Consider the following 144,179-nt stretch of genomic DNA (forward strand, 5'->3'; position numbering starts at 1 on the left):
TGCATCTGCCACTATCAATACCAGCTTCACAGACATTCCTTTCAGTTGTGATTTGCTAATCAACTGTGAGTATCCAGTGATAGTTTCCTCTATAGGTAATCTGCAATAGGGTTACAACTCTGACTTGGGAAATTACTGTAGATTTGGGGTTGGAGCTGGGGGAAGGTAGAGTTTGGGAAGGTGGAGGAACTTAGCAGAGATCTAATTTTGTGGAGTCCACTCTCTGGAGATGTCATTTGTTCCAGGGAAACTGGTCTGTGTGGTCTGGGGATCAGGAATAATCCCTGGAGAGCTCCAGACTTTGTATACCCTTGAGCTTCCAATTAAGTCTTCATAAAACAAGTAGTTTTTTAGAGGCAAGTGAGAAATATCCAAGAGCCACTGAGGGAAATATGAAGTGTAAATAAAAGTAGTGAAATTCTTTCACATGCCTACTGGATAAACAGATTGTATGCTCGAAAACTAAATTAATAAAATGAAGAATTAATCTGGAATTAGTGACTAAACTGTATTTTATATTTATCATGTGGTTAATGTTTATTTTTGTTGCTGATATATCTGGCACATAGTCCATCTTTTCAAAGCCAGAAGTTCACAGACACCCTATAGTATCATTCCTAGTGGTTTGGGAAGGTTCTCTTACTCATTATTACTTGGCAGTGAAACATTGGTATCACCTCTCCAATTTTTAAGATGTTGGGGATCTGGCAACCCTGGTTAAGAATAGTAATGCTAGTTCCTGTGAAAACATTCTTCCATTTTGTAAGACAGAACTGTTTTAGTCAAAAAGGGACTTAATTGGTAGTCCAAAGGTATACTATTTCCAGGTATTCAGATATGGTGGGAGACCTCCCATCAGCATTGTTGGTTGCCCCAAACCATTCTAAGGCTGTTTCCACATGGCCAAGATCGGGGGGTGCGTCGGCGTACATGACGCCGATGCACCCCCCCAGGACCGTTTGCATGAACTGTCCCGGTAGGGGCAGGGAAGACGGCGCAGCCTGCGCAGAGGCTGCGCCATCACCCGAGCGGCTTCCCTTCCCTCTGACCTTCCAGCGCATCGCCCAGGCCAGGGGACACGCCTCCTGCCCTGCGCGACAGGTCTGGAGTCGGAGGGCAGAGGGGGCGTGTCCCCAGGCCTGGGTGATGTGCCAGAAGGTCAGAGGGAAGGGAAGGCATTTGGGAAAGGGGGGGAATGGCACCATCCAGCCACTGCCGTTCGTACGGCAGCGGTTGTGAGCCGCTGTTTCTGAAAAACCTTGCCCAGGGATCGAGGTTCAGAAACAGCGGCTTCGCACCGCTCGGGGGTTGCAAGGCCACTGCTGCTGTGATGCAGAGGCGGTGGCCATGCGATCCCCTCCCCAGGGACGCTGTTTTAGCATCCCTGGGTTGCTGTATTCCACCCATGTGGAAACAGCCAATGTCATCAATTACAGTGGTTTTCAAACCATATTCTGGGTTTGTTTGTGTGGATATTGGGAAGTCTTCAATCAGTATTTACTTGTTACTTGTTAGATTTGTTACTTGTTAGATTTGATCTCATTCAGTGTGCAAATGCAAGTTGGGGAAGACTATGTTCTGGGCTCTGCTTGCAGTTTACATGTGTTGGGGGTATGTTTGGTGAATAGAATGACATCACCAGAAGTAACATCACTGCATTACTGATGATGCTGTAGCATTCACACAAATGGATGAATGTTAGGGTGTCCCAATGGGATGATGTCACTTCCAGGTCATGCCAGAAGTGACATAATGAATCATAACAGGATTTTGCTGATCGCACCCCCCACCCTGCCTCAATTTTCTCCAGTTTTTTCTCCACCACACAGGTGAGCAATGTCAAAAAGGGAAAGTAGGAGGCAGGAGGTGTCCCACAAAAGCCAGAAACTGGCCAGCCCAATTGGTGGTGAGGTCCAACAGATCAACCATTACCTTGCAGGATTAGAGTGGGTGTCCTGTGGCAGGAAGCCTTTGGGCAGACTAGTTTAAAAAAGTCAGAATGAAAGATTTTGATCTGGCTCGTCTAAAATATTCTGACTGCCTTCCACTCCCACCCCCCGCTACCTGCCGCTGGTGTATTTCTGCTCTCAGGAAAACAATTAATAAATGCACACATAGTGCTCTTCAAATGCTGGCTTGGTCTGTCTTCAGAAGAATGGCTGAAATTGATTAAATTAAATTCTCTTTGACCGCTTTCCCCTTTGTTCTCTGCCTTTTTTCACAAACATACAAAGCTTTGAACTCTTGCCTGTGATTCTCTCAATTTGCTTTTCTGTGGGCTAGGAGGTGCAGCAGATTGGTATGATGTTAATGGGCTTAATTGAGATGTAACCTTAATTGGCCTTCCACATTTCTTCATTAGACTACCAGAACATCTTGTTGTCATTTTTTCTCTGGGACCTTCATATTAAAGCCTATGAAGACTCAGTGTTCTCCCCCTCGACTGATTTTTCTTTAAAAAAAAAACATTTAAACAGCGTCATTGTAGCTCAGTGTGCTTTTCAGAGTAGGGAATATGTGACCATCCCCTCTTTTGTTTTTCTGTTTTTTATAATCCTTTTTGATTTCTGGCTTTTCAGCATAAGTATCATGGAGGCAAGCATGGGCAAATCACCTCCGAACATCTCTTGCCTTGAAAACTCTTTGGGGTCACCAACAATCAGCTGGGACTTGATGGCAAAAAAATGCAGATTCATTCACAAAGCTCCAGGTGAACTCCAGGTCTGGTCTGGTATAATTTGTTCCTCCCTCTTCATTTCACATGAACCATCCAGCAGGGGTATGGGTTTTAGAATTAAAATGAGTTAACAAGAGATTCCTCTGACTAAAATGAGTTACAAGAGATTCCTCTTAAATAGTGTTAGCCATTGACCCTTGGGTTTACAAAAAGATTAATATATTTATCTCCTAAAATAATGCATCAGTACCAAGGAGCACTAGCTTATCTCATCTATGTACAAACTAAATGTCTCCACAGCTTACAAATCACATTGATCTACAAGTTACATTGAAATGCTTACATTAGCTAAATATCTAAAATGTGACAGTTAACGTGAAACAGACTTATTAAATGAAAGTTGAACTGAAAGCAATTCATCTGTGATTCACTCAAGTCAATCATGTCTATGTCTTATAATTTGATTTCCTCCAAACACTTGTGTGGTTTTTATTTGCAATGCATGTGGCATGGAATACCTTTCACTTGGACCAGCCAAAATTGCAGAAACTTCTGAGTGCAAGTTTCTGAGTGCTCATCTGGCAGGATTTTGGTGGGTGAGATGTTGCAATCCTCCAGTGAACCTTACAGAAAGCAAAGGTTGGGTTGTTGTTACTGAATGGTGTGCCCTCCCCAGTGTACAATGAATGATGGGATGCTTCACCAATTTGAGATGCTTTGGCAATTGCACAATATCTTAGCTAATTTGCCTTACCTAACATGAATAATGTGACATATGCCTGCTCTTCCTAGATATAGTCTAAGCCAGGGGTCTGCAACCTGCGGCTCTCCAGATGTTAATGAACTACAATTCCCATCAGCCCCTGCCACCATGGCCAATTGGGCTGATAAGAATTGTAGTCCATGAACATCTGGAGAGCCGCGGGTTGCAGATCCCTGGTTTAAGCAGTTCCAAGATGTAATATATTTCTCCTGCTCCTCCTGCAATAACGTGAAACAGGCAAAAAATGTTCTCCAAAAACATTTGTGGAACCCCAAAGTGGATAGCTAGTCCCATGATCCTAGTGATGGTTGGTGGTTCAGCAGTACATTACAAATGCTTGTGTGGGGGAAGCCACTTAAAACATGCCCCGTACCAATTTTTTTGTTGACAAAGTAATTTACTGTCAATCTCATCCTGTCATGTCTTTTAAAATGGTATAAAAATGATGTTTAACCGAAGGCAGTAAAACATTAAGTGGAATGCAAGCCTGGAAGAAAATAATGCACACTATTAAAAAACTGCCCAGTCTTTAGACAAAATGAAAAGGGGAAATTAACTTATGTTAATATTCAAGTTAATTCAGATCAAATGTCATTATATTTCTCCATTGTTTAAAAATATTTTCAGTCAGATGCTTTCATTCTGCCATATTCTTTCCAGGACTTGAAAACTTCCATAATGTTTTAAGTTGTTCCAACTGGTCCTAATAAAAGAGATAACCTACTTTTGAGGAGGGAGGTGGATTTTACTTTGACTGGTTGTACCATTTATATATGAAATATCAGTTTAAAATAGAACACTGGTTTCCAAATGTAAAAATGATCAAAATATGTACATTTTACATGAAAAATCAGTGTAATGTTTATGACAGTTCCATTTGCACCAGATAAAATCAAAAATGAAGCAGGGATTTGGGAAAGGGGCAAAGTAGCAGGGTTGTTTTTTTTTTAAAAAAATCAGATGTTCCTATTATCATGATTTGATCATTTTGATGGAGAGTGAGACAACAAGATAATGGTATGAAACAGCACAAATGCAGTTACACATAGTTAAGGCACATAGGAAGAACTGTAACTTTCTTGTGCTGATACAAATAATTGGTGTGGGGACGGGCCAGAATGTATAAATTGTATTTAATCAAGGAATATGGATTCTGTTTAGAACCAAAGATCCTAAGAATCAAAATGGGAGCTTCTGTATAAGTGACTAGAAGCCTGCATGTTTGCAACAGGTCAAAAGGAATGTTACCAGCTTGCTAGAAGCTTGTCAGGCAAGCAAAGATAACATCTTTAGTATCTTAAGAACATAAGAACATAAGAACAAGCCAGCTGGATCAGACCAAAGTCCATCTAGTCCAGCTCTCTGCTACTCGCAGTGGCCCACCAGGTGCCTTTGGGAGCTCACATGTAGGATGTGAACGCAATGGCCTTCTGCGGCTGTTGCTCCCGATCACCTGGTCTGTTAAGGCATTGTCACTGAGGGCCAACGTTAAGGCATCTTGTCACTGAGGGCCAACGTTATTGTCACTGAGGGCCAACGTTAAGGCATCTTGTCACTGCGGGCCAACGTGACAGCAGAAATATGCATTTTTATAACTCTGTTTTGTTAGAATAGCTACATGAATGTGATTAGTTAAAATAGGAAAAAGTGTTTTTCTATATAGTTAAATGAACACAGAAATGATAATGAGAGATTCACAGGTATTAGTATTTTACTATAATTCCATTGTTTTAGAATCAATGTTTGTAAAATCTTTTAAATGTTTTAACATTTCAAACTGGGGGAAAGGAAAGTTTTATGATCCTAAGGAATCCTGCATAGCTTAAGGACATAGCTCTCTCTGGGAGAAAAACAGAAGAACAGGTTTTTCTTGGAAACAAGAAAGACAACAAGCTAGTTTTATGGCAGCCCTTTTCATATGGGTAAAGGTAACAGCATGCAGCGTTTGAGTAACAGAAGGAATGTAATACGTAGAATAAGAGGCTGTCTTACTGTGACCAGGAGACAGATTCTATCCAATGGGATTTTTTAAGGTACATGCTTGTAGCACGTGAAAGAGGTATGGATTAATACGTGAAATGTAAGGGGATGATGAACTGTGTGACATCTGTATTCTGTATCTATAAAGACTGGGGTCTTTCATATGGTGGGTGTGACTCTCACTCGAGAGCCACCCGGAAGGGGGCGTGTCTCTCACTCGAGAGCACCAGGGCGTGCCTCTCCCTCGGGAGAGTTCACCTTCTGTAACTTATCTATATTCTGCTGTTTGTTTGTTTCTGATGTCAGATGTCTTTTGCTTTTATTTGGGAATTTATTTCTAACATATCTTCTGTTTCAAAACTGTTTCTTGGGTATTTTCTAACTTTAAGTTTTTCTTAAACTAATTCAGCTGTGTAGGACCAGAGACGCGGTCCTGGCCCCACATTGGTCTTTCTAACTCTGTATTGTATGCTCTACTTTGCAGCAAGTTTTTCATCCAGGCAAAAATCCTTCTTGCCCTTGGAACCCTTTAAATGAAAATGCTGGAGAGTAAATAATGAATACATTAGATACATTTGTGCACAAAGAACATATGGTCTGTCAGTTGGTTATAGCAACATTCATTTATTTCAGCTGGTAGTTAAGCCAACTATCTTCTGAGGAAACTTGGGTTGGAAGAAAATGAAGTGGCACCAAATAGGTTTTCTGACAAAGACTTAGGGGAAGGGTCATTCTAAAGAACGGAGACTCCACTAATGGAATGGTATTAGAGGTTAAAGGTCATAGGAAAGGATTCATTGAGAAATGCCTGCCCAGGTACTTGAAAAAAAGAAATCATGTAATTATGAATGAATGGTTTTATTACAGCTACAAGGCCAGCAAATATTTAACTATGAAAGTTTCATATATATGTGTACTGTCCAAGTACTTTGTAAGTTTCAGCATTTAAACTGGTTGAGAGCCAATGTGGTATTGTAAGAGCAGTGAACTCTAATCTGTAGAACCAGGTTTGATACCCCATTCCTCCACATGAATTCCATTCCTCCAGATTCTAATCTGGTGAACCAGGTTTGTTTCCCTCCTATACACAAGGCCTGCTGGGCTAGTCCTTGAGCTAGTCAGAACTCTTTCAACCTCACCTGACTCAAAAGATACCTGTTGTCAAGAGAAGGAATTTGCAAGCCTCTTTGAGGTTACTTACAGTTGAGAAAAGCAGGATATAAATCCAAATTCCTCTTGACACATTTTTAAAAATACAAAACTTCGTTTTTATGTTATTTTTTGAGGGACCAACATGGCTACAATCTTCTGGTTACCTGAATCACAACCAATAAATCTATTATATGTTTGGCTGGACAAGGCCTTGAATATCTCCAGAGACCAGGCCTTCTATCTGGAATGTATTCATGTTTGCCTTTCTGTTAGAGGAAGTAATAAATAAATCTGAGGAAATATTTCAAATTGGTGATATTTCTATTGTTCCAAGATGGTTTCATTGGTCTTGTCTCCACCGACGTTCTAAATAGGCATGTAAAAGTAATAGTGTTTATTGTAATGGAAGCAGCTGTTCAAACAAGAGCTCTGGATAAAAAGGTATCCACCTTCTGGAACGCTTTCTTTTAACAGAGTGATTTGTGTTCTCACAAATTTGTAGTCATTTTTGCTACCTTTTCTTGTAGCTTTATCTCTCTTCAAACATGAAAGCTGTGTTTGCTGATCTGAAACCAGTATTGTAAGTTATGGTTTTTGGATGCTGAAAGTGGTTTCTACATCTGAACATATGAAAAATGATCTTGCAGCATCAGCTCAAATGTCTGCCTGGCCTAGCATTATGTTCCATCTCCACAAATAGCTAGCCAAATTCTTCTGAAGGTTCACAGCATTGAGGCTTTAGAGATGTTGTCCATAATCTTGTACTTGAAGACATCCTGCTTATGGACATGATTGTTCTATTTAGTTATTGTGGCTAATACTCCCTGATAGATGTGTACTTCATAAACATCTTGGTAGGGTTTAAGATAGCATTTGCCTTTGCTTAACTTCTGCTCATGTACAGCGCAGAAATGTCCATTGTAGGGAATGGAAGGAGTTTATGAGCTGCTTTAAGACTCCTTACAGGAAAGAAAGGTCGGATATAAATCCAGTCTCCTCCTCCTCCTCCTCTTCTTCTTTTATCATCTTATACCAGTGGTGGCAAACCTATGGCACTCCAGATGTTCCTGGTCTACAATTCCCATCAGCCCCTGCCAGTATGGCCAATTGGCCATGCTGGCAGGGGCTGTTGGAATTTGTAGTCCAGGAACATCTGGAGTGCCATAGGTTCGCCACCACTGTCTTATACCGTATAAGGAGGAAGGGTGAATGGGGCAAATTTTCCAGCAAAAAGGTAGAAAAATGAGAGAGTGCTTCCTAATTGGCTGGATAGTCTCACATTATTCTGTCTGTCCATCCAGTAGCTTGGTGCCATCCCTTTTTCAAATAATGAACTTCCCCACATACTGGTAAGCAAGATGTATGCAGTATGGCAAATCAAACTCAATAAAACAAGACTTTTTTTAAAAAAAATCAAAGTACATTAAAAAGTGAACAGTTTCCTAAGACCTCTATAATTCAAGAGTTTTTAGTTCAACTTTTTTTTTTTAAAAAAAGTGCTATTCTGAATGTGGTTGCATTACGTTTCCCCAAAATGCCCATTCCAGATCATCAGCACTATGGACAGAGAACAGCATGTTACCAACTGAGGCAGATAATTCATTCTGGACAAAGGGACTGCCAGGAGAAGGCGTTGGGCAGAGCAGAAGTGGCACATTATTATGATTATGATTCGATTTGATAAACCACTCTACCCATGAAGGGCTCTGAGCAGTGTTCAGACCAACAAAAACAATAAATAGCAAAAAGTGTAGAAAAAGACAAATAGAATAATATATTTAAAATACAATAAAATGGGTAGCAACAATGTAACCCACCCATAATTTGTTGGATGATGTTCGGTCCCACTCCTGGAAGGGGACCAGCAAATTGCTGAAGATAGAAGCAGATGTTACACGGGCATCGAGGAGGGGCAGACACTCTACGACCAGCCTCCCCAAAAAGCCTGGTGGAACAGCTCAGTTTTTGCAGGCCGTGTGGTGGAACTCACCTGCAAGCTGTCCAGCAGGGCCCTAACAGCTGGAGAAAGAGGGAGAGAATGCAAATGGCTATGGAAGTGATAGAATTTTCTTTTTGTTTTGTGGTGATCACAGTTGAATTTTAATTAGATAGCGATGGGGAAAATAATATCAACAATCATTTGTCAATCTAATTCATTAGGAGTTACATACATAGAACAATTTTTGTGTCTACTCATGCTACAATGGCTAAATTGAGCTGGCATGTACAGAGGCAGTATACTTTGGAACATCAAGCACAGAGGACAAACTGTGGTGGTCTGCTTCCTTTGTCTCCAACTTGTGAGGCTTTGATGGGGTATATGGCCAGCTAAAAATTATTTGAATCCCAACCCTGAACTGGTTTGTTAAATTATTAGAACTCCTGTTCACCACTCGCAACAGGCTTCACAATTAATTCAGACGCAACTTGACAGCGAGAGAGAGATTTGACCCATAATGTGGAAAAACAAATGAACGGTCACCCTCCAGATAATGTGATAGCAATCAATTGACATGTTTGAGCATTTTGCTTTGCAATGCCTGTCTCATTCAAATGCAGATAGTGTTGCTATGAATGAGGGTTCTTTTTTTTATTCCCCCTCCCTCCCTTAGTCTCTCTAAATCAATACAAAAAAAATTTCTCCTGGTTATACCTGGGGAAACATGAGCATATATGCAAAGGTCACATACTTTATTACAAGCCATTTAAAAATAAATCAAAAAGGTGATGTGAGGTTGGGGGGAGGAAGGAGATTGAGCTGAAAATGTTAATTCATTTCTTTACTGAAATAAGAAACCCCTAGATGAATGTATAAGCAAATGCAAGTCTAGGCTGATAAGATTACTTGACAAATTGAAGAACATAAGAAACCTCATACCGGATCAAGCCAAGGCTGACTCTCTTCCAGAATTTTGTTTCAAATGCCATCCAAGTCAAAATATTATAAGGAATTCAAACATCATGGTTAGGATTTTGAATTTCTCACTCCTGCTGTTTTAACTTCGGCATCCATGTTTCAATTTCATTTTACCCTTGTGCAATTTAAACCCACAGCTCTTTATTGCTGTGCCATTTTCTCTTTCTTCTCGCTGGATTTTCTCCATGAAATGGGTCCCTTTTTCAGAGTTGTCTGCCGTCAATAATTAAACACAATAAATTATAAATATTATAAATATTATAGGAGCAAATGGTGAATATTGTACATGTGGTATAATTTTGCATAAAACGGTTATAGCACACTTGCACAGTTCATGACAAATACAAGACAAGCAGTTAGAAGCCAAGAACCCAAACTGTTGACCAAAAATATGAAATGGAGGAAATTATTATCTCTCCATTGTGCTTTTCCTCAACAGCTCTCCCTGGTAGGGTTTAAGTCTTTCTAGCAGATATGGCTCAGAACTGTACTATCCAGCAATTATTTCATTAACTGACTGTGCGAGGAAAGATGCAGCGGAAGGCCTAACATACTGCTAAAGCTTTTAATTGGCAGCTACAAAAACTGAAAACCAAGAACACAAGAAGAAGCCTGACAGACCAGATCAGTGGTCTGTCTTCTCTGGCATACTGCTTCACAAAACAGCCAGTTACCCTGGAGGGCCAAACAGGGCCTCCTAGCACTAGTATTCAGAGATCTGCTGCCTCTGTAGATGGAGACTCCCTTCAGTCACCATGGCTAATAGCCATTGATTGGTTTCTTGCCATGAATCTGTCCATTCCCCTTTCCAAGCTATCTATGCTTGTGGCCATCACTCTATTGGCAGTCAATTCCTCAGTTTAATAACTTTTTGATTTACTTTCATCTGTCCTGTACTTCTTGCCTATCAACACCTGGTGTTATGGGAGAGAGAGAGATTGAAAAAGACCCTTCTATCATAAGAACATAAAAAAGAGCCTGCTGGATCAGACCAGAATCCATCTTGTTCAGCACTCTGCTACTCGCAGTGGCCCACCAGATGCCTTTGGAAGCTCACATGCAGGATGTGAGAGCAATGGGCTGCTGCTGCTCCTGAGCACCTGGTCTGCCAAGGCATTTGCAATCTCAGATCAAGAAGGATCATGATTGGTAGCCATAGATCAACTTCTCCATAAATCTGTCCAAGCCCCTTTTAAAGCCATCACCACCTCCTGTGGCAGCATATTCCAAACACCAATCTTGCATTTCATGAAGAAATGTTTCCTTTTATTAGTCCTAAATAAGAACATAAGAACAAGCCAGCTGGATTCTCAGGACCAAAAGTCCATCTAGTCCAGCTCTCTGCTACTCGCAGTGGCCCACCAGGGGTGTGCCTTTGGGAGCTCACATGTAGGATGTGAACCAAGAATGGCCTCTCAAGGCGGCTAAGCTGTTGCTCCCATCACCTGGTTCATGTTAAGGCATTTGGCAATCCTCAGATCAAGGAGGATCAAGATTGGTAGCCATAAATCCACTTCTCTCCCTCCATAAATCTGTCCAAGCCCCTTTTAAAGCTATCCAGGTTAGTGGCCATCACCACCTTCTGTGGCAGCATATTTCCAAACACTCAATCACACGCTATGGAAGAAGTTTCCTTTCCTTTATTAGTCCCAATTCTTTCCCCCCCCCCAGCATTTTCAATGAATGCCCCCCTGGTTCTAGTATAGTGAGAAAGAGGAGAAAAATTTCTCTCTTGTCTACATTTTCTACCCCTTGCATAATTTTGTAGACTTCTAATCTCATATCCCCTTAAGTCATTCTCTCCAAAATCTAAAAGAGTCCCAAATGCTGCAGCCTCTCCTCTATATATAGGGAAGGTGTTCCAGTCCCTCAATCATCCTTGTTGCCCCTTCTCTCTGCACTTTTTTTCTATCTCCCTCAACATTGTCCTTTTGAGATGCGGGCTAAGTGACAAGAACTGGACACTAGTACCTTCCAAGTGCGGTCACACTCACCTGCTTTTAGAGAGTATATAAGGGCATGACAACCTTTTGCAGTTCTTATTATCACCTCTTTCTAATGATCCCCTAGCATAGAGTTTGCCTTTTTTTACAGCCAAGCCATGCATTGAGTTGACATTCCATGGAACTATCAACTAAGACGCTTCTTAAATCCCTTTTCCCTGGGTCTGTGACTGATAGCATCTCGCCGACCCCTGTAGCGGTATGCGCAGTTTGGATTTTTTTGCCCCTATGTGTGCATCACTTTTACATTTTGCTACATTGAACCTGCATTTGCCATTTCTGAGCCCACTCACCTAATCTCTATCAAGGTCCCACGCTTTTGGAGCTCTAAAATCCTTTGTGGTTCTCACCACTCCTACATAATTTGGTATCATCTTGCAAACTTGGCCACCACAAGCTACTCCACCCCTACTTCCTGTAGGTCATTTATGAATAGGTTAAAGAGCACTTGGTCCCAAAACTGATCCTTTGGGGGGACACCAATTCCCGACACATGATCTCTCGGCCATTGTGAGAAACTCCCATATTACACCCACTCCTTTGTTTCCTATTTCTCAACCAGTTTTTAAATCCATAGGAGGACTTCCCTCTCTATTCCTTCCTTCCTACCATGAGTTTTCTCAAACAGTCTCTGGTGAGGGAACTTTGTCAAAAGCCTTTTGAAATCCAAGTATGACAATGTCCACTGGTTCCCCCTTATCCACATGTCTGTTTACACCCCTTCAAAGAATTCCTAGTAAGTTTGTAAGACAGGATTTGTTTCCTCTGCAAAAAGCCATATGCTGACTCTTTCTCAGCAGGTCTCTGTTTCTTTTCTCTACATGTTTTATAATTTTATCTTTTAAATGATAGGATTCTGTACCACTTACTGTACAGGCAAACAGATGTCAAACTGACTGGCTCTGTAATTTCGGGTCCCCCTCTCTAGATCCCTTTCTTAAAGATTACAGTGTGACATTGGCCATCTTCCAGTTCTCTCAGGGATGGAGAGCCTGATTTCAGGATAAGCTCTATATTAAAGTGAGAAGATCAGTAATTTCTATGCTTTGAGCTCTTTTAAGAACTCTTGGGTGAATGCACCAAATCTGGGCCAGGGATTTTGGTAACATTTAGTTTAATCAAATGGCTGCTAGAACTTCTCTTTTCCTTTGTCTACCTACTATCTTCGCTTAGTTCCTTTGATTCACTTCTCCTAAGAAGCTTGGTTCAGGTGCAGGGAATGTTCCTCACCTCCTCTTTTGCAGTGAAGACAGATGCAAAGAATTCATCTCAGCTTCTCTCTGCAACTTCTCCTGCCATCTTTTTAGCACACCAACTTTGTTCCCTTTGTCATCTAACGGGCTCTACCGCCTCCCCTTGCTGGCTTCCTGCTCTGCTTTGATGTACTTGAAGAACTGTTTGTTGCTGGTCTTGATGTTTGCAGCCACAATGCGTTCTCTCATAATCCTTTTTTTTGCCTCCCTTTACAGCTAACTTGCTTCTCTTTTGCCACCATTTGTGTAGCCTCTCATATTCTTTTCTTCTATCAGCCAAACTGGACTTCCATTTTCTAAAAGACATTTTCTTTTTTTTTCTGATAATCCTCTCTAACCTCTTGTTACAACTATGGTGGTTTTCTTTCTTTGAACTACTGGTGCTGCCTTTTCCTAACTCTGTGGGAACACATTCCAGCTTGAGCTTTTATTACTGTGTTTTTAAATAACCTCCAAGCATCCTGTGACAGTTTTGACTCTTTGATTTTCCTTTCTAGCTTCCCCTCATGACTCATCATCCCCTCTATCTTTTTGAGAGAAATTTCCTTTCTGGAATAAGGCTAATGTAACTACATTTAGTAGTTGCTGCACTTGTTCGCATGCTGAGATACAGAATCTGACAAAGACATTGTGGTTGCTGTTCCCTATCAGCTCAACAACACTGACTTCCTGCACCAGGTCCTGGGTCCCACATAGAATTAGATCTTAGGATCACCTCTCTCCCCTGGTTGGTTCCACAACCATCTGCTCGAAGTTTTTTCACAGTCATTTAACATATCCAGGAATGCTCTCTCCTTACTAAGTGACCTGAACATGCATTTTTCCAGGCTTTATATGGGGATAGTTTAGCAATCACTCCATTACTCACTACATTTTTTTGTTTTCTGTGTGGCCTCTGCAATTTCTTTTCCCATCTCTCAGAACTCCTTTGTGCACTTTCCTTTGGGTCAGGGGACGATAATATATTCTTAATATTAAACTGTCCTTCACACCTGGTATTGATATCTGTAGGGGAACCAGCTCCCCTTGCATTGTCTATTTTATGTGATACTATGCTCTCTTTTGGATGCAAAGGCAACTCCCACCCTGTAGTGCACCCTGTCCTATCATCCTTCCTATAGAGCCTTCCTGTAGCCTGGGTATAACAGAAAGCATATCCCACCTGTTCCCTCTCTCTCATTCCACCATGTCTCCTGTAATGCCCACTTTTATCAAAGTCCTCCTTCAAAAAACTCTGCACTCTAGCTCCCCCCATTTTAGGCTCTAATGTTTCTTACCTTATTAGCATAGAGACACCTGTATACCCTTGCCCTCTGTTCCTTAACCTGGGATTTTATGTGTGCTTACCCTCAAGTCCTTTTGTAGATACTTCATCCCTTGTCACATGCACATTGCTATGTCTTCAGGCTTGTAGGGTTGATTTTAGAAAACCTCCCTCTCTCTGTCTGCATCCCTATAGATACTGTATTCAAACCGGTCAACCTCAGCTCCTAGCTGGCTTTCCCCCAGTGATCAGTTTAAAAGCTGTTCTGCTACACCTTTTAATGTTGAGTGCCAGCAGCCTGGTTCCTCTTTTTTTGTTAAGATGAAGTCTTCATTCCGCTTAAAGCAGCCTGCCTTGTCCCAAAAGGTTCCCTAGTTCCCTGACAAATCTGAAACCCTCTGCCTTTACACCACCTTCTCATCCACGCATTGAGACCCTCCTGTATTCGCTTGCCTAGCTCTCTGCCCTTAAAGGTGGAACGGGTAGCATTTCTGAGAATGCCAAATTCCTTTGGAGGTCCTGGACTTCAACCTGTTTCCTCAGCAGCCTAAATTCTAGCTTCCAGAACCTCCCGCTAGCATTTCCCAATGTCACAGCTAATGTGGGACTACAACTGCTGACTCCCACCCCAGCACTGTCTAAAAGCTTCTGAGCCTAGGACTAATGGCGTGACATCCGCATGACCTTCGCACTCAGGTGCAGGAGCAGAGTCACCATGCGGTCATCACGCTTCTCACAAACCCAACTCTCTACATTTCTAATGATCGAATCACCCACTACAAGGAGCCCCCCACCTCCCCGAGGGGTATCCTCAGTGCGAGGATAAATGTTTCCTTTTATTAGCCCGGGCATTTTCAATGTATGCCCTAATTCTAGTCCTAATTCTTCCCCCCAGCATTTTCAATGAATGCCCCCTGGTTCTAGTATTGTGAGAAAGAGAGAAAAATTTCTCTCTGTCAACATTTTCTACCCCATGCATAATTTGATAGACTTCAATCATATCCCCCCTCAGACGTCTCCTCTCCAAACTAAAGAGCTGCAGCCCCAAACGCTGCAGCTCCCAAACACTGCAGCCTCTCTTCATAAGGAAGGTGCTCCAGTCCTTCAATCATCCTCGTTGCCCTTCTCTGCACTTTTTTTTATCTCTTCTACATCCTTTTTGAGATGTGGCGACCAGAACTGAACACAGTACTCCAAGTGCAGTCACACCACGGCTTTATATAAGGGCATGACAATCTTTGCAGTTTTATTATCAATTGCTTTCCTAATTATCTCCAGCATAGAGTTTGCCTTTTTCACAGCTGCCATGCATTGAGCTGACATTCCCATGGAACTATCAACTATCAACTAAGACACCCAAATCCCTTTCCTGGTCTGTGATCGACAGCACTGACCCCTGTAGCTTGTATGTGAAGTTTGGATTTTTTACCCCTATGTGCATCACTTTTCATTTTGCTATCCCCATTCTTCCTTCCATGTATAATTTTTATGCCTTGATTAGTTATCTTTTTTTCCTCTATACTGAAATGACCCAGACTGTCCAGCTTTTCCTCACAGGAAAGATGTTCCAACTCCCTAATAATTTTAGTTGCTCTCAGTTGTTGTTTTTTTCAGCTCTGTGGTATCCTTTTGGAAATCTGATGACCAGAACTAGGGTGGGAAAACTGAGCTGAAAAATATATCTCCCTGTTTAATGAGAACAAACCATTTTGGCACATTCACTCTGAGTTTTGAGGGTCTTTAAAGTTTAACTCCCCCCTTCAGCTCTACTATGGGAAATCTTTCTGAGGCCCTGAAGGGGCTTGTTGGTAAAGATGAGACAGTAAAGATTGAGTCAGGAGGTCAAATTTTATGGGCCATCAAAGAGGGTGCCCCATCTACTCTTCATTGTTTCAGGAATCCTAACATTTTTAGCCCCAGTAAACCTGGATCTCACTCTTTCTGTCTCTTTTTACATATCTGTAACAAGAACTGTGCATAGTGTTCCAAACTGAGGCCACACTATAGCATTATACAAGGGCATTACAATACTGGCCATTTATTTTCCATCCCTTTTCAACAATTCCCTAAACAGAGTAAAACTTTTTTCCCTGATGTCACAAACTGGGTCCTGAAACTTGTGTGCAAATATAAGATAACCCTTCCATTCTTTATGACATGCCTGGAAAAAAATCTAGTCTTGTATTTGAATAAATACTATAAGATGTCTGTAAAAAAAACTGTTACTTTCAGCAGCAACTTTGTTCAGTCTTTTGTGAATTCTAAGAACATGTAAACATTGTTTATTTTTGATATCCCTTTATATTTTTTGTCATTGGTGTTTATCCTCTATTCTGCGCAACTGGTTTTGCAGATTTGTTTGTGCATGGCATTCAGTTTTCAGGTACAAAGTACCTAGGATGTATACATGTAAAGTAAATCATGTATATGTTGGATTTATAATGCTGATTTATTGATGCACAAATATTGTTAGAGAATGGGGTCACGCCTAGGGTTGAACAGTACCGAAAATCATTGGTACAATTCGGATTTGGGTTTGTTCAGGCATAAAATTATCTGTATGCCCAAATAAGAGGAATATCATATTCGTTATACCCAAATATGTTCAGGTATAACAAACAATTCGGGTCCGTCTGGGGTTTTTCTGTATTTTTTGTGTATTTTTGGTTTCTGGCCTGTTGGGGGAACATTTTTAAAGCTAGTGGCACCAAAATTTCAGGGTATTTTCAGAGGTCTCTCCTGATGATACCACCGAAGTTGGTGCAGTTTGCTTAAGGGGGGGTGTCCAATTTTATGGACCCCCAAAGAGGGTGACCCCATCCCCCATTTTTTCCAATGGAAGCTAACAGGTCGGAGATGGGGAATACATTTTGAGGGTTCATAACATTGGACCCCCTGAATCAAACTTCACCAATCTGGGATGAAATCATTAGGAGAGTCTCCTAAAGATGCTCTGCAATTTTGGTGCTGCTAGCTTAAAACATGCACCCCTGACAGGCAACCCCAAGGTGAGTATTGGGGGGATTCGCTGGGGAGGGGTTCTTAAATTTCTTTAAACATTGCTTAAAGGGAGTTCAAACCACTTGAACTCCCTTTAAACAAATGTTTAAAGAAAAAACCAACAAAAGAATCCACTTTTGGGGGTAGAATCACTCTCCCTTCTTGACAGCGTGAGCCTGCACCCCATGGATCTTTAAGTTCCACGGCGTGGAAGATCTTGCTGGCAAGAGAGGGGTAGAATCACTCTCCCCTATTGCCAGCATGAGCCTGCACCCCACAGATCTTAAAGATCCGCAGCATGCAGGCTCTTGCCAAGGAGGGGGGGGGGGATCCCTGAATGCTCCCAAATACATACAAGCCAATCTGAATACTTTGTATTCTTTGTATTCAGATGGGCTCATATTAGGACACAATGTATTTGGGATGAATATTGCCCAAATAGGCTGGGATTCAGCCCAAATAGATGATTTGTTTCATCCAAATCACCAACTCTTGTCACGGCTCTGTGATAGAACATGTACTTTATGTACAGGTGCCTAGTAACTCCCATTAAAAGGATCAAGTAGAAGGATGAACGATCTCTACCTAAGGCCCTGTTGAGCTTCAGCCAATTGTAGTTGGCAGTATTGGCCATGATAAACCTGATTCTTGTGACCTGATTCAGTATCCCAGTGTGGCCGCACCACAAGGGTATCCCCATGTGGACTTACGACATGGCAGGGAGAAATACTGCTTTTCAAAAATTGCAGATCACAGGGAGAGAGCATGCACACAGACACCTGCAATCAATACATCACCTTATACAGATGGCAATCATGTAGGGGTGGGGTCAGTGCACGCATGCCCACTCTCCCTCTGTGTTCATTGAGTCAACCCACAGAGTGGTTTTCTGTACAAGGCAGAGAGGTTATGAGAAAGGTTAAATGAGAAGAGGCTAAAAAGGTTTGGTTTGGATAATGGAAAACAAAATTGTGGGATGTGGGATGTAAATTCTAGTGCTGGAGGATTCATCTCAAGCACTTCTTCAAGCAGCTTTCTTGCATTCTTTCCATATCTGACTTTCTTTAGCATCCACACCTTCATAACATATCTTGAGAACCATCATTCTCTACTTAGAGGCTAGCAACACATTATTGCTTCTGCTAAACTCGTCTTTACAGAGCTCTTCAAGGGAAGGAAGATCGGGCATGATAACAATAGTTGCGACCACTTCTGTTTCTGCAGTAATGTTTTTAGAAGTCTTATTATTAAGAAAGAAACCACAAGAGTTATTTAACTTTCCTGGTGCCATCTGGTGTCTGAAGTACAAATAACATATTTTTAGCATGTTTAGCAAAAGGAAACTACCAGTTAGCCCAGAGATATTTGCTAGGAAATTGCCAAAGGCTAATTTGCATGTTGGAAATTGGTTTTATTATAGCTGCAAGTATAATAAAAATTTACGACTTGAACACCATGTAGCTTAGCGTGTATGGCATTCAAAATTGTGCGCATTATGCACAGTTTCTGCCTCCATCCTGCCTCCTTTCTGAAAGTCTCACTTTGATCATATTGTTACCCGCACACACACTCACACACTCTTTCCTTATTCCACCCATCAGACCCACCAGAATCTATGCTGCTCTACTGAGAAATAAGTCCCAATGTAGTCAGTGGGGCTACTTCCCAGTAAAGAATTTGCAGCCCAAGGTGCTCTTTTCTATTGTCCTATAATTATTCGGCATAAGACTACACTGAAGAAAGGCTAGCATTGTAGCCACAATTGTGGAAGGATTAAAGAGCAGGAGTCTGAAAGGACTGGCTTGCATTTAAGAAAGCAAAAGCCTCCAGTTGAAAGGCCACAAGAGCAAGCGTTATGTAATTTGGGTTTCTGTGAGCATGTTCATAGAATGGCTTGAGGTAGCTCAATGCGACAGATAGCAACTTGCAAACCTAGTTAGGAGATATGTTCAGACAAATAAGTTATGGCAGCAGTCTTTGTTAGAATTAGGGTGTTGGCATATGCTCAAAGTTTTTTTCTTCTCTTGTTCCTGCTCCTAGCCAACAGTGATGGGTAAACCTTGAGACAGAGCCAACACTTGGCATAAGAATAGAACAGGCAGCGAGCTGCTCATTCCTCGTTATGATGCGATTGGTCACCTTTCTAACCTTTGTCAGATACAATTATCTCCTGAAATCCACCTTGGAATGATCTCTGTGTATGTCATGCTATCTGACCCCACCCTTTGCATGAAAGTGAGCCCCCAGACAGAATAGTGGACAGGGCAGAGCAGGCCTCAAGAGTGCTGGCCGTGTACAAACAACAATTGGATTTCAAGCTGTGTTCGACTTTGAGCCAAGCACAAAACCTTGTCTTGCTGGCCTGTCTGAAGACCTTTATGTATACTTTTGCCAGCGTCTTTAGTTTTCCTTGAAGCTTAAAGATTCTTCTTGCGCCAGGAGATTAAATGTTGAGCCCGTGGAGTTACTGGCTCAGCTCCCTATGGATTTTGTTCACAGCAGCATACTGAAACATGAAAGCAACCTTGGCTTTTAAAATATATATAAAAGCAATCCCAGACTCCAGTGTCATCTCTAAAGAGGATTATGGGCACTTTATTTTCTGTAACAACTATTATGGTTTTCATATATATATATATATATATATATATATATATTTAAAAAGACAAGACGAGGGTCAGTGTTGTGATTCAGAGACAGAGATGTGCTCAGGCTGGGCCAAACCAGCTATTCAGTCAGAGACAGACCTGAGTTTGAGAAGGTCACTGTCCATTGTATATTTGAAGAAGCTGGGGTGTTTCCAAAATAGTCCCTCATCACAATTTGCTCTGAGATGTTAAAGTCCCAACTGATCGTGTCTTTCATTTGTAATAGAAAAAATGCATTTGAGATTTTCTATGGTTCCTTTTGTATTTGTGAATTTTGTATAGTTTGTCGTGCATGCGCAGTTTTCAATGCATCCAGTTCAATTTGTTAGTCTCTCTTCATCATCATTACCAATGTGCATTGATAAAAACCTGCAAAAATATTGATGTAATGATGCGTGTGAATGTATCAAGTTTCTTTTGCTACGGCAATTTAGCAGTCCTACAAGAATGCAAGTGCGGGTCAATAAAGCATTACACAAAAAGAATTTTGATGCAGTTATGTGGCAGAGCACAACAAAACTAACCTTGCAGTGTTAATCAGTGTGTACGGGGGCTGATTTCACAATGAAGCATGAAATCTGTGGCAAAATGTGCACTCTCCAACGACAGAATTAATTGATGAATCCTCCTAGCTTAAGCTTGATATGAGGAAGAGTGCATACAGTTCAATTTGTTTGTCTCTCTCCTTCATTATTACTGACATGCATTGATAAGAACCTGCAAAAATATTGATGAAATCATGTGTATGAATGTGTCAATTTTCCTTTGCTGTGGCAATTTAGCAATCCCCAGGAATGCAACTGCAGGTCAATAAAACATTACACAAAAACAATTTTGATGCAATTGTATGTCAGAGCATGACAAACTAACTCTTTTGTAATGTTAATCAGTGTGAATGGGGGTGGGTGGGTTGGTTTCATAGTGAAGAGTGAAATCTGTAGCAAAATGTGTTATCTTCAATGACAGATAAATTGATACATTTTCCTGCTTAAGTTGGATTTGAGGAAGAGTAAAGCATTGTGAAGTTCTAAAACAATGGAATAATGTTGCTTGGCTCTGCTAAAATGAACAGAGGGCACAATACAATTTGGAGAGGGTAAATAGTGGGCAGTTACCCACCCCCAGCACTCTGATCAGTTAGTCCCTGTATTGCCAAATCCTGAAATTTAGATCCATAGAGTCAAGAAATGAGTAAAGTGTTACAAACGGGGAAGAAATTCGGATTAAGAATGCAAAATTGGGGACACTATTCCATGCTGGCTATAAAAAAAAAAAAGGGGGGGTGGCCCTATATATACAAGAAAATTTACACCCGAGAGAAATACTGAAAGATAAAGAAGGTAGATTCCTGGTAGTAGAAATTCGAGTAGAAAATACACCAATAATGGTGGTGGGGATTTATGCCCCTAACCAAGCAAAAGCAGAATTTTACGCAAAACTAAAACAGAAATTAACAGAAATCCACACTCAATTATGGATTCTAGTTGGGGATTTTAATGGGGTCGTAGACACCAGTTTGGACAAAAAGACAAATTTGAATATTAAAGGGGGGGAGAAAAACAAAAAAAATAAGAGGACACGGCCTAGAGAGAAAGTGAGCAAAAAAGGGAAACTCCCAAAAACATTCTTTGAATTAATGAAAGACTTAAATCTGACTGACATATGGCGAACAAAAGCAGGAAACTCTAAGGAGTTTACCTTTTACTCAAACAGATATTATTCACATTCCCGTATCGATATGATCTGGGCCTCAAAAAAATTAGGTATAAACACTACTAAAATTCAAATAATGCCTAGGTTAGTCTCAGATCACAATCCCATTGTGTGGGAGGTTTTTGAGAGGCGGGTAAGAACCCCGTGGAAGATGAAGGATTGGATATTGAGAAATGCCACCTGCGTAAAAGAAGTGAAACAACAGATTAAGGAATACTGGCAAATAAATCTAGGTTCAGTGAAAGGTGAACATACCCTGTGGGATGCACACAAAGCGGTTGTACGAGGAGTATTAATTGGACAAGAAATTAAATTAAAAAAGGTTAGAAAGGCAGAAACTCAACGGCTTGAGACTGAATTAAGAAATTTAGAACTAAAATTACAAAAAAGGAAAAATAACCAAAAAATACTGAAACGAATTACATTAGTAAAAACACAACTAGAGCTAATATTAACAAATCAAATTACAAAAGACTTAATTCAATTAAAAAGGAAATATTATGCTTTAGATAATAAAATTGGAAGATGGTTGGCGAATAAAATTAGGAAACAGAAGGCCAAACAATATATTAGTCAATTGAGGGTAAATTCAAAAATAATTACAGAGAATGAGGAAATTAAAAAAGAAATTAAAACCTTTTACCAACAATTATATGCCAAAGAAACAATAAAGAAAGAACAAATTATTGAATATCTGGCACTACAAAGAATCCCAAAACTAAGTACGGAACAATTGGAAAATTTAAATAGTTTAATAACAAAAGAAGAAATTGAAGTAGCGGTGAAAAATCTTAAAAATAAAACTCCAGGAGAAGACGGCATAACAGCAAAATATTATAAATTATTTCTCCCCGATCTAGTAGAACACCTTTACAGACTGTTTAATAATATCCTAGCAGGGGGACAAATACCAAGGTCATGGCAGAGGGCGTTAATCACACTAATTCCAAAAAAGGAACAAACACCGTTAGAGCCGAAAGATTTCCGTCCGATTTCCCTCTTAAATCTGGACTACAAGATTTTTATAGGTATTTTGGCCAAACGGTTTAAAAAGACACTTAATCTTTACATTACAGAAGAACAAGCCGGATTTCTTCCAAAACGACACATATCCCATAATATACGCAAGATTTTAAACATAATTGAATACTTAAATGATAAGCCGGGACTACCTACAGCTATTATCTTTCTCGATGCAGAGAAAGCTTTTGATCGAGTTAACTGGGATTATATGCTGGAGGTATTAAAATATATGGGTATCAACGATGAATTCTTACAAGCAATTAGAACAATCTACACAAAACAAGAAGCTATAATTAAAGTAAATGGTGAATTTACAGACAAATTTGAAATAGAAAGAGGTACTAGGCAGGGATGCCCCATATCCCCCCTACTCTTTATCGCAGCCTTAGAAATACTTCTAAAAAAACTAATAAATTATGAAGCATTAAAGGGGTTACAACTTAAAAGATATAAGTTCAAAGTCTTGGCCTATGCAGACGATTTAGTCTTAATAATAGATGATCCTAATGAAAAAGCTTCTGATATACTGGACACTATAAATGAATACAGCAAAGTGTCAGGCCTCAAAATTAATTATCAAAAAACTAAAATGTTTGTCATTAATTTGCCTCAGAAGGAAAAACAGCAACTAGAAAAAAAGATAAATATTAAAATAGAAAAAAAATAAAATACCTAGGTATTACTTTAGAAGCTAGCAACAGAAATTTGATCCAAAATAATTATGTGCCAACTTGGCTGAAAATTAAAGAAAACCTAAAAAGATGGTCAAATAAACAAACTTCTATCCTAGGTAGGATCAGTATTATTAAAATGAGTATTCTGCCCAAATTCCTATTTTTATTTACAAACCTACCTTTCATAACTTCAAAAGTCAGCTTCCAGGAATGGAGAAGGGAAATATCCAAATTCATTTGGGAGGGGAAGAAACCGAGGGTCAGGTATAAATGTGCAATACAAAACAAAAATCAAGGGGGGCTAGCACAACCTGATCTTCAATTATACCATGATGCGGCGGCCCTAACATGGGTAAAAGAATGGATAATACTGCAAAACCATAAATTGTTATATTTGGAAGGACATAATATACCTAATGGTTGGCACTCATATTTATGGTCACAAAAAAGAAAAAACCAGCCAGTTGATAAGTTATTTAAACAACACTTTATTAGGCCAAAATTATTAAACATTTGGTTGAAATATAGAAATATCTTCTATAACAAACTGCCACCCTGGGTATCACGTATCGAAGCACAAGGTGGTGGAGAGAGAAGTAGCGAGACCCAATGGATAAGATACCAAGACGTCATTCAATGGGATCTAGGGTTGCCTAGTCTGAAAAACAGAGAAAATATTATCAGTGGGGGAAAAGAATGCCATTGGTACACTTACCTCCAACTACAAAGCAGCTTTAAAGCAGACATGCAGTTATGGAACCTGGAAAGAAAAATGACAGAAATAGACTGGGCATTAACCAGGAATGATATAAAAAGCATAAGCACAATTTACAAAATTCTGTTAATACAAAATACAGAACAGGAAGTGATAAAAATAAACATGATTAAATGGGCGCAAAACGCTAATGAGACAATAACTTTAGAACAATGGAATAAATACTACAGAGATATCTATAAGCTTACACCCAATTCGTCCTTATGGGAACAAAATATAAAGATGTTTTATAGGGCCTATATAACCCCAACGATATTAAACAATATGAACTCAAAAATACCACCATACTGCTGGAAATGTGGTAAAAAACAAGGAACTTTTTTCCATCTATGGTGGTCTTGTAAAACTGTGGGTAAATTCTGGTCAGCGATTCATATCCAAATAGCAAAAATATTGAAAGTTAACTTTAAAAAACAAAGTACCACCTATCTTTTAGGCCCTGCAATGGCAAAAGAAAAATTTACAGCAGATGTTAAATATTTACTGTTTCATATGTTTTCGGCAGCAAGGACAGTACTTGCATACCAGTGGAAGTCCGGGACAACACCGAATTTAGATGATTGGAGGAATAAAGTTCAAAAGCTCTTTATTTTGGATAGAATTTCGTTTGATTTAAAAGACCAACCAACGGAAGATTACTATCGAATTTGGCAACCCTGGATAAACTATACTTCACAGTTACATAAAACTTCTGTTTTCAGGGTAAAGCTTTAAGTTTGCTAAAGTAAGACTGGAAATAACCTTGGTATTTCTCTTTTTTTTCTGGGCTGCTATTTTATTGTTTGTGGTAGTAACGAGTCTCTACCTTAAGAACATGTTTTAGTAATCCTGTTAAAAATTTTTCTGTATAATATGTACCTCAATATAATTATTACGTTATGGTCTTGAAGTAGAGAGGAAGTCAGGGGAAGGGGAAAGGGTGGGGGTGGGGCAACTTAGAAGAACAAGTAATAAAGGAGTTTTAAGATAATAGGGTTGAGTAGTTGGGATTGTATATTATTAATATGTTTTTATTTAGTAAATTACAATATTCAGTTATTGATGTTTAGATCAGACGAACCGACTCATATTTCTGTATGCTGTATTGTTGCCTAATTTTGCTCCGCTATTTTTTGCTTGTTCTTTGGGAGGGGGGGGAAAAAGCAATAAAATATATTTAAAAAAAAAAAAGAAATGAGTAAAGTGGGGATCCACAAGAGTGAATGAAGCCATGTCCCACAGATGGAAACTGCCCCTAGCCCAGGGGTCTGCAACCTTCGGCTCTCCAGATGTTCATGGACTACAAATCCCATCAGCCCCTGCCAGCATAGCCAATTGCAAGCATGTTCCTCCTCTACAAAAGTTATGGACCTCCCCATTCCCTTAAACCCAGCCAATCCATATTAGTATGCTAGTTCATTGGGTTCTCACTGAGTCCTTCATTGGTCAATGTACACATAAGACTCAACATATCTGGCATGCCAGTCTTTCTTCAACTCCTTCTGCACATGCAGAATAATGCACTTTCAATCCACTTTCGCAATTGTTTGAAAATGGATTTTGCTATTCCACACAGAAAAATCCAGCTGCAAAGTGGATTGAAAGTGGATTGAAAGTACATTATTCTGCATGTACAGAAGGGGCCTTCCTGAAGAGGAAGGATTCATACATGTATGCATCTCACAATGAAATCTTGGTGGTGGTGTAGAAGAAGAAGAAGAAGAAGAGTTTGGAGTTATATCCCCCCTTTCTCTCCTGCAGGAGACTCAAAGGGGCTTACAATCTCCTTGCCCTCCCCCCGTCACAACAAACACCCTGTAAGGTAGGTGGGGCTGAGAGAGCTCTGAGAAGCTGTGACTAGCCCAAAGTCACCCAGCTGGTGTGTGTGGGAGTGTACAGGCTAATCTGAATTCCCCAGATAAGCCTCCACAGCTCAGGCGGCAGAGCTGGGAATCAAACCTGGTTCCTCCAGATTAGATACACAAGCTCTTAGCCTCCTACGCCACTGCTGCTCCTGTAGCAGCAGAATGAAAAAAAAAACACTTGCCTCTTAATTGGGGGAAAGCTTTTCCCTGGCTTTGAGAAGTTGTGGAATTGAAGGATTGATATAAGGTAATTCATTCTGTAATTTAGTTGTTAAATGGACTGGAGCTTTCCCCCTCCCCCTGCCACACAGTTACATTTCCCTGTCCAAATAGAGTGAAACCACCTTCCATTTTAAATTCCACATAAATTTGCTTGAGGTTGAAACCTATTGTCTGTTGAATGACTTATTTCTGATTAAATGTGCACAGGTTTGCACCACTGGTGGTACATTAAAGACAGTCTGAACATACTTTCAATATGATCATTAACTGGTTTTGAGGAGCAGCAGTGGCATAGGAGGTTAAGCGCTCTTGTATCTAATCTGGAGGAACCGGGTTTGATTCCCCGCTCTGCCGCCTGAACTGTGGAGGCTTATCTGGGGAATTCAGATTAGCCTGTACACTCCCACACACGCCAGCTGGGTGGCCTTGGGCTAGTCACAGCTTCTCGGAGCTCTCTCAGCCCCACCTACCTCACAGGGTGTTTGTTGTGAGGGGGGAAGGGCAAGGAGATTGTAAGCCCCTTTGAGTCTCCTGCAGGAGAGAAAGGGGGGGATATAAATCCAAACACTTCTTCTTCTCTTCTTTGGGTTGGCTGTAGAGTTCATTAATACTTTCAGTTCTGCATGTGGCTGAAAACAACCTTGCTTTGTGTTACGTCCCAACATGAGAAATCAGTTTTTCAACTCCTGTTCTGGTAACTCTTATTTCTACTTTCTCATAATGTTACTCATCTAATTAGTGTGGTGTATAGTCAGTTTTAGGAAAGGAGGGGTACATGACAGGATTTTTTCCCCTCCTTAGGAATTCATACAATCACAGCAAACACAGTAGCGAAAGGACTGGTTGCATTAGGTAGCACCTGCAAGAAAGAACTTTGGTACGATTTCTAGAATGTCTCCGACATGCAGTTGTCATCTTGTGTAATGTGGAAGGGAGAAGGACTGGGGGCAGAACCTGAATTAACTAGTGCTGAAGGCCACTGACCCTTCACCCCAAAAGTTCCAATTAGAACCAGCCACCACTGGGATGAGCATAAGGGAAATACTGCAGGTGGACAAAAGCCGCTCCATTTCAAATTGCATCCTCCCCTTGTACGCTTTTTAGATATTCTTTAGGAATCCAAGTTACCATCTGTCAACAGACACCTTACTGGGCTCTTCGAGACTTTCATTTTGGTTCTCTAAATGAAACTAGATTACCCTCACCTCCCCCCCCCCAGTCAGAGTTATCATCTGCATAGTACTCTACCAATGATCAAAAATAGTCTATGAATGTAATTTGAGTATATTTTTTCAAGACTTGCAAATATCATCATGTAAAGGGTTAATTTACATATCTATAACCTCTATTTCGAAGCCACTTTTGTTCTTTGCATAGATGTACATTGCTGACTTCGGAGTATATGCAGCAAAATCACATCATAACAGGCTACATATTTTCTTGAACTGTGCAGCATCAAACTCTGCAGGGGAAGGGTCAGATGTCGGAATGTTTTCCTGTACAGAGACAAAAATAATATACTGCAGCAAAAGCTGGCGTGAATTCCTCTTCTGAGGTTTTGTATTCTTAGGTATAAAAAGGGGATACTATTCAACTACGAGACATCTTGTGGCACGTACATACAGACTAACTGCTAGTCCTTTTTGGTCCATCCATAGTTCTATACACGTCATGTTTTTTGCAGACTAGCTTTTAAAGATGTATTTTAATATCAAGGTTTTAGGTCGTATAATCAGCTCTTCTTCTTTCTCTTTTGTTTTTGGTCCTTGGGTAGAGGATTTAGTCCTGCAATTCTTGATTAATTTACAAATATTCCTTATATTGAAAACAACAACAAAAATGGAGATATCTAACCATGTAACTACAAAGCAAAGGTTACACAATTAAGGTGAAAACAAGATGTTACCTTGTTGCTATTTCATCTTACTTTTCCACAGTTGGGCTAGAAACCATTTCCTGAAACATCACAGAGAGGTTTTTTTTTTTATGTTCTTGATCTGCCAAAAGAGGGCAGCAGAAGATTAGTATCTAAAGTCTGAGAACAGTATTTGAACAAATAGTTATCCGCCAAGCAGCAATTAGATATCATGGAAGGCATGTTGCTTTCATTCCTGCAGCATGAAATGAATCTTTAAAAGACACGTTCATGAAGTTATGAACTACTGTAAAAAATTACTTGTTCAGAGATAGTTTCTTAGTGTTTATGCTTAATTTGCATCCCCCTAAGAGCTTTATACTTAACAAATAACAACTTACTGGTGGTTCCTTGCCTGAAAGCTGTCGGGCTGGCCTCAACCAGATCTTTCTCGGCATGGAATGCTCTGTCATGCGAGACCCGGGCCCAGTGGCATTGTGCCAACGGGGGAGTGTGATGCCCTGGGCAGAGCCGCAGTGGAGGCGTGGCCAGGCTGTGGAGGGGGCATGGAGGGGGCGTTCCGGGGCATTCTGGGGGCATTCCAGGGTGGGGGCGGGGCGCATGGGCACCCCAGGCACAGTTTCCCTCGCTCCACCCCTGCCCAGACCCTGTGAGACAGGCAGCCCAATCCAGAGGCTGCTTTAGCTAGGGATGGCTCCACTGCTTTACCGTTGTACCACTTCTAGAGGGCTTTCAAGTGGCATGGGGGGTGCAGCAAAAAAGAAAAAAAAACAACCAACTGGAAAGCCCCCAAAGAGTGGCATACTTCCGATGCCTTGGCTGCAGTGATCCCAGCTTGAAAGCCCAGATGGAAACCAACTAAAGTCAGCTCCACTCCCAGGAATAAGTCGTCCCATCCCTACCCCCACCCCACACTGATGGGGAGTGCTGACATAGCACCCAGTGCTGCGTTCAAGCATCCTGGAGGGCCACAGGATCAGCCTGCCAGTATGTTTGCCTGACTGTTGGGCTAAGTGCCCTGGAGAGGGCAAATCTGCCTGCATGGACCCATAGCCCATCCAGGAGTCAATTTGCCCCCCTCTGGATTGGGACACTAGTACAACTTTGCAGGGCCTGTAAGACAATGTTGTTCTACCAGGCCTATTGTTGAGGCAACAAAGGTAACCATCCAGCTGACCTTCTTTTCCCTTTGTCTTTGCCTTCTTCCCCTCATTGTTCCCTCTTCTCCCTCATCAATGTATATACAAATATGGATTTTATGGGGGATATAACTTAACTGGACTGTCCATTCCTCCAAGGAGGTTTATGGAACTGGGATACAGATAGTTTTGCTTTATCAATTTTACTGTTATATCCAATGCTGTAAGCTGTCCTCAGCCCATATAGGAAGAGGCTTATAAAGCAAAGCAAATAGATAAATAAAAATAAACCTTTGTTGTAGAAAGTTTTCATCTTTAGTCTGTTCCACTTTACCATTCCATCATTGGCTGAATTCACATATATCGCTTAAAAGCCACTTTTCAGTCCTTTCCTGCTATTGAGGTTGTATTCTAAATGTACAACAATTGGGTTTGTGACATGTGGAAAAACGGGGAGTCTTAAATGTGTTTTGACTGGGTTTCTGAAATGACAGTCATGCAGGAAGACTGTCTCTACACTTTTAAAGTGTGAGTCTTTGGTCTAAGACTAATGCTGACTTTTAACATGACACATAAATTAATGGTCAGTACAATTAATTTGCACAGGCTAGAATGATGCTTATTGATTCCAGATAAAAATTACATAAGCTGTATCCAGTAATATGTTTCCAAGGAATGAAACAACAATTCCACTTTTAGCAACCCTTCTCCTTAATCTCTGGTGTTTGTAGATTGTAGTTATTCTTCACTAAGGGTTTTTTATGTTCAGGGAGAATGTCAACTTCTCTTTCCATCTTCTCGGATTCAGTCTTAGCATTGAAAAGGACCTTGCACAAATTAAGGCCAGTTTACATGAATTGTTCCACTTAATATGCTCCAGTTTGACAGAGATGAATACTGATAGCCAGATTTAAACTCCTTAAGAAAGTCTTCTCTGGTTGATGCTTAAAATTAAGGACATACCTCTCATTTTTCTTCTTGCAGTAAGACCTGCTTTTTTGTGCAAATACAAGGAATTTGGATTCACTTTCGGATTGGAGACAAGACAACCTGATAGACTTTAAGAATGAATGCAAGAAGATTGGACTCTAGTTGTCCAACTATGGGAAAACTTTCTGGAGGACTGGAGGGATTTTTTAAAAACTTTTTTTAACTTTTGTTTTCTTTGTCTTTTCTTTTTTTGAGCAAATGGCACTAAAGTGCTGTCGAGAGGCTGTCAATTAAAAAAACCAGTTTCAAGTGAATTGGACCTCTTGGTCCTCTATGGGTCCATAAACAAGGTTCCCACAGCCACCCTCCATTGTTTTCTATTGGGGGGGACTTAAATGTTTTCTCTGGGGCAAAAGATAGCCAAGGTACTCCCAGCAGAAATGCAGGACAAGGTGGCAAGCCTAACACAACAAACTTACACATCAGGAATCCAAGCCAATGTTAAACAAGAGAATCCCACCAAGCTAAACCTAATGGGAGCACAGTTGCAAGCCCAATACATTTTAAACCAGAAAATCCAAGACAATGTACAACCTGAGAACCCACTGCAAATTGAAGGTCTGACACAAACTCAATCAAGGAAAGAGCTCAATGTTGCGAGACCGATGAAATCAATTTCAAAGAAAGAATCAAAGCCAAGCCAATATGTCAATCCTTATACCAAGCCCCTGTTATTTTTTTAATGCTGCTGTTCTAAGGATCATACTGTCATTGCCATTATTTTGCAATAAGGAATCCTATTTTGATGCAAGTGCTTCCATATGTGATCATTTTGTATTAACTGGTTGTAGTGGGTTTTCTGGGCTGTGTGACTGTGTTCTGGTGGATCTTGTTCCTAACATATTGTCGAAGGCTTTCACGGCCGGAATCACTGGAGTTCTGTGTGGTTTCTGGGCTGTATGGCCGTGTTCTAGCAGCATTCTCTCCTGATGTTTCACCTGCATCTGTGGCTGGCATCTTCAGAGGATCTGATGTAGGAAAGGAAAGCAAGTGGAGTATATATACTCCAATAGGTGAGGCCACCTAAATAGAAGTAGCTTGGCATGTGAGTAACAATGAAGTCTGTAGCATGTGAGTCACAATAAAGTGGCTGGCATCTTCAAAGGTGTATCACAGAGGGAAGTCTGTTACACATTGTGTCCAGTGAGAAGAGAATGTTTTAGTGGGGTATACATTTTCATGTCCTCGGGTGGGGAACCAATCAATGAGTGTTTGGGTGGAAACACCCACCCGAAGACATGAAAATTTATACCCCACTAAAACATTCCCTTCTCACTGGACACACTGGACTCACTGGACACACTGGACTTCCCTCTGTGATACACCTCTGAAGATACCAGTCACAGATGCAGGTGAAACATTAGGAACAAGATCTACCAGACCACGGCCACACAGCCTGGAAAACCCACCACAACCGGTTGAATCTGGCCGTGAAAGCCTTCGACAATACATTTTGTATTAATATTTTAAATTTTTCAGATGGTGCAGAAAATGGGATTAAAATGGTTAACATAAATCAATAGTCTTCACCCCAATCCTGAAACCAATCTTTAACATTGTTGTAACATCTAAGAGACATTTGAATAATGTGATTATGATCCTGGAGAATAGGCATGTCTTTTGATAAAATTTTAGCTTGCCAACTAGCTTGTGTGTAAAGGCACAAAACACAAAAGGCAAACTGAGATATAACTTACAAGTGTATTTCTTTAGTTTTTGGATTTTAATAAAACTTATCCTGAGCATGATCCTGTCATATAAGGACCTACTGTGCAGGGGTAAATCTGCTCAGCATGGCATTTGCGGACATCAGAAATATGGTGACCTGGCAAGTGGATTCTAATCACAAATAACAAGTTTGTTCAGGGTAACTTCAGTTGACAATTTTATTCAACAGTGAATATATAGAAACTCCCCCATGAGCCTTGTCTGAAGGCTTCCACTACAGTTTTTTCCATTGTTGCGCCAGACTCCCTTCTTTTCTCCTAAACTTACCTCAGAATGTCCACAAAATCCCAACCCACCATGTCACTCTTTCTTTTTGTCAAACACTGAAGAGTAGCATGGGAGAATACAGTATTGAGTCTCTTAATTGGACTCAGGAGTCCTGGAAGACTATATCTCTTAAAAGTCATGTGCTCTCTTGAGTTGCTTTTTTAAAAAAAAAGAAGAATGGCCTTTGAGGATTTTGAGGCTGGCAGGTAACTTTAAGTAATTTCCCATGAGACTAAATTTGAGTTAAGCTCAGATTCAAGTGGCCCTGACTTGTCTTCAATTGGGACAAGTCTTTGTAAGAAGAGGGAGGTTTTGCTTTATTTTATTTTGATTCCCTTCCATATTCAAACATCTATAGGCAGCTCAGTCTGGAGATTCCCGGTGGGGGTACACAGCACTGTTGCAGCACTGCCCTGTCTCCTCCAAGACAGCTTCTCGGTGTTGCAGAGAGGCAAAAAACAAAAAACCCACCTTCCCACTGCCGAAAAGCCCTCCATTGGACTGTATGGACTTATGTCACACAAAAGGGTGGAGTAAGTCCAAGCCCCAAGCACCTGTATTCTGGCAGGCAAAGTTCAGATGGCAGCCAACTAATGTTGGCCCCCCTGTTTGCCATGCTTCCAGAATGCCCCCACTGTGCCAGTGATGGGGTCATAGGAGTGTTAACTTGGTGCTCTGTGCTCCTTCTAGTTGCAGTGGAGGGTCATGGTGGTCACCTGCCACCAGATTTGCCCTCTTGCTGTGGTAAGTGCCCCAGGGAGGGAAAATCCACTGTTTTCATAGCTGGATTCCCCCCCCACACACCTTGGATTGGGTCATTAAGATGATATTTACAATGTATTGGAAGATAGCCTATTGCAAAATTTGGAGCAAATGTGTAGTTTCCTCCTGTGATTAATTTTTCATACAATTTGCAAAGTGGCTGAAGTTCAGTGACTTGGAATGGATAGGGTTGCCATCTCTAAATCGGGAAATTCTACACCATTTGGGGGTGGGGTGGGTGGTGGGAAGGGCAGGGTTTGTGGAGAGGAGAGGCATCAGTGTGGTAAAATGCCTTTGATTCCATGAGCTGAAGTAGGGGTGAGCACCAATAATTGTTATCAGTAAATTTGGGGTTCAGGTTTTAAAAAACATGGAAATTTTGGGTAAAGCCCAAAGTCAATACCCATCACTTTTATTGACCCCCCCCCCCCCGGTTTAAAAACCCAAACCCCAAAAATTTCAATTCTCCCTGCTGCAGCTTCTTGAGAAGTCACGGCAATGAGAACTCTGTCTAAATGCTGGACTCTCCCCCCACCCCCATTTCCCAAGCCCTGGAAGATAACAGTGGCAAGGATTGATTTACCACTCCTAATCTGAATTTACTGAATTGCCACCCCTAATCTGAAGTAGTATAAAGATCAGCTGCAATTCTGGAAGATCTGCAGGCCTCATCTGAAAGGTTGACAATACTAGGAATGGATGAACCTGCCCTTGTGGGTTTTGGGGGTAGAGGAGTATTTCTGTATTTTGTCATTGTGTACAATGTTTCTCTCTTATTTTCATTAGTGGCAATGCCCACTTCATTTGCAACAATTAACATTTTAATTATAACATTTTTAATGTATTTTTTGTGGCACACATATGTACATTATGTGGTGCAGAAGTTCAGCGGCATCTTAAGAAACCTGTAGAATTTATTCTAACATAAACTTCTGTGATTCAGAGTGATGGTGAAGTAGACTTCAACTTATCAAATCTGATGCTGGAATAAATGTTGGTTCCACTAAACTACTGCTCGATTTTGGCTCTGCTAACACAGGCTCATTCCGCACATGCAGAATAATGCACTTTCAAACTGCTTTCAGTGCTCTTTGAAGCTGTGCGGAATGGCAAAATCCACTTGCAAACAGTTATGAAAGTGGTTTGAAAACGCATTATTTTGCGTGTGCGGAAGGGGCCACAGTTACCAGGAAGTAAGGTGGCATGGTATAGCATTTGCCACCTGAGGGCGGGACTAACACTGCTCAGAATTCCTAACTCAAACTCGGTACCACTCTGCTGCAGGGTGGGGCCAAGGGCTGGGTCAAAGCCTCATATAGGTTCCTGGTTGCCCCACCTGCTGACGACCATACTGGGCGTGGCCACTGCCTACCCTCCGCCCTTCTAAGGGGAGGCATGGCGGGACCTCTTTGTAGTGCCCATCCCAGGCAGCAATTGTGGGCCCTGCTAATTTAAAGCCGCTCTTTTCTTGTCAGATCTCAAAAGCTAAGCAGGGTCAGTACTTGGAAGGGAGACCACCAGGAAAGGCTCTGCAGAGAAAGGCAAAGGCAAACAAGTTCTGCTTCTCACTTGCTTTGAAAGCCCTGGCTAGAGTCACCATAAGTCGGTTGCAACCTGGTGGTACTTTACACACACACACACACACACACACACACACACACACACACACACACACACACACACACACACAGAGAGAGAGAGTATGAGAGAGACAGGGTAGGAACACAAAACCTCCAGATGTTCAGGAACTACAGACATCAGCCCCTACCAGCATGTGAATTGGCCCAATGCTGACAGAGAACTGAGAGAATTATGGTCCTGAGAGGAGAGAGGAGTAGCTGTAGAACAGGGGTAGGAACCTCGCGGCTCTCAGATGTTCAGAAGGAACTACAATTCCCATCCAGCCCTACCAGCATGGCCAATTGGCCATGCTGACGAAGGCTTCGATAGAATTGTAGTTCCTATCTGAAGCTCAGAGACTACTGATAGAATGTTATCCATTTATAAATATATGTATAATGTTGACTTATTGATATCCCAAAAATCATTTTGAAAAATGTCTACATTATAGGAAAAATTCAGCATAATGAAAGAGATAATGGTGTAAATATATAAACTTTGGGTTTGATTTGTGCAAATGTGATACAAATTTGAAATTTGAACTGAGGCAGCTATCCAAGACTGTATTTTAAGGGAAGTAGAAAACTATTGCAAGATGAGGTGTGCATGCATGTGTGTGTGCATTTGTAGAGAGAGGTGCTGTATTTTCGGTTTTCAGTGCCTTAAATATGACCAGGACAACATTCATCTATTTATGACCATTCGGGAACACTTGATATCAGACTTTCCTAATTGGGGACTGGGGATAGCAAGTGACAGAGCCTGAGGCAGAGTCTTAACCTGACATGGGCTGCTTAAGATTCAGTGATGGTCTCTTTTGAGGAGTGAAAATCTTTCTCTGTATTTCCACTTTGGTAGGGGGACATTAACTCTGACCTGGATAGCCTCAGGTTAACATGGTCTCATCAGATCTGAGAAGCTAAGCAAGGTTGGCCTTGGTAAGTATATGGATGGGCAACCTCCAAGGAATACCAGGGTTGTGACATAGAGGCAGGCCATGGCAAACTACCTCTGAACATTTCGTGCCTTAAAAACCTATGGGGTCACCTGTGTCAGCTGTCACTTGATGGCATAAAAAAGGAGGCCATTTGCTTGGGAATCTCTCTCTCTCTCTCTCTCCTTCAAAGATTATAAAATGTATTAATAATAGTGAGTTAAGGTCTAATTTGTAGATGAAATAACATGACAATCCCCCTCCCCAGCAATACAACTTGTTTCCTGATTATACAATGCAGTAAGGTTATTTGAGTTGTGAAGAAATTCATATCAATTATTATCTTAAACTGCAGGGGGAAAAGAACCACATTCATGCAAACAATCCCCCCCCTCTTTCACTGCAAAAAGCAGCTCCTTACTAAGTCTAGCCTATTTCATTTTATGTGAACAATCACATTACATTTGGAGGGGGCTTATGGTAATAAAACACTGTATTGTTTGTGCATTAGTTACATAGAAGGGGGAGAGAATTTGCACAGAAAGAATCTTGATATATAATCATACATACAGTCACATAAGGGTTAGAAAAGTTCAGATCCATTCTAAAAAAGATCCTCTTCTAAAAAGAAGAGGCTCTTCTTTCTACAGAAGATTACTTATACTAGAAAAAAAGCACCACAGTTAATGGAATGCTTGCATTGAATTCAACCCCAGGATTGCTTTCTGGTTTGTTTTTCAGTGTTTTATCAACGTGCACATATGGTGTTTGAGTTGGTGAAAAATACACAAATGAGCCTGAAAGAATGTAAAGTTCTGGCAATCTATACATGCTTTAATTCTGGAATTAATGTTATTTTTTTCTCTAGTGCAGCCTGAACTAATAAAGTGTTGGAATGCAGAGAAATATTTCTTGATTGATAAGGCCCTTGGGAAAACTGCTCAACCCTAATTAGGACATAAGTGTAGCATCTATAGTTCCATACCAAAGACCCAAACTATACTTAGGTATTGCTGAAGACTGTCTGAAATATGCTGTCGCTACGTGCACTGATGCAAGAGCACTGATCCAAATGCCATGGATATCTTGTTTAAAGCTATATCTTAGAAATAATTGTCATCCTATGTTGTTGTTATTCAAAATATACCCCTGTATCTGTTACATGTGACATGTAAAGTTGGAGGCTGTGTGCCGCATGATGCCTTAGAGTTCAAGCACATGCATTTTTATGAATTAAAAAAAAGATGGATTCATCTCTCGCTGTTCATGAAAACTTCAATATACCAACTTTCAAATGGTTTGGGTGTTCCCAGTTTCTTCTTCCATTACATTCATGGCAAGCTCAAATTAAAGGTAGTGCCCTGTGCAAGCACCAGGTCATTACTAATCCATGCGGTGATGTGACATCATGAAGTTTACTAGACAGACTATGTTGATAGGGTGGTTTGCCATTGCCTTCCCCACCAGAAGCCCAGACTTCCCCCAGAAAACTGGGACAATTGACAAGTTAGGGGGAAACTGCACATTACTCATATACAGCATTCTGTGCACATGCAGCTCCAACCCCCTTGGACCATATTGGTTCAGGATAATGGAGCAATGGGTGAGACAAAAGCCCCCACACAGTGGTCCTGATCCAAATTGACTTCTGCATAACTTTAGAATGACACTCTCCACAGTTGCTATGGACTGCAGGGAAAACAGTCACACAGCACGTCCCATATAGCTTGGCTCTTAGGGGATGTGTAAAGCAAAATTGGATTTAACTATTAGTGTATGTATCTATCAACCCAGGATTCCTCAAGAAATTAGTGACAATTCACAAAGTATGCAGAAGGGGTGCAACAGGACAGAAATCTTGTGACTAAGGAGATGTTTAATGGAAGAAGAAGAAGAAGAAGAAGAGGAAGAGGAAGAGGAAGAGGGAAAAGAAGAGGAATTAGTTTTTATACTGTGCTTTTCTCTATGTTAAGGAGTCTCAAAGTGGCTTATAATTTCCTTCCCTTCTCCGCCCCACAACAGGCACCTTGTGAAGTGGCGGGGGGGGGGGTCTCAAAGAGGAAGGTGCGGCTGATCAGGCTTCATCTGTAGGAGTGGGGAAACAAGCCCAGTTTACCATATTAGAGTCTGGCGCTCATATGGAGGAGAATCACCCAGTTCTCATATTAGAGTTCTCCATTCCACTCCAGATTAGAGTTTTCCACTCTTAGAGTTGTCCACTCTTAACCATACTTAACTAAAACATGTTTCCTCAAGTCAGATTATTCACTGTGTTTTGGCCTGGCTGTCATCAGTCTTCAGTGTTTTCAATGCAAGGAGAAAATATTATGCAGCTGAACTGGGGCAAAGCTACCTTTTCCACCCATTAATCTCCATGTATGCTTAAAAAATGTTGCATATTCATTCAGGGATCGAGCTCATCAGGAAAATCCTAAATCCTTTTATGCACTGCAGAATGCTGAGCAGCCTGTGACTCATTAAAAAGAGAAAGCAAGATGCCTAGAATAAGCCTAATATCAAAAGTGATACCCAAGGGAATCTGGGGGCAGGAGAGATTTACAGTATTAGCATTTCTAACTGGATTTTGCAAGTTGCGTTGAGAAAGCTACGAAAGTTTGAGTTATTTCATAAATTATTAAACCACTGAGAGACCCCTTCAGCTACAAAAGGGTTACAAACACTACTGTCTTTCCCATGTAGAAGCAGCAGCAGCACTTCATGGATACAGTAATATCAACTCTGCGCAAGTTGGAACTCCAGGTTACCCTAGAAATAAAAATAGAGGTGCTACAAAGAGAAAAAAATGCACATGTGACACAGAAACACAGTTTAGACCTTTTCTCTAAGGCCGTTTCTGCACGGGCAATTCATGACGGCCTGGAGACGGTAAAAACACCGTCTCCAGGCATCGATACCGAGCGCTACAGCGCCGGCAGCCTCCGCCTTTCCGGCGACCTGGTGGCGTTTTCCCCAAGCGCTTCAAAGCATAGCTTTGAACTGCCGTGAACATTTGGCGAAGCTATGCGCTTCCCCAGCACTCACCTTCTCCCGGGCCTCGGTGGCGTCGCCCGGAACCTGGGGATCGCTTGGCCTGAAGCGAAGCGGCGCCAGGGCCAGAAGCGATAATCAGGCTTTCGGCGGCCAGCAGGAAAATTCAAAGTTAACGGCTCGACGCAGGCGGCGCTCAGCGAGCGCCCGGCTGCCAACTTCTTCTAAGGGCCGTCCATGCGAGGCGGTCCCAGCGTCTTCAGGTCGGCGCGCAATCACGCGCCGGCCTAGCCGTTCCGCCGCCGACGCGAGGCGGCTAACAAACAATCTGCTGCTAAGGAAGGAAATATGTATATTTCCTTCCTTAGCATCCCCCACCCCCCCGCCAAATTCATAAAATCTGAAAAAACTGAATCCCCACAGCGACATGGGTCCCCCCCCCCCAGCTTTCAATAAGAAAAAAAGTAAGATCCTTTCTGCATGGAGCATTTTACCCGGGTCAGAGCTGGGATTAAAACCATTTGGGGTGGGAACTTCGCATGGCTCCTGCCCCATGTTAAATGGCAGAGCCCGGCATATTTGATATTTTTGAATATCCCAGGTTACTGCCATGCCTGTGCAAAGGGCTCCAGGTGGCAGCCACCACTTTTGCCTGTGTTTTTTAACTTTCCTTCTCTCCTGTGCAGCTCTGGGTGACCAGTCCTCTGGCCCCTGAGGCATCAGCCATGGCCACAGGGGTTGCAGGGGTGGGTGGTCTGAGAAAAATTTTCCCACCATTCTCACAATGGTGGCGCCTTTGACCCAATTTTCAGCAAACATTGGGGTTCCTGTAAGGAGAGTCACCAGCATCTATGCTGCAAATGTGATGCCTCTACCTCAAACCAAACCAGCAGAGGCCTTCAAAAATATGGTATAATGGAGGCGAGTTCTAAATATTAAAGAGAATGGCTCCATATTAGTTTATGGGTAGTGTTTGTGGAGCTTGCGGGTGGAGGGGAAATATCCAAATGTACACTCATACTGAGCGATTATATATATTGCTGTAATTGAGAAAGGGGAAAAGGTGTTGGCACTGGAATGTGGGATTAATGAAAATTCTCCCTTTCCAGCGATGAACTAATTTTAAAAGGGTGTGTGCGTGCGTGTGTGCGCGCACTTTATGATGGGTCGTTTTCTTCATTTGCCTTAAAGGAAAAGTATGAAGAAGGTAGATAGACCCTATTGATGGCTGACTTTATAAAATGATTGAGTATGGGGGAATCTTCCAGTTCAGTCCTTGAGATAAGGAAGAAATAGCTGAGACTGGCTATTTGTTGTCTTTGTTATTTGGGTCACTGATTTTGATCAAATTATGAAGGAGGTGACTCCTAGATCCTTGGGGGTGGGGGAAACAATCTGGTTAACTCCCACTGGAGATGGGCTTTTGCATAATGGATGGAGAAGCTTTTACATTCCTTTCACACTGTGAGTTTGACCCACTGTCATTTTGGTATCAATCTGGTGCAGTGTCCTTTTTAAAAAAAATGTAGGCCCATTCTCAGATGTATACTTGTACCGGCAGTCCCCTTGTATAGCACATTGCAGTAATCTAATCTTCATGGTTTCCATACCATTAAAATAATGTACAAATGAAGCAATTGATTGTTAAGCTCAAACCTCTCTTCAAGCAGGGATTAATTTAAAATTCAGAATCCTTATTTGGAGGGGAAAGAGCAAGCCATATCTTGTAGTTTGGGCACAACTGCAAACCATAGCTTGCTGCAAATATGAAATGGTTTTGCTGTTGAGCTGTATATGATAGGAAGGAGCATGTGAGCCAAAAGATCCCTTGGCTTGTTCTTATAACCATGGTTTGTTATGACAGAACTGTGCCAGCATTGCTTTCAATGTTTCTGTCCTTCTGTTCTTAATATTTTTACAATGTTACTTTTGGTACTCAGGCTCATTTTGTTCTGAAACTGAAATTGGTTGTACATTTCTCTCTTATGCCTCCAAAGAGTCACCTCTAGAGCTTCTAAAAGTTAAAAATGACCTCACCTCCAGTAGAGTCCACCACAGTCTTCTCTGTTGCATCAAGGCATTTCTCCTGACAGGAAAGTGTCAAGGTCAGAGTAACAACTGAGGCAGAGAGACAACATGCATTCTCCTCTGAGAACACGTGGCTTTGAGCAGGTTTAAATTATGTGACAAATTCATGTTTCATGGCACACTAATGGCTCTCTCACGGCAGACAGTTGGAGAGTCACTCAACTACAGCAAATTATCTGTGTGAGCCGAACTCAGAGTGATAAGCATCTTTCTGCCAATACACAGTAAACCTCTGTGACATGTTAAATGTGGTTCTTGCAGAACTTTGTGTTGCTAAGCTGTTGAGCAGGAGTAATGGTCTGTTCACTGTCACCTGACTCACATGCCACAGACACACAATAAAACCTATGCCTGGCGGGGGAAGGGTGAAATCTGTTTAAGTAGTCCTACAATTTTATTACATGATTTTCTCCCTCCCTCCTTCCACTAAGTGCTTCTCCTCACCCTGGAGGCTGTCACCAAAAGTGACTCAAGAAAAGATGGATTGAGAAACATTTGCTAATAACTTTGCAAATAAGAGAAAGAAAGTGGTTGACATTAATGTGTCAGAGCAATGCTAGGCATTTAAGTATACAGTTGATCAGTGTTGTCAGTGGAGTATCTGGGTTTTCTCCATTTAGAAAAGAAATACAGCCCTTTCGTTAGGCCTTATTGGAGCCTTTTATCGGGAATGACTCCTTCTCAAAAGGCATTCAGCAGCAACCGTGTTTTTAAATGTTGGTTTCCACTGTAAAATCCCCATTTTAATATTTGCTTCTCCCTTGTGTGAATTAAACCAGTTATTCGTTATTATTGTATCATTTTGTTTTCTTTTTATTAAACTTTTCCCATGAAAGATGAACATTTCCCAACATTATTTATGCATCCATAAAGTGACATAATGCAGTATGTGTGTAGTGTATGTATAAATGGCATGTCTTGTAGGTAAAAATATTCTAACAAGGAAAAGGGGAAACAGACTCAACCCTAATTCAGTATAAAGTTATCCTCAAGGGTTACATTACAAAAAATGAAATCAAACAGATATTTATTATAAGGTGTACAAAAACAGCAAAATTAAAAACATCTCAGGTCTGAAATACTACCTGTTAGCTTTACAAAAGCTTTAACAATACAACAAACATAGTTGGTGTCAATATCAATGACCAAACAAAAATCATATGAATCTCAGCCTCAAGGGACTTTCTCAGTGGTCAAAGGTAGACTCTTTTCTAACATACACATACATACAGAAAGTACGGTATGATAGAGATTTTTAAGTCAGACCATGAAGGAACTATGTGAAAGTGCAATCTACAGATAGAATCTGCACATAAATGTATTTTAGAAGAATTAAAAGACCTGGAGTATCTATTTAGGGCAGTTGAAAACTTGGTCACATTCCTCTTAGGTGAGCAGGAATTCTTAGACAACTGATTGAGGTCATGGAGGTTCATTAGCTTTGTTTTCCATTCTTGATATTGGCAACTTAATTCTGTCCAGGTAAACTTACCTGTCCAGGTAAACATATTACCTTTAAAACTATCTATGCATCATTCATCTGAGGAATCACAGTAAGGAGGGGAAAAACACTTTTTCACTGCACTATTAGCTTATTATTGGTGGCAAATTTGGAGAAGAGGGATTCAGAATACAAACTCTGTTTCTTCAGCAATCCATATTCTACTATCGACAAGCTACAACCAGTCTGTGAAATTTGGGTTTTGCTCCAGTTAGCCCTCCTGGTCAGTTCCCATTCTCAAGCAAATCTTTTGTGAACAGGGGAACCTGGAAGGTTCACTGGAGAGTTGGGTTGCCATTTTCCAATCGGGGGATGTTCTGACCTGAACAGGTTCTTCCCACCACCCTGAATGACAAGAGAAAAAGAGAGAGGCCCTTTCCACACAGCAAATATATAGAGGGTTGCTGTTGGGATGAAGTAATCTGCTTTCCTGTTTTCGCATTCACATGCATCTGTACGGGCTGCGATTGGAACCCATGGAAATAATGGGGGTTGTCGGGTTGAGCAATACCGAAAATATTCAGTAAAATTCAGATTCAGGCAAATTTGGGCACAAAATAATCTGTATGGCTGAATAAGACGAATACCATATTCGGTATATATTCAGATATCCAAATATATTTGGGGCCATCTGATTTCTTTTGGTGTTTTTTGTGTTTCAGCCTGAAGGGGGTGGACTTTTAAAGCTAATGGTGCCTAAATTTTGGGGTATCATCCAAAGTCTAGTGAGATTTGCTTCTGGGATCCAAAGTTAAGGACACCCAAAAAGGGTGCCCATCCCCCATTGTTTCATTGAGACCTAACATGAGATGGGGGGTACCCCTTTGAGGTTTCATAACTTTGACCTCCCTGAGCCCAACCTCACCAAGCTGATCTTAATACCTTGTATTAGGATTGGCTTGTATTAGGACATGTATTCGGGCCAAATATGGCCCAAATACGCCCAAATAGGCCAGGATTTGGCTCAAATAGGTGATTTGTTTTATCCAAATCACCAAGCCAAGTGTGTTGCTGTTGAGCCTTTGCATGGAGACACATCTGTTTGTTTTACTTACCTCCCACCGGCACGCTCACATGAACCCCCACAGCCACACTGACTTCTCATGATACTATGCAGATGTAAGCCGGGAATTTTTTAAAAAGGAAAGTGCAACGTTATAAATCACCTCCTACCTGGCCATTCGCTCGCAAGCAGCTGCAACCTGGGATTTTTCAAAAGACTCACAGATCGTTCAGTTCTCAAAAAGCCCAGTTTTGGGGGAAATAACACATGGCAGACTTGCTTTAGGGGCAGGATCCATGCAAAGTCCCCCCCCCCAAAAAAAACCAGGTTTTTACCATCCTTAACCCATGTTTATTGGCCCGTATGGAATGGGCCAGAGAGAGAGAGGAGAAATGTGTGGGGTAATTAGTTAAACCATAGAATTATGGCCAACTACTAGAGTGTCATCAGTGGTACACTGATGTCACTTTTGTTCACATTGAAAGTGACAACTGAATGTCACTGATTACTTAATGTCTTTACCAGCCAGGGTCACCTCCCATCAGTTGCCAGCCTTATGCTGACAACTATACTGGAGAGAGATCTTGTAAGCCTGACCCTCAAAGCCTAGATGCTCATGAGCATGCTCAGCTTCATCACTTTTTGCATGGATGCATGATGATCTGTAGTTTTCTTTGGCTCCTAATCTAATGAATCAGGATAGAAGGAAGTGACAACTGTCCATGCACCCTGCTCAGAACATCCTCAGGAATGTTCAGGTCTTAATGTAAGGTGTGTGAGACGCATAATTTGGCTACTAAAAATTGTAAAGGTCACCTGATGGTGGGTGGGAGGAATGTTTCCAACCTGTCTGTACATCTGTGAGATAAAATGTACAGTTCTCCATCTGCATCCAGTAATAACCACTGGCAGAGGAGCCAAGCAAATGACAATGTTGTTCTACTTCACTCAAAACTTTCTCTATCCAACGGGGAGAAACAATTTTTCAAAATATTTCTGTAACCACAAGGTGAAGTACCAAAAAGGGAGCTCTCAGACTTTGTCAACACTAATCCATTTATTGTTGTATGTTTCTCAGTCCCTCTCAAACACCACTTCATGCCTCAGGGTTGAGGTTTTCATTTCCAATACTGCCTCAGCGCTTCATTGTATTTTCCTGGAAATTTCTTAATATCTCAGAGGGGGGATTTTTTGTGTGCCTCTTGATTCCTGCAGTCCAAGGCTGTCTGTGACATCTGTGTGAAATCTGAAAAGACATTGCTCAATAATCAGATTCCTTTTGATTTTGTTTTGCTCAATGACACTTATGACATAATTATCCAAAGGCCTTTTTACACACTTGAGAAAATAGTACACAGCAGCTCCCTTTTCTTCCTGAAAATATCTTCCTGAATTCTTTTTCTGGACAGCTACTGATTGTCAGAGGTTTCTCAGATAAGGCTCAGCCACCTGGCCGGCCACAGGGCATGCATGCTCACTGCTCTGGAGCTCACCAAGGGGCCTCCCCCCTGTTGCAATTATAGCCTCGTTTATTCTACAGCCATTATTTACATTAGATCTGTCTGAACAAAAGTGGAGGGACATCTGATCTCATTCTTCCTGATTTCAAATGTTAATTGAGTGTGTGGGCTTCATCTATTTCAGTACCTTGATTTTAGAACTTAAATAATAATGGTACTTATATAGAGAGAACTGGTGTGATGTTGTGGTTAGACAGTCGCATTAGGACCCAGGAAATAAAAGTTCACATTTTCATTCTCGCTGGGTGACTTTGTATCAGTGACTCTTTCTCAGTCTATACCAATCGTCATATAATTGTTGTTGTGAAGCTAAATGGAGAATGAAAAAGCCTTGAGGTCCTTGGAGGAATGGCAGAATAAGCAATTACTTGGTAGGTGAGACACAAAGCATGAAGAAATATTCTAAAGCTGTATATGAATTGCCATATGGCAAAACCTTGCATTTATCATTCATAATTCTTGACTTTCTGAAGAATACAAATCATCTGATGGAAAAGACTTTAATAAAACAAGCATATAACTGTCTCTATACTTACCTTCAGCCAGACTCTTGTATTATAGCATTACTGCAATTCCACATAAGTAGAAGAAGGTGATAATTGTGCGGAGAGCTTTTGTTAAATGTTTATCAGTGGGGAAACAGAAATGCCCAACGCTTTTAATTGCATGGTGATTTTATTATTCAGATGATGGAATTTGCCGAGAACAGCTGCATTTTGTAATCCAACCAGCTCTTTAATGGTGCTTCTGATTTGTGGGTATTATATTATTTGACTGCAGAAGGCTAACTGCACTCAAATTCTTGTGCGCATAGTAAGATTTTAAATTGGGGAGCTTGACGATCAATACTGAAGCGTGTTTTTGAAAGAGGTCTTTGTGAAATTTAATGGCCACAACTGTATTTAGAAAACCAATTCCCAGCATTAAATCAAGCTTAATGTTTTACTCTTTCAGCACATAAGAATAGTGAGGCTTATCATGAAATTAGTTATAGCTTCACTATATTCTTTTTTGAAAAAAAATCCTTCCCTCCTCTCTCTACTGTCTTGGCATTCAAAAGGTGTGGTGGTGTGTTATCCTAAGTAAGCAGCCTTCACTTTAGTTTGGGGGAGTTAGCAGGAGACAGAGAGTGAGAGGGGTTACCCAGGATCGATAATCTATGTATACCAGGATAGTCCTGGGTGAAAACTTTCAAATGAGCAGGCAGTGGTATAATTAAAATATGGTTTTATTAAAGAACAAAGAATTCTAAAACAAGAAATATATTTTGAGCAATGAACATTCTCACACAAAGCATACAAGTTCTGACTAAGTGAAAAGGAATAGGGTTTGAGAGATAATTGTGATAATTACCAGTCTTGAGGGGATGTAGTGCTGAAGAGGAAATGACCAGTGTTTCCAGGAGCAAAGGAAAGAGTCCACAGATGTGGTGGTGCATGCCTGGATGCAGAACACACATACAGACACACACTACTAAAGGCCAAAGGACCAATATTGTACCCAAAATGGGTCTTGTGGCAGTGTGAGGTAAGCTAGCAGGAAAGGCAGAGACAAAGAATTGATTGCTTTTTAAGAGTTCCAACAAAAGGATAGGGGAGGCTTCATGAGTTGTCAGAACTCAAAAGAATGTCTGGGCTGTTCTCTTGAAAACTGATTGATTTCTGCAATGGGTGCAAATAGGGTAACTAATAGTCTGCTCAGAGCACCGATTGAATCACTAGCCAAGCACACATTAGGGCCACATTGTGGCACCAATTACCAGATGGTGGGTCCAACTGGTTACAGATGGAGCCTAGCAATACATGTTTAATTAACTAATGTCGAAATAGCTAACTGTTTTCCAAAATATGCAAATAAGAGAAAATAGTAGTAATGAAAAGCAGTGAGCACGGTGATAGTGAACACACCCAGGAACCTGCCTTATACTGATTCAGACCTTCAGTCCATGAAGGTCTATTGTGTACTCAGATTGGCTTGCCAGGGTATCAGGCAGAGCTATTTGACATCACTCAACTGGAAACACTGGGGATTGAACCTGGAACCTTCTGCATTCTGAGATGTTGTACCGCTGAGGCCTCTCTGTGGACAGTGGGAATATTAATTTATTATTAATTGAATCCAAATTATTATGACTTTTTTGGCACTGGAAGGACACTTTGGCTTGTGGAGCATGGGATATTTGTTGATCCCGCCTCCCTACTTCATGCCCCTCATTATTCCCAGTGCTATTTCCCTGAACCCTATAACCCAGGGGTAGGAAACCTGCGGCTCTCCAGATGTTCAGGAACTACAATTCCCATCAGCCTCTGTCAGCATGGCCAATTGGCCATGCTGACGAGAACTGATAATGCTCAGTTCCCTAATTTATCTGACTTTCCTACTTACTCTTTCCAGGCACTTGCAGAGATGTGAGTTGCAGGGTATGGAAACATGTTTTTTCCTCTAAGCGTGAATGGTCCAAAAGGATAGAAAGGGTTCAGGAAGAAACTTCAGAAAAAGGTTCTTTGACCCAGGTTCATTGACCCAGGCTTACCTGGTCGGTGGGTGGAGAAAGAGATTGAATAAAACTTCTGAGATCTAGGAGGAAGCTCTCTTGTGACCGCAATCACCAGAGGGGACAAAAGTCTTGCTTATGGTCTGTGGGAGGTAGGCATTTTTGGCCATGTGCTCACCCAAAAAGCTAAAGAACATCTTCCAGGTAATGGAGAATCTGTAGGCATCTGTAACATCCTAAGCTTAAGAGCCTACCCTATGATACCATCTGATAAGGTATGTATAGAGGGAGGGACAGAGGAATTGGGTTTATCTCTCATTTCTTTTGAATCCCTTGCTTAATCTGGTGCTGTGCTAACAGTATGCTTTTAAACATATTCTTTTTAAAATGTTGGATGCTGGTGGTAGCAATTCTCTGTACCACATAAACCCACTCTGTCTCAGGAAGTGGTGCCAGGAGGGGCGAAGGCTGGCAGTTGGCAAGTTTTTTCCAGAGGTACTCCAAGCAGTAAATTGTTCCTGTGGTGCTCAAGAGAAGGGAAGCAGGAGACACAGAGGAAAGGCAGTGTTTCCCCCCCATGGTCTCAGTCAAAGATCTTTCACATCATCTTCATCCTGGTGGTTTAAACTGGCAATGCCAGGGACTGAACTGAACATGATCAGATGCAAAGTGAATGCTATGCCATTGAAGAATGTCCTCTTTTTCACAATAACCAACAATAACCAACACATAAATGATAAACTGACACCTTCCTCTTTCTTCCAACAGTAGAGCACACTTGCAGAGGGCACAAAAGATGTGATTTCATTGAATTCTCCCTCCTCTAGGCAGCACTATGACCTGCATGGCTATTCCGCCATGTGGGCCCTGAAACAAGAGTTGCTAACTCTTGAGTAGGCTTGGAGATTTGGGTAAAACAAATACCAGATTTGGCCCGAATCTGGGTGCATTTGGGCATATTTGGGCAAAAATTGGCCGAATATGTCCTGCCCGAATACGAATGAATCCGAATGCAAAATATTTGGGCTGGGGGGGGGGGTATTTTTTGGTGTTTTTTGTGTTTTGGCATGCAGGGGGTGCATGTTTAAAGCTAGTGGCACCAAAACTTCAGGGTATCGTATGGAGACTGTCTTGATGATACCACCCGAGTTTGTTGAAGATAGGTTTTGGGGGGGGCAAAGTTATGGACCCCCAAAGGGGGCGCCCCATCCCCCATTGTTTCCAATCGGAGGTAACAGGAGATGAGGGCTACCCCTTTGAGGGTCCATAACCAGTCCCTAAAGCATACCCTGAAATTTTGGTCCCGCTAGCAATAAAAATATGCCTCCTGCAGACCAAAATGTGAAAAATTCTAGGGGATCTCGACCCCCACCCAGAGGTTGACCACCATACTGCAAATGTTTTTCCCCTTTCTTTCCTGAAGGTTTAGAAGAAGCTGCAGGAAAGGAGGGAATGAGAGGAAATCAGCATTCTGTAGTAGTTTGGTTAGATCCAGGTCATCAAAACATCTCATGAGCTTGTTTGTAGTCCCATGAAAAGTAACCCCATATTATCTAGTTCCTAAAGAGGAAGTAGAGTGGCAAGAGTTTAAAAAAGCACAAAAGCAACACCACAGATTAACGTGTGCAAATTTGGACAACCTCACACTTTGTGATTCAGGGCATCTGAGGGTGACGCGAAGGTTTAGTTTGTATCCAGATCAACCTAAAGCAAACTATGAAAAGTAGGAAAATTTCTATTTGCTGCTATGAATTCCTGCAGTAAGATCAGGATACTATACCATGTTCTCTTTTTTAATTAGAATGCTCTAATTGCACAAATATTTTTTCACACTGGCAAAAAAGTAATCAATTTGACATTAATTGGCTCGCTCTCTCCTCCCCCCTTCGCTACTACAGAGGCCTTCTAAATGCAACACAATGCAATGCTTGTACATGTAGAACTTTGCTAGTCGGTTGATTTGATGCTTAAAAAGATAATTGGTATGAAAAGAGTAGGGCATCTTTTGTGGGTAAGGAGATCACCCTGGAGAATGTGAAGCCAAAGCAGAACAATGATTTAACATTTGTGCTTTTGAGCTTTCTTTGTCTGTGGGAGATGCACAGAGTGCAAATGCATGTGGTCTTTTCAATGAGTCTAATGGCAAATGTTTAATGGGGAATGACAAATCTGTGAACTGCCTAAACTCTTACAATTCAGGTAGAATCCTACAACTGTAAATAGTTGCCAATCTGCCAATAGTTGCCAATCTCCCAATGGGGACTGGGGGTTCCCCAGAATCCATACATCTGTTTCCCAAATGTGCTCCCTCTTTGCAGGTATCTAAATCTGTGGATCAGGGCAAACAATTATCCACACTTACAAACTAAGGGGATCCCATAGTTATGAAGAAAAATCTTAAATCTGAAAAAAATACAAGAGGGGGGTTAATTCCCCCCGAAGTAAAATTGTGTTGTCTGATCATGTGCAGATAATCCACTTAACTTTGAGACTTCTGGAGCGGGGAAAGCCTCAGTCGGTGCACCTGGAGCACTCTGGACCAGCCACTGACAGTAGGGCTGTCAGGAGGGAAGGCTTGGCACACCTGCCCAGACTACTGCAGGTGGCTCACCTGGACTGCCTCAGGTGGGCATGCCAAGGCTTCCCCCCACCCCTACTGCCCTGTTCTCAGTGTGTCCCCCTGAATTAGTCCAAATGAGCTGCCAAAAGTAGGGTTGGAGGAGAGAGAGAAAGAGAGAACTGAGGCAGGTAGGCAGAGAGAGAGAGGGGAGGGTGGCAGGATGGAGAAAGAGAAGCAAAGAAATAGAGGAAAGGGAAGCAAATGAAGGTGGGGGAATGCTCTTTCCTTGCAAATTCCATGCGGGTCCCCACTTACTACTACTAATTCCAGGTGATAAAGGTCATTTGGAAGAAGTGGCAGCTTTGATGGGTGGGCTGTATGGGGGTGGGCTGTATGGCATCACTTCCTGGTAAGCTCCCCCCACTCCCCAAGTTCTGCCCTCCCCTGCCTCCATCCCCAAATGTCAATGAGCTCCCTTACCCGAGCAGAGTACCTAGAGCAGAAACTAAGCCGAGGGGACAAAACCCTGAGTTTAGGCCCCGGCCCGGTGTATGGTGACCACCCGCCATACCATGTGACTTTCAAACAATGATTTTTTGGTACCAGCTCACAAATCACCTCCCTCTCCATCCAGAACATACATGGCTCCTCTACCCACACCAACTCTGTTCCAAATTTCCTAAGCGCAACAGCGCTATGAGATAGGTTGTTAGCCTGAGAAACAACTCCAAGCCAGTGCAAGTGGGTATTAAGCATGTAAATCTCTCACAAATCACCCCCAGCAAAACATTTACCAAACAAATGTCAGCATCATCTCTCACAAAACACCTCCAGTGGAATCCACTTTCATTGGTGTTTAAACTAGGGAGCTCAGATTCTTCTTTTAAATCTACCTTAAAGGGAGGGCAGTTAAAACAAAGATGGAAAGTGATGCTGTTTGGGGGTGGATTCTCTCTGACCCTGAAACGAGCATCACTTTTGAGGGTTGGAGATTCAAGATAGAAACAATATAGATTTGGCTGGAATCTGGAGCAGAATTTGGGCACATTCAGACAAAATTGTCCGATTATGTCCTGCCCAAAATTAACAAATGCAGGAATGCAAAGTATTTGGATTTTTGGGGGGGGTATTTTTTGGTGTTTTCAGCCTACAGGGAGCGCATTTTTTAAATCATGCTTGTACCATGATTTCGGGGCATCATCCAGAGACGCCCTGATGATACCACCAAAGATTTGGCGATGTTTGGTTCGGGGGCGAAAAGCACTTAAGTTATGACGCCTTAAATGGAATGCCCCCCATCCCACTGTTTTTTTTTCAATGGGAGCTAACACTGAGATGGGGGCTACCACATTTTGAGGACCATAGTACTTTGGTTCCTTTGAACATAACTTCACCAAACTTGGGTGGCATCTAGAAGATAGTTAACACATGATACCCTGAAATTTTTTGGTGTCACTAGCTTTTAAAATACATCCTTCAGGCACCCCAAGGATTTGCCCAAGATTCTTTGTTTTGCAGTGACTTTGCTCCATTATTGGAATTTCTGAGGCAGGCTGCACATTTTGAAGATAGAGCCAGACTTTCAAGGTGGCTCAGAGGCCTTGAGTAATAGCATCCAATCTTGGTGGCTTTGCTTCTGGGTGAAGGGAGTTGAGAGAGTTCTGAGAGAACTCAGCCCACAGGTTTTCATGTGCAGGAGCGAGGGAAACAAAATAAGCCTTTTGAGCCCATAAAATTGAACCCTGAAGCAAAAGGTCTCCCAAACCTGGATGCTGTACCAGGAGGCCCTCCTAAGAGCCACCCTGAAGGAATCTGGTGCTTATATCTTCAAAATAATACCTTCTGATCAGAAATTCCCCGTGGCTACAATGGAGTAAAGTCGCAAAATAAAATCTTAGACAAAATTATGAAGAGTGTATTCAAAAAAAGTGACATAAATTTCAAGGTATCATCTGTTAACTATTCTTATAATTACCGCAAGTTTAGTGAAGTTATGTTCAGGGAACCAAAGTTATCGTCCCTCAAATGGGTAGCCCCATCTCAGGTTAGCTTCCATTGGCTTCAATGGGGATGGGGCACCCATTTGAGGATCCATAACTTGCTTCCTGAACCAAACATCAACAAACTTGAATTGTCCTGGATACCCTGAAATTACAGTGCTCGATAATATAAAATGTGCCCCCGCAAAACCCGGAGATGTCGAAAAACACTTAAAATTTTAAAGAAACACACAAACGACCTGAAATGTTGGGTGCTTTGCATTGACCAAATGGGGGCGCCCGGGGACAAAGGGTACCCCCTGTCCCTAGGCAGGAACGCCACTGCCCTTACCTGAAGTTGGCAACCGTACCTGTGAGGCAGCTGGGATCTTGAACCAAGGACTCTGGTTAGCAGATGACTCTGGCATGTTGTTGTCACCCTCCAAATGGAACCTGGAGATTTCCCAGAATTACAAATCATCTCCAGAGTACAAAGGTCAGTTCCCCTGGGGAGAAAAATGGCTGCTTTGGAGGGTGAATGCTATGGTATTAGATGCACTGAAGCCCTTCCCTTCACCAAATCCCACCTTCCCCAGGTTCCCCTCTAGGAATTTCCCAACCCAGAGTTGGCAACCTTAAACTGGAATAAGTGGGCATTCCTTCTTCCACCAGTTAGCTGGACCAAAAAGGCATGCAGCCAAGCCCTTCCCCATGAAGTTTCATGCCCCATTGCCTGAGCGGCAGTGACAAATTATGCAGGAAACAGTTAAGGTAAAGAAAATACATGTTGCTTAAATTATAATTCAGGATGCATGGAATTCAGGACAGAGAAAACTCCTGATAGTATTAAAGAACAGAACTGGGTGGAATTCACTTACCTTAGCTCTGGGTGCACACATAATAAGGCAGCCAGCATGGTGTGGTGGTTAAGAGCAGTGGGCTGTTATCTGGAGAACTGAGTTTGATTCCCCACTCCTCCACTTGAACAGTGGACTCTAATTTGGTGAACCAAGTTTGTTTCCCCACTCTTACAAATGAAACCTGCTGGGTGACCTTGGACCAGTCACAGTTTTCTCAGAACTCTCTCAGCCCCACCTACCTCACAAAGTATCTGTTGTGGGAAAAGGAAGGGAAGGAGTTTGTAAGCCACTTTGAGACTCCTTACAATTTAGAAAAGCTGGATATAAACCCAAACTCTTCTCTCTTCTTTTTCTTGATTCCCTACTCCTCCACATGAAGCCTGCTGGGTGACCTTGGGCCAGTCACAGTTCTCTCAGAACTCTCTCAGCTCACACAGAGGCAGGCAACGACAAACCACCTTTGAATGTCTCTTGCTTTGAAAACCCTACAAGGCTGCATAAATCAACTGTGACTTGATTACCCTTTCCGTCACCACAAATGACAAAAATTATGGGTAAAAGGTGGAACCCTATGGTGATCTAGAAACCTAAGAAACTGACATAAGTATTTGGCCTTAGTTTGCCTAGATTATTTTTTGGGGGGGGGGAGGCGGGGTGGAATGTACAAACATGTCACTATGCTTCAGGTTGTTTGAATGTAAACTAGTTTTTAATCCTTTGGGTTTATTTTAACACATGGCACAATTCTCACCAGCAACCAAAAAAAATAAAAATAAAGTAAATCCTCCCTGAGATGGCTTCCAAATGATCATTACGAACCTCCATAAACAATCCATATGTCATTTTCCATGAAATTATAATCTATTATATTGCTCAAGTGGAATAATAATGCTGTAAAAAACCTAAATTTATCCCAGGTGCCCCAGCAGGTTGATTCTTCATTATCCATTAATCGTTAATGGCAGCGTTCCATGGAGTTCCTGCCAGTTCTACCCAGCTCAGCTTTTTGAAGTGATGTTTTAGCGTTAAACATAGACAGTAATTAAAGTTAAAAACAAGACATTTTAGCTCAGGCAAATAATCTGAACAGTAGAAGTTGACTGCTGCTGAATTGCTTATTTGGAGGACAAGAGGTATTTTTAAGATGTTGAAATCGTTTTTTGTGCATGTTATTTTTGTTCATTATTAGGATTTGAAAGCCACTCAGGATAATACTTTTGATTGAGGGAAGCTCTGCAGGAAAGGCAACGAGTTAGACTCCCTGTGTCTACTTCTTATGGCAGAATAGCATGTCTAGATGTTGTGGGTTTTTCCGGGCTGTGTGGCTGTGGTCTGGTAGATCTTGTTCCTAATGTTTCGGCTGCATCTGTGGCTGGCATCTTCAGAGGTGTATCACAGACAGAAGTCTGTTACACACTGTGTCCAGACTTGTATTGCATAATAGACTTCCCTATGTGATACGCCTCTGAAGATGCCAGCCACAGATGCAGGTGAACTGGAACAAGATCTACCAGACTATGGCCACACAGCCTGGAAAACCCAAAACAACCAGTTGAATCCGGCCATGAAAGCCTTTGACAAAGCAGGTCTAGAGTTCCATTCAGTGAGTTCCAGTATCACACGTAGTTTGGCTCTGAGTTTGGTGTTCTGGTGCACACATGTGCTCTTATGCATCAGCAAAGCATGAACATTTCTTCATGTGTAATTATCTTTATTTTATTTTATTTTAGTAGTATTTGTTTCATTTATTGTTCACCTCTCTCACTGAGGCTCAAGGTGGGTTGCAGAGTTATGAAAGAAATGCACTGAGATTTGGTTTAACACTGTGTGAGAAATCAATGCAATAAAATTAGATTATGTCATTCCAGCAAAATGAAATAAAAGCAGCATAATGCATCCCACGAACCAGATTTCACAATTAGAGAACAATGATCCTATAAACTGGATTTTACAATTGGAAGCATGAAATAAAGACAATACAGTGTATCCAAAAGCAATGCTATATGGGGAAAGGGTGAGGGAAGGCTATGTGGTGTAGCCTGATCTCATCTGTTCTCAAAAGCTAAGCAGAGTCAGTATTTGGAAGAGAGAACATGAAGGAAGACTCTGCATGGGAAAAAGAGGAGGAGTTTGGATTTAGGCCCTGCTTTTCTCAACTGTAAGGAGTCTCAAAGCAGTTTACAAACTCCTTATATTCCTCTCCCTATAACAGACACCTTGTGAGGTAGGTGGGTCTGAAAAAGTTCTGGAAGAATTGTTACTAGCCCAAGGTCACCCAGCAGGCTGTATGAGGAGGAGTGGGTAATCAAACCTGATTCTCAAGACTGTGTCAGGCCCTTTTGGGCCTTTCTCGCACACACGGTTTGTTCTAGAACAGGGGTAGGGAACCTGCGGCTCTCCAGATGTTCAGGAACTACAATTCCCATCAGCCTCTGTCAGCATGGCCAATTGGCCATGCTGGTGAAAACTGATGAGTAATAGTCCCTGTTATCTGGAAAATGCAATCTATTCTGATAAAGCACAATCGCGCATCGACATCCTGACCTTTTTGTTGCTGTTTCATCGCTCGATAGCATTCACACATCACCAGGTTGTTACGGATCTTCTGGTTGTTTTAGCAACTCCTGGGTTTTTTTTTTACGCCATCGCCCTGGAATCTCGCGGTGCAAGCAGCTGATTCCGATTGGCTGTTGTGCCGTCCAGGGGTCCAGCCTTCAAGCTCAAATGCTATCCTGATTGGTTGCAGAAAATGCTCGCATCCTGCGATTGAAGTGACCCCTCGCAGTCTCTTGCTCCAGTTGTGTTTTGCACCTAGGCACCAGATTGTGGGGGGAATCCGTTTTATCCAAGAAAGTTGCACAATTATCGAGCGACAGGAAAAATGTGGGACAAAGGCTGAAATGAGGTACAGATTGGGGGTTGGCACACATTACGGCCCAAGTGTGTGCGACAAAAAGCCAGAAACAGTGACGACCTCACATATTAAATCTGGAACAAACCGTGTGCACGAAAAAGACCCTGGAAAGGGAAGCAAAACTTTACTTTCTGTTTCCTTTATCTTCTAATCAAACCAATGAAGTTCTTGGCTAACTAAAATGAAGGAAAGGCAGAATGGGCTGTTTCCATCGCACAACACTTTCTTTATCATTTACTTACTGCCTCTGAATCGGAAAGCCTAAATATTGTTGTTGTTGTTGTTGTTGTTTTATGAATGGTACCTCTTGTCCAAGCACTCTTTTCAAAAGGGCAGAATAGAAATTACAGTGGGAAGTATGGTTGGACAAATGTCAGACTTCAGGTTCTATATTTTGCTGCTTCTAGTTTTAAATGCTGCATCCTTATAATGTGCTGCAAAATTTTGTGATGTGCACACAATTTAATTCCACAACATGGATAACTGCCATCAACCCACCATATTCTAGGGTGAGTTCCTATCTGATAACAATTTGAAAACATCTCCATTTGACAGAGAACTAAAAGAAGAGATTTTCATATGGATTTTGAAATGAAAATAATATGAACAATTCTGAGCCATTGGTTGCATGTTCAAAACATGCATTTCCCCCCCAAACTAATCCTTCCAGTAAATATTTGCACAACAAGGTAATTAAATTCTAGATTGCATGGTTTTCTGTTTTCAACAAAATGTGTCTGCACAAAGTATTTAAGCAAGTAGTAAACTGGATTTCCAGTAATGAAACTTTTAATAAATATGCCAATTGCATATAAAGGAAGTGCAGAATTAATGATGAATTTCTGACTTATTAAAATCTATTATTCCAAAGGAAAAAAAATCTTGAAAAGAATAAGTGTTTCATATAAGGGAGAAAAAAAGACAAGCTGTCTTCTCTCAGCTTTTCCCTTGTGCTTTAGTTCTGCCTTGGAATAAATTATGAAGGGGAGACAATAAAACTGACAAATTGAAAAACATTTCACAGCCTTTTTAATATAAAAAAATGTCATTGCCTTGCACTCAGTTGAGTTTGTACATAACACAGGAAGTTATCTTGCAATCTATTTGCATGCACTTTATTTGTATTTCAGAATGTATCAAAAGTTGTGAAAGACTGGAGGTTTTTTTTAAAGCAAATACTGGGTACCTGTTTTTTCTGTGCATTTTATAGAAAAATAAGTATTTTATTTTAATTTTGTTGTGTTTTGTTTTAACTGGTGGCACTCATTAAAACAGAAAAACAGCATTTAAAAATGAATACAATGAATGAAGTGAGATTATTATCTGAAAAGTTCTTTGATTCAACTGTTGAGTCTCCCTCCAATTCCCTAAATAGGCATCAGGGTTTTTTTTTTCCTAGGGGAAAAAATTGTAAGGTGCTTTGAACCATGAAGAAATGCATGGTATAAATGTAGTAATTACCAAATGACTATGACACTTCATTTCCCTGCACTTAATTATTGTAAATCTGGAGAACTTTCACTTTATCACAGTATCTCCCACAGGGATGGAGGGAAAGGGAACTGCATCTGGGGCACAACCTGGGGCGGGGGTCTGGGGGGCAATTTTCCACCCCTACATGATGCCAATGGTGCTGCCCAGGGTGCTGCACCCCCCACCGTCCTGTTGCAGTTTCGCCACTGGTCTCCCAATTAAAGAGTTGGCCATACATGTATGAATAAGCATCACAGGACAAACAGAACTTTCACATACTTTTACATCATGACAAATTAGTGCCTTTCAATAGAGTTGATTCACACTTAACTATCAATTGTTAAGTACATTGCCCCAAATCCAGATTCCTCTGCATGAATTTTAATGGAACTTTTCAGGAAAGTATTTTTGTAAAGTAGATAGGGATCTGGTAAAACAGAATTCTGCAAAAGGAAATTTGAATTATCTGTGAAAATTATTAGTAATTTTCCTTTTCCTCCACTTTCATATTGCATTGTTTATTGGATGTATCATGTTGTCTTTATTCCATTTTATCTCAAATTGTGAAATCCAACTTATTGGATAATTTGTAAGATATGGGTTGCTGAATGCATACTGTTTTTATTTTACTTTTTTAAAAAAAATTGTCACTTAATTTTATTGGGCTGTCCTTTGTTCATTCTGCTGCATCGTTGTTAAGTCTATGCTCTGCCTGGAGTCTCAATGAGAAAGGTGGACAATAAAGTAAGGAAATAAATAAATGTGTGTCTGTAAAGTGCCATCAAGTCACAGCCAACTTATGGCAACCTAGTAGGGTTTTCAACACAAGTGACATTGAGAGGTTCTCCATTGCCTTCCTCGGCATAACAACCTTGGAGGTCTCCCATCCAACTATTAGAAAAGGTCCAACCCTGCTTATCGTTTGAAATCTGACAAGATCAGGCTACCTGGGACATCCAGATCAGAGCAGTAAATAACATTGCTCTATTGACATATTCAGCAATATCACAACCCAACCAAGACCTGAATCCTTCTTGGGTATTCCATTGCTGAGAAGCACCTCAGCTCTCATTTTTGCAGTAGCCTTCCTCTTGTTGCTTTCTACCCTTTCCTAGTTTTTGACATCATAGACAGGTCCTTGTTGATTTATTTGCAATTGTTCAGTATAGCCAGTTATCCCTACAGCTACTTCCTTTCCAAGTGCTGGAGTCTGAAGAGTCCAGCCTGCTATTCTTTTCCTCATATGCCCTGCAGCTAAATCATTTGATATGTGGACAGCAGCAGACTTGTGTAGAGAAATAAGAGTTTGAAAGATTTCCAAAACAGTTGCTGATAATCTGCGCCTGTCATGGGGGGCCTCACTGCCAATAATCTTGCACTCAGTAGGTGCCTGTTTATTTTCAGCCTTGGTGAAGGTGGGAGTATTTATCATCTTTAAAAAATGTTTCTATCCCAGCAGTCCTCTGCCATGGCTATTTGTGAGCCTTGTTTTATATTGAAATCAGCTGTGCACACTAAAAAGTTTGCAAAAAATTCTATAGCGCAGAAGTGTTACTTGAATTATTCCCTCCCTCTTGGAAGAATATGAAGAATGTACATGAAGACCTGGGAACTATTAAACCTACATTCTTGTCCAAAGCAAATTGGTAAAGTTATGGAATCTCTCTTAACAGACACGCAACCTCTATTTTAGAGTCTTTTAACTTCAGAGGAACTCTTTCTTTTTCACTGAGTTTGTAATCTAGTGCAAATCAATGCATTTTTTTTACACCTCCTTAGCTTGTTCGGCAATCAATGGATACAGATTTATGTGGCAATGTGTATCAATGCAATTGGGAATTGACTTCAAATCCTGCAACTAATAATTCCTAATATACATGTTTCTTCCAAGACACAAGTGCAATTGTCTTTTCTGCATCTGGCGAGTCAAACAGTCAAATACCAAACATCCATTAATTTAGACAAATCCAAAGACCTATGGTTAGAAATGGCTCCTCTGGCATATTGCAAGACAAAATCTACCTCCAGCCAAAAAACAAACAAACAAACAAAAAACAAAACCCAGATCTCTAATGCTGGCTTGAACCTATTAGCAGCAGTGCAAATGCAGGGCAATAATTTCTACATTTAATTTATGTGTTTTCCCCAATATCTTTACAAAGAGTCCTTACTTTGAATTAGGGTTGGCACTTGCTCTGTTTACAGGTTACAGTGAAGGCATATACAACCACTATGCTTCCTGAAGGTTGCATCAATCTACCCCCCCCCCCCCCCACCCCCCCCCTCCCCCCCCCCCCCCCCCCCTTCCCCCCCCCCCCCCCCCCCCCCCTCCACCCCCCCAACACCCCCCCCACCGACCCCCCACCCCCCCCCCTCGCCCCCCCCCCCCCCCCCACCCCCCCCCCCCCCCACCCCCCCCCCCCCCCACCCCCCCCCCCCCCCACCCCCCCCCCCCCCCACCCCCCCCCCCCCCCACCCCCCCCCCCCCCCACCCCCCCCCCCCCCCACCCCCCCCCCCCCCCACCCCCCCCCCCCCCCACCCCCCCCCCCCCCCACCCCCCCCCCCCCCCACCCCCCCCCCCCCCCACCCCCCCCCCCCCCCACCCCCCCCCCCCCCCACCCCCCCCCCCCCCCACCCCCCCCCCCCCCCACCCCCCCCCCCCCCCACCCCCCCCCCCCCCCACCCCCCCCCCCCCCCACCCCCCCCCCCCCCCACCCCCCCCCCCCCCCACCCCCCCCCCCCCCCACCCCCCCCCCCCCCCACCCCCCCCCCCCCCCACCCCCCCCCCCCCCCACCCCCCCCCCCCCCCACCCCCCCCCCCCCCCACCCCCCCCCCCCCCCACCCCCCCCCCCCCCCACCCCCCCCCCCCCCCACCCCCCCCCCCCCCCACCCCCCCCCCCCCCCACCCCCCCCCCCCCCCACCCCCCCCCCCCCCCACCCCCCCCCCCCCCCACCCCCCCCCCCCCCCACCCCCCCCCCCCCCCACCCCCCCCCCCCCCCACCCCCCCCCCCCCCCACCCCCCCCCCCCCCCACCCCCCCCCCCCCCCACCCCCCCCCCCCCCCACCCCCCCCCCCCCCCACCCCCCCCCCCCCCCACCCCCCCCCCCCCCCACCCCCCCCCCCCCCCACCCCCCCCCCCCCCCACCCCCCCCCCCCCCCACCCCCCCCCCCCCCCACCCCCCCCCCCCCCCACCCCCCCCCCCCCCCACCCCCCCCCCCCCCCACCCCCCCCCCCCCCCACCCCCCCCCCCCCCCACCCCCCCCCCCCCCCACCCCCCCCCCCCCCCACCCCCCCCCCCCCCCACCCCCCCCCCCCCCCACCCCCCCCCCCCCCCACCCCCCCCCCCCCCCACCCCCCCCCCCCCCCACCCCCCCCCCCCCCCACCCCCCCCCCCCCCCACCCCCCCCCCCCCCCACCCCCCCCCCCCCCCACCCCCCCCCCCCCCCACCCCCCCCCCCCCCCACCCCCCCCCCCCCCCACCCCCCCCCCCCCCCACCCCCCCCCCCCCCCACCCCCCCCCCCCCCCACCCCCCCCCCCCCCCACCCCCCCCCCCCCCCACCCCCCCCCCCCCCCACCCCCCCCCCCCCCCACCCCCCCCCCCCCCCACCCCCCCCCCCCCCCACCCCCCCCCCCCCCCACCCCCCCCCCCCCCCACCCCCCCCCCCCCCCACCCCCCCCCCCCCCCACCCCCCCCCCCCCCCACCCCCCCCCCCCCCCACCCCCCCCCCCCCCCACCCCCCCCCCCCCCCACCCCCCCCCCCCCCCACCCCCCCCCCCCCCCACCCCCCCCCCCCCCCACCCCCCCCCCCCCCCACCCCCCCCCCCCCCCACCCCCCCCCCCCCCCACCCCCCCCCCCCCCCACCCCCCCCCCCCCCCACCCCCCCCCCCCCCCACCCCCCCCCCCCCCCACCCCCCCCCCCCCCCACCCCCCCCCCCCCCCACCCCCCCCCCCCCCCACCCCCCCCCCCCCCCACCCCCCCCCCCCCCCACCCCCCCCCCCCCCCACCCCCCCCCCCCCCCACCCCCCCCCCCCCCCACCCCCCCCCCCCCCCACCCCCCCCCCCCCCCACCCCCCCCCCCCCCCACCCCCCCCCCCCCCCACCCCCCCCCCCCCCCACCCCCCCCCCCCCCCACCCCCCCCCCCCCCCACCCCCCCCCCCCCCCACCCCCCCCCCCCCCCACCCCCCCCCCCCCCCACCCCCCCCCCCCCCCACCCCCCCCCCCCCCCACCCCCCCCCCCCCCCACCCCCCCCCCCCCCCACCCCCCCCCCCCCCCACCCCCCCCCCCCCCCACCCCCCCCCCCCCCCACCCCCCCCCCCCCCCACCCCCCCCCCCCCCCACCCCCCCCCCCCCCCACCCCCCCCCCCCCCCACCCCCCCCCCCCCCCACCCCCCCCCCCCCCCACCCCCCCCCCCCCCCACCCCCCCCCCCCCCCACCCCCCCCCCCCCCCACCCCCCCCCCCCCCCACCCCCCCCCCCCCCCACCCCCCCCCCCCCCCACCCCCCCCCCCCCCCACCCCCCCCCCCCCCCACCCCCCCCCCCCCCCACCCCCCCCCCCCCCCACCCCCCCCCCCCCCCACCCCCCCCCCCCCCCACCCCCCCCCCCCCCCACCCCCCCCCCCCCCCACCCCCCCCCCCCCCCACCCCCCCCCCCCCCCACCCCCCCCCCCCCCCACCCCCCCCCCCCCCCACCCCCCCCCCCCCCCACCCCCCCCCCCCCCCACCCCCCCCCCCCCCCACCCCCCCCCCCCCCCACCCCCCCCCCCCCCCACCCCCCCCCCCCCCCACCCCCCCCCCCCCCCACCCCCCCCCCCCCCCACCCCCCCCCCCCCCCACCCCCCCCCCCCCCCACCCCCCCCCCCCCCCACCCCCCCCCCCCCCCACCCCCCCCCCCCCCCACCCCCCCCCCCCCCCACCCCCCCCCCCCCCCACCCCCCCCCCCCCCCACCCCCCCCCCCCCCCACCCCCCCCCCCCCCCACCCCCCCCCCCCCCCACCCCCCCCCCCCCCCACCCCCCCCCCCCCCCACCCCCCCCCCCCCCCACCCCCCCCCCCCCCCACCCCCCCCCCCCCCCACCCCCCCCCCCCCCCACCCCCCCCCCCCCCCACCCCCCCCCCCCCCCACCCCCCCCCCCCCCCACCCCCCCCCCCCCCCACCCCCCCCCCCCCCCACCCCCCCCCCCCCCCACCCCCCCCCCCCCCCACCCCCCCCCCCCCCCACCCCCCCCCCCCCCCACCCCCCCCCCCCCCCACCCCCCCCCCCCCCCACCCCCCCCCCCCCCCACCCCCCCCCCCCCCCACCCCCCCCCCCCCCCACCCCCCCCCCCCCCCACCCCCCCCCCCCCCCACCCCCCCCCCCCCCCACCCCCCCCCCCCCCCACCCCCCCCCCCCCCCACCCCCCCCCCCCCCCACCCCCCCCCCCCCCCACCCCCCCCCCCCCCCACCCCCCCCCCCCCCCACCCCCCCCCCCCCCCACCCCCCCCCCCCCCCACCCCCCCCCCCCCCCACCCCCCCCCCCCCCCACCCCCCCCCCCCCCCACCCCCCCCCCCCCCCACCCCCCCCCCCCCCCACCCCCCCCCCCCCCCACCCCCCCCCCCCCCCACCCCCCCCCCCCCCCACCCCCCCCCCCCCCCACCCCCCCCCCCCCCCACCCCCCCCCCCCCCCACCCCCCCCCCCCCCCACCCCCCCCCCCCCCCACCCCCCCCCCCCCCCACCCCCCCCCCCCCCCACCCCCCCCCCCCCCCACCCCCCCCCCCCCCCACCCCCCCCCCCCCCCACCCCCCCCCCCCCCCACCCCCCCCCCCCCCCACCCCCCCCCCCCCCCACCCCCCCCCCCCCCCACCCCCCCCCCCCCCCACCCCCCCCCCCCCCCACCCCCCCCCCCCCCCACCCCCCCCCCCCCCCACCCCCCCCCCCCCCCACCCCCCCCCCCCCCCACCCCCCCCCCCCCCCACCCCCCCCCCCCCCCACCCCCCCCCCCCCCCACCCCCCCCCCCCCCCACCCCCCCCCCCCCCCACCCCCCCCCCCCCCCACCCCCCCCCCCCCCCACCCCCCCCCCCCCCCACCCCCCCCCCCCCCCACCCCCCCCCCCCCCCACCCCCCCCCCCCCCCACCCCCCCCCCCCCCCACCCCCCCCCCCCCCCACCCCCCCCCCCCCCCACCCCCCCCCCCCCCCACCCCCCCCCCCCCCCACCCCCCCCCCCCCCCACCCCCCCCCCCCCCCACCCCCCCCCCCCCCCACCCCCCCCCCCCCCCACCCCCCCCCCCCCCCACCCCCCCCCCCCCCCACCCCCCCCCCCCCCCACCCCCCCCCCCCCCCACCCCCCCCCCCCCCCACCCCCCCCCCCCCCCACCCCCCCCCCCCCCCACCCCCCCCCCCCCCCACCCCCCCCCCCCCCCACCCCCCCCCCCCCCCACCCCCCCCCCCCCCCACCCCCCCCCCCCCCCACCCCCCCCCCCCCCCACCCCCCCCCCCCCCCACCCCCCCCCCCCCCCACCCCCCCCCCCCCCCACCCCCCCCCCCCCCCACCCCCCCCCCCCCCCACCCCCCCCCCCCCCCACCCCCCCCCCCCCCCACCCCCCCCCCCCCCCACCCCCCCCCCCCCCCACCCCCCCCCCCCCCCACCCCCCCCCCCCCCCACCCCCCCCCCCCCCCACCCCCCCCCCCCCCCACCCCCCCCCCCCCCCACCCCCCCCCCCCCCCACCCCCCCCCCCCCCCACCCCCCCCCCCCCCCACCCCCCCCCCCCCCCACCCCCCCCCCCCCCCACCCCCCCCCCCCCCCACCCCCCCCCCCCCCCACCCCCCCCCCCCCCCACCCCCCCCCCCCCCCACCCCCCCCCCCCCCCACCCCCCCCCCCCCCCACCCCCCCCCCCCCCCACCCCCCCCCCCCCCCACCCCCCCCCCCCCCCACCCCCCCCCCCCCCCACCCCCCCCCCCCCCCACCCCCCCCCCCCCCCACCCCCCCCCCCCCCCACCCCCCCCCCCCCCCACCCCCCCCCCCCCCCACCCCCCCCCCCCCCCACCCCCCCCCCCCCCCACCCCCCCCCCCCCCCACCCCCCCCCCCCCCCACCCCCCCCCCCCCCCACCCCCCCCCCCCCCCACCCCCCCCCCCCCCCACCCCCCCCCCCCCCCACCCCCCCCCCCCCCCACCCCCCCCCCCCCCCACCCCCCCCCCCCCCCACCCCCCCCCCCCCCCACCCCCCCCCCCCCCCACCCCCCCCCCCCCCCACCCCCCCCCCCCCCCACCCCCCCCCCCCCCCACCCCCCCCCCCCCCCACCCCCCCCCCCCCCCACCCCCCCCCCCCCCCACCCCCCCCCCCCCCCACCCCCCCCCCCCCCCACCCCCCCCCCCCCCCACCCCCCCCCCCCCCCACCCCCCCCCCCCCCCACCCCCCCCCCCCCCCACCCCCCCCCCCCCCCACCCCCCCCCCCCCCCACCCCCCCCCCCCCCCACCCCCCCCCCCCCCCACCCCCCCCCCCCCCCACCCCCCCCCCCCCCCACCCCCCCCCCCCCCCACCCCCCCCCCCCCCCACCCCCCCCCCCCCCCACCCCCCCCCCCCCCCACCCCCCCCCCCCCCCACCCCCCCCCCCCCCCACCCCCCCCCCCCCCCACCCCCCCCCCCCCCCACCCCCCCCCCCCCCCACCCCCCCCCCCCCCCACCCCCCCCCCCCCCCACCCCCCCCCCCCCCCACCCCCCCCCCCCCCCACCCCCCCCCCCCCCCACCCCCCCCCCCCCCCACCCCCCCCCCCCCCCACCCCCCCCCCCCCCCACCCCCCCCCCCCCCCACCCCCCCCCCCCCCCACCCCCCCCCCCCCCCACCCCCCCCCCCCCCCACCCCCCCCCCCCCCCACCCCCCCCCCCCCCCACCCCCCCCCCCCCCCACCCCCCCCCCCCCCCACCCCCCCCCCCCCCCACCCCCCCCCCCCCCCACCCCCCCCCCCCCCCACCCCCCCCCCCCCCCACCCCCCCCCCCCCCCACCCCCCCCCCCCCCCACCCCCCCCCCCCCCCACCCCCCCCCCCCCCCACCCCCCCCCCCCCCCACCCCCCCCCCCCCCCACCCCCCCCCCCCCCCACCCCCCCCCCCCCCCACCCCCCCCCCCCCCCACCCCCCCCCCCCCCCACCCCCCCCCCCCCCCACCCCCCCCCCCCCCCACCCCCCCCCCCCCCCACCCCCCCCCCCCCCCACCCCCCCCCCCCCCCACCCCCCCCCCCCCCCACCCCCCCCCCCCCCCACCCCCCCCCCCCCCCACCCCCCCCCCCCCCCACCCCCCCCCCCCCCCACCCCCCCCCCCCCCCACCCCCCCCCCCCCCCACCCCCCCCCCCCCCCACCCCCCCCCCCCCCCACCCCCCCCCCCCCCCACCCCCCCCCCCCCCCACCCCCCCCCCCCCCCACCCCCCCCCCCCCCCACCCCCCCCCCCCCCCACCCCCCCCCCCCCCCACCCCCCCCCCCCCCCACCCCCCCCCCCCCCCACCCCCCCCCCCCCCCACCCCCCCCCCCCCCCACCCCCCCCCCCCCCCACCCCCCCCCCCCCCCACCCCCCCCCCCCCCCACCCCCCCCCCCCCCCACCCCCCCCCCCCCCCACCCCCCCCCCCCCCCACCCCCCCCCCCCCCCACCCCCCCCCCCCCCCACCCCCCCCCCCCCCCACCCCCCCCCCCCCCCACCCCCCCCCCCCCCCACCCCCCCCCCCCCCCACCCCCCCCCCCCCCCACCCCCCCCCCCCCCCACCCCCCCCCCCCCCCACCCCCCCCCCCCCCCACCCCCCCCCCCCCCCACCCCCCCCCCCCCCCACCCCCCCCCCCCCCCACCCCCCCCCCCCCCCACCCCCCCCCCCCCCCACCCCCCCCCCCCCCCACCCCCCCCCCCCCCCACCCCCCCCCCCCCCCACCCCCCCCCCCCCCCACCCCCCCCCCCCCCCACCCCCCCCCCCCCCCACCCCCCCCCCCCCCCACCCCCCCCCCCCCCCACCCCCCCCCCCCCCCACCCCCCCCCCCCCCCACCCCCCCCCCCCCCCACCCCCCCCCCCCCCCACCCCCCCCCCCCCCCACCCCCCCCCCCCCCCACCCCCCCCCCCCCCCACCCCCCCCCCCCCCCACCCCCCCCCCCCCCCACCCCCCCCCCCCCCCACCCCCCCCCCCCCCCACCCCCCCCCCCCCCCACCCCCCCCCCCCCCCACCCCCCCCCCCCCCCACCCCCCCCCCCCCCCACCCCCCCCCCCCCCCACCCCCCCCCCCCCCCACCCCCCCCCCCCCCCACCCCCCCCCCCCCCCACCCCCCCCCCCCCCCACCCCCCCCCCCCCCCACCCCCCCCCCCCCCCACCCCCCCCCCCCCCCACCCCCCCCCCCCCCCACCCCCCCCCCCCCCCACCCCCCCCCCCCCCCACCCCCCCCCCCCCCCACCCCCCCCCCCCCCCACCCCCCCCCCCCCCCACCCCCCCCCCCCCCCACCCCCCCCCCCCCCCACCCCCCCCCCCCCCCACCCCCCCCCCCCCCCACCCCCCCCCCCCCCCACCCCCCCCCCCCCCCACCCCCCCCCCCCCCCACCCCCCCCCCCCCCCACCCCCCCCCCCCCCCACCCCCCCCCCCCCCCACCCCCCCCCCCCCCCACCCCCCCCCCCCCCCACCCCCCCCCCCCCCCACCCCCCCCCCCCCCCACCCCCCCCCCCCCCCACCCCCCCCCCCCCCCACCCCCCCCCCCCCCCACCCCCCCCCCCCCCCACCCCCCCCCCCCCCCACCCCCCCCCCCCCCCACCCCCCCCCCCCCCCACCCCCCCCCCCCCCCACCCCCCCCCCCCCCCACCCCCCCCCCCCCCCACCCCCCCCCCCCCCCACCCCCCCCCCCCCCCACCCCCCCCCCCCCCCACCCCCCCCCCCCCCCACCCCCCCCCCCCCCCACCCCCCCCCCCCCCCACCCCCCCCCCCCCCCACCCCCCCCCCCCCCCACCCCCCCCCCCCCCCACCCCCCCCCCCCCCCACCCCCCCCCCCCCCCACCCCCCCCCCCCCCCACCCCCCCCCCCCCCCACCCCCCCCCCCCCCCACCCCCCCCCCCCCCCACCCCCCCCCCCCCCCACCCCCCCCCCCCCCCACCCCCCCCCCCCCCCACCCCCCCCCCCCCCCACCCCCCCCCCCCCCCACCCCCCCCCCCCCCCACCCCCCCCCCCCCCCACCCCCCCCCCCCCCCACCCCCCCCCCCCCCCACCCCCCCCCCCCCCCACCCCCCCCCCCCCCCACCCCCCCCCCCCCCCACCCCCCCCCCCCCCCACCCCCCCCCCCCCCCACCCCCCCCCCCCCCCACCCCCCCCCCCCCCCACCCCCCCCCCCCCCCACCCCCCCCCCCCCCCACCCCCCCCCCCCCCCACCCCCCCCCCCCCCCACCCCCCCCCCCCCCCACCCCCCCCCCCCCCCACCCCCCCCCCCCCCCACCCCCCCCCCCCCCCACCCCCCCCCCCCCCCACCCCCCCCCCCCCCCACCCCCCCCCCCCCCCACCCCCCCCCCCCCCCACCCCCCCCCCCCCCCACCCCCCCCCCCCCCCACCCCCCCCCCCCCCCACCCCCCCCCCCCCCCACCCCCCCCCCCCCCCACCCCCCCCCCCCCCCACCCCCCCCCCCCCCCACCCCCCCCCCCCCCCACCCCCCCCCCCCCCCACCCCCCCCCCCCCCCACCCCCCCCCCCCCCCACCCCCCCCCCCCCCCACCCCCCCCCCCCCCCACCCCCCCCCCCCCCCACCCCCCCCCCCCCCCACCCCCCCCCCCCCCCACCCCCCCCCCCCCCCACCCCCCCCCCCCCCCACCCCCCCCCCCCCCCACCCCCCCCCCCCCCCACCCCCCCCCCCCCCCACCCCCCCCCCCCCCCACCCCCCCCCCCCCCCACCCCCCCCCCCCCCCACCCCCCCCCCCCCCCACCCCCCCCCCCCCCCACCCCCCCCCCCCCCCACCCCCCCCCCCCCCCACCCCCCCCCCCCCCCACCCCCCCCCCCCCCCACCCCCCCCCCCCCCCACCCCCCCCCCCCCCCACCCCCCCCCCCCCCCACCCCCCCCCCCCCCCACCCCCCCCCCCCCCCACCCCCCCCCCCCCCCACCCCCCCCCCCCCCCACCCCCCCCCCCCCCCACCCCCCCCCCCCCCCACCCCCCCCCCCCCCCACCCCCCCCCCCCCCCACCCCCCCCCCCCCCCACCCCCCCCCCCCCCCACCCCCCCCCCCCCCCACCCCCCCCCCCCCCCACCCCCCCCCCCCCCCACCCCCCCCCCCCCCCACCCCCCCCCCCCCCCACCCCCCCCCCCCCCCACCCCCCCCCCCCCCCACCCCCCCCCCCCCCCACCCCCCCCCCCCCCCACCCCCCCCCCCCCCCACCCCCCCCCCCCCCCACCCCCCCCCCCCCCCACCCCCCCCCCCCCCCACCCCCCCCCCCCCCCACCCCCCCCCCCCCCCACCCCCCCCCCCCCCCACCCCCCCCCCCCCCCACCCCCCCCCCCCCCCACCCCCCCCCCCCCCCACCCCCCCCCCCCCCCACCCCCCCCCCCCCCCACCCCCCCCCCCCCCCACCCCCCCCCCCCCCCACCCCCCCCCCCCCCCACCCCCCCCCCCCCCCACCCCCCCCCCCCCCCACCCCCCCCCCCCCCCACCCCCCCCCCCCCCCACCCCCCCCCCCCCCCACCCCCCCCCCCCCCCACCCCCCCCCCCCCCCACCCCCCCCCCCCCCCACCCCCCCCCCCCCCCACCCCCCCCCCCCCCCACCCCCCCCCCCCCCCACCCCCCCCCCCCCCCACCCCCCCCCCCCCCCACCCCCCCCCCCCCCCACCCCCCCCCCCCCCCACCCCCCCCCCCCCCCACCCCCCCCCCCCCCCACCCCCCCCCCCCCCCACCCCCCCCCCCCCCCACCCCCCCCCCCCCCCACCCCCCCCCCCCCCCACCCCCCCCCCCCCCCACCCCCCCCCCCCCCCACCCCCCCCCCCCCCCACCCCCCCCCCCCCCCACCCCCCCCCCCCCCCACCCCCCCCCCCCCCCACCCCCCCCCCCCCCCACCCCCCCCCCCCCCCACCCCCCCCCCCCCCCACCCCCCCCCCCCCCCACCCCCCCCCCCCCCCACCCCCCCCCCCCCCCACCCCCCCCCCCCCCCACCCCCCCCCCCCCCCACCCCCCCCCCCCCCCACCCCCCCCCCCCCCCACCCCCCCCCCCCCCCACCCCCCCCCCCCCCCACCCCCCCCCCCCCCCACCCCCCCCCCCCCCCACCCCCCCCCCCCCCATTTTTCAGCCTGAAAAAGTACTAGAAAAAGAAAAGGAACTAAGGTAAATGTGGAAAGGGGTTGGGCAGGGGGGCGCCGTGGGGGCTGCACTGGGAGGGGTGGAGGTATGCAAGGAAAAAGGGGGGAGCAGAGGGCAATTTTCCACCCCCAGGCATGCTCCTGGTGCGCAGTGCATCCCCCATCACCTTGCCACTCCGCCACTGTATGAAGATGCCCCTTGCAGAAACCAAAACAATAGTCCCTAATCTGTTCTAATTCTTTATACTACAACCTACTACTTGCTCTTCTCAGATAGTCAAATTTGCTATTCATTTATTAAAGGAATTCCAGGTGTTATGCATACTTGCCTTCTCTATGTTATCATCAGTTCAACTCGGTGAAGTGGATTAGGTTAAGAGTGACTACCCAAAGTCACCCATTGAATTTTGTGGCTGAGTAGGAGTGTGAGCCTGGCTGTTGTCTAGCATTCTAAGCACTAAACCACAGTAGCTCATGTAAAATAAGACAACACTGGAAAATTGTCCTGTTCTACGGCTGCCAGGTACCCCCTGACAATCAGTGGGAGATGGGAACAGGGGGACTTACTAGCTGCAAGGGTAGATAGGTGTAAATGTTTCCACATCACTTCTGAAAGTGACATCATTGTGTCACTGCCAATTCCAGGAATGTTCTAGTCTAGTGTTTGGGCAAAAACTCTACAGTGGAAGTTGTTTTTCCCATAGAGTTTTGCCCAAATACCACAGCATTCCTGTTATCATCAGCAGTGTGATGACATCACATCCAGAAGTGATGCTGACATATCAATGCTGGGCTCTCTTTGCAACTGGTAAGTTCCCTGCTGAATGGCACTAGGGGAGAGGGCTCAGAATGGAGAATCCCCTGCCCCCAGTGGGGGAATGACAACCCTAACATGTTCTAAATCTAATTTAGGAGCAGCAGTGGTGTGGTGGTTAAGAGCAGGTGTACCCTTATCTGCAGGAACTGGGTTTGATTCCCCGCTCTGCTGTCTGAGTTGTGTAGGCTTATCAGGGGAATTCAGATTACCCTGTGCACTCCAACACAAACCAGCTGGGTGATCTTGGGCTAGTCACAGTTCTTCTGAGCTCTGTCAGCCCCACCTACCTCACGGGTGTTTGTTGGGAGGGGGGGAAGGGAAAGGAGTTTGTAAGCCCCTTTGAGTCTTATTACAGGAGATAAAGGGGGGATATAAATCCAACTCTTCTTCTTCTAATTGTTGATCCATGTAACCCAGTTTAATTTACCCTTACTGGCATGGTGCTTCAGGGTCTCAGAGAAAGAGACTTTTTTTTCATCATCAGTTATTAAACCCCACTCTTCTGTGAAAGCTTGTTGAGTGATCTTGGGCCAGTTAAACCCGCTCAGCCTTACCCATTGCACAGAATTGTTGTAAGCATCATACGGTAGATGATACAATAATGTAAGCCCCTTTGGGGTCCTCCCTTTGGAAAGAAAAGTGGGATGTAAATGAAGTAAGAAAATAAATAAATAAAGTACTCAATCCTTTAATTGGAGGTGGTAGGAAGATTCTGCATGCAAAGCTGGTGCTTTATCACTGAGCCACAACTAAGATAGCCTTTTTTCTCATGTCTTAAGACACTTTGAAGTGCTTCAAGACAGCTAGCTTTTTTAAAATGTAAAGATATTCATTACTAAAGGCTAAATCTAACTGCGAGGCTATTTGAAATCAGCACTTCCTTTAGAATTCATGGGTTTCTAGTAAAATGGAATTGTAGACACTAATAGAATAATGTTCCTCTGTCTTCAAAGTAAAAGGCTAATTCTCAGGCATGAAGGTGGTTGATAATGCATGAACATCTGACTGTTTGTCTACCTTGGATATTACTGTGAGGGGAGTTAAAACTCTGGCCTTTTTGTAACACAGATGGAAGAATAAAGCATATGCACAGGGATGTGAGAGACCCATTTCCATTATTGGTCCCTGCATCTTGCATAGTTACATTTCCCCTGCTGCCTTTGAGCAAATACAGTATTCTTTTGCACTGGTGTAGTACTCTGTGTGCACTTTCATCTCTTCAGTACTCATTACTGTTCTATGCTCACTTGAACATCTGCTGTCTTCTACCCTAGAGGAAGCTGTTCTTTTGCAGTAGGTAAAATCAAATGGTTCTTATGCATTTTCAATGTATGGCTCTGTGTATGGCTCACCAAAATGTCTGACACCAGACTTCATTGAGTATCAAGCTGTTTGCCTGCCAAGCACATTAGGATTATTTTTAAAGGAGTAAGATTTGTGATGAAGGTGTATAATATTTTAATTAATAATTGCCTGCAACTGAATCATTGTCTTGTAAGTTGGAAAAACACCGTTGTGGGGAAATAACATCGTTGTGGCTTCACTCCAGCGGCGGCAGCTGTGCAAAGTCCTCCCCCACATGTGTTTTAGCAGCTGCACACCACTGTAGTCAGCTCATGCAGAATCTGCCCTTGAGATATGCAAAAGTGTAGTAGTTAGCATACTGGTTAAGGAATGTGAAGACACTGGTTTAAATTTCCCTCTTTTTCATCAAGCACATTGGATGATATTCGACCAAGTGCTCTCAGTCTAACTCATCTCAGTGTGCGGATTTAAAAAAAGTTCCTATGGTTTTAGGTATGAGATTAGATTTGTTTCATGAATTTGTATTATTTCATACAATTTCACAGGATATTATTGGATATTTTATGTATTTTTGTTCCTATTTTTTAAATTTTATTATGAATGTTAAACTATTATATAAAAATGCACAATATGCAGGAAAAATTATATAAATAATAATAATAAATAATTAACCTAATTGGTGAGATAATGTAACTATGCAAAATTGGATTCCAAAGCAACTGTGTCTATTGAACATCTTTCCCAACGGGAACTGTGTAGACTCTATAGATCATATTTTACTTTATTGTCCACTTTACGCTGTACCCAGAGTCAAATACTTGTCATCCTTGCTACTCAAAAAAGAGTATGCATCTGACTTGCAAAAGATTACCTTTCTGTTTGACAGCCCCAGTAGTGATGCAAACGATGCAGTCGCCAAATTTTTGGATTTGTATATGAAACAACGCTCTAGGAGCAAATCCTGAACATCAGCCTTCTTTTCCTGTATATTTATTTTAGTTTCCCTCTATTTGGTTAAGTGGACTTGTGTATATAATATTGTTATGCCAATAAAGGTTCTTTGTTGTTGTTGTTGTTGTTGTTGTTGTTGTTGTTGTTGAACATCTTTCCCATTTCTCAGTATTGTAAATCTGATCAGATGATATGTCTCTAATATTTTTATGCCCATTCCTGAACAGTTGGCACAATAGTTTGTTTCCAGTGCCTTGCAAAAACGATTCTAGCAGCTGTGATGAAATGTAGCAAAACAGAACATGAGGTACTAGAAATCATTGGTATATAATTAAGCAAAAAACCCCTCAAATATTAAAGTTAAATCAGAACAAAAAACAAGCTTGTCTTAGATTATGGCAGAATTACCGATAGTTTTTAGCTTGAACACACATCTACCAAATGGGATAAAAGTCAACTCTAGGAAGATTAAATTACCAGTATCTATCAGGTAAATTCTTATAGATTTTTGCTAATTTATATAGACAGACAGCATTGATGTAACATTTTCAAAAAAGTTTTCTTTGAACTGCAGAGACTATAAACTTGCAAATATTCAAATGCCTTAACTTTGCCCATTTTAATTGCTACAACTGATACACCTATTTTAATTGATGTAATAGTTCGTTGATGCTTTGAGCTCTTAGCCAAAATGAAAAACGTAATAAACAAACAAACAAACAAATAAACAAATAAATAAATAAATAAATAAATAAATAAATAAGAACTATGTATGTTGTCCTTAACTCCTTACTACAAGGATAGCATAACAATTTAAGGACAATAAATATGTCCTAATTGTTTCCTGTAGGACTTGTTTTAAAAATTTGACTGTGGCTTAGGAATCCTCTTGATTTATTTAGTATATGATATCATGACAACTTGATGTTTCTTAAAGCCTTATCTCAACAAAATCCTCTATTGATGGTGAAATGCAAATTTTGAACAACGTTTTAAAAGGGGGAGTGGAATTTATGGTTGAGTCTATGTTGCTATGGCCCCTTCCTCACATGCAGAATAATGTATTTTCAATACACTTTCACAATTGTTTGCAAGTGGATTTTTCTATTCACCTCAAAATCCAGTTGCAACAAGCATTGAAAGTGGATTGAAAGTGCATTATTCTGCATGTGCGGAAGGGGCCTCTAAGTTGCAAGAGTTGTATGAAGAAAAAAGCATTGCCTTAGGATGTGGTAGAGTTGTTATCAGTTTCACAAACTTTGCTTGTTTAGTTTCAGTTTTGCATTTTTTTCTGCTCAAGTCAAAGTATCTGTTGTCATTTTCATGCAATTTTCTGTTTCCTCATACCCAGTTTTACCCATCATTAAATCAGCATTCCATATTATCAACAACATGCATATTATATGAAAAGAACAGAAATTATGTAAAAGTAACAAATCATCAATACTAACAATGAAAATGGATGGATTGAAATCATGCAGAATGACAACATATGGAAACAATGATAACAATAGTAATATCACTTAGCATGTATACTCAGTAAGTAGCTGTCTAAAGATGAGTTCACAAAATAATTCATAATAAAATTAATTGATTTACAAAATGTTCTACCATCAGAGATGTGATGACCACTATCTTAGATTGCTTTTAAACAAGATTAGACAAGATTATGGAAGATTAGCTATCCCACGCAGTATTAGCCATGATAATGAAATGGAAATTCCATATTTGCATACAATAAAACTCAGCAGAAAAAGAGGGTAAACTGGAATTGGAAACTGGCCACTGCTTGGAACAAAATGGCTGAACTTGGCAGACCTTGGTGTGACATTTTCAGCTCACCTGTTCCTTGTAGACTGACCTTAAAATGTGTGGCTGACTTAAGATTAGTTTTACATGCAGATGTGCGGACTTCGCTTTTACCTAGTAATGACAAAAGAACTCTTGTTAGTTGGAATGGAAATGGCCGCAACCCGGTTTATTAACAATAACAGTAACTGTAGGAAGCTGGGCGAGCATAATGGGACACATCCTGGCCACCAGGCAGTGAACCGCTGAACCTGGCCTCAGTCAGCCTTTGGTTCAGCAATTCCACTGAACCTGGCACCATCCCCCATGGGGATCAGGACAGAAGGTTACTAGGTGACACTTGGGTGCATACCCATTTTGTGACACCCCCTCCTGCTGAGGGTAGCGAGCTCAAAACAGGACCTCCAGGCCTGCACCATCAAGTTTTCCCTCCTTAATACCCCCCAGACTCCTCCTCTTAATATTGAGACCCCCCGCTTGAGGGAAGCTGGGTCTCATCTGCAAGCCTGCCTACCTGGATGCTGCTGATGTGCCCCTATGCCCCTCCAAAACCGCCTCCAGACTGCAAGCATAGATTGAGTAATAATAAAATGGGCCATCATCTATAACACTGTAATAATCCTTAGGGATGGAGGGCGGGTCTGCTTGCTCCCAGCCTCTTGAAGAGGCCGAGGTGAGCCAGGCACTGGCTTTTATAGCCTGCTCGGCTCCCTTGTCATGTGACTGTTCCAACCATCACATGACCATCCTTTGTTGGCAAAAGGGGGAGGTGAGCAGCTGCGCGGTCCTCCCCTGCCTCCACAACGCCCTGGGTGAGTCCGGGTGTGCTTTTTCTTGCTCTCTTCTTCAAAATTACAGCTGCCCATGTCAGGGCCTAGCTCCAGTCCTGCATGACAAAAAAGGACCTAAACATGATACCAGGCACATTGACAACCTGGAGATATGACAGGATAGAAATATTTTAAGTAAATAAATTACATACATCCACTAGAAATAATTGGGCTGTAATTTTGTTTGCATCTTCATCCCCTCTTGATCTTCCAACAGCTTTGCAAATAAAAACACTCCTTGATAAGTTTTTTATTTGGTGGTGTTGTGCTGTTCACATAACACAGTAGTGGGCACTCTGCATGCAATCCAAGCCTTAATGAACCCCACGTGTGGTCTCGCTTCTTCCTCGCCATTTTTTCTTTCTTTTTATCTAATTTTGGGGGGAGGATGGTGTAAGGATCTCAGTCGTTCTTGTTTCCTTTGCTACTTCCCACCTGGACCTTTTGACGGAGATCTTGGCTGGCGCCCCGCCAGGACCTTGCACCCAACCTGTGGAGAGAATGTCATCTCGCTTTTGTATAGTAGAATTTGGTTCCTAAGTGAGAACGGGGCAGGGATGGGTTAGTCAGCATTATAATCCTGTTGCTCGAGCTGCTGTTGCCTATTCCTGCCATGTCGTGTGCTTCCAGATGTCTGAATAAAACGGACTTATAACTTCAAAAGCCTTTTATTCTGCCTTGAATCCCTTACAGATGGCCTCTGCCCCACTTTTGCTTCTTTTTTAATTAATTGTCTCACCCTTTGTTAAAACTGACCACCATCTGTATAGAGTTTTATTGGATTATGTATTTTATATTACTTTAGAAATCAGTGTCTGCTTTTGCACATTATTTCTTCTATCATAGTGAATGATCAGAAGTAGCTTGAAGTAGAAGGGAGAAAATTGGTTCTTTTATGCAACCAACAGAAAAATTAGTATGAAATCAGGCTTATGGTTTCCTCCAAAACACAAAATTCTCTCTGCTTAATCTTGCTACCCGACTTTCCATTTGGTGAGTGTCCTTTGTGTGGTAGTAGATGGATTTTTGAGGGTTTCATGTATGGACAAAAAAATCTGTGAGTCCAAAATTTCTGATGAGATTCCCTCTGAAAAAGCATGTCAGACTCGAGATAAACTGTTAAAGAATATGGAACAAAGAAAGGTTTTTTCCAGTTCATTGCAAAGTGTCTCTCTGAATCATGCCTGTACAACTTGTAACTGACCAAACTGAATGCAGCCTGGCAGCCATGAATAGTAGACTATCATTTCTAGTTTTTGCCTGTAATTTTGCCCCCCCCGCCTCCGCCGGGCAAAACACCTTCCAGTGTTCTCCCACTTAACATGTTGCTCCTCTTTCTCACACACAACCACCTTCAGCCTTTTTTAATAGACTGTGACTCTTTCTTATTCCATGAAGCCCCATTAGAAGAGGCAGAGCAGCAGAGCAAGGGAAAATACCTGGGCCTAGGGTGCTGCTGCATGCACGCTGCTGTTTCTGCTGCAGGATTGCTGCCTTCCTGTCTGCCTGCTACTTCAGTATCATGCTGTCCTACTCCTGCCCTGTTGGCGCTATCAGTATCAATAAAACTTAAAGGACCACAGAAAAAGCACACTATTTCTCAAACACTCCTCCCTAGCTGAAAATGTTAGATGGCCATTTCTTCCTCTGGGACAGTCTCCCATTCCTGATGAGAATGAATGGACAAACAATCTTATGTTGCTGTTGTCCCACTGAGCCTCTTCAAATACCAAATCATGCCAACTGTTGCTGCCAGGCTGGTCCTATCTCTATGAATAAAATAATTAATTTGCACTGTTTTACACATCAGTGAATATAAGTTTAATTTCAACCTAGAATGGATCTTATCTATCCAAACAATGCTATAATCACTGCAAGATTTTTAGTCTCTAACCAATTAAACAAACTTTGGCTTTATTATACAATATTCAAAGGCCTTTTGTGCACGTTTGGTCTCTTTGGATCATGGGTACATTACCTTTGGCTCAGATTCTTAATTGTGCATGTGTTTTCCCTTCTTCAGAACTCACTGTGCCACAGATCAAAGAAGCCCCACAATTTCTGAGACTGGGAAAGATGTGATTCCCCCCACCCGCTGCCACCATACAGAAAGTGAAGCAGTATGTGTTTTGCTTTGTTTGGATTTTCCTCTCCTCCCTGCCTTCTCTTGCCCACACAGGAGCAGTTCCACCAGCATTTCTATGGAATTGATAGAGATCCTTTAAAAAATAAAATTAAAGACACTTTCAATCTGAGGAGTGGCAGATCACGGAAAGGGCCTTTAAAAAAATTAGAAACAGGTGGCAACTAACCACCTGAACCAAGAAGCAGGAGATGCAGGGGGCAGGGGAAATGGTGGCTAGGCTTGGGGGAAAGCAACAGGGCACCTTCTTGCGTGTAAACAAGGAATCATGGGGAGACCCCGCAGCTGTGCCAAAAACTGTAAGTACACAAAGGACCAATCATTATAGTACTATACTAAATCTGACTCCTTACCAGTGAGAGCTGGGAGTTTCTACTTGCTTTTTCTTTATAAACATAAATAGGCATAGAAGTGTTTGTGCGTGTTTAAACAATCCTGCACATCTACCAATTTTACAATCAGACATGATAAAGGCTGAAATAGCCCTTTTGAGAACAAGGCATAACAGTATGTTAGTATGACTTAAATTCATATAATTGGGACAAGTTTGGATATTTATTCAAGCAATTATTTCTTTGCGGCTATCACACTAATGACAAGTGGGAATAATAAAGATGCTTGATGAAGAAGCCAAAATATGGGGACACGGAGGACAGAATTGTGCTTTTGATTTCAAGTACAGCTTCCACTTACTCTTCTTTCCTAGGAGTATTAATCAGGGCCCATTATATCATATGTGAATTATGGGACTGTAACTGAATATTTAATACTTAAATTCAATATTTGTCCTGAAATTAGCATATTCATTGTAGCTGAACAAATTATTAAAAGTGTTTACCTAGCCAAGAATTTGCATTGCTGTAATTAAGGAGGAAAAAATGGTTGCTATTTCACTTCTTTTTATATTAAGTTATATTTGCTCCCACACTCTGAAGGGAAGGCATACAACTTTTGCAATGAGTCAAACCAAGTTTCATTAACATCTGAAGTGCAAAAAGTACAAACGGTTCATTTCTCTTTATGGTGGGTTCCCCAGACCAGAGGTGTGAAGAAGGTCACTAAGGAATGACCAGTCACTCTCCAACCAATTAAAAATAGCTTTCCATGCCACCTTCAACGCTGTTGTAATCACTTTCTTACCCTTCCCTTTAAAGCTACCACAGTGGCCTCTCTCCTGTTTTGCTTTGGTAGAAAACAGAAGGAGGCATATGCACAGACCCACCACTTGTAGTTTAGATGGGAAAATGACAGCACTAGGACCTTTCCCCATCTCTCCCTGCTCCTCCTCCTCTTTCATGCACACACACATGTACTTGTTCTGGATGGAAAAAAGAGTGTGCCATTTACTCTTTCCCCCTCCATCGAGTGTAGTGGAGCCAGTGTGGTATAGTGATAAAGAGCGATGCATTCCAATCTGGAAAACTGAGTTGGATTCCCCGCTCCTCCACATGAGTGGAAGACTCTGATCTGGGGAACTGGATTTGCTCTGCCCCTCCTCTACATGAAGCTTGCTGGGTGACCTTGAGCTAGTCACAGTTCTTTCAGAACTCTCTTAGACCCACCTTCCACATAAGGTGTTTTGTTGTAGGGAGGAAAAGGGAAGGTGAGACTTCTTAAGGGTAGAGAAAAGTAGGGCATGAAAATCAACTCTTCTTCTGCAAAGATGCTTGTTGTCTCTTCCACAGAAACCATAGGAGTAGTTATTTATATTTTCTCATGGTGGTACAAGTTAACATTTGGGTGTGGTAGTGATTTGCTTTGGGAAAACAGCAGAGGTAACATCTATGATCTATGAGATCATATTCTAATCAGGTGTCTTTTCTGCACAACCACCCAGAGATTGTCAGCCTTGCTTGGGAATTCCACATTAGTGGAGGGGATCTATTTGTAAAGGTGAAGGGGAGGTGCTCTGGACCCTCTGTGGTTTGAACCCCAGCCAAGAGTGGTGACAGCTAGCTAAGGTTCTTTTCTGCTCCAGTCCTGAAGAGGGAAGGAGAGAAATAATGTGAGTGAGGCAGGAGAGATCCTGAGAGGGGATGTTTGGCAAATCCCCCACTGACCTCCTCACACCCACAACAGGGGGAATGATTACTTAGGGGAAATGAGGAGAGAAGCTCTAGGAGTGTGTTTGTATTTCATCATTGCAAAGCTGATTTCAATATAGTAATTTATATAGTCATTTTTCCTCCAAAAACTCCATTTTAATGCCTGTCAAATTGGAAACTTTTATTTTCCCACTATTTTTTATTTCCTTGCTTCACATTTATTCTAGAAAAGTATATATTTATCAACATTATTTGAACTAGCATGATACATATAAATGGTATACACTAAATCCATAAATACAATTGCATATAAAACTGCATAACATGAAATAAACTGCACAAAAGTGATAGTATTTTTTTTTAAGTTGGCAAATGTAAATATAAAAAGAAACAAATTTGGGAACGTTTGATCCTTCTTTACATTTTCTTTCCTATTGTGTGCCTTCACTGTCCTTGGCAACATTTCTCCCAAACTGTCATTTCCATATTATTTTTTAAATAGATATCAGTGATATGATTTCTGTCACATGGGTTGCGCCAGCCAGTCAAATGAAAAAGTAGGGCATATATGAGGTCAAGGACAATGAGGTCAATCAGGAAGAAAAAAAATATGTCAACAACATCAAACAACTCGGGTATGTTCTGATGAATGTGTTATCTTTAAAATGAACAGGTTTAAAATACAATCTCAATTCATTGGGGCCCAGGAACAATGGGAAAATATATTAAAACACTACAGGATGTTACAGAACATTAATTTTTATTTTAAAAATGAGACTAAGTTGTACAGTCACTGAGATTACTTTGGCATTCCCTTCCATAGAAAATATAGCCTTGTCCACTACTTTCCAGCAGAGGCGAAGCTACCAGGGGACATGGGGGGGGGGCGTGCATTGCACCGGTCGCCCCCTTGTGGGGGGCACAAAAGTTGCATGTTCGTTTGTGGGTTTTTTGGTATTTTAGTGTTTTTTCAGTTCTTTGGCTGCAGGGGGTGCTGTTTTCAGGCTAGAAGCACCAAATTTCAGGGATTTTTAGGGAGACTCTCCTGATGATACCACCCAAATTAGGTGAGGTTTGGTTCAGGGAGTCCAAAGTTATGGACTCCCAAAGGGGGTGCCACATCTCCCATTGTTTCCAATGGAAGCCAATAAGAGATGGGGGCTACACTTTTGAGGGTCCATAACTTTCGACCCCATGAACCCAACTTCACCAAACATGGGTGGTCTCATCAGGAGCATCTCCTAAAGGTACTCTGAAATTTTGGTGCTGCTAGCTCAACAATTGCATGCCTGCCAGCAGGCAACCTCCACATTTCCCCAGATTCTCCTTTTAAATCCACACCCTTCAACATGGATTTAAAGGGAGAATCTGAGGTCCCCAGTTTAAACATTGAAAGTGATGCTGTTTCAGGGTGGGGGAGAATCCACCCCCAAACAGCATCAATTTCAATGTTGTGTTTACTGGGGACCCCAGATTCTCCCTTTAAGGTGGATTTAAAAGTGGAATCTGGGCCCCCTAGCTTAAACACCATTGAAAGTGATGCTGTTTGGGGGGTGGATTCCAGCATCACAGCGGCTGCCCATGGGGGCCCCCTGCAAAATTCAGATTTTGCATTTGGCTCCATTTCCCCTAGCTACGCCTCTGCTTTCCAGTTCTTTGCTTACATCCCACTCACTATATGTACAGTTCTTTTAAGATTTCTTGTCCTTGCTGAGATGGTTTCACTTAGACCAATCATTTTGGCCTTGAAACTCCACATGTATTGCTTTGCACTTTTTTGCCAATCAAGTGAGGACGAGTGTCCCAAAACCCTTATGGTGCAATTGAGGGTATCCAAATAGCCATACATCTTGTTCTTCCCTGGGAGATTGACATCTTGCTCCTCCCTGGCAGATTGTCATATTCATCCTGCCTCTTTGTCTCCATAGAAGAAACTCATTTCATCTCAGCCTAAAATCTAAGGAGTTTCTTTCTTCATTCCCAGGAAATAATATTTTATCTGGGATCTGGGCCTCCTTGAGTGTTAATTAAGGTGTTTTGCATTCCTTTATCATAACACTGCTAATGTGTGACAGAATTATGATAGAATTGATGTTGGAATAGCAATATACTAAAAAGGCTGCACAGTGAGACATAAGCAGTAAAGTGACATGTTGTGAAAGGCAGTCATTGGTTGATTGGTCCACGACCTACTGCAGTCAGCACATGTTAGGATTTGGGATGTTAGGTAATTCTACCATAAATCTATGGACATTAGAAAAAAAAGGTGGAAGATTATAGAGCCGTGGTGGCGAACTTATGGAGTGCCATAGGTTCGCCACTACTGTTATAGAGGTTTCTCAAGAGATATTTGGAAAACAGGAAAGTGCATCCAGAAAACAGGAAAGTGTATCCAGAAATGCAGAGTATAATGGTTCCAGAAGCAGACAGGACTCCATGAAGTGGGTCAAAGGGCTTACAAGTTTTGTGGTTATTGCTGAATCCCTCCAACATGACCATAAATGTTGAGATTGTCCATGTGTATGCTGTTTACTTTTTTGTTGACTTTATATATATATGCAATCATGGCGGTTGGAGAAAAAAGTTCTTTTTAAAAAGGCATGCAAAGCAAACCTACTGTATTCCAATTGTAAATTTGCTGTGATTTATGAAGTCTCATTTTAATTGCAAACCAGCAGCTCATCTCATGTGTATACCTGAGCACTGTGTAATTTCACAGACACTCAAATGAGCAAAATCGTTCAAACAACCAGAAATAAATATTCAGAATACAAGATGTATGTATAAAACCTGAACAATTGATGAAATGGAAAGAAAGGTATCTACACAAGTTTACACGATGTAGAGAAAATATCATTTTTTTAAAAAAAGAAAACCTCATTAGAATGCTAACCAAAAAAAACCCTACAAAAAGTTTTGACAATTATGTGCAGCTGGATGGAACACAGTTGCCTTCTACTGAATCAGGCAACTAACCCATTTAACTATTGTCTCTTCTGAATTGTCTGCAGCAGCTCTCTAAGGTCGCAGCAAAAGAAAAGAAAACTTTCTCAACAACTGCAGCTTCAGTTCCTTTAGCTGGGATTGATCATGGAACCCTGTGTATGTACCTCTGAGCCATGATCACTTTCCAGAGCAGTGGTTCTCAACCTTCCTAATGCCGCAACCCTTTAATACAGTTCCTCATGTTGTGGTGACCCCCAACCCTAACATTTATCCATTTTACAGATGGAGAACACTGATGCAGAGAGTCTTAGGCGACCCCTGTGAAAGGGTAATTCAACCCCCAAAGGGGTCCCGACCCCCATGTTGAGAACCACTGTTCCAGAGTCACATCAGTGAATGTTCTTCTGTTTGGGATAATAGGCAGCCCCATCCAAACAGCCGGTCAGCTAGCTGTGATGCCGCAGCTGTGGTGCCCTGCTGCTCCCAGAGAGGCTTCCTGGTGGCATAGGGAGGCTTGCAAGGAGAAAAAGCCTTCCCACCACTGAGAAGTTTCTAGGGGCTCTGTGGACTTATGCTGCCTTTCTGGTGACTTAAGTCTAAACTAACTGCCGCCAGCATAAGGTGGTGATTGGCGAATGACCAGAAGGGAGCCGACTCAAGTCAGCTCTTCCCTCAGCCTGACCACCCCCACCACCACTAGCAGTGGAGACACAGGGACACTGTGGCAGTGTCCTGTGCTGCATTCCACCACCAGCGAGGTTGGCGGTGGTCATACACTGGCGGTTTTGCCACATGCCACTCCCATGGACATTTCACCTTTGGATGGGGCCATTAGTTGTATTTCCTGAGCAGGGATGCTGAGAACTTCACAGTGAACACACTTGGCAGACAAACATACTTGTTTTGTCAGATGAAGTCACTCATGAGCAAGTCTTGGTTCATCTTGTCTTCAGTGCTCATTCAGTTCCTGATTACTGCTTCATTCTTAGCAGCTTTGTAACTTCACAGTATCTGTGAGGGGTGAAGTTTCATTCCATTCTGCCTTGCAATTGCTTGAGCATCTGCCAGGTAGGTGAAGCAGATTTTTCTCTCAAGCGCATAGGTCAAATAATTATATAATGCTGGGGTAGTGGAGCAGAACTCTGATTGCTGCAAACCTGAACGTGATCGGCCACCATGACATTAATCACAGATGACATCAAATGGTAAGATTTTTTTAAAGGATTTATATCTGGGTTTTTGGTTATCCTTCACCTTAACAGTTGGTGGCAGTCATGAGTGAATGGGAAATGCATGTGCACTGTTTAAGACTATCTGGATGGATGCAAAGGACCACAGTAAATATTTTGAGCAGCTTGTGAGTGACCTGAACTGTGTGCCAACAATTGGCAACCTGGTCACAATGGGTGAGTGGGATATGAGCATTGTTGGCAGGAATGAATTTCTTGAAACAAGCAACATCATCCAGTGGTCTTGTTAGTCATCTTTATGAAAATGAAGAGATGGTTCTTGAAGTTTTGGTGGCATACACTGAAACACCAAAAATTATGCCAAATTATGCCAAGTTTGAAACCACAGATTTTAAGTACAAATCATGAGCAATAAAAATATAAATAAATATGAATGTTCCAATTCCCTTAACACTTTTTAGTTATCACTGGCAGTTATCTCACTCCTTTGGCCTCCTCCTCCTGCTCCTCCTCCTCCTGCTCCTCCTGCTCCTGCTCCTGCTCCTGCTCCTCCCCCTCCTCCTCCTCCTCCTCCTCCTCCTTCTTCTTCTTCTCCTTCAAGCTTTTCCTGCTTTAATTTTGCTGAAAATGAAATGGATGGACTATTCCTGAAAATATCTTTCTAATTATGTATCTTACTTCATCATCCCGATGGCTGCAAAAGAAGAGAATATGATGCATGCAGAGGTTCAATTTGGTAGTAGAGGAGTTCTTGAGCATCCCCAATTAAAAAAAAAATCAGCTTCTTGAACTCTTAATCTAATGAGGGCTCTTGCACATTTTAAGTCCATGGTAGAAATGAGTTTTGACAGATTTGCTATTCCTTTTAACACACACATACAAAAACATCTTGATCAAATTTTTGATGGTACTTAAAAACTAAGAAGCATCTTTGAAAGACGAGCATTGACAAATGCAAACTTCTTATTATGGCTGTCTCCTAAGAGTGTTTCCAAATGACTGCTATGGAGTACATAGTTTTATGTATCTTTCCTATTCTGAAGGAAACAAACAGATGTGTCTTCAAGATTTACATTATGTCTGAATTAATGTTCCTTCTGGATCCCTTAAAATTATAATTTCTGAACTTCATATATATTGTTACTTTATGTCATAATTATGTATATTTCTGTAGTTATTAACACAGATGTGTTTTGTTTATGGAACCCCTGATTTTAACTTTGACAAACCCATTACAGCTTAGTTAATACACAACTTTAATTATTAGTCTTCAAATCTCAGAACTTATCACTAAAGCAATAATTTGTCCCTGGATAACAATTAATTTGTGGGTACAAAATACAAATGCATTTTTATTTATTTCCATTTTCATATATTCACAAGAATAAATGGGAGTGTGATATCCTTTCCATCAGGTTTCTAATTGCCAGCTGGCCCTTCAGAAGTGGAATTCACTTAGCAGGAAAAGGAAGTAGGGTCAGCAAACTGCTGAAGCATCACTAATTGTACCAAGTCACTGAGGAAAAATTATAGAAAAGTGTTACCCACTTGGTCTGTAAATCTACTGCTTTTTATACTATTTTTACCTTAGGCAACTGTGTGTTTCAAGGACGAATCTGTTTTATGGTTACACTTTCTGGCAACAATTGAATATTATCAACAGAAATTAAAATCTCTTGCAGTTGTGATTTAATCGGGTTGGTCCAAAAGCACACTGCATATTGAATCTAGCTCACGAAGCTACAAGTCCCAAGATTTTGATCATTCAAAGGAAACGGATTGGGTTGGCTGGCATTCATGATTGTTGTAGCCCCAAACTGTTCTGTATTGCTTGTTGTGGGTTTTCTGGGCTGTTGTTCCTAATGTTTCGCCTGCATCTGTGGCTGGCATCTTCAGAAGTGTATCAAAGAGAGAAGCCTGTTATATATTGTGTCCAGTGTACAACAGACTTATATTATCTGTTATTCAGTGTATAACAGATTTCTCTCTGTGATACATCTCTAATGATGCCAGAACCAGATGTAGACGAAACATTAGAAACAAGATCTACCAGACTATGGCCACACAGCCCGGGAAACCCACAACAACCAATTGAATCCCGTCGTGAAAGCCTTCGACAATACATTGTTTGGTATTGTATCTGTATTTGTGCAATTTTTAAATCTGGAATTTTACTGAGTGAAATAAAATCTTAGAAAAGTGTTTCTGGACTGAAGTGTGTGTTTAGAGGTAACTCAATTGTTGAGGAGTAATCAAAGAGATGCTCCAGAGAGAATAGACCTTTATAGTATTATAGTTTTGCTGATTATAAACCAAAGGAAAATTCAGTATTAGTTAAGGCAAGGATTTCTTGTGGGTGCTGCAGGCAAAATGATACTGTTTAGGTAATGTTTAATGGTTGTTGTTGTTGTTGTTTTAAGTAAGAAAACTTAGCAGGAATGGGTTGAGGCATGAGGCTGCAACAGAGGCGTAGCCCCAAGGGGACAGGGGGTGTGCGACGCACTTGGGGAGTTAAAGTGACAACACCCTGTGGGTGGCAGCCCGGCATGGCGAGGCATGTGCCGAGGTACATTGTCAGAGGTAGGTCCAATAGGGGAGCATTAGTGGAAGGACAGGATATAAGGGGTGGGAGGAGGCGCACTGGTGCACCAGGCACTTTCCCCCCTTGCTGCGCCTCTGGACAGCAGTTCATCACTTACAGCATTCTGTTTCTCTCAGTAGCCTAGGAAGATGACAAGCAAGGCACCAAAGCAACATATTCCACCTTTTTGAAGTCTAGCAACCAGTATTTAGTACCATATTTTGCATACATGCTGAACTTTTCTCCAAAATTAGAAGAGAAAATTATGTTTAAGTTTCTATCAGACTGCTTTTCCTGAGTTCATCAACCTTAGACATGGTCACATTAATTCAGAAAGATACTTCCTTGCCATGTTGTTTATCTCTTCTTTCTCCCCCCTCCCACCCCCAGTTGTATGACACTCTTTAATATATTTGTTTGTGAAAGAAGAAGGGGAAAAATCAATGTCTTTGATCTGATAAACCCTTGCTGTGCTCTTTGTTATAAATCTAGGATGAAGCTTTAATTGACATGGGATATTGCGGCCAAATAAAATAGAATGAAAACATTGATAGAGCTGGTTAGGCTGAGGTTATTAGTATCCATTTTAAAATATTAATTGTCTTGGCAGGAGGCCTGATAAAATAAGAGGGAAAAAGGGGGGAAATATGGTTTCAAATGTTCCACAACAGATGTATTACAGCTATAACTGATAGCTTTGATAGGGCAACCATGTTAATTTTCTCCTTGAGTGAAAGGCCAATGACTTTGGAAAGCTGGTTTTCTTTCAGCAATAAAAGTTCCAAATCTCCTGGGACAAATATTTTCTTTCCTAAAAGAAGTACACATCAAGATCCACTTCAAAGTGGTAAAAAAGGAAGCTATCTTTTAGTACATAATGCAAGGAAAAGAGTATATATCAGAACCTATGGCAAGAGTTCTGCACAATGTATAGCTTTCATATACTCTGAACATTACAAATGTGTCTGAAATTCTCATCCTCTAGATTTCTGCCCAGACTCTGGAATTTTGAATTACTTGGTTTTGCTTTCAAAGTACAACTTATATGTTGCACATCCTCCATTAATTTTATTTTTTTTATTTTCAAAACATTTACAGGTGGTATACATGTACCAATGGTTTGAGTTTCCACTTTTCATTTGCATCTTTTCCATCTTTGCGCTTCTTTGGCCTGCCATGGGTCCTAAATGTCTTTTAGTGGCAAAAAGGCATATAGGGGATTGGTAGCTAACAGAAATGGGTGGGACATTTGTCTGTCCATCATTGGTATTTTCCATTCCTCAGGGGCAGCACTTAGGGGATGTTTTGCACAGCCGCAGAATGGGGGTGAGGAACTGGCAAAAATGCAGATGAGATCAAACCCAATGTTTTCTTTGAGTGGTATTTTATCAGTACATAGGAATACATATGCCCATAAGCAAAATCACATTGGTAACAAATAAAGGAGGGAGAGATTTAAATGAAAGAAAGGAATTGAAAACTTCACAAAACTGCCTTGCTTTAATTTTAGCAGTAATTTTAAAATTCTTCCAGTTCAACCAGAAGATGAGAAAACTGCAGCTCAGAGCAACATTTGGGGAAAAGAAATTAATGGAATGGAGAAAATCCATTCATGTGATAGAAGGTTGTTCCCAGATTAGCTACTGTGGTGGGCATGAGTTTCTCTGGGCCTGATATCTGTTGATAAAGAAGGGCATCACATTGGATCCAGCCAGCTGTTGCTCAGTCTTGCTCGATTGTCCTGTTTTCTATTGCCCACATTGGATTTTGTGCATAAAAGTTGCAAGATACCTATTTTGGTCAAAGAAGAGCCTTCGTCTTTCTTTCACCAGGGGAAAAGCCAGTTGGATCAAATCTTTCATGTTTTCTTCTAGACAATGTTAAGATATTTTCTGATGGAAACTCAAGTCCAGGTTCTACATCTTGTTTTGAAGGAGGGCAGGGTGCAGTCTTGAAGCATTATCTATTTGTTTTCATATAGAAAAATACTGCCACGAAAACAGAGAAGCTTAATAGTAGCTCTTCATAAAGTGGAAAGCTTGGACGGCATATTGTCAAAGGTTTTCATGGCCAGAATCAACTGGCTGTTGTGGGTTTTCTGGACTGTATATCCATGGTCTGGTAGGTTGTTTGTTTTTGCTTTGAATCTAAGGCTGGCACCTTCAGAGGCATGTCACAATAAGATGTTTCAGACACATCTTGCCATGACATGCCTCTGAAGATGCCAGCCATAGATGCAGGCAAAATGTTAGGAGCAAAAACTACCAGAGCACAGCCACACAGTTGAGAAAACACAACAGCAGATGTTCTGGCTCCAGTTCCATAGATCTATTTCAGAGGAAACCACAGATTGTCCAAAATATAGTATTGTTCATCAGGGATCTGGATGAAGCTACCAATACAATGCCAGGCCCCAGTGACAGCAGAATAATATGCCAAGGGACCACGCAGTAGTCTGGATTAATTTGTTAGACCCCAAAAGAATATCAGTTTTGTTGAGTTTATGGGGCTTACCCTGTTGGACAAAAATAAAGAATTGTTGCACAAAGAAACTGTTGTCAACATTCTGTTGTCAACACACTGTTGAAAACTATTGTCAACATTCCTTGTAGAAAGCCGTGAAGACTTACTTTTTAAAACAAAACTATTGATATGAATGCTTTGGTTCTTTATTATTGCATTGTCTTGGATGACTGTAATAAAGATATTCAGGATACTGTATTTTATTAATCTTGTTGTTGTGAAATTATACTGACCAGCAAAACCTTTAGGCTCAGCACCATTTTTTAAAACTTTTCTTCTTCTGCTGCTGCTGTATTCATTGATAAAACTATAACATTTCTCTTGTGATGATCCTTGGTTTATGGGATGTCTTGCTGACAGTTCTTTTGTTGTAATTGTCTATCTGTTTTCTACCTTTTCTTTACTTGACAAGTTGTTTCAACCTTTTCCCCCCATTGCTTGACAATTTAAATACATTCTTTTAATAAAAAGCAAATATAATGGCTTAAAAATATTGGAAAACCAGGGTACATTTCACAGTTGATCAATACAAGCTGTGTGTTAGTCTTTGACTATTTTTATTGAGGGAAATGCACTTATTCATAGTTGTTTTTCAGTCTGAGATGCATCTTTAAATTGCCACAAGATCTGCATTACTGTTTCTTGTGCACCTGGGAACACATGGGCCAGGCAGGATGATCCCTTGTAGTCATTTTTTCTATGCCATGATTACTGAAGAGTCAAGCCTGTGGATCTATAAAGTTGAGATGGCTTCTAACTCAGTAGCTGTGCTTATATACTGCATGAAGTAGATCCCAGTTTCAGTATCTCATCTCCAATTAAAGGATTTCTGGTAGCAGCAGATGGGAAAGATCTTTCTCTAAAAGAGGCTGTGGAAAAGACACTGACGATATGCCAGTATTAAGTGTCTGCATTTTTAAAAATGGTGGGTTTTTTGGATTCATGCAATATTAGGGCCAAAAAATAACCCTGACGGTATTCTCTGTTCTGACCTTGGCTCTGTTCAGCTTGTACTGCCACAATGACCCTGGGCTCTGCTGGACTTCTCAGACATTGGTTCTCTTTGCCTTGCAAAAATGCCCCATTTCTTGAATTTGTTATTCTGGGAATCTCTGGTTTTATATTAGTTCTGTTGGGCTTGTATAAGATTGCAGTTCTGCTGGGATTCCTGGGTTTTGCTTTTGTTCTATTGGGCTTGTTGGTCCTTGGGAATAAGAGGCATTGACTTGTGGTTTCTGCAGGCATGTCATTTGCTCTGGGGGAAAAGTGTGTTTTTCAATGCAGGATGGATGGAGGGGCTTCTTTGGGGGACCACAGAACTGGACCTCCTGACCCAATCTTCTTCAGATTTGGAGGTTCTTCTGTGAAGGGGTGTGACAGACTGCAGTAAAAGGGTTGATTTGAAGATGCAGTTCAGTCAAAGAAGAAATGCAAAAAGTTAATCCAGAGTTCCACCTGATTGGCTGGCTGTGCTGCAGCTATCTATAAGCCCCAGAGGGTGTGTGCTGGTGAGTCAGATTGAGATAGGAGCTGAAAGAGACAGACAGAGATAGGCAGAATGCCAGAAAGAGAGAAGTTCTCAAAGCTGAGAGGAAAAAGAATATTATTTCACCAAGGGCTAGGTAGCCAAGTGTTGGTGAAGGACTGAGGAAGGTCAGGGTGGTTGTATGATACCTGAGTCTTAAGTCCAGAGGAAAACCTAATCACGGGGACAATACTAATACCACATGAAGGTCTTGGTTATAGTCTCTGTGGAAACATCACCTAGATATGGGACCAGAGGAGTCTCGTATTGTGGCCAGGTGTTGTATAACTGGCAGAGCTCAGAGAGGAGAGGGTTAGAGGAACCCACAAAGCTTGCCTCTGTTTCAAGAAATTCCAGTGATGATGCTACCTTTTAGTGGAAAGGGTGGATAGTTTTTTTTGAGATCTGCACAGGAAGGTTTACCCTGAAGAAAGTAACTTAGCAAAAGAAGATGTATTTAAACAGAATCAACATTCAATCTGTAACAACCAAAGTAAATAATTAAGAACTGTCTGTAACAACCAAGTATCCTGCCTAAGAAAAAGTAAAGCTTAATTATCTCAGTAATGTCCAATCTAATAATCCTGTAAATAAATGTTGTTTTATTGTTTAAAAGACTCACAGTGTCTCTTTTGGAGCTCCCAAACCAGCTTGAAGGGTGTAAACAGATTTAGAGGGAAAAGTTAAATCTCCACACAGTGCTAAATTTCCCTCAGAGGTGGCAGAGAATGATAGCCTGGCAGGATCTGCCTGAAGAGCTTGTGTGTGTTTGTGCATGTGTGTGTGTGTGTGGGGGGGGTGCCTGTGTCCTGCTGCTGAGCTTTGCTCTGAGCTACTGTCTCTCCCTCAGCAGTATATAGGGTAAGGGGCACCAGCAGTTTTGCTGCGTGCACAATTTATGTTATACAGTTCCATGCTCTTTGTGATTTTTTGCTTTGGCCATTAGTGTTAGGCACCTTCACCTCATGCTTCAAACTGCATTCCTGTTATCTCTTGAACCTTGAATCAATAAACAGACTCTGTATTGTTGATTAGCTGCATTTATTAGAAGGCAACTAAGCACCCAAATTGTTAAAGCCAGTTCTGGCGAACCTGGCTTTTGCTATCCCCTTTATTCAGAAACAGTCCCCCCCTCCTGTTTTCCCAAAGAATGTGAGAAAAAGTTACTTTGGAGCCAATATTCCCAATAGTCTGTTTCTTTGTGAGTCTTCCTCTCTGATGTCTAGGCAGATTATTTTTTGTTCTAAATGTATGTCTTTAATTGATTTTTTGAAGGAAGCTCAAAAGTATTGTCGGGTTGGCTTCTTGGCGGCTGATCAGGTTAGGCGCTTCGGTTGTATGGTTATAGTATTTTGATTGTGACTAGGGACAATCTCCAGAGGATCTGATCCTCCGAAGATGCTGGCAGCTTCGCCATACGCAGGCTAAAACGCCAGGAGAGAATGCTGCTAGAATACGGGCCATTACAGCCCGAAAACCATACAGCACCGGCTCAAAGTATTGTCGAGAGCTTTGTAGATCCTTAGGTGCTGTGTGGTTTCCGAGGGCTGCTTGTAACACGTGTTCTAGCAGCATTCTCTCACAGTGTTCCATGCATCTGTGGCATCTTCGAAGGGATCTGATCCTCTGAAGGTGCAGCCCTCTGCTTTTAAGCATCAGGAAAATACTACTAAGCTATGTCCCTTCAACCAGGCTCCCACAACCTGAAACTCAAAAGCTTTTCATCTGGCTCCCCCGGAAGGAAATGTCTTGTGCGTGGAAACCTGTCCTGCTTTTGACTGGTTTGCTCTGTTTGGAAGCTGTGGCTGAAACTGACAACACCTCCTTTACGCTTTTTGTCTTTTACAGGCTGGGTAAATCATCATGTGCCAAAACGTCTTGTTAAAAATCAAGCCTGGTTTATCATGGGAGCCAGAAGGGAAATGATGCAAGCTTTTGCAAAATGAAAGCTCCGTTCTGAATTCCGCCACCAATGACATTCTTGATCAAATACATACAGCTTAAAAATGAGATCTTCATGAAACCCACTAATTAAACCCTATCTCACAGAAGAGAATTAATGTGTAGGTATCTAAGTGTTTACAACAGTCATTCGGAGGAGTTGAATATTGCTTCTTGGAGATGTACCACATGTATAGGATATCAATGTAGTATGCCAAACAAAAGGGTATTTTTATTTGTTGAGAAAATGAGTAAGTCACACAATGGGCATAAAAGCATTCTTGCTAGCTATTCAAAACACTCAGTGAATATAAAGAGACACTGTGACTAGCCCTCCAGGCTGCACAGCAGATGAAATATCACAGCAATCTAATGATAGCAATTCCAGCAGCCCTTCTTTAGTTCCTGTATTTTAATTTGATGGCTAAAAGAACTGCTACCCCCCTTCCCAAACTGTTAGCAGGAGTGCACACACACAAAACCAAAATAAAACATCCTGGTAGATTCATCAGATCTACCTGGGTGGCGCAGGTTAGCCTGATCTCCTCAGGTCTTAGAAGCTATGCAGAGTTGGTCCTGGCTAGTACTTGGATGGGAGACCAGGGTTGCTATGCAGAAGAAGACAATGGCAAACCACCTCTGTTAGTCTCTTGCCTGAAAAACTGTATTGGGTTGCCTTAAGTCAGCTTTGACTTGACTGGACTTTACACAAATGACTGATCAAGTTTAGTACTACCAAGTACAAGAATGTCTACAATCAGGGTTAATCGACAGAACTATCTCATGCCTTCAGGAGGGCATTAGTCCAGGAAGATTAATTTCTAAAAACTTCCAGCTATTACTAGTTTTTCACACCATTTTGACAGCGTGAAGGAAAGTTATATGGATGTCTGCTAACTAATGTGAAGACATCTCATAACCAGCATAATTTCATCCAGATTGCTAGTGATAAAAGCAGAAAAAGCTGCTATGTTTATTTCCCTACACATAACATCATCAAATGTTACTAGAAAAACATGGAAATCAACTTCATGACACTGTTTCCTGTACAGTTTAGGGGATCTGAGGATCAGGCCTTTTTTCAAGGAAATCAGAGCAAAACACTTGGAAGGGGATCATGGTCTTCAAAATAGACAAGTCGTCTTCATTTGGTTCATGACTTTCTCAAGGCTGCTCAGTGTCTTCCAAGGCTAAGGAGAGATTTCAGCCTTGGTTTTCTGATCCAAATCCAACCATTATGCTGCAAATGTTAAATAAAGGCTATACACACAAACAATGCAAAGTATCAACTCACTATTGAAGACTAAAAGAAGAAGAGTTTGGATTTGTACCTCACTTTTCTCAACCAAAAGGAATATCAAAGCAGCTTCAAACTCCTACCCTCCCTGTCCCTACAACAGACACCTTGTGAAATAGGTGAGGCTGATAGAGTTCTGAGAGCCTAAGGTCACCCAGCAGGCTTTATGGGTAGGTGTGGTAAATCAAACCGGGTTCCGTCAAAGGATTAGGAGTCCCAGTCACTTTTGATCCACTCTTCATATACCATATCAAAACTACTAGAATATAAAACTGCAGAACAATAATTACTACTAAACAACCAGGTCTAGGACATGCTGCTAATTGCAGAGAAACAGAGCATTCCACATACAGCTTCCTATTTCTTAAAAGCTTGTCGAGAGTGTATTGTAAGTCACAATCTGGACTTCAGTTAGAAAGCAGATCATGAGCTGTTTAGCATGCCATAGTTTTTGAAATGGTTTTGAACTAGTTTTGAGATTTTTCAACTATTCTGCATAGAGAACACATTTCTATTTGTCATTGTCATTTAAGGTTGCCAGGCAGTACCTGGCAACTACAGACAAACTACTTTTACATTATGAAGACTAACACACTTGTCCTGAGAAAGCAATGCATTGTAAATCTTTATAACAGAAATTCATGTGTTCACATACATACAAAAGTTATCCTTGAAACTTCTATAATGCTATCAGCTTACAATGTAAATAGTACAAATATTGACAACTTGTAAATAATCTATCATAGTATCATAATCATGTTTGGGTGAGTGTGATACCAGCTTTGGTGTCCATTAACTTTCAGTTAAAAAAACAACACCCCCCCCCCAAAAAAAACATCTGAAAGTGACACTAGAAATTCTATAATTTCACCATAGAGTTCCCAATGATTCCTAGAGCCACCGTATGTTACTTACAGTTTTTTTTACAGAAAGTGACATGATACCACAGCTGTTCTGGATTTTTTTTCTCCCCTCACTACTAACTGGGGTCTTGGGAGCTCTGTGGTGATTACTAAATTGATACACTATTGTTTTTAACTAGGTCTAATTCTTATGTGCGAAAGTCACCAAAGTATACCTTCTTTCCACACTTGAGTAACAGAAGCACTCTGAAGTAATGTGAGGCCCTTGACATGGTTGCTTCTCACACTGTTGCTTCTCTTACTTTTTGGGTTGGATGGCATCGTTGGGCAAGGAAGTGGATGACACCAGCTCCTCCCATATGATCACATAGAAACATGCAACAATGTCTTCCCTTATTACTGATAACATAAGAACAGATGTTATATTACAATTTATGGGTACCAAAACTATTAAAGTTATTGAAAATAAGGGCCCATACTGGCCAGAGCGCTCTAATTCTCCAACTCCATTACCATTTTCCGCTGTGTAAATCATAGATACACTGATTATCATGAAATATTTATTGTCCAAATGGCAAAGTGTTATTTACTGGGATAAATTAAAATAATGAAGCAGATTAATAATGCACATCTAGCTTGAGGCAGCCAGGATCTCATTTATCATAATTCTAGATTAGCCATATATATATATTTAAGAATGGGTAAAATCACATTTATGTGAGAAATAATGGCACTAGAGTCAACTAGGCCATAATTGCGATGGGGGCAGGGCACACGATGAGCTCTGGAGTGGTGAGCATGCATGCCCTGGGCTGGCTAACGCCGAGCCTGGCTAAACCATACCTCAGCCTGAGGATCTTGTTGGCGCAGAGCTGCTGAGGCGGAGTGCACGCCTCCCTATATATTGTAGGCAGCAACATAGGTTTCTTCCGGCCTTCATTTCGATGCCTGGAGCAAACTGGGACTCCACCCACCCCTCCCTCTCCTTCCATTTGAACCAGTTTTTGATGCTACTCATTTTGTCAAGCGAGCCTTGGCGGTTTCCGCTGGCAGATGGTTTGAGCGCATCCTTATGAGGAGGCCGAGCTTGTGTGCTGGACCTCCCTGTGGTTGGGGGCTTCCATAAGAGGCTTGGGGTGGGGTAGGCTCATGGCGTATGCCATGGAGGCCTCTGCAATCAAGCACGACACCCCAGCAGGAAGGGGGCCACAACGGGTGGGTGCCCAGTATGGATTGGGGTTGGTCCTGGGGTTTAGCCATGGGTGCTGATCGGCTGCTGAACAGATGTGCTCCTCTTGCTTGCCCATCTTCTGCCTCAATAAAGAAGGGCTGCAGCCCATTTAAATTCCAAGACGTGTCCTGTGGTTATTCACCAGATGAAACCTCTGCACATCTGGGTGCATAGGGAATCCATTCTTTGACTTAATAGTCCATTTTGTATTTTCACATCTGTACAGAATTAGTGAGATAGGCCTACTGCATTAAACAGCCAAGGATGTGGAATGGTATTGTATAAAGCTCAATCTTTTCAGTTCTTGAAAGTTAAGCTGGGTTGGTTCTTGGATGGGAGATCACCAAGGAAGACTTTGCAGAGGAAGGCAATGGCAAACCACCTCTGCTTAATCAGTTGTTTTGAAAACCCCATGTGGGGTTGCCTTAAGTCAGCTGTATCTTGATGGTACTTTGTATGTACATTAAACCATCATAACAGTTCATGCCCTACCTTGGGTGTGATCCGGAAGCTTAAACTCGTGCAGCATGCGGCAGCCAGGCTCCTTACCAGAGCATCCAGCCAGTACCGGATTACCCCAGTCCTGTACCACCTTCACTGGCTGCCTATCGAGTTATGGATCAAGGTTATGTTCAAGGTTCTGGTTTTGACCTTTAAGGTTGTGAATGAACAGCGTCTCCCCATATTGCACCTCCAGGGCCCTCCACTCCTCGGAGGAGTACCTGCTAGAGGTCCCCGGCCCCAGAAGCATCCAGTTGGCCTCTACGAGGCCCAGGGCCTTTACGACCTTGCCCCCCCATGTGATGGAACAAGCTACCCAAAGACGTTAGGGCCCTGTGAGATCTTCAAGACTTTCACATGGCCTGTAAGATGACCTTGTTCCACCAAGCATTCCCACCTGGCGAGCCAGGAAGATAAGTAAGACCATCTCAGCTTCCTTGGTGAAACTCTCTGTCTGCAGACACCAGGGCCCTTAGGGCCCTTATCCAGTTCTATATGGCCTATAAGACAGAGATGATCCACTGTGCCTTTGATTGAGGCAACCTATATGTCCAATCCAAATGGTTGGCCTCCCAACTTTTAAACTTTATTTTTTCAAGTTGTTTGTCAAACTTTCAGTTTAAACCTTCCTCACTTTTGAAAGTTTGATGACTCCCTTCCTCGTCTCAAGTATTGGAGTCTGATGGGACATTTGGGATGAGGGATCTTAAATTTTTAGGCTCTGATTTTATCATTCACCATCATATACATTATTTGTGTTATCATTGATTAGCCAAAGTGTTAATGTTAAATTATTATAGTTGTATGCAATTTTATACAATGTGTGTAATTCGCCCTGAGCCTGGCATTAACCAGGAAAGAACAGGGTTAAAAAAAACCCCTAATAAATAAGCAAATAAATAAATATTTTTTTCACTCTGCAATGATTCCCCATTGTGTATCATTGGCTGCTGCAAACACTGAGCTATAGATTGTCCACGAAGGGGTAATATCTCTATTTTCTTTGATTTGGGAAAGATCAGAACAAACTTACACAAGCCACAAAAGAAAAACAATTGGAGGAGAACATTGCATAGATGCCCCCCCAAAAAATCTGCTCCAGTTTGAGAGCTGTAATGGAGTAAAATACCCATGTGGAAGTTTTGTTTTAAAAGGACATTGTTTTAATGTTGGAAGTGATATGTTGGAAGATACCGTCACAGAAATACTGCAGCAGTATGTGAATTCTGAAGCTGAAGTGCGAGTATCATATGATAGGTTTTTGATTTCTTTTTTCACTTGATGAACATTTCCTCACATCTTTTAACTCTACTGTACCTTCAGCACAGTCGGCCACATCTTTTAGAAGACTAAACTTTTTAGCCGCACACTTAGTAATTATCTGCCCAATACCCATCGTGATTCATAGGAGTAATTTCTGTACCATGCTATGCACCTTGCTGAAAATTTACACCTCAATGTCATTTCAACAAAGTGTCGGTGATGGGTGAGTCTTTCCAGCTATGCGCAGGATGCTTTGTTAAATTAAATTTTGCTTTTCAGCATGAAGTTAATTGGCACATACTGACAGTAAAGACCAATTATTATTGGAGTTCCTGTTGTGGTGCTAGTTCCTTATCAGACTTCCAGAGAGTAACAGCATTTACAATTAGTTTTGTAAATGGCATAGTCCGCTTCCAAGCCTGATCAGTCAGAAACAAGAAAACAAATTAAGCAGAAAGAACTACTAAATTAAGCAGAAGAAATTGTTAATGTTTTTTAAAGTGTGAGGGGAAAGAGGAATCTAAGCTTGCTGTGTTCTCTTAGCTTGGCAGCAAGTGGCACTATTGTGTAAAACTATGCCCCTGCTGTTAAGTTGGTCATCACAAATTAATATTTCCATCCAAAGGTGGGGAAATGGGATGGATATAGAGCCTCTGACACTGTGATAAATAATAATAATGCTGGTGACCTCTTGTAGACCTTCTCTTGGGAATGCTCAGACACTTGTCATTACTATAATTTGCTAAGTGCCAACACAATATTTTGAAGGGAGTTAATTCATACTGTCATGTTAGGAATGCACACATGGACAGAATTCTTAATCAGATACCATTAAAATGTGTGTGAGGCCTGGCTTAGTACTTGGAGTGGTGTTTTCTGTGGCTTCTCTTACGTAGTTCTTATTTATTTATTTATTTATTTATTATATTTATATACCGCCCTATCCCCTAAGGGCTCTTGGTAACATGTCTATGTCATCTGCCATATGTATTATGTGGTTATGCTGGCGATTTTTCATTGTCCATAGAAAGCATGTCAGGAGTGTGAAATGGAACATGCCATCCATCCCCAAATGGTTTAGAGGATGGAGAATGTATTCAAAGCATCAGGAAACTATACAGCTCAAGATAACACCAACAATCTGAGTGTCTTAAAAATTCATTTTGTGAGCTTGTTTTGGAGTATCAAATGGTAACATCAGACATATTAGTTCTGGCTGGAGGTGTATGATTCAGATTGTGAGAGGGAGGGAAGGGCAGGAAGGGATGAGCCAGTCTTCAGCTCTTGTGACCCTTCCTTACATACCCAGGGAAGTGCTGATTCCCACCTGGGGTCAAGAAGGAATTTTCCTCCAGGTCAGATTGGCTAATGAATCCTGAAGGGTTTTTTTGCCTTCCTCTGGGCATAGAGAAGGGGTCACTGGGAACAGAATGAGGGAACTATGCATTGTGGGGAGAGTTGAACTAGATGACCCTTGGGAACCTTCCACTTCCACTTCTCTGTTTCTATGTTGTTTCTCTGGTCAATAATTCCCTACTTTCAGTCAATTTGTATTGGCAGTACGATACTCTCACATGCAAAGTTACATGGTTTAAGCAAGAACTCCCCACTGCTTAGAGCAAGCAAACGACGGATTCCATCCCGGGTTTCTGGCACCCCATCTCCCCTTATCCTCAAGATGACGATTTTTCCAAGAACCTGCATTGGAAGTGCACCTTTTTTTTCCAATTACACTCTTGAAGCCAGTTCTTTGTAAGTGGGAAGAAAAACATGGTGAAACAGACAGCAGCCATTGTTCCTTCACTTTGAACTCTTTCCAGCCAATCCAGTGAACGAGTGGGCTGTGTGCACAGAGTGCGTGCAGCCTTTTTTATGCCACGGGCTGGCCATTTGGCTAATGGGAAGGAACACATAAATTATCATCTAAAACCATATGGATGATGTAATGATTTTGATAAAATTTGTTTTATGCGCTGGCTGGCATTGGAGCAGAACGAAAAAACGTGATAATGTAAGAACTCTTAACAAGGAATTTTCAGTCGGCAGTGGAGCAGTGTCTCCCTGCCTCCATGCACAACAGCCAATCAGGAAGGCTAACGGGGAAATTCTTGCTCATCGTATCTTTCACGTGAGTAATGTGAGCGGTGTGGAAAAAAAGTTACAAAAAAAAGTTCCTTCCCTACTACTAAATACCAACAACAGCCAATCCAGGACTTGAGGGAAGAACATTATGACCCGGTCGTGAAAGAAATTATGCGTGGTTTTGTGGGGAAGTGGTTACTATTGCTTGAAGCCATGACAAACATCAAGGTCTTCACTAGACACATGGTGCAGTGGGGAGGGAGAAACCGTAATGAAAAAGGTGCTGTTTGTTTTGGAACTGGGATGTATCTGGTTTAATTTCTCAGTAGGGATTCGACTTATGATGCACAGAAATTTTCAGAAATTCTGAAGTTCTAGCAAAACGTTCCCCCCCCCCCACCCAAGGGGGGAGCCAAACACTACAATTTTTTGGTGGAAGAATGGAAATACATGCTGTACTTAACTTTCTCATCTAACCAAAATTTATTTAACTATACAAAATTATACTATCAATCTTATTTATGCTATTTTAAAGTATATCTTAATTTTGTATAAGAAAAACTGCAAGTATACACAATACTTAAGAAGGAATTGCAAACTGCTGTACCCTATGCTACCAAAGCATACATATCTTAATTTGTGGCCTATGAGAAGTAGGAAAAAAAACATTTAAAGCAGAAAAAAATCTGAAGTAAACAAAGGAAAGTTTATTATTTGGATAGAATGTAATTCAGTCAGTCACATAGATAAGACTACTAGGATATTTATATATTAAACTGAAGATGATAACATTGAAAATGTTGAACTGTTTAAATTTATAGCATAACAATTGTTGGCAAAATTATTTACATTTAAACAGCAGCATATTGTACACGTGTATAGTATCTTTTCAGCAAATGCTCATTAGAATTTCCTAGTCTGTCTGTTGGAAAAATTGAGGAAGTCCTCAGACTTGTTCATGATGTACATTCTGAAAGGGAAAAGGATGTATTTTATCATTCTAAAAAAGAAAATATTTCATAGGAGTTATTTTTCAGTGTTCCCCAAATTTTTTCAGTTTGTTCACTAGAAAAATTGGGAGGAAAATAAACAAAACAATTCTGTGTGCATTTCATTCATTCATTCATTCATTCATTCATTCATTCATTCATTCATTCATTCATTCATTTATTTATTTCTAAATCGCCCTCCCTCATGTGGGCTCTAGCGTTATGCACAACATGTGATAAAGACAGCTTAAAAACAAAACGAATCAGCAATGTAATAATAAAACTTGAAACTATAGGATCGTACAGATGGTATTTCACCATCTCCCTCCCTCCTTATATGCCCATGGCAGGAGGCTAAACAGAAATGGCAGTGATGCATTTAACCCAGGCTCACCAAACACCAAGCAGGTGGAACAGGGTCTATCGCCCAGCCCCTGCTGTGAGGCCTCCTGCAGGTCCCGCAGGTCCCTGATCTCCCTTGGAAGACTGTTCCACCAGGTAGGGGCCGCTCTGGCTCTTGTAGAGACCAACTCTTGTATCTTGTATCTCTATCCTTTTGCATCTCCTTCCCTGTCTACCCCTTGCATCTCTACCCTTTGGAGCTCTCATCTCTACCTCCATAATAGTATGTTGCTGTTTTTATTAAAATGATTTATATTTTCCTCAACATTTGTATGCATTGTTCGCATTTCAGGCAGATCCCCTTCTAAATTCACTTGGTAACTTGAGGGACTTTAGTGAGCCAGGACTATCACGAGAACCTCATAAGTTTAGGTATACCAATGAGGGAAGGCAATGGAAGCCCATCCATGTCACTATTTTCAGGGACTGATTATGATGAAACTATAGTTTTTAGCGGAAGAATTGATTAAAAGTTTTTGGTAAAATGATTATTGCAGAGTTCTAATTGATTCAGAGGGCCAACTGGGGGTCGAACTGGATGTGAAAACATTCCTGATTCAATCATAGGAACAACTCCACCTTATGAAACTTCCATTGTTTACAAAAACTGTAGGGTGGGCTATGCTGATTGTGATGATGACATGGTGAGGAGGGGCTCCTGAAAATGGCATGGAGGCACATGAACCCCTCTTATTCCCATGCCATTGTCTCAATCAGAATTAGGCCCCTATGTTTTCTGTTAAGAGGGACAATTTCATCCCCTAAAATGGCAGAAAGCATCCCTGTGGAGGTCAGAGGAATGCTATTGATTCTACTTTGACTAATAGAGAGGAATAGGAAATGTACTGACTGTTTACACGTTGCTGCCATTCCCACACTTGGATAAAAATGTGTAAGAGAAAGTGGGGAGAGCTTGCTTATACCAGCTGTTCCCCGAAGCACGTTAGCCTTATCCAGAGTTGTGCTATGCATGCACATGAATATTGTACATAGAACCCTTACTACTTTAAGAACAGTATAACGTAGCGTGTTGAAGATTCATTCATGTCACCCATTTGGTTTGAAGTGAACAATTACTGAGCAATAAACTGAGGGCTAGCAGTATGGGATGAGTACGTATAATCCAAAAGATTTTTTTTGCTCTCTTGCTACAAATGTTTGTGTTTTTAAACAATTTTACTGAAACAGCTTTCTGTATTCATTTTGGCATTGAAATGGCTTTGCCTGATGAGCCAGTATTTTAAAAGCCAAAGCGCAAATCATACCAGCGTCTATCCATGGAAACCATCTCATGGTCTTAAGCAATGTGACCTTGTGTTTTGTGTCATTCATTTGTGCAGGCAGAGGAAGGGGAGGCCACATACCTGAATGTCACCTTTCCTGAATATTGTTCAGTAAATAGGAATTTTTCTCCTCAGCCTCAGAAACTATATTTTACCATGCAAAACAATGATGAGTGCTTTCACTGTTCTCATAATCCTCTGTGGCCACCACAAACCCAAAGAAGACTGTCACTGAGAATGTAAGAGTCAGAAATGGACCTTGGTATATCCAGGGTAGATATTCAGAGAGTTATTTAAATGGTCCAAATATTGTTCCAAACAATAATTTGTAGGTTTGTTTTGGGGTATTTGCTGCACAAATTGTTAATAGTAAAAATGAACATGCCCATGTGGTTGGATTTTACAAAAATAATTTTTAAAACTTAGTGGAAGCGAATTTTAGAACTCATTTTTACAATGATCAGATATAATTTAACAGAAAATCCCACAAATGACTTGTCGGGCCTCATCCAGAAATGATTATAATTGGTTTCAATATCTTCTAGCAGTTGAAAGAATGTGTGTGCTTAAGCTTTAGGAAGATTCTAAAGTTCCAGGAGTGAAATCTTGATTAAAATTAGCTTTGCTGCAGCAAATTATCTACCGGGACAGCTTGAGAGTGGTGAGAATTAGGGCTGATAGTTTTAAAATCAGGTAGAGTTCTTTTATTGTCTGCCATGAGAACCGTTTTCATGAATATGGGCTCACTGACACTTGAACTAGAAAAAGCTTTTACTGTATTGTAATTCAAGGCTTGTTTAAATTATATTAGAGAAGGACTTGATGTTAACTCTGTTTCTATACTTTGTTTAATCCGGTATAGTATTTTTTAAAAAACGTATTAAATAGAGATGGAGAAGGATTTAGAAGGGTGTGGAAATGAACTCTTTCAGTTTGGGCATTCCTCCCTCCCTCCCTCCCTCCAGCCCCATTACAGTTGAGAATGACACATTCATTTTTGCAGAATTTCATCCCTTTTTGTAAACATTCAGTGAGTGTTCTGTGGCATTTGTCAGTTTTCGTTTTCTATTCTTGTACAACAAGGCAAAAAGCAGAGGGATGAAAAACAGCTGAGTCTGAAGGAAGCTTTACAGCCAAATCCAGACTGGGGTGGCGGGGGTGGCACAAAATGAACATAGAGGTGGTGCAGGCTTGTACCTGCATGTTGGTCCTCCCAGCGGGCATAAATGCTGGCTGGGAGGGCAAACAGGGAGGTGGTTGAATGGGTGGGTGGGTCCCATGAAGCTGCTGCCCAGAGTTGTGTTGGCCTATCTTGTAGGCTGGCACAACTGGTGGCATTCCGGCACTGGCGTAATGCCCATTGGGCAAGGTGGGCAGCTGCCCAGGGCATCACCTTGTGGGGGGCATCAAAATGCTGGGTTCGTTTTTGAGTATTTTTAGTGGTTTTCTATTTTTGGCCTGCAGGGGGCGCAGTTTTTATTAGCGGCACCAAAGTACCAGCGTATCATCAGGAGACTGTCCCATGCTACACCCCAAGCCTGGGTGAGGCTCTGGTCTAGGGGGTTCAAAGTTATGGACTTCCAAAAGGGGTGTTCTTATCCCCCCATTGAAGTTGTTCCAAATGGTTTTCATTAGCATTTGGGGCTACAGTTTTGAGGGTCCATAACTCTGGCAGCCCTGAAACCAAACTGCACCCAAACTTGGGGGGAATCCTTTCATTAGGGAAGTCTCCTGATGAGACCCTGAAAGTTCTGAGACTGTGCCTTCAGAACAAGTCCCCCAGCCCCAGCCTGGTAACCCTCTATTGACACAGCAATGCAGAAAACTCAATGCAGAACAATGATTCTTGGGGTGTGTACTCCTCTTTCGCAGATGTTCTTGCAGAGTGGTTATTCTTGGATAGATCATCACCAAAGTTTCAGGGTATCACCTGGAGACTGTCATGACCACGACACTCCCGGCTGCCAGCAGCAGTTTTGTCTAGGGGGGTCAAAGTTATGGACCCTCAAAACTGCACTCTTTATCTCTATTATTAGCTCCCTATTGGAAACAATGGGGGATGGGTCACCCCCTTTGGGAGTCCATAACTTTGGACTCCTTGAAACAAACCTCACCAAACTTGGGGAGTAGCATAAGGACAGTCTCCTGATGATATGCTGAAATTTTGGTGCTGATATGTCTAAAAACTTCAATTCTGCAGGCACTCCATGTCCTGGTGCAAAAAATTTTTTGGTCAGGAGTGCAATACCATGGGGGGGGGGTATCCAACCCAGGTTTTTGCCTAGGGCTGCTACAGTTTTGCTCCAGAGCTGCTCTCTATTACTCTCGGCATTCTGGGAGCATCAGAGTCAAAATTAGTCAACTCCCACTGGGCTTTCACTCTAGAAACACTGGTGGTGGGGAGAAAAGACTTGAGCCACCCTTTTGGGTGGTGTAACTCTGTTTTCCCCTATGGAGGGCATTCAGACAACACGGGAGGCTTTTTTTTTCTTCTGTCTCCCTGCACCACCTGAAAGCCCTCTGAAGGCAGTGCAGCAGTAGTGCTATCCCTGGCTGCCTCTGGGATCTGGATTGCACTGTTAATGTTGCTCCTGGACATGTGAACTATGTGAAATGTAGTCTTTATTCTTATTGCCTCTTTGACTGGCAGAATAAATTATAAAACAAAATAACAATGTCCAGTTTTTGCAGAAACCTGGAAACTTATGGAGAGTTATGGGCTTTTGACTGTGGTTATTCTCCTGTGTAATTTAAGTTTGAGAAGAGTGGAAGAGGGGGTTAATGGAAATAGACAACCAAGTGGGCTGACTGGATGGGTTTGCCACGCCTCGGAGAATTCATCTAATGATCCTGAACTTTCCTCCAAAGCGGCTCCAAAAGCACAACTCTGCGTGTGGAGGTTCCCTTCAGTCACCATGGCTAGTAGCCACTGATAGACCTATTCTCTATTACTCTATTTAATCCCCTTTTAAATCTCTCTATTTCTTCCCTGTGGTTATTGCTACAATCTCTAGCAGCACTCCTGCTGCCGTTGCCAGCACAGTGGGGCCTAGCCGGGAGTGGTGTAAGTCTATTGAGCCCCATAGAGGCTTCTCAGTGATGGGGAAGCTTTTCCACTTCTTGAGCCTCCCCACACAATCCATCAGTCTCTAACCTAAATTCACAGAGTGGTTTTGAGGGTAAAAAGAAATCATATGTACCACTCTGCCCTCCTTAGAAGAGGACCTTGATAAAAATCTGTTTGCAAGTTTGTGTGAATGCCCAGCTATACATTTCAAATTTCCATGTCACTGTAAAAATATGAAACATTGACAGATGTACTCCAATCTGCCAGTACCAACCATCGGGCGAGGGGTTCATTACAGAAGAAAATTCGTACGCAAACACAACTGAAGACTTTGTGATTGTAAAGACTTCCAATTAACATTTGAGGATGTTGTGGATTGTGTCTTGGTTGTGGTGATTTACACAGTTAACAGTATTATGATTATGAGTCAGTGGAATGAGAGAATGCAACTCTTGGCACACCAGGAATAAATATTGTGAAAAACACTGTTGTCATGTCTTCCAAGCCAAGTCTGTAGACCAGCCTCATGCCGTCTGCGAAACGAAATATCAGAATCTCTGTCATTCTTCACGTCACCCAGTAGTTCCGTAATAAAGCAGTGAGTCAGTAGTGTTGGTAATTCTTCAAATAGATTTCTGAAATAGAACAGCGTTGTAGGTTGGAAGAAAAAGAAGAATTATGCCAGTACAGCAGGCCAATCAATCAGAATGTTAATGATGGATCATGAAACACATTTGTTGACAAATAAAACACAGGGTGTTATGCCAATGAAACCAACTGTGCCTTTTGCTCTCTGCAATTGCCAGCTGTGAAACATTGCTTGCAGCTCTGGGATTTATAGATTGGATTGGGATGATGTTTGCCCTGTATCAGACATCTGCTTTGCAGCAGGTGCATTTCGCTAGCCACCAAGTGAACTCCCAGATGACATTTGTTCCAATTGTGTAATCTGGTTTTAGTGTTCTATTCAGTTATGCTCTTTGTTTCAGGTACAAATATGTGGTCCTGTATAGAATAGACTAGCTTTGTGGATGAGGGTATTTTTCAGTCCAGGAAGTGTGCTTAATAACTGGCAACTTGGTAGGGGTTGCTAGTTTTTAATTATGCCTGTGGCAAAACACGGGTGCCTTTTGTAGTTTAGACAAGGTCTGGAAGAAAATGTAATAGTTAGAGGAAAAAGTAATGTGGGTAAGGGAGATGAAGGTTGAAGTTGAAAAAGGTCAGAACACTACTTTGTCTCTGGGTCTACACCCAAAAAGCACTTGGGACAAATTCAAGCCACCACTAACTGAACATGTTATCCACATAATTCTCATAAATGTTTCTTAATTCCATTAACATTTAGGTCATCAGGTACAGCTCTATAAAACTAAATTGTTCCCCTCTGAAATGGTGGTGTTAACATGATTATTCCTCTACAGGTTTTCAAGTGGTCCAAAGATCTGTGTTTAAAGTCATGTTTAACATACATGGTTTCTTTTTAAAATTTTCCTCTTGACTGAGCAGGCCTCTGAAAGATCCAGTAATGAGGCCAGTGACATAACCAATACTAAGTGTATAGGCTGACTCAGTGAAAGACAAATTTTATACATAATTTTAATGAGCAAAGCATGATATTCTACAGTGCTTTAAAAGCTCAGTGACCTCACCTCACATTAAGGGTGGACATTTGGTAAACCCAAACCAGGAAAAAAGGCAGCAATAAAAGGGAGTTCAATAACCAGATTCCCAAAATCAGCATTTTTGGGCCCATTTCGTGTGCTACCTTTAAAACGAAAAAGAAAACCCCTCTCTTCTCCCTCATCCTATCCTCATTTACTTTCAGCCCAGTCAAGTCCAGCATGGAATTGCAAACTCGGCCTGGCCGGGTGTAGCTTTAAAATGCAGTTTAATGCTGCACATGGTCAGACCAAGCCTACAGTTGAACATTGGGCTTGATCTGGCCAAGCCCAGCATTTAACTCTGGCCGTGTCTGCACGGCCGTTTTACGACGGAGTCTGGGTACCTAAAAAGGCGCCTATCGCCGCCAGAAGATAAGCAACTCTGCAACGGCGCACCCGAGGCCCTTCCTCCCCAGGGCGTGCATCGTCGCTTCTAAACAACAAACCTCGGGTTGTTGTTAGATCGTTTTCCCCGTGCAAACCACAACAAGAGGGAAGATCGCTTCAGCTTCATAGAACGCTTGCGGGCACAGACTACGACACTGTCCTCCGACTCCAGGGCCGGGCTGGCTGCCACGCCTCGTGCTATGGGCTTACCTAGAGGAAGCGCGACACGGTGGGCGCAGGGAGGGTGCAGAGGCGTCTGCAGAGCCTGCCTTCTGCCAGTTCTCCTTTGTGCTGCCTGCTCGACGCCCGGCACTCGTCAATGGGCCAAACCTCACGGCATGGGGCCGAGAGGTGGTGGCCGTAGAAACGGCCTGGCCGTGTCTGCACGGCCGTTTCACAACGACCTGGGGGCACCAAAAAAAGCCCCAGGCGCCCGTCCACAGGCACCGCTGCTGCAACGCAGCAGCGGCGATCGAGCTCCTTCCCTCCCCAGGCATCGAGCGCCTAAACAACAACCCTTTAAAGGTTGTTGTTGAGAGGAAGAGATAGATGCCTAATGGCGGTGCAAACCGCCGCGAAACGCTCTCCCTTACGTGTCCTCCTGCATTAAGCCTGCGAGAACGCCAGCAGCCCGCCCACACTGTCTCCGACCTCCAGGGGTGGGAGGCAGCGATGGCGAACTCGCGGCACTGAAGCGTCGAAACGAAGCGACTCCGGCCGTACCGCGTACCAGCCTCCTGTTGCCTGCTCGCGGCTTCCGTGGAGCAAGGTATAACGCCCGGTGAGAGCTCGCGGCATGGGAGCGAATGTTTTCCGTGCAGCGACGCACACTCCAGCCTCTGAATTCTGCATATGTCTCAAAGGCAGCAGGTGTGCGCCTGCTACCTCCAAGACCCATTTAATAGATTCAGAAATGTTTGGAAAAAAACTCCAAAGCCAATATTATATATTGGCTTTGGAGACCCCTCCCCCCTCCAAAGCCAATATATAATATTGGCTTTGGGGTTTTTTTTCAAACATTTCTGAATCTATTAAATCTGAACCTGAAAAATACTGAGAAAGATGGCCACCCCATCTTACATGCCTTGCTTCCTTCTCCTTTTTCTGAGGTCTACTTTCAGTAGCAGGTAACTCAGGAATTATGCTTTCTTTCAGCTGTGCATCTGAATACATACCTTCTTTCTGCAGAAGTATTCCCCTTACATGGAATGAGAATTCCATGCAGTGGTCCTTGGCGGGTCAGTCAATACACTCTTCTTTTCTAGCAAAAAACATTCAGAATAGATCCATCAGAATTCTGAAGAGATTAGGAAGAATCAGTCATATTGAAAAGGACTAGTTGGTTTCAATTTATTCTCTTTCCAAAAGCCACACTTCAGCCTCATCAAAAACATTATAGTTTCATCACTGTATAGCCCAAACATGATTTGGCTGAATTCTATGAATTTTTTTTTCTAAACGATCTCATCTGGCCTTAAATTAAACATGACATTTTCAGGCCAATTTTTTTTTTTTGTGGGGTGGGGGTTTAAAAAAGAACGCTTAGTGCAAAATGAGTCAAATCTGGCACACATTCGTAGGGCCCAGTTTTGACCTTGTAAGTGGAGCCAGTGACAGGGATTCCAGGTTGTTCTTTAATTTTTATTTGTTTTGCCCTGTAGATCTCTATCTTGTATGTCAGACGCAGATATAATGAGGATGAGATGATGGCTGATTTGTTAATGTACTATGAGAGCCTTCCAGGCAACTTTGCTGATGAGACGAGGGGCTTTTGAGTGGGGCCAAATGCAACTGCCAGTACAATAGTCCTAGTTGAGTTTGTTGCCTGAAATGTCGTCCTAAAACCCACACCTGCTCCCTGTCATGTGTACATTCTCTTGTGCTTTTGAACATGCACAGCCTTTCAAACTGGGCTCTAATGTATGCTTTGCACAGCCCAGCCCCATTTTGCAATTGCATACACTCTGGAATTACATTGTCAGTCTCTCTCTCATTTATAGGCCCGAAAAGCCATCCAGCAGCATTCGCTTGCCCAACAGTCTGAGGCAATGGTTTAAAAAATGGAAGCCAAATAAAACAATAACTTGCAAAAAACAAGCAGGCAACTTGACAATGTATTTGATCCAACAGCAGCAGGCTCTTCCAAGATCACAGGCATTCCATATAAAGAGGCAGAGAATAAAAGCCCATGATTGTCTTGTCTTTTCATGAATGCTCCTCATTTGTCCTCTTCCAGTGTGTAGGAGAATGAAGAACAGGTGTAAGAGGAGCAGGTAGGGCTGAACTTTTCAATAGGGGGATTTAAATATTATACAATGTGCATTAGAAAGAAGCTCTAGGTTACAATGTCATCATCCCATCATTAAACAACAGGCCCCAGAACTTTGGAGATGTAGCTCTTTGGAGATGTAGCTCAACTTCAGCTATATTTTTTTAGAATGAGGTATATTGCTCAATAACTTGCCAGATTTGCTATGATCATGGGTACAGCTTTGGAACAAGTGAAAACCTGTGTGTACAGTAGTTGTAGCATCAGATTAGTATTAGGGAGTTCAAATTAGGTAGTTCAAATTCACAGCATGTCCTGAAGCTCACTGTGTGGCTTTGGATGAACCACTTTTTCTTAGCTTTACCTGCCTTACAAGGTGGACATGAGGATAAAGTAAAGTGATAGCCTTGTACTCCACAAGATCCAAGGAGAATGTGTAGTAAGTGGCATAGTGGTTAGGAGCAGGTGCATTTCAATCTGGAGGAACCGAGTTTGATTCCCCGCTCTGCCGCTTGAGCTGTGGAGGCTCATCTGGAGAATTCAGATTAGCCTGTGCAGTCCCACACACGCCAGCTGGGTGACCTTGGGCCAGTCACAGCTTTTCAGAGCTCTGTCAGCCCCACCCACCTCACAGGGTGTTTGTTGTGAGGGGGGAAGGGCAAGGAGATTGTAAGCCCCTGTGAGTCTCCTACAGGAGAGAAAGGGGGATATAAATCCAAACTCTTCTAATATGAAAAGGCAAGAGTTGATCCCACTCATACTCCCCCCCCCCATACCTTGCTTCTGCTGCATTGAAAATGTCAGATTCAGGAGATGATATGTCATGGGGACTACAAAGGATTGCAGAAGCTCCTTCATTTCTCATATTGATTGTGGAATCCCAGCCATGGAAATTTTAAATCTGGTCTTGTGAAAAAAAAATGTAATGAATCTGTTCTTCTGAGACCTTTCTGACTTCAGGACAGCGACAGGGGGAATGCGTTGCTTGAATGTGTCCGCCATATTTAAAAAGGAAAAGACAAACTCCTGCTCATAGAAAGATAGAATTGTAGGGAACATTTTTTGAACATAGCCATTTTCAAGACATGCAGATTTTTTTGTTAGTTTGCTGTTGTTTTGGGGTGGTAGATTATTCAAGTATTCAGTATTCTGAGAGCACTACATTCCAGGAAGAATTTTGAGATGCTTGTCAAGGAAAGGCCTAGTATATTATTTGTTTTGCTGGTATTCATGGAGCCATCTATCTCATAGACTTGAGCAGTAAAAACCCTTTGAATATCCAAGTTCATCATCACAAAGAGGATGCAGATTTCAGAATCTGCAACAAAACTGCGAGTCCCAAGTTAGTTGACTTTCTCTCTCTTCATAGCCCCAAGCTGCAACACCTGGGTGGCACCAATCGATCTGCAAAAATGTTCTCTTATTAAAAGCTTGCTTTCCTTTGTACAGACGGCACTTAAAATTTCCGAAAGGCAATTGACAGCTAGGGGGAACTTAGCAACATCTGTTGCTGTTGTGCACAACTGGCCCATTATGAGGAATTTTTTTTTTGAATGGGAGTCTTTGGAGCTCATTATCAGTTATCACTGCTTTTGGCCAAGATTTCTCTGTACGTTTCCATCATCCTGTCAAAGCCAATGAACATCTCTAGCCCCTTTTTGAATCAGAGGACCACTCTCTCCCTGTTTTAAGCCCAGACTGTGGTCTTTTCCACATGAGACTTTATATCAGTTGGTTGTAAGAAAGAAGCTCTTTCATGCCTCCATAATTGAGCTGACAGTGATGGCATTTGAACCGCAAGTGGTGTACCAGAAGGATGGCACTGCTTGGAGATTGTCAAGGGAGTATGAGAGTGCCAGCTCACAGTTTTTAGTGCTAAACAGGCAGCACTAAGCCAGGTCATTCCAATGATACTCAAGCAATTAGCTAAGTAGATAGAGAGGAAAAGCTGACCAGCAAAAGATAGATTGCTTATATGAAAATAGCTTGTCAGCTTGCTTAATAACAAGGATTTGCTGTGTGGAAATTGCCTAAACTGGTGAGGGGGTTATTCTATCTGCCCCCAAGATAACCTATCAAAACAAAACACCCTAATATGGTTTGTGGTGACACACAGTGTGATTTGATTGCATGTGTGGCTCAGGCATGTGTAGCCCTTTTCATATACATTTTGCTTATGCTGTTAACATTGTTTATATTTACCTGTTTACATGGTTTATACATATCCCTGATCTCTACCACTTAATGTGCTTCTGCATGTAATACGTTATTTAACTAACCACTGTGTGGAAGCTTTATAAATATGTGCTCAGTAGCCAAAGAAGGGACTGTAAGGCAAATTAGACCTGTGAGGAACATCCCTGAAAAAGTGATAGAGGTCTTACTGAAACTGTCTTTGGTCCCATCTGTTTCTGATGAACTACCAAATTTATACCAGCATTTCAATGGTGGAGAAACTTGGTGGCAACTTGGGAAATGTTAGATTCCTCTGTTTTTCCATCTACCTCAAAGAAACTTTGCTTCACTTTGAACTTTTTTTTTTTTTGGATTCACACAACCTTTTTTTTAGACTCTGCACAGTCATGTTGAAATGTCTCTCCGGGTGAAGTTCAGGCCTCTTGTGTTTCCTGTGTTCAAAAGAGCCTTCTCTGAAACTGTGTTACCATCTTCCTGAACTTTTCCATCTTGAACATTTGAGATTCACTTCCAAACCAGCACAGATGTGAGGGTAGGCAGGGGAAATACTGAGGCTGGTAATCGCTGTTGAACTTGTATGGAAATTTATGAGGAAACTAGAGAATAAAAGTTTCTACATGTGTCAGAGATGGCCTTGGAAGGATCAAAATGAGATTTTCTTCTAGGTCTCTCTGTATGGGTTGCTTTTTTCTAGACACTGTGTGCTAATGATATGCAGGGATAAGCTCTTTCCGCATGCAAATGATATATAATGGAGCAGCAGAAATGCACGACTGGAATGAAATTCTTCAAATTGACTTTGACAGCATTCAAGGTTGGTTCAAGGGAAAAACACCTCCCTTTGAATGTTAAACAATGGGTTGTATAAAACACAGAAAGGCTAAATGTAATGATAATGATCGCAGTTGGTTGTGTGGTGCAAGAAACAGATGATTGATTTAAATGTCTCAGGTTTGGACTTTTATTTCCACTATTTTATGAACAGTTTATATCGAGTAGGTAACTTTTCAGTGACTGATGGAAACACTGTGTTTTTCCTAAGATTACAGAGTTTTGACTGAGCATGATATGCATAACGCTAACTGTGACATTAGAGTGGGACAATCAGTCATCTTGATTCATTTTGGGATATTGACACTCACGTGCGTCTCTGCATACATCATCCATTTATTTTATGGATACTAGTTTAGAACAGATGAGATTTGGAGATCACAAACAGTGCTTGAAGGTGGTTTGAGTGACATGATTATTTGTAGTCACAACATTAATAATTTCAGTTACACTGTACCATGCAGCAAGTACCTGTGATGTTTCTGTATATTTTATCTTATAAAAGCACAATGAGGCAGGTTTGCTGACAGACTGTGTCTCGGTCAGGCTACATTTTGCTCAAAGTTGCCATGAATTTTGCTAAAAGTGAGCTTAGAAGTAAATGGGTCCCCCCTTTTTTTGATAACTTTATTGATTTTCAAACATAACAAATAATATACGGATATCCAGTCTTATAGTCTTTGTCATAATGGTACTTCTTATATATATCCTTATCATATCTTCTTTATTTCTCAATATATCCCAAATCCCATACATACAAAAATCCCTTTGTATTGTTTAGACCCCTTCTAAAGCAAAAAAAATCTCTGAGGAATTTTGAGAAAAGCTAATAATGTTATAATTTCTGAGAAAGGTTTTACATATTGATCCTTTATTTTCACAGCCAGAGGCAAATTTGGGTAGTTATCCATGGTCAACACATTTGAGAAACATCAAGGAAATTTTAAGATTAATAATTTAATAATACTTTGAATTTTAACTAGCAACATTTCTGGGTGAAGAAATTTCCTTACATTTTCTATGACTGTTTTGTGGATATGGATCTCCTGGGATTCAAACTCTGTACTCAATCGAGTGCCTCATGCAACAGGATTAGGTGGTTCAGCTTGTATTCGTGAAGTCTTGGCTAAATGAACATTTGCAAACCCTGCACTTTGGGTACAAGCCAAAGCAAGCTAGTTGTGCTACATCCTATTGGACAGTTGCAGCTCACAATGAATTCAGTCCCAGTTTGAAAGGGCCATGGGTGCATCTTTCTGATCAAAGGTGGACATTGGGTGGGGGGGACATTCAGTAAACCCAAACCAGAAAAAAAGAAAAAAAATATCTTGTTGATATTTTTGGTTTTTTTCACCCCCAAATAAAAAGCAATAAAAAGGAGCCAAAAAACCCAGACCCCTGCAAAATGCCAAATGTTTTCAGCATTTTTCTGGATCATTCGGCCTGCCATGTTAAAAAAAAAGAAAAGAAAAAGAAAACGCCCATCTCTCATTTGTCCTCAGTTTGACTACATCTAGCAATGAACTGTGCACACCCCCTCCAAAGTCCATGTGAATATATAATATTATCTTTTTTCAGGGGGTTTGAAAAATTCAGAGTTTATTAAATCCAAACTTGAAAAAATACTGAAATAGGGTGGCCATCCTAGTTTTCATGTAGAGACTGATCAACTATCTGTAAGGAATGGTGTAACTTTAGATTTCTTGCATTGAGCAGGGGATTGGATTTGGAGCCCCATCCAAAGGGGGGAGAGGCCAGAGGTGGAGTGAGGGGAAACTTTGCCCGGGGTGCGCATGCACCCTGCGCCCCTCCACAGTGCCACCTGTCCCTGCCCCACCCCGGGATGCCCCCGGAATGCCCCCTTCATGACCTGGCCATGCCTCTGCCACAGCTCTGCCTGGGGCATCAAGTTGCACCCATGTTGGCACTAGGCCTCTGGAGGAGGCTGAATCCTTTGGTGGAAGCAGTTCATGGCTGCGCCAGTGGATTTGTCGTTTCTGGTGCACTTGCCTCTGCAGAGGGGCAATTCTGCCAACATATGGCCTCTGTAGTCCTCCTCAGCATTTGGACATGGCACTGGCTGCAGTGCCAGTGTCCCAGTGCCCCTGTCACTGCCAGCATAGCAGTGACAGGCTGGGGGCATGGCTAGAGAAGGCTTCCTCCCAGCCATTTGCTGCTATAAGCCAGTGGCTGCCAGTTCAGACCTAGGACAATGAAAAGTTGGCATAAACTGATGGAGCCCTATAGGGACTTAGCAGTGGGGAGGCTTGTTTGCTTTGCAAGCCTCCCCATGCCTTTGGGAAATATGGTTGGGGGCCACCGCCAGGCCCCTGGCTCTTGGATGGTGCTGCCCATGTCCTATAAGCTTCTCTCCAATTTTAACTTAACGTTGGAGTATACCAGGGGTCCCCAAACTACAGCCCGGGGGCCAAATGTGGCCCCCTGAAGGCATTTATCCGGCCCGCCAGGCATGGCGGCAATGGCTCCATTCATGTGCAGTGGGGGCTCGAGGGAGAGGAGGAACCGGCCCCAACGGCTGTTGATTTCAGTTACATGATGGCACCCCCAAATCTCCATGAATTTCTGACCCAGAGTTGGAAACCTTCCACGCAGCAACGCCTTGCCCGCCTTCTTCCTCTCGGCTACTCCATGTGTTGCTCTCAGGCTTTCTTGTTCCACTCACTCCCATTGGCATCAGCCAGGCTGGCGAATCGCTCGCTGGCTGCTAGGGAGGAAAGAACCCAGGAAGATACGTGATCCTGGGTTAGATGGAATGCTTCATTGGGAAAGTTCTGCTTTTTTTTTTACAGGGGAAGGTATTCCACAGCCTCCCCAACAATATTTGGAGCCCACCCTGTACTTGACATACTTTGGTCACTGTTCTAAAAATAGACCATGACAGAAAGGCTGAAAGGTGAAATCAAACATTTTACAATCATTTGTGCATAGGAATTTGTTCATAGTTTTTTTTAGTCCGGCCCTCCAACAGTCTGAGGGACAGTGAACTGGCCCCCTGTTTAAAAAGTTTGGGGACCCCTGGAGTATACAGTGATTAATTATTGAAACATTCTGTTTAATGGTCTGGGGTTAGCCGACAAGAGAGACTTGTTACCTTCTGAGGCATTTTGTTTCCAGGGAGTATGATTTGATCATGCAGCATTATATCCAACTCTGCACCTTCTCTGCCAACTCTCCACTTTAGTATTTTAATTGTCCCCAAACTCATTTTCTGGGCCTTATGTGACTGGCAGCGAAGAGCAATCTCTGTTGCCAAAATGGAGGAGAAGAATGGCCAAGAAAATGGAAGTGTGATGGCAACTCATTCCAATTGGCAATCAGTTGTGATCCCAACACAAGGGTGATAGAACATTTGTGATCACGTTGCTTTTCCTGTTTGACTAAACTTCTTTCAAAACATATTAGCTTACTGCAGTCCACTTCAAGCCTTTATGATGGGAGGATACTACAAAGTAAAAAAAGAATGTCTGGGTTGCAGTTAAACTGTTAACATTTTCAAGATATTATTGTACAATTTAAACCTGTTGTTCTGTCCAAACACATTGATTGGGGGTGGGGGTGGAGATCCTCAACCGACATTATCTCTAAACTCTAAAACTCAGCTAATATTGACGCTAAACTTTAAAAAATGGTTCTATGAGATCCAATGCATTCTTCCGTTAGTCCCCTACTCAGTTTCCTATTGCTGAAGACTTTATCTTGCCAGCAGTATGCTGCACTGACCTCTACCAGCCTGCACTCCACTAATTTAAAAGTCAAGAGCTGATGGTTCTTCTGCAGTCCAATTGGAAACAGTGTTCTACCTTTCTAAGCAGGGTGTAACTGAAGACTGTAACACAGCAGGCTGTGCACTAAATAATGATCCAGTGTTCATGTGCATGGATCTACCTGTAGGTTCACTAAAGACAACACACATCCTCTGTGATTCACAGATGGAGATTCTAGGGATGGAGCTGAGTTCTGAAGAGTGACAACACTTAGTAATCCATACTTGTAAACAGGTGATAACATCATACACACATACAGTGGAAACAAAATAAGAGACAGTGGTTTACCATGGACAAGTACCAGTAGGGGTGTCACACAATAAAATGGTGCCTGGGGCTTGCCCTCTCAACAGCAGGAGAGCCAGACACCTTTGTGTCTGTGGGGAGATGGCAGGAGGCAGGTTAGGTCAATTGGGAGTTCTGATTGGAGAAAGGGAATTCCCTGTCTCTCCCCCTCCCAGGGCCCTGTTTTCAGCCTGGCAGCAGAGCCAAGGAGAAACTGGAGGAGGGGCTGGGGGAAGACAGGTATGAAGACACCACCAGCAGCAGCCTGGAACCAAGCAAACAAAGTGGGACCCAAATAGAAGTGTATGGCTTTGCCTGCACATGCCACAGACGGGCATGTCTGCCATTTGGTCTGCTTGTTGGTCTGCTTATATCAGTAGCCAGCTCCCAAGGCAGGCAGACAGGCAGTTGGCTCTTTCAGGAAAGAAAGCAAAAGTGACTCCACCAGAGCCACACTCTCCTTATAAAGACTGAGACAAACAGGGTGGCTCAAGCTTGGTGGGTGAGCAGGGCGGGCAAGCGAGCGAGGTGGATGGGAAACATGGTGAGTGAGCAGGGTGAGTTAGTGGGCAGGGCAGATGTGTGAACAGGGCAGGCGATCTGGGTGAGCAAACTGAAAGGGGTGAGCAGTGAACAGGGCTGGTGGGCAACTTGTGCAGGCAAGCAGCAACTGCAGGCTGCCAAATGCACCCCCAAGTGACCTAAGCCCCCTCATGCCCCCTCCCTTAGTACCAGGAAATATGGATTGTGCTTGGCAATTGGGATCAGTTGAAGTGTACAGTCATCATGGTTGGTAGCAGAGAGTGCTCTATGCAATGAGAACCTGGGGCGATTTTCCACTTTAAAAAAACGCTGAGGCAAACCGCTCTCCTTTGAATTGCTGCTTTTGAGTGCGAAGTCTTACTCCCCACCGCAGGAACGCGCCTCCTGTCTTCTTTTTAAAAAACCCTTTTCTGTCCCCATTTTTGCAGCAGGGCGCAAGGGCAGAGGGAGGGAAGGGAGCGTTTGGGGGCAGCCTCCGAAGCTTCTGTCTTGAAACGGGCAGTCACACCCCCGGGCTTCCCTCCTCCCCCGCGCAGAGCGTGGGGTGTTCAAAAAGGTGCTGTTCCCTCCAGGAACAGAAATACCACATGCTGAGGTGGAAGGAGAGCGGCAGATTCGGGGTTGCTGTGCTGTCACCACTGGGACCCCGCGTTACTTGCGGCGAGTAGCACGCAACAAAAGGTAAGTGGGGAAATGCCCCTGGAGAAGAATGTGGACCAGGGTATTTGTACCGAGGAATAATGGGACAGTATTATAACATATATGGTGTGACTAAGGTGCATTATGTTCAGGAGACTACTAGTAAATATGACTTACATGCGTCTGGTAGACAAAAGGAACATCATACTGTGACACTTTAAGAGTTCCTCTACAACCAACTTTCACTGAATACAAAACTATAGTCTAGAAAACCACTACCTCAGAATTGGCTTTTATTGTATGTCTTGTATATGGAGATCCTATATAGCAATGTGTTCCTGTTTTGGGGGAGAAAGTGACTCTGTAGAGAACAGAGCTCTCTATATGGACAATAGCTTCAGGATATGCTGTAAATGCTACCCACTGCAATGAACTTGTCCACAATTAGTTCCGCTGTCATAGCTGCCATGATGAATTAATGACAAAATAAATGAAGGATGGATTTATATCCTATCAAAACTATTTCAGGCGCCTTCTTCTCAATTATCATTGACCTATTCGTCATTCTAATAACACCCTTCCTTGTAATAGTATTACATATAACGTTAATATCTCACCCTTCTAGATATATTTTTAAAAGATATATTTTCACATATGCTTTAAGAATCTATTAAGATTATTTAATACTAGAGGACCAATTTCCTTAGCTATATTTTCTTTTACTGGCAAAAAGCTCTGCACTTTTAAGGAAAGAATCAGCAGTTGCATGATGAAGCCGCCCCCCGCCCCCCCACCTCTTTATTAAAGAAATCATGTACTTGCGACCTTTAGAAAAAGGAGGCCTTTGATTTTCAATTAATACTTTATTGGAAGCTATTATGAATTCATGAGACAAGTAAAGGTAGGGTAGCTTTTTTAGATTGCCTCTTTCTATCATTGTGGATGTTGATTTATTTTTTAAAAGACCTCATCTTCACTGAATATGTTGAGTAGAATTTGCTCGATTTATTTTTGTTATTGTGGGGCTGCTCTTTATATGGTGGAGGGGAAAAATATGTCAGTCAGCCCTCCACTATTTCTTCTGCAGATTCGACCCCCGTGTGGATTGGGCTGCCTAGGTAATTACTAGGAAATAATGTCACTGTGACTAGTATGAAATCCTCCACTGGTGAGACAAACTTGTTAGAAGAGGGCTAAGTGTCCCTGACATCTAGGGGGGAAAATCTTGTGAGCTCCTGCCTCTAGTATGAATCAAGATATGAACAAAGGAAACAACAAGGACATAATGGTGACTGGCATGGGACATGCTTATGGGTCAGTGAGCCTACAGACTGATACTGGACTCAGTCCCTGACAATATCCACATAGAAGATTTCATGGAAAAAGGCCTTGCTCTGACTGGGATCCTGGACAGCTACCTTCACACTTGGGTAAATAAACACTAATAAGGTAACTGGGACTCATGGTCTGGTTTAGTGTACGGCAACAGTCTGTGTTTAGAAAGGAACATTTGCTGGAAAGTTGGAAGATATGCTTGGCACCTGGTTTAGCCACCATGTTCAGTGAGATGGAAACAATTTTATTTGTTCAGGCTTTTTGTTAGAGTCCTTTAAGGGATTCTTTCTACGATGATTTGAGGAGAGAAGTTCTTTTATAGTGTTGCTTCCTCTGGTATCTTATTGCACTGTATTCCCTGTTGATTTGCATTTTATGCTGCTTTTTATCCGTTGCTTACTGGTATAATATTGTGCTTACTGCTTTATTAGTCTTCTAGTTTCCTGTTGATTTTTATTGTCTTTTTTTGTGTTAATTTTATTGTTAGCTACTTGCAGCTTGGCACCAGAACTGTATAATAAACAGCCATATTTATATCAGCATGGCCCTTTCAGCCACTTTACATTATATCAGGGAAATGGATAGACCTTACCATAGTCAGTCAGCAAGCAGCCTTGCTGGTAGGCAGAGCTAGGGTGGGTGTAATTATGTATGAATGTGCCGTTAAGTCCCAACTGACATGGTGATACCAGTGTGGGATGTTCAAGACAAGTGTCGGGCACAAATGAAGGATGCCCACTGGCACGTGGAAACAAGGTTTGCCAACCTCCAGGCCTGGAGATCTCCCAGAATGAAAACTGATCTCCAGACTACAGAGATCCCTTCCCCTGGAGAAAATTATGACTGTTTTGGAAGGTGAACTGTAGGTCTGGTATCATTCCATTCCCCAAGCCACTCTCTCCAGACTTCATCCCATATCTCCAGGAATTTCTCATTGCAAACTGAGGAGGGATCCTGCTGGCTCAAGCTAACTTCTAAAACCACCCCCCTGAACCTCATAAAAACACAACAACTTGTTGTGAGTAAAACTTTTTGGCCATAGCCAGAGGAATTTATTGACAAGGAGTTAACAGGAAGCAAAATGGCGCAGCATAGGGAGGTGATTCAAGCATCTGGGCAGCATGAGTGCTGTCTTGCATTCCGCTTTTATACAGGTGCCTCATGGCGCCTGTTGATGACACGGCCTGGCGACTCTCATGGGCTGCGTCAACCAATCAGGACCTGGCTACCATGCATGCACGGACTGGGCCTGATGATGCATCCCTGCCCTTGCCAGGGCAGAGATACAATTTCAGCCAAGGGGCCCCCTCCCACCGCCCAGAGCCCCTGGGGATGGGGCGGTATAAAAATTCAAATAATAAATAAATAAATAAATAAATAAATAAATAAATAAATAAATAAATAAATAAATAAATAAATAATGGTGGGCTGCGCTCAAGCCACAGCCGCGCCTTCTGGAGTTGGCAAGCCTATTTGGAAGCTGAGCCAGAGTCATGGCCCTCCACTCTTATTTTATGCTCACAACAACCCTGTAAGTTATGTTAAACTGCAAGAAAGTGCTTGGGCTAGTGCTAATCTGAGATGTGGGAAAACAAATGAAGTGAAATTGAAATTCCTGCCTGTTTTGTTGGCTTTGGTTCTTTGCCTTTCTGATTTCTAACCTTCCAAATGCAGCCAGGTCCTTTGATTCTTTCTCCTGGAAGCTCAGCATTGACCAATTCATCTTCATGCTTGCTCTTGTTCCTATTAAAGAGGAGACTTTTCTTTATTGCCCTCATTTGTAATAATTTATCTTTACACTTTGTAACATTATTGATTTATTAAATTGATCATTAAAGATACAAGAACCTAAATCATTCAGTTGGACACCTGGAATTAAGTGACATATATCTCCTTGCTCTAGTTGGCTGTGGAATCGAGTGGCAGCAAATAATGAAAATCAATCCCTATTTTATTTGAGGAAATAAAAAAATATAATTAAATAGTAAGTCATTTTCTTTCTTCATTAAGGTCTCTGATATTAAAGGAGCATAAATCATTAACATAAAAAAGCAAAGATCCCACAAATGGTGTTCAACATGCCTGCACAGGATTGCCAACTCTAGATTGGAAAATTCCTGGAGATTTGAGGGTCAGGTCTTGGGAGGGTCAGATTTGTGGAGCTCATCAGAGACAGGAAGCCATACTGTCCATTCTTCAAAGCTGCCATTTTCTCCAGAATAATGGACATCCATGATTTTGAGTGCGGGCAGAGCGAGGGGGAACTATGCCTGGGGCACGTGCGTGCCTTGAACCCCTGCCATTCCCATGCCCATCCCTGCCCTGGAACACTCCCTCTATGCCCCGGCCATGCCCCTGCACCAGTGCGTGCCCGGGGCATAGCGTCCCCCTGCCCTGTTGGTGCTACACCACTGGTTTGGAGGTCACTTGTAATTCCAGGAGATCTCCAGGCCCAACCTGGAGGCTTGCAACCCCATGCTCAGTTATCATACAGTGTTGTTGTTTAAACCAGAAATGGTCAACTTCTGTGCTCTTGAGGATCACAGAGTGTTTCAAACAGTAGGCCGGGACCAATGATATGCAAATTTGAATTGCTGTTAGCTCACAAATGGACAAAGACAGCTCTGCTCCTTGAAAAAACATTTACTTAGGTATTCCAAATTGTTCTAAATTCCAAAACAGCACACAGGAGCAGCAAGGTTGAGGACTGTTGAATTGCAGTGTGGTGATAATCTTCGTTATAGCCCATACTCTGTTTTCTATCTAAGCCTCATTGCATGATAATTTAATAAAGATGAAGGTGCCAGAGGGAAAACCTACTCTTTACCACACAGTAGCCTTCAAATAACTATCTGAATTTCCAGTGATTTCCCGTTTTTCTTCTTTTAAAAGTAACCATAGTGTACCTTGTGGAGTACAGTTTTCTGAACATATGCTGACAGCATTAGGTCCCTTTACTGGACATGACCTGTTCTGGTCAGTAGACTTGTTGTGTATGTCAGGATATTAAACTACATTTTGAGCCATCCTTATTCCAGCATGCTGTCATGCTGACTAAGATGGCCATGGCATCAATGTTATTGTGGCGACAGCATGACACCTTTTGGCTGGGAAGATGAGCATAAAGCTACCCTAGGGGGTATCATTCCAAGGAGCTGTTTTCTGATTACTTCAGCACCATTATGTCCTTGTACTGCTTGCCACACTGTTGTGGATCTTTTCTTCTATTTAGCAAGAGTTCAGCCAAGCTGGAATTCACAGCGCTCTGTCAACATTTAGAAAGGGAAAACACACTTTTGCTGAAAATTCTTACTGAGTTAGGAAGTGAAGCAAAATGCAGCTGTCCATGGGAAAATCCTCTAAAGCTAAGAATGTTGATATACTGGTACATCATCTGGTAGAACTAAGATGGGGAGCTATTTTAGGATGTAGGTAGCATCTACTTTGCTTGACTTTCTCCCATTATTACTTCAAGCTGCTTATGTTATTCCTAGTTTTATGGTCTTCCTGCTGCAACTCAAGGGAGAATCCTCTCCCACCGCACCCCCCATTATTTTTTAAAAATTACCATTGGAATAACAAGAGTAACTTATTTTAACCTAGGGATACAGAACAGTTTTTCACAACTGCCGAGCTGTCATCTTGCTTATCATGCCAATCCTTCCGCTGGATGGAAAAGGAGAAACATACCCAAGATAAATAAAACCCAAATGTTCAGCATGGCAGGCTCACTGGCAGTCATCAATGCCAAATACTAATTCTTTTTCCTGTTGGCATGAGGAAGTGAGGAGGTAAGACAATGCCATTGACTGCACAAATTAAAGTCACAGCACCAACACAACACAACACATGGGGGAAACTCTGCCAAGAAAAACAGACTGATACTGCTCCTCAGATCCTTTGCCAAGCTAGGAAGGGGAGAGAAGGAACAGTAAGAAATAATGACTGCTCATTGATCCAAGGACAGAGATAAGTTTTGTTAATTTTTAAACAAAGACACAGAATATAAGGCTGAAAATAAGGAAGTTATTCATAAAGAGCCTTTCAGGGTGCATTAATCTTTGAATGTCTCCCTTGTAACCTGAACCCAAGTGACACCCCTTCTAACCACTCTTGAACTACCAGAGATGCCATGAAAGCATTACAATTTTGGTAGTTAGACATTGATTTTCCCCATTAGGCAAGGCTTTAGATCTCATCTTACAAAAATTCTACTAACTCATGTTTTGTATTTCCTTGAAACAGTTTTTTTATTTAACGCCATTCATAAACGCCATTCATAAACGCCAACATAAAAATGAAGCTGCCTTGTACTGGTTCAGCCCATTGGTCTGTTGTCTTGTCTGACTGACAGTGACAACAGCTTTCTGTGGTCTCAAGCAGAGATCTTTCACATATTATTTATATCCCCCCCACACACATAATTACCCCTTCCCCTATTATTATCTTGGTAGAGTTTGGTCTATACATGCAGCAGACAGGTAATAGGTGGCAAAGTGCCAAGGTGCTAGAAAAGCTTCCGTAGCTGTTACAGTCAGAGATCAGATTGTCTTGGCCATTTCAGTTCAAATGAAGCACAGGACAATCAGCAGGGTTGAAAATGATCCAGGAAGAATGTGGGCACTCTTCTTATGCCAGTATTATTGCATGTATCTGACCCACCATCCTCATCAATGGGATATTGTGGGATTAGCTGGTTGCTTTGGGATCAACTTTGAATTTTTGAAATTTCCTTCAACTTTCCTGGAAAACACACACACACACACACACACGCACGACGATCGACGCCTTGCGACGCAAGACGACGCGATGCGCACGCGACGCATCGCGATCGCACGCACTCGCATGCGCCTCACTCACTCACTCACTCACTCACTCACTTCACTCACTCACTCACTCACTCACTCACTCACTCACTCACTCACTCACTCACTCACTCACTCACTCACTCACTCACTCACTCACTCACTCACTCACTCACACACACACACACACACACACACACACACACACACACACACACACACACACACACACACACACACACACACACACACACACACACACAAAGTTTCCTTATCCTGAATCAGACTACTGTATATACTTGAGTATAAGTTGACTTTTTCAGCACATTTTTATGCTGAAAAAACCCCCCTCAGCTTATACTCAAGTGAGGTGGGGAGGGGAAGCTGGCCAGGCTGGATCTGAGCCCGGCACAGGCTGCAGAGATCCCCTCCCCACCTCCGTTGGAGACCCCATGGGGCCTCGGATGGAAATGGGGAGGGATGCTGGCCAGGCTGCACCCTGTGCCAGGCTTGGATCTAGGCTGGATCCGAGCCCTGTGCAGGCTGCAGCGATCTCCTTGTTGTCCAGTTCTTATGTGCATTTCCCATCCTAGGCTCATACTCGAGTCAATAAGTTTTCCCAGGTTTTTTGTGGTAAAATTAGGTGCCTCGGCTTATATTCGGGTCGACTTATACTCGAGTATATACGGTAAGTTCAGTATGATGTACTCAGACCGGCAGCAGATCTCCAGGGTCTTGCTTAGAGGTCTTTCACATTTCCTGCTACCTGACCTTTTAAATGGAGATGCCAGGGATTGAACCTGGAATCTTCTGCATGCAAAGTAGATTCTGTACCACTCAGCAATGCCCCCGTCTCCTTAATGATATCTCCATTAAATAGGTCTGATTAGGCCATAACTGTATTTTGTTTCACATAAACATGTTAGTAGATTGTATAGTTCTCTGCCACAGAACAAAGCATGCCAGACCTTCTTTGTTGTAGAATGCTCCACCTGGGTCCCAGCCCTGCTTTCCCACCTATTTGAAAGTAAAAGTACATTTTGGCATAAATATTATTGTATCAATGTACCATGTTTAATAATGCACAAAATAATGGTTTTGACAAAGGCAGCGTGTAAAATGAATGATAATTCTTGTATTTATTCAGGACTATATTCTAATGCAGAAGCATACAATGTTCTCAACTGCTGCAATTCAGCTCACTGAACTCACATCTTTATGTGAAACAGGAACTGGGTAGGAACTGGGTAGATTACTCAGCATTGGCAGGGGTAATTGGCAAGTACCCTGAGGCACTGGGTGTGATGAAGAAATGGTCCATCATGCATTTTACACTGGGATGGTTTGGGAAGGAACACCTTTGGTGCTGAGCAAAGACAAGCCTTTATTGTCTTATGGCGCACTGGAGATGGGGATTGACGCTTGGTGCCTCTTAGCACAGGCAAAGATATACAAGACCGTGTTTGGAGCCTGGGTGGATTTATCCAAATAATGGCAACCCTGGTAAGGCTGCATAGTGAAGCCCACATTTAAAATACATAATCTATTTGAATAAACTAGTCAAATCCATATTTCTTGTCCTGTGTCTTAGAAGGTGCTTAGGACAATGTACTGTACTACCTCAGAAGTCAAGGGAGATATTATATTTTTTCAAAGATATCGTGTTGAAACTGCTTCAGATAAGGGCAAAGCTGTTTCCAATTACTTTGCCACTCCTCTCCTGCTCCTGGAGCAATAAGGGAAGCTGTTCCTAAAAAAAATTGCCTACCTGCTCGAGGAGAAACTATTTCTATCAAGGCCAGGGATAGTGTCACCTGCTTTGTCCCCCACCTTCCTTATGTAATAGTCCATTATGAAAAACAATAAGCTTCACAGAGTCCTCAATGAGTGGAGACATGTGGGTTTAAAAAACACTCCAAATAAATAAATGAATGAATATTTTCTATGTAAATAGAAAACTAGAACACCACACAACAAACTAGGATAGAACCTTCCTTTCTGTTATTCTACTTGTCAAGATGGAGCATGAAAGAGCAGCAAATATGGGACGCCTGCAGTCTGAAGTGATACAGCCCATTCTATTTCTCCAGAGTTGTACTATCTCACTCTGCAGCATGTGTGTATTGGGCTGTAGAATCAGGGGGTATCTAGTCTGTATCATGTCCAACTACAGGTAAAAGTTTTGTTTACTTCAGTATTACTGCATGAAAGAAAAACACGAATGCTGGACAGAAAGGAAGGAAAAGGCTAGGTCAGCAGCTGTGCTTTAATGTGCTTTAATTTTGAGATAAGGGGGTTGCGGGGAGGGAAATAGAGAAACCATTCAATTATACCAACCTCCATCTTCAGTCTAGCAAAAACTGATTCAGCTGTTTTTGTCACATGTATAACTGGTCCTCAGCATCAGAAGACCACAGTAACAAAAATCAGGCACAAGAAGTATGCATATACACACACTTTTCATGTGTTTATTCTTTTTATAGGTATGACTAATGTTAATGTTAGTAGTTCATAGTACTCTAGCTATAAAAAAGATAACATTTCTCTTATCGCTGCCTCAGAAGTTCTTTAAAAAAAAACAGAACCAGGATTTATACAGATCAGCTTCCAGATTCTCTTCCTGCATGGAAATAAATCCTTTTCTAACAATAAGTTGATAAATGTTGCCTATTATCTCCCATAACACAGATGAAAAAAAAGTATTTTTTCTTCAGCTCTATCAGATTATTAGACTGGGAACTAAAAAAATAGGTGTTGGATATTTATTTTCCCCTGTTATCTTTTAAAATCCTTGGCTCCCTACCCAAAAGTCATCTGTCAATTTTAAGAACGCTTTAAAATGATTTCAACGCTGTGCATTCCCACACGCAAGAATTTCTTTGTTCCTCCTTTGCTGGCTATTGCTGCAAACCCCATTACAAAGAGCAGGTTGAACTGAAAATCAAAAACATATCATCATCCGAGACAGAACACATGTCTCGTTGATAATGAGTTATATAGGGAGCCCAGCCTGCAAACAAAAAACAGACTGAAAATACATTTAAGGTCAACTGTTGTAATGTTTTAAAAGCCTATGTTTTCTAAAATGCACTGTTCATTACGTCTGTTCCTCCGCTTATTTAATTTGTGTAATAAAAGGCAAGGCCTTTCCAGTGCTTTATCCATAGCAAATTATGTGGCATTCCAAACACACAGGTTACTTACTAGAATGTTAGACTGGGAGTCAGTATTTTCATCCAGTTTTTGAATGAGTGCCTTACAATAATTAGAAAATTATACCAGGACAAGAGATAACTTTGTTTCAAACCCCAAAACAATGGAGCTCACCTACTGACTTTGGACCAATCGTTATCTCTCAGGCCAATTTACCTCCCAGGATGGTTATGAAGACCCAGTACAAATGATGGAAAATAGATCTTTGTAAGTTGCACTGAGCTTCTTGGTGGAAGAGTAGGATAAATATGTGGCTGACCCACATTTTCCCTGTGATTAAGGGTTGGATCCAACCTAAATTTTCAAAAAGTGAGATGGAATTTCCCTACCACCCCCTCCCACTTCAGTCCATTGACCTTTAAAAATTGCTACTCCTGGAGAGTAGAGGAACTTGAGGAATGACATGGAGGAAGTCTCTAACAGCAAAAGGGAACTGGTGAAAATTACCCCTCGCCTTGTCTTACTGGGAAACTCAATGTGGATCCAGTTGCATTTCTCCCTTGCAAACCTTAGTGTCCATGGTCATTTCACCCAAACCGCTATTACTTGATGACTCACAGGGACTTATGGGAAGAAAAAAAGAGAAACTAACCCAATTGCTTCAGTTTTAGAGCAAGCAGAATGCCTGTTGATGACATCTCAACTTGGATTTAGAAAATAGGGAAGCAATGTTGGCAGCTTTCCAACATTTGACACCTTACATTGTTTTTAAGAACATGTATATAGAAGGCTTTCAGATACTTGGCCTCTTATTTATTTATTGTAAAATCACTTCATTTGTCACATAGAAATGAGTAGTCCAGGCTTCTGTGTTTGTTGTTGCTGCTGACAAGTTGGAAAGCCCGTGTGTAGTATGTACTTTTTTTTGCCCACTGGAACATTTATGATAATTAACTTGGGAAGATGTTTTCCTATGCCCCTTTCTCTTGTTTTTATCATTAAACTGAACACAACTCTTGAAGGACATTATATGCAAGAGTCTCCTTGCCATCTAGAAAGAGATGCATTACTATTTCCTGGGACTGATCAGTGCAGCACTGTACAAAAAAACAGTTGTGATGCAATTCTGAAGAATTGCAAAACTAGAGCTACCCCGATATTGCAGTGAAGCCAATGGTAACTATTTCCACATGGGTGATGTGCCCCACGTACGATGCTGTCAGAAAGTAGGGAGGGGTGTCTTGCTTTTCCATAGCATTGTGGTGCTTTGGTTTTCCTCAACTTTTCTACAATTTTTCCCAATCTTGCTTTGTTGCAATGTTTTGGGAAAGATTATAGCAAAGCTGGATTGAGTGTTCCTCTTCCCCTCAACACACCCACAAGTTACCAGGTACTGCCTGGCAACCCTTGTAATAAGAGGTGGCCAAGGACAGTTAAATATGTTTTGTTATTGCAGGTGGAGAAGTCTATCTCTTCTTGAGTCTGGACTGCTGGTGAGTGGGTTCCAGCTTGGACTTGCTGGCCACAGTGTGTGCTCGGGAGATGAAGTCAGTTGCGTCCTATGCTGCTGATGACTGGGAGCAAACAGAGACCTTGTAGTTGGCATCTTCCTCACTGGGCCATCTCAATTAGTCGCTTGTGGCATAGGAGGGTAAGAACTTTTGTATCTAATCTGGAGGAACTAGGTTTGATTCCCAGCTCTGCCGCCGGAGCTGTGGAGCCTTATCTGGGAAATTCAGATTAGCCTGTACACTCCCACACACGCCAGCTGGGTGACCTTGGGCTTGTCACAGCTTCTCGGAGCTCTCTCAGCCCCACCCACCTCACAGGGTGTTTGTTGTGAGGGAGGAAGGGCAAGGAGTTTGTAAACCCCTTTGAGTCTCCTGCAGGAGAGAAAAGGGGGATATAAATCCAAACTCTTCTTCTTCTTGTTTTATTTGTTTAACAAACCATCCCCCAAAAGGACAGAGTCACTTCATTACCAAATCAAATCACACATAACCAAATTATATCCCTTCTTTGGTTATGTTTTCCTAAATGGAATACGGCCTGCCTGATCTTTATAATGCTCAATCGTCTGAAAATGGATTTCGCTCTCTATTGCTCTTTCAGAAAAGACCAGTATTTCAAGGCCTCCCAAAATCTCAATCCTGTGCTTCATTAAAAATATAAGTATTCCCATTTATGCATGAATTTCCTTTACTTGAAATGGGATCTCCATCCTCTTCAATAGAGAAGGTGACTTCATCCCACAGTATTTTCTGCACAAGAGCTCTGTGTGTACATCACCAATCACAATGCTTTGAACTGTGGCTGTCAACACACGATTTTCATACAGTATGCTTCAGAATTCAGTCTTTCCCTTCTCAACAATTTGAGCCTTCTCAACTTGCAACCCACCAAAACAAAACAAAACAAAATGGTGGCCCAGGAATGCCTTCAATTAGCTGCCTGCTTTTGCTATCTGTCTATAACTGAAAGGGGCACTGTCAACTACCTGGGAGATCTCACTACATGGTTGGCCATCTGATTTTTGATTTGGTGGGTTGCAAGGTTTGCAGTCATGATTTATCCCAATAAACTGGAGCAGGCATCAGAACTTATTTAAAGAACAAGACATGGATGTTTTTGAATTGTTCTCGTATAAATAGTAATATTTATTTATTATTAGATTTTAATACCGCCCATTCTTATGTGAAAGTAATATATTCTTTAATGTTTCAAGTTGAATAAATATTTGCTTTTCCACCATAACCACGTGAATCAAAAAGGCATAGATAATGCAACAGGGCTATTGCTTGTATGCAAAGTGGCAATACAAAGCCATAAGGCTAATTAATATCCTGTAGTCCCATTCGGTTCCTTAAGGGAAATGTGGTTTCATACAAGTAACTCAGATGCTGACATTATTAATCTAGACAAGTAGTGCAGTAAAGCATACTTCTGCTTGTAGAGTGACTGAAATAATACAAAATATTACATGAAGAAATGCAATTTGCAGGCAGCCCAATTCACAGCCTGGGGTGACTGGGGACAGCACTGCTGCTATGCCACTCTGTCACCTCCAGAAGACTTTCCAGTGATATGAGGAGGCAGAAAAATAAGAAACCATGCCACTGGGAGGCCCTCCGTAGGGCTATATTGACTTACGCCACCCAAAAGTCCATTCCCCAGAAGTTTTGATTTAAGCATAAGCATAAGCATAAGCATTTATTGTCATTGTGCACGCACAACGAAATTTACAGCAGCATTCCTCGATGCACACAATTTCAGACTCATACATCATCCTCACTTTCCCCTTCCTCCACCCATCCCTACACAGCCCCAAATACATCAATATGAAGCAGCGGAGTTTAGCATAGCCACAGCTCTAGAGTAGAAGCTGTCTCTAAGCCTCTTTGTCCTAGTTCTGAGGGGCCCTGTATCGTCTGCCAGATGGTAACAGTTTAAAGAGGTGTGCTGGATGAGGCCGGGTCCCCTCAAAATTTTGGGCTTTATTTGGAAGCCGAGAATAGTATGAACCATAATAATCCAAGGAACGTGTTGGCCATCTTTGGTGAAAAAAAAGTGCCTAATGGCGGTTAAGTTATGGATGGCTGAAGTTGTTATTTGATTCATATGATTTGTCCATTTTAGGTTGTTTTGAAAGGTCACTCCTAAATATCGAAAAAAAATTGACCTGTTCAATCATATTTCCATGCAGATGCCAGGTATAAAATTTCCAAGTTTTGCCAAAGACAAGTATTTTAGATTTAGCAAAATTCAGTTCCAGTGTATTCCTTTGCAGTAGTTGATAAAAGATAAAAGGAGGCATTTGAGCCCAACTCTTGTGTGGGACAGAAAAACAGTGTCGGCAGCGTATAAGAGAACTAGAATCTCATGGAGGTTCAAAATGGGACAGTTTCAGTTCAGTTCACAGAGATGAAGTACCAAGTCATAGAGGAATAAATTAAAGAGGTAGGGGGCCAGGTCACAACCCTGCTTTACGCCTTTGTTTGTTGGTACTGACATAGTTGTCCACTAGGATTATAACGTATTCTGCAATTGGTGTCAGTATAAAGTTTTTGTATAAGAAAAAGCAAGCGAGGGTCTATGTTCACGGCTGCCAATTTATTCCACAGGAGTGTTCTGGGCACTGAATCAAATGCACATTTGAGATCGAGGAATGCCACATATAGACCACCATCCTTTAGATTGCCATATTTTTCTGCAAGGTGGTTAAGTGGTCGTATGTAGAATGACCTTTCATGAACCCAATCTATTCAGGACCTAATTGGGTTACTGCCCACTTCAAAAGTTCCTCTTGTAAGTGGAGTGTGTAGTGTTTTCCTGCCACTGAGAGTAAACTGATTGGCCTGTAATTGGATGGATTGCACATATTGCCTTTTTTGAATATTGGAACAACTATTGCTGTTGTCCATTCCTTGGAGATTGTTTATCCTTGAGAAAAGGGATGCTAGGATTGAAGCCCAGCATTCCTCATGTTTTATAAACATTTCAGGAAAAAGACCATCCAGGCCTGGAGCTTTCCCTCATTTGAGATGGTCAGTTAGGTGGACAATCTCTTCTGGAGTAATTGGGAGGCATTCCAGCATTCCCAGAGGTGTGGCTCTAATGACATTAATAGCAGAGTCTAAGGGATCAAAGGAGTTGCTATAAAAGTGGCTCCCCCATAAATCTGATGAGGGGTTCTGTTTGAATTAAGTCTCTTCTTAAGTGCATTAGAGACGAAGTGCAAAAAGCATTTTGAGTTCTTTAGATTACTAGCTTCAATCAGAGGGCTAGGGGAATATTGACTGGCCTGAGGAGAACCAGTGGGGTTCTTGACTGAGTAGTATTGAAAGTTTGGCACTCTAAACACTGTCTGATCTTGTTCAATATCCTGTTGTCCTGACAACCAGGGTTGTGTAATGGTTAAAAGCAGTGAACTTTAATCCCCACTCCTCCACATAAGCAGTGGACTCTTATCTGGTGAACTGGATTTGTTTCTCCTCGCCAGCTATGAAGACAACTGGATGACCTTCGAACTCTGTCAGCCCCACCTATCTCACAAGATCTCTGTTGTGGGGAAAAGAAGGGAAGGGGTTTGTGAACCACTTTGAGACTCCTCGTGATTGAGATCAGCAGGGTATAAATCCAAACCTCCTTCTCTCTTTTTCAGACTTTGCACAACTAAGGATAGTTTTGAATGCTTTGCGGGGCTATTTGACATTATGAGCCATCTGGTAAGTAGTAACGTTACATTCACTGGCGTTTCTCCATATAATTTTTCTTTATTATTAAGTGAATACATTATGGTTTTAGTCTGTGAAGATTTTTCAGTCTCATTTGAAAAGTGTTCCGCATTTCTGGAAAGCTATCTCTTTTCTGTCTTTCGTGTTGATGCGCTGTGCATGGCTTCTTCTGTTAACATAGTACTGTAACTTTGGGGCATCTGTTATGTCAGACCAGAGGAAAGTTTCTAAAGGCCTGTTTCTTAGGTGGCCATGGAAACAGTCAGATCCTTTCATTAAGATAGTTATCATTTGAAACTATTTTATTTATTGTGTGTAATGTATTTGAGGGTAATTTTATTGTGTGAGAGATGTAATACTGTGTACCCTCTGTGATTCAATCTAAGAAACAGTTTGGGAATTCTCAAGCTTATCGCCCAGGCTGTTGCTATCACACAGAAAACATGTGCATTCTATTATCTCACCCAGGTTTGTTTTCAGTAGCCATGGAGAAGATAGGACGACACTATAACTTGTAATGCTTTGTGACTATTGTGTCTGTCCCCTTAGCACTGTAGCAGTCCAATGGGGATGCTATTACCCTAACTATTCAGCAATTGTCTGGATGGATTGTATCCTGTTCTGAGAACAATTCTAATGCAGGAGTGGTGTTGATGTATTATAAAGAGAACTGTTGAATCAAAATCTTTTAACCCAGATAGCCTTAGTATAGCCTCACTTTGTGTAATAAAAACTAATAATCAAGAAAAGTCTGTCGAAAATACATGCTGCTATTGTTTCTGAAACCAAGAACTTTCAACATGTTCATTTAATGTGAACTTAGTTTATTTATTAAAATATTAGTAAGACAACTCACAGCAAAACACCTGCTATAGGTAGTATGTATGCATGTATGTATGTATGTATGTATGTATGTATATATGTATGTATGTATGTATGTATGCTTTTCTATACACTTGATTGTGGGTACCATATCACTCCCACAGAGACGCCAGTCAGTATCTGGGCACAATTTAAGATGCTGGTACTAATCTCTAAAGCCCTCTACTGCTTGTACATCTCTCTCTGCATCTCAGTGTTAATGGATAATTAGATGCCCACCTGCTCTCTGCATTATATGAAACTGTATCTTTTTCTACCACTTGTTAGAGGGACATGTGCACTATTTGGGACATGTGAACTGTCTTTATAATTCTTACCTGCCTGTACCCTTGCAATAATTTTACCTGACAGAATAAGCTGGAAAACAATGACTCACTCCATGCTGTACTCAGCTTTTATGGCTGAGTGGTGCTTTATGTTTTACATAAACAGTGGCATAGTGGTTAAGAGCAGGTGCATTCTAATCTGGAGGAACCGGGTTTGATACCCCTCTCTGCCGCCTGAGCTGTGAAGGCTTATCTGCGGAATTCAGATTAGCCTGTGCACTCTCACACATGCCAGCTGGGTGACCTTGGGCTAGTCACAGCTTTCCAGAACTCTCTCAGCCCCACTCACTTCACAGGGTGTTTGTTGTGAGGGGGGAAGGGCAAGGAGATTGTAAGCCCCTGTGAGTCTCCTGCAGGAGAGAAAGGAAGGATATAAATTCAAACTCTTCTTCTTTGTCTTCTTCTTCTACATATGTAAACTGACTAGCTATACTACTGCATGAAGTATACCATTGTTACATTGCTGTTATATTGCTGCTGTATTCCTTTAAAAGTATTAAAAAGCTGTTGCAAACGTGTTTTAGTCACTGGTCAGTTGGGGCAAGTATGAAATGTCTTTGGAACATGACCTCTATTTTTAAATGCCTGACCTATTGATTTCACTCGTGCTTTCTCCAAATAACGATAGACAGCAGAATAGCGAGGCTGAGAAATGGAAAATACACATTAATCCTGTGAAGATAAGGCAGATTGGAAGAGCTGGCCCAGTGAGCTCTGCCCTAGCCATGTTTGGCCTAGTTTTTAATTGCACCACAAATGAATGAATGACCTCTGTTGTAGGTTGACCATTTGGGAGAGTCTCATGGTGCCATTCTATTGTCTGACATACTGTAGTATTTAACTGGAGTATTTAACAAATATGAGAGGTAATTGCAGGCCATAGATGTGAGCGAAGCATTAAGAGCAAAAACTATCAGACAATAGTCACACAGCCCAGAAAACTCACAACACTCAATTGATTCTAGCCATGAAAGCCTTCAACAATACACCTGTAAGTAGCTATATAACTCCCTGGGAACTGCCTGGAAATATTGATGCCATGGTATACGCATTCGACCAATTGTTCAGTTCTAACTGGTTCATGTGTATGGTGCTACTGCATGAGGTATTTTGTTTCAGCGAAAGGATATCTATGCCAAAAGAATCTCATTCTTCCTGCTCTGTCAATAGCAAACACAATGAGCTATGCAAGTACCAGTATAAAGTGGGTTTATGTGTCTCTTACGCTCTTTAATGCAAGTTATGTGAAAACCATTTCCCCTTTTACAATTACAGAAAAACGATCGCACATAGTTGTTAAATAGTGTTTGAGGAAAATGTCAACTTAATTGCTTTTGGGGTGTAGGCACTTGGTGCACCTGTTGGGAGAAATCAAAACTCCATTTTGCTGATTTCTCTGGTTGGGTGGTATGTAGAGAACTAATTACTGAACATATCCTGCTATAGGCTGAAGTACCTGAATTCTTCTCATCCAGCTGTGCCCATCTCAGTGTTTATTCATCTCTCTTGTGTTATGAGTCTCATCATAGGTTTTTAAATCTGGGTCGCTGTGTGCTGAGAAACCATCCCATTATTCTAAGAGCATATGTTTACACTGCGTACGAGTCATGAACATTTGAACAGTCTCCATCTGGCTGCCATCAACACACTACCATAATACATGAAAACTGTTAAAATTTGGGGGGAGGGAAGTCACAGAAGACTATACCGGGGTTGTTGGATTCAACCAATATTTACCATCACTTTTTAGAAATATTTATCCATTTTCCATAATTGCCTCATTCTCTGTGAGCTGAGATAGCCTCTTATGTTTTGAATAAATGGATTGGATCTTTAATTAAAATATATTAAAATGGTGGGCATGCCCATAACAAATTTCTAGCTGGATAGTTTTTTTTAAAGAGCTTCTGTTTCAGCTGTTTATACTATAGTTTTTGGTATAAGCAGCTCTGGTTTAGGGATGGTCAGACACCTACCACTAGATGTGACTGTGGATTCTAAAAAAGGATGGCACTACTGGTAGAACTCAGTGGTAGAACTCCTAATTTGCAACCTGAAGTTCCCATGTTCAGTCCTTGGCATCTCCATTTAAGATGTAGAAAGTGATGTGAAAGACCTCTACCTGAAAACTGAAGAGTTGTTTCAAAGAAGAAGCAAAGGAAGAGGAGGAGTAAGAGTTTGGATTCATTTGCCCACACTTTGGATTTATACCCCACTTTTCTCAACCATAAGAAATCTCAAAGCAGCTTAGGATTTGTTAGGATTGTTGTTGTTGTTAGGATTTTACAAGTGCCTACTTCATTCAGTCAAGCAAGAGTTAACTGTTAAGTATGTAGATGGAATACTGAAGTCATCTGCCTGGAATCACATGAGCTTCTGGAAAGATCTCTCTCCTTCTTTCAGCAAAAGAGGAGAGACCAACACACAGGCACAGACAGATTGAACAGACACCCAGACTGAGTACTTGCATAGACAGAGTTTACTGTTCCTGTATTTAGTGTAAATTCATTTGTTATCTAGTAAAGTTCTAGGAAACAATTCACTCTCATCTCTGCCCTATTATTTAGTCCTCTAATTCTCCCTGCATACCACCCATATGCTTCTATCATGTTGCACCGCCCCCTGGCATGTTATTTGGGCAGAGACAAGATAGGCAGTTTTATAGATTGTTACTAGGCTTGGAGATTTGTGTGTGCTGAATCCCAAATCCAGCCCAAATCTTGGCGCACTCAGGCATATTCAGGCCACAATCAGCCAAATATGTCCTGCTCGAATATGAACGAATCCGAATGCAAGGCATTCGTGCTTTGGGGGTTTTTTTGGGTGGTTTTTGCATTTCAACCTGTAGGAGGCACATTTTTTTAAGTTAGCGGCACCAGAATTTCAGGGTATCTTCCGGAGACTTTCCTGATGATGTCACCCTAGTTTGGTAAAGTTTGGCTCAGGGGGAACCAAAGTTATGGACCCCCAAAGTGGATGCCCCATCCCAATTGTTTCCAATGGGAGATAACAGGAGATGGGGTTACCACTTTGAGGGTCCATAATTTGGGCCCCTCTGAACCAAACCTCACCAAACTTGGTTGGAATCCTCAAGACAGTCTCTGGATGATACACTGAAATTGTGGTGCTGATAGCTTAAAAAATGCGCCCCCTGCAGGCACAAATGCAAACAACACCAAAAATACCAAAAAATCAGATGGTCCTAAATTTTTTGGGTATACCTGAATATGTTATTTGTTTTATTCAGGCATACTGAATTTCTCGGGTATTGACCAAGCCTAAGTCCACCTGCTTTAAATCACTACACCATGCTGGTTCTAGACAGTGGTGACCTAGACCAATGGGTCTGAATCAGTATAAGACAGCTTTATGTGTTCATGGGATAACATCAATCCCATATCCAGTTCCTCCTCTTCTTCCTGTAAAATTTATTGAAAGGAGCTCTTCATATGATGACATGTGTTCTTGTACTGTATATAGTGACTGTCAGGTAAATGCATTATGTGAGGATGTATAATCTCTCATTTTATTTACTGAAGGTTATGATGAAAAAAGAGGGAATTGTTTTAGAATTCCTAAGGCAGAAAAACCGCATCAGCACCATCCATCCCTTATAGCGATCTACAAACAGAAATAAGAGCATGTTTGTAAAAGCACAATCCCCATAAGAAGACTCTTTCATGCCTCTCTCTGCTGATGTTCCACATTGCTTAATGATCATGTCCACTTGATATAATGCTGTATTCATTTACTGTGCAATAACCGTTCCTCTGTAGTATCAGCAGCCTAGATGGTGATGGCTCTTTTGATAGAAGTTGTATTAGTAAAACAGGATTCTTCTACATTATGCTATCAACAATTGAAACATATTTAAGCAGCTGCAGGCCACATTACGGCTATTTATGTATGTAAACTGTTTGCTTCGCTTGGGCTTTTCCTGTGGGTTTTTTGTTTTCACGGGGATTCCCCTCCTGCAAAAGGTCCCTAGTGTAGCCAGTCTACCATTTTGTCTGCCCACTACTTCCTTGTTCTTTCCATGCGAGAAGGTGGTCTGCCACTTTTTGGGGGGCACCTTTTTTGGACTAACTTTACTTTGCTAGACCTTGTCAATGTCATGTCAGTTTTACAAGGTCTATCACTCCAGCAATTTTTAATTTTTTAAAAAAAATCCTTCTAATCATTTTGAAATGGTTGTCTGAAGAGTGGGTAGACCTTCTGTGATGTATGTAGGAGAAGGGGGAGGAGCAAGAACACCCCCAAAAGCCTAACATACATGAATCGTCTTAGCTTTTCATGCAAAGGGAGAGAAAAAGTTGTACTTAAACAGGTTCAAGAAATCACAGGGATGTGCTGATCTGAGAGTGGGGGACTGCCAAAGAGGGCAAAATGTGTGCACAAGCAAGAATCAAACTTAGAAGGAATATACACTCTATGCAGAGGAGACTGCATATGAATAAAAAGCCCAAGATCATGCTGTGCATTTAAGGGGCTTTCGTGTTCATACGCAAGCATTTACATAGGTATGATATAGAGATAATCCAGTTCATTCCTTAATCACACTTTGAAAAACTCTGGGAGGGAGCTGAATCCTGAAAGGTGATGATGTTAATCCTCACAAAGGCATTCCTTCAAAGCATCATAAGAACTTAAGAAAGGCCCTGCAGTGGTCCATCTAGTCCAGCATCCTGTCCCACACAGTAGCCAACCAATTCCTCTGGAGGTCCAATAACAGGCACACAGGCCAGAGGCTTCCCTTAATGTTGCCTCCTGGCACTGGCACTCAGAGGCTGACTGTCCCTGAACACAGTGGTTCTCCTTAGTCACTATGGCTAATAATCATTAGCAGGCCTACTCTCCATTAATCCCCTTTTAAAGCAACAACAGAGGCGAAACAGGAACTGTGGTATACTAGACCTAGCATCACAAATTAGGGACAATCCCTTGTGAGTAGGGACAGTTGTGTTGTATGCATCATGTCTGCTTCTTCTGTTTCCTTTCTTCACTTGCTGAAAACTGCTAAGTCAAATCAAATGAAGGGCTTTAGTTTTCCAAAGACTTAAAGAGGAAGCTGCTCCTCCATTCCACCCCCCCCCATCCCAGCCCTGTATCAATATTCTACTTCAGCATGCATAGAGGTGCTCTCTTCATTAAGCAGTTGTTGCAGCAAATCCACAGAGAATCACTGCCGGCTTCCAGTACAAAAAAGAAATATGAAGCATGGAGAATTTTCTTAATTTGGCTACGGTGAGTGCCTGAGATGCTTAGAAATGGTCATTAACAGCCAATATCAAGTGTTAAAAATTCCCTTTCAACTTGCTGAAAACTAAACAGTGCATATAGTTGATATGCAACAAGGGAAAAAAATCTTCCTGTTGGGAGCTAACTTAGCAAATGAACAGTCATGTTGGTAAGGGCTCTGTTACAATGAGGCCTTTTGTTTGATGTAGCCAAGCTTTCTTTATGTTAGTCTTCTGGTTTAGGACCAAGGAGACCAATGTTCAAATCCTTCTATCAGGAAGCTCACTTTGAGCCATTTGCTATCTCTTAGGTTAGCTGATATCAAAAAACTATTGAGGACATAATGAGAGAGGAGGTGGAAAATATACACATCAACCTGAGTTATGTATCCTATCTAGTACAAACCCTTATGGCAAAGGCCATATAACTCACTGGGTGGTGGGATTCAGCAGGTTAACCTTGATGTACCTCACAGGCATGTTAACCTTGATGTACCTTCACACCACTTTGGCAGACCCAGTTGTTAAAATGGTGCTTGTAAACAATCAGTTGTTAAATGATTTGAATTCCCACCACCAGAATCAGTTGTTCAATTATTTTAATCCCACCACTGCTCACAGGGTTATGGTAGGCTGTCCAGAACCCTCACACCAGCAGCTCAACATCTCATCTGCCTCTCACTATGCTCAAGGTGAATAGTAGCAGGTGAACTCTAATCTGGAGAACCAAGTTTGGTTCCCCACTCCTCTACATGGGTGGCAGATTCTTATCTTGTGAACCAGATTTCTGCTGGGTGTCCTTGTGCTAGTCACAATTCATTCAGAGCTCTCTCACCTCCATTTAGCTTAGAAGCTGTCTGTTGTGGGGAGAGGAAGGCAAAGAAGTTTGTAAGCCCCTTTGAGTTTCTTTACAGGAGAGAAAGGTGGGATATAAATCCAGCCTCTTCTTCTTCTACCTGGTATGATAGAGAAGAGGTTAGGTCACTGTGTTGGGTGGACACATGATATACCATTGATCCAACACGTCAATGTCACTTGCAGTTTGTTCCAGAAGTTGTGTTGCAACACCAGAGGACACCAGTGAGATAGTCCCAGCCCCCCAAACTCTCCTACCTGTGGCCAACCTTTGGGTACTTGCCTTAGCCTGGCCACCCTGGGTGACGGTAAGGATAAACTGGAAGTGCAGAGAACCATTTCTGCTATGCTGAGGTTGTTGGGAGTAGAGCAGGTTTTAAAATGAAATGAATTGCAATTTCATTCTGTTTCAGTGTGGTGTAGTGATTAGGAGTAGTGGACTCTAGTCTAGAGAACAGGGTTTGATTCCCCACTCCTCTACTGGGTGACTTTGGACTAGTCACAGTTCTTTATGAACTCTCTCAACCTTACCTATCTTACAAAATATCTGTTGTGGGGAGGGGGAGGAAAGAAGCTTGTAAGCCACTTTGAGACTCCTTATGGTTGAGATAAGCAGAATATAAATCCAAACTGTTTTTCTTTTCTTGGGTTTCTTAGCCTGTGGTCATGTCAGTAAACTGACCTGGGGTAAGCAGGATAGGCAAGTTATAAATATTTTAAATATAGAGACACAATGGGACCTCAAAGGGCTGTATTATTACTGCCTGAGGGAAGTAGCTGATAGCCCTCCTAACCTTTCGAGAAATTATGAGCACTGCAGCCATTTTTAGAGTGGTAAAACATTGTATTAACAAAAAAATTGGTTCAAGGTAAACAAAGTGTAAGGCGCAGCATGAGGGTCTGATCTTCAGATCTGTGTACTGGGCAGCACAAGTGCTGTCCCCCGACACCTAAATTTTTCACAGCATGCCTGCCGATGAAAAATTATATGCACACACTGGAGCAGCTGTGAGATTCCAGATGGGCGGTCACCACTTCCTGAAGACTCTTTGCTGCCAGGGGTGCAAGCCATATAAGCCTGGACAGGTGACCCCTTGGCTTGCTACACCCAAACCTCCTGAGGAGGTTCCACTAAAGCGGGTATTTTCCCGCTGCCCCTCAGATAATGATCAGTCCCCCATGCACAAACCGCCAACCCTCTAACAATAAAGCACATGCATTAACAAAGACTAAAACCGGGAGAGGTGGGTTGGAAACGCGCACCTTGCGGCAAATGGGAAGATGAGAAGGCCGGGCCCTGACCTAAATAGGCCCGGCCCCACCTTCCTTGGTGACGTCACGGTGCCCAGCGTCACTGCTCATTGCCCTGTAGCCTGCCAGGCCCTCGTTGCCTGGCCAGCCTGAAGCCTCGTGAGCTCTGGAGAGCTTGCGAGGCACAGTGGAAGGGGGGAGCATTACGGAGGCTGTCCCTTCCCCCCCAGCAATGGCTGCTGTGGTAAGTCACAGCCGCTCTATACTTTTCTACTTGCCAAAAGGATATTGTAGCCTGATATCACAATGCTGGCTGCTACAGCATGTTGTTCAAAAGCTTAAGTTGCATTTGCAAAATCATTTTTCAACTATCTCATAATGCACTTGTTATGTGGCAAAAAATATTACTAATACCTTCTATACGATGTTGAATTTGAAGATTTTTTCTTACATAATGGCAGAAAACAATAACTCCAAGGAGTCATGTTTACTCACTGAATACCACACAGAGTTTTACATCCGTTATCATTTGTAGAGCAATGTATCCATCATATGGCATATTCTTGTCTTCTGTGACACATTTTGATTGTCCCCTGTTTGAAATACATAAAAATGATGCAATGTTTTAGATACAAGGAATGCAATTTCTCATGAAGCCTCTTTCCCTGGAAGACAATATATTATCATCTTGTCAAAAGTTCATTGAGTCAGGAGTTTGTTTTGTGCTGGAATGACTTATAAAGCCATATTTGAAGTTATCTATGAAACCAAGAAGCCTCCAGTGCAGCCATTCTAGTTCAAATAACAGGAACTGTATTTTGTGTATGAAAGTGCATACTGAATCAGAGTGAGATGCTGGGCAGCCCCACAGCTGCACTGCCTTGCTGCTGCCAAAGGGGCTTCTCAGTCATGCAGGTGACAGCCACCCCACCAGTGAGAAACCCCCATTGGGCTTCATAGACGTACACTAGCCAAAAGAATAGCATAAGTACAAATCCCAGCCCACTGGCATAGCACTCTGAATGAATGGCCAGGAGAGAGCCAACTAATGTTGGCTCCTCCTCTGGTCACACTCCCAGTTTATCCCCACAGTGCCAGCTGCAGGAGCAGGGGCAGTGGGATGCTGCGCTCCAGCACTGTATATGTGTGTGTGTGTGTGTGTGTGTGTGTGTGTGTGTGTGTGTGTGTGTGTGTGTGTGTGTGTGTGTGTGTGGTGGCTGCACACTGATGGATTCTCCCCCTCCATCAGGGCGGGTGCTCTGGGGAGGGCAAAACCACCAATGCAGCCAGATGCTGCTCCAAAAGCAGACTCGGCCACCATCCCCCCACCCCCGGATGGGGCTGTCAATGTGAATGAGGAGTTTATATGTATGTGTGTCCACTTGTGCCATAGAGGGCACAAACGCATTCACAGAAATTTGGAACGTGCTGGTAAGGACTCTGATAATTCCTTGAACACAGATGTAAGACTTCACCAATCAACTGCTGTGACCTCTGAAGAAGATTTCATTAGACTGATCTTAAGTCATTCCACAGCTTGTTTGTTTTTTAAGTTCATAGTGGGAGAGATGGTATAAACCTTTTAAAAATATTTTTCCAATAAAAAATAGTATTCCAACAGTGCTTTGTTGCATCCATTACCACATTCCTTGCAAAGATATGAAATAAAGTATGACTATGAAGTGAGCCAACATTACTACTAATGTCTGAAAAACAATGATTAACATTTATATCAACCTGTTTTTATTTCCTACAGTACAATTGCTAACAAAACCCTTCTTTCTTTGTCTTCTCTCTCCAAAGCTGTTTCAATTACTTTTGACGTTAGAAAGCTTTAGTAGGGTTGGTTCCCTGCCATAAGAGGAGGTAGTTCTGCATTTCCCTGAAACCCTAAAGTTCCAAAATTCTGGGAGATAAATTTTGATTATTTTCAGAATTTAGAGGGCATTTTGGGTCATTTCAGATTTTACCCGAATCAGCTAATTGTAGGTATAATGCATACCTCTAAGGAAAGGTTTCCATTGTTTCTTGTGCAGAAAAGGTGGATGAAAGGGGTTGTATGGATCTGTCTAGGCCAATAGGCTCTCAGCTGTGACTTTTGTACTGTTGGTTCACTTGGAGCATTATTTGCACAGTATACGTTTTATTTTCCACATGAAACGTATTTGTTGAAAGTAGTGCACACCTCTGCCAGACTTCTATATATGACAGTGAAGAGACTCAGGCCGATGGTCCTATTAGTGCAGTTGTTCAGCTGAGATACCTTTCTCTGCAGTGTGGGATTCTTCCAAGATGAAGTGGTCATTCTCGGATGTTAAAGGGATCTTTAACCCTCTGGTGTTACTGTGTAATTAATAAAGCATTAGGTTTGGAAAAGCTGATTTCAAATCCTTACTCAGCTGTGAAGTTTGCTGAGTAGCCATGACTTTTCCTTAGTCAAACCTACCTCAGGGGGTGTTGTGACAATAGCTTTGGGTTTGCCCCATGTACACCATCTCAGGCTGCTTGGGAGAACAGCAAGTTTAGGGATGCTTGCTGAGGGATCCCATGAAGGATTTCAGCAAGGGTGATAGTTCTTGTGCAGGTGGAATCATGAAAATGACCTCCAGCTCTCTGCAAAGTGATTCTGTCCCTGCTTTCTTTCCACAGGCCCAAGACATAGCTCAAAATATTTCTTCTTATACAATGTTAGAAACCAAATTAACTAAAATCAGAATTTCAGTACATTGCACTGCTCCTGTGCACACTGTTACTCCATTCAAAATTATATTGAAGTGTTGTCACCTGTCTAAGCAGAACTGGGTTAATCATGCTTTCCTTTCTCCTCATGTATCACTGGAGCCAAGCCTCTGTCTGGTTGGGGGCTTCTTGGAGGAAGGGTGGGATTCAAATGATAGATATTGACATTCTCATCCTGCTGGTTCAAACAAAAGGAAAATCATGTTTTGGTTTTACATCTCCTTTGAACAAATCTGACATATGAATCTTTATTCTGGTTTCCATTTGACATGCACCTTTTGAACCCTGTCAAAAACTGCACTTATACATATATCACACATATAAATTACTTACACTATAAGCATAAGAATAAAACAGGTGTCGTGGTATCTTACAGTCTAACAAAAAAAATTATTCCAGCATCAGCATTTGTGAGTCAGAGGGCACTTCCTCAGATGCATGAAGTGCATATCCATCAGGCTAATTTATAGACATAAGAGAAAAGCAAGGAAATCCTGCTGCAGACTAATATGGCAAACCCTCAGGACTTGTACGTATAAATTATGCATACATTTCTCTTCTTCTATATCCATTTAGTCGTGTCCGACTCTTGGATAGTCTGTAAACCAGTCCCCTCCATGCTTCCCTGTTTGAAACAACTTCTTTCAATTGGTTGATATTCATGCCCATGTCCCTCTTAATGGTTTCCAACCAATGAGTCATTGGCCTACCCCGTTTCCGTTTACCACTGACCATTCCGAATAACATCTTTTTTTCCCAGTGAATTTGCCCTCATCACATGGCCGAAGTAGGTCACCTTCTGTCTAGTGATCTTGCCCTCCAGGGACATCTCTGGGTTAATACACTCCAGGACAGCTTTGTTGGTGACTCTAGCTGTCCATGGGATTCATAAAAGTCTTCTCCAACACTACAGCTCAAAGGCATCCACTTTTCTTCTATCTGCTTTTGACAGTGTCCATGTCTCACAACCATATGTCATGATTGAGAACAAGATGGCTGTGATCAGTCTTTGTTTGGTGGTAATTGAGACATCTTTGCACTTCCACAGATTGCATTAATAAAGTAAAATTCTCAATAACAAAAAAAAGATGCAGAAAGAAATGAGAAAAAGGGTGAATCCATCCCTGGCCCAAATACAAATAGGGTACCTGATTAAACAACAAGGGAAGAATGTGGTCATTCAAATTCCATTTAACCCTGGAGTGAGTGATGTTAATGGAAAAAGGAACTAAGGCAATGAGATGGGCTTCTTGTGACACCTGCCCATTCCAATGGCTTTCTCTGTTTAAGAACA

Source organism: Sphaerodactylus townsendi, linkage group LG13, assembly GCF_021028975.2.
Source record: "Sphaerodactylus townsendi isolate TG3544 linkage group LG13, MPM_Stown_v2.3, whole genome shotgun sequence".
Lineage (NCBI taxonomy): Eukaryota > Metazoa > Chordata > Lepidosauria > Squamata > Sphaerodactylidae > Sphaerodactylus > Sphaerodactylus townsendi.